The 144,179-nt window shown below is 42.3% G+C and overlaps 2 protein-coding genes across 2 annotated transcripts in view; one reads left to right on the top strand and one right to left on the bottom strand.

The window, feature by feature from the left end:
* Nucleotides 1-45,220: 45,220 nt before the first annotated feature.
* On the top strand, nt 45,221-108,853 carry LOC124590166 (protein yellow-like; the record flags this gene model as incomplete). The annotated part of the gene is made up of 5 exons (XM_047131627.1): nt 45,221-45,451; nt 55,073-55,315; nt 61,539-61,797; nt 102,988-103,196; nt 107,841-108,853. Coding segments are annotated over 5 exons (1,266 nt in total), but the record flags the coding sequence as incomplete, so codon positions are not given.
* A 31,244-nt stretch (nt 108,854-140,097) lies between these two features.
* The window catches only part of LOC124595207 (DNA-directed RNA polymerase II subunit RPB7), a 25,746-nt gene continuing 21,664 nt past the window's right edge, over nt 140,098-144,179 (bottom strand). The window contains exons 5-8 of the mRNA XM_047133844.1: nt 140,715-140,780; nt 140,499-140,570; nt 140,386-140,419; nt 140,098-140,296 (exon numbers count right to left, since the gene is read on the bottom strand). Coding sequence (XP_046989800.1) covers nt 140,280-140,296; nt 140,386-140,419; nt 140,499-140,570; nt 140,715-140,780 — 189 coding nt within the window. The 3' untranslated portion in view covers nt 140,098-140,279. The remainder of the gene's footprint in view (nt 140,297-140,385; nt 140,420-140,498; nt 140,571-140,714; nt 140,781-144,179) is intronic.

Raw genomic sequence — 144,179 nt, 5'->3', positions numbered from 1 at the left:
CTGTCGATCTCATTTTTGAGACGTTTGTATTCCTTTTTGCCTGCTTCATTTACTGCGTTTTTATATTTTCTCCTTTCATCAATTACATTCAATATTTCTCCTGTTACCCAAGGATTTCTACTTGCCCTCGTCTTTTTACCTACTTGATCCTCTGCTGCCTTCACTACTTTGTCTCTCAAAGCTATCCATTCCTCTTCTACTGTATTTCTTTTCCCCATTCCTGTCAATTGTTCCCTTATGCTTTCTCTGAAACTCTGTACAACCTCTGGTTTAGTCAGTTTATCCAGGTCCCATCTCCTTAAATCCCCACCCTTTTGCAATTTCTTCAGTTTTAATCTACAGGTCATAACCAATAGATTGTGGTCAGAGTCCACATCTGCCTCTGGAAATGTCTTACAGTTTAAAACTTGGTTCCTAAATCTGTCTTACCATTATATAATCTATCTGAAATCTGGCAGTATCTCCAGGATTCTTCCATGTATACACTCTTCTTTTATGATTCTTGAACCAAGTGTTAGCTATGATTAAGTTATGCTCTGTGCAAAATTCTACCAGGCGGCTTCCTCTTTCATTTCTTAGCCCCAATACATATTCACCTATCACGTTCCCTTCTCTCCCTTTTCCTACTACCGAATTCCAGTCACCCATGACTATTAAATTTTTGTCTCCCTTCACTACCTGAATAATTTCTTTTATCTCATCATACATTTCATCAATTTCTTCGTCATCTGCAGAGCTAGTTGGCATATAAACTTGTGCTACTGTAGTAGGCGTGGGCTTCGTGTCTATCTTGACCACAATAATGCGTTCACTATCCTGTTTGTAGTAGCTTACCCGCATTCCTATTTTTTTATTCATTATTAAACCTACTCCTGCATTACTCCTATTTGACTGTATTTGTAACCCTGTATTCACCTGACCGAAAGTCTTGTTCCTCCTGCCACCGAACTTCACTAATTCCCAGTATATCTAAATTTAACCTATCCATTTCCCTTTTTAAATTTTCTAACCTATCTGCCCGATTAATGGATCTGGCATTCCACGCTCCGATCCGTAGAACGCCAGTTTTATTTCTCCTGATAACGACGTCGTCTTGAGTAGTCCCTGCCCGGAGATCCGAATGGGGGACTATTTTACCTCCGGAATATTTTACCCAAGAGGACGCCATCATCATTAACCATACAGTAAAGCTGCATGCCCTCGGGAAAAACTAGGGCTGTAGTTTCCCCTTGCTTTCAACCGTTCGCAGTACAAGCACAGAAGGCCGTTTTGATTAGTGTTACAAGGACAGATCAGTCAATCATCCAGACTGTTGCCCCTGCAACTACTGAAAAGGCTGCTGCCCCTCTTCAGGAACCACGCGTTTGTCTGGTCTCTCAACAGATACCCCTCCGTTGTGGTTGCACCTATGGTACGGCTATCTGTATCGCTGAGGCACGCAAGCCTCCCCACCAACGGCACGGTCCATGGTTCATGGGGGGTTCTCCTGGTTATCACAAAAAAATTATTCAATATAATTTTTTAACCATGTCCAATACTATATCTTTTATACTTACGCGTCCCTAATTTACTCTTATAACTTAAAATGAATTTAATCCGCGGCTGTTTCCACATTCTTTTGACAGTCGCTTCCAATTTGCTGCAACGTGTTTCACGTTTCAGCTATATTCGGACAAAACGCATTGAATATGGTTGTAATGTACGTACTTACGCTATAGCAACAAGTATCTCATATCGTATATCTTGATCGAGTTGAACAAGTTTCTAGTCTACGGGAAGTGTTATTAGACTCCGACCAGGCGGAAAACACTGCTACCAAAGAAGTCTAAATATTTCGTGTGAATCCATTTCAAATGTATTATTTTTCTGAAGCCTTCAGACCGGCAAATATTCACTAAAATATTTTACCCCTGACAACCACAGAACTCTGCGTGTCTGTAGAAATATAAAAATGCTTAAAGGCACTACCACCATCTAGAATACCGACGAAGCAATTTGTACCACGTGCTGTTTTAGACAAAAAAAAAATTATTTTCACGAGGAACAAGTGCTTGGGCCAGAAACTAATTATGGAAAAACAAATCGTTCAGCAACAGAATTGTGGCTGGTTGCATTGGTTTCCGTCATTGTTGTATTCACATAATAACTATCAGCACAATGAAGTTTGGAAGACTACTTTCGGGGTATGGAATGAGCACGATGAGGCACAAAGAAATGTATTTAGGGAGGTGGTTTAATTGAAATAAACACAAGCAGTATTCAACAACCATTGATCAATGAACCAGGTCATATCTCTGAAGGAGTAGAATAATTATTTTTTTCGCAACACCCTCTAATTTTGTTGTTTACGGCTGCACAGTCCGTTTCCAGTACTATCGTCATAGTTTTTCCTCTCCGGGCGTTCCCCGTCGTCGCTGGCGTGTAAAGTACCTCTATTCCGTCTTGTCAGAGTTGATTTCACGCTATGCCGAGCCATTAATCAGACCACACGCTCCTGTTTCCAAGTCACGCCCTAGCCGTGCGGCGTGTACTTTCCATTCACTCTGCTTCGACCCTAATGGTCGTCTTTCTGTTCTGGCAGGCACTCCAGCTCTTTGCTAGTCCGCAATAAACATTTTACAACAGTTATGTTTTACTTCAAACAAGTTTACAAATTTATCTATTTCTTGTAAATAATTAAAGAAATAATTATAGTGGTTATTTCATTGTATATTTCAGCTGTCTGCATAGTGCTGCTAAGAACCTCATTTTTAAAAAGAAAGAGAAGGAGAGTGTTGCGAAAAATAAAAATTATAGAAAAAATTGGCCAGATGCGAGTAGATCTCACGATCTGAGGGTTCCGTACAAACTTAATTATGTATACAGAGAGATCATCCATCCTTGGAATCAAGAACCTCGACTATTTTTGCCTCTTATTTACATTGCAAGACTTTCTAGAACGGAAATCTTTGATTTTAAATTTGAAGTCGGATAACAAATGACAAAAAGAAATATTTTTTCGTGTGATATACAAATAATTTCAAAGTAACAGTTTTTCTCATTTTTTTTTTCCTTTGCTTGTACTGTGAAACCTTTCCCAAAATACTTCGGAATCACTCTAGGCAGAACCCTGAGCTACAAAGAGCACGTCACCAAGCTTTCTCATAAAGGCGCTGTAAGGAACAACATACTACATAAGGTCAGTGGTACCACCTGGGGAACCTCTGCCGACTGTCTGCGTTTAACTGGCATCAGTCTTGTGTACTCTGCTGCCGAGTACTGTGCACCTGTCTGGTTGGAAAGTTTACATGTGAAAAAGGTAGACACAAAACTTGACGACACAATGCGCTGCATTACTGGTTCCATCATATCAACCCCATACCACTGGTTACCTGTACTGAGTCACATCCCTCCGCCTCACTTAAGGCAGAAACAAACTCTACTGAGCAAGGCCAAGAAAACCTCTGCATCACCTCTGCACCAGGAATTCTGTCGTCCGCCACAGCAACGATTGCGATCATGAAGACCAGCAAGTGTTACTGCAGGACAACTCATCGCGGATCGTTTTGATCTACAGGGTGTTTCAAAAATGACCGGTATATTTGAAACGGCAATAACAACTAAACGAGCAGCGATAGAAATACACCGTTTGTTGCAATATGCTTGGGACAACAGTACATTTTCAGGCGGACAAACTTTCGAAATTACAGTAGTTACATTTTTCAACAACAGATGGTGCTGCATGTGATGTGAAAGACATAGAAGACAACGCAGTCTGTGGGTGCGCCATTCTGTACGTCGTCTTTCTGTTGTAAGCGTGTGCTGTTCACAACGTGCAAGTGTGCTGTAGACAACATGGTTTATTCCTTAGAACAGAGGATTTTTCTGGTGTTGGAATTCCACCGCCTAGAACACAGTGTTGTTGCAACAAGACGAAGTTTTCAACGGAGGTTTAATGTAACCAAAGGACCGAAAAGCGATACAATAAAGGAGCTGTTTGAAAAATTTCAACGGACTGGGAACGTGATGGATGAACGTGCTGGAAAGGTAGGGCGACCGCGTACGGCAACCACAGAGGGCAACGCGCAGCTAGTGCAGCAGGTGATTCAACAGCGGCCTCGGGTTTCCGTTCGCCGTGTTGCAGCTGCGGTCCAAATGACGCCAACGTCCATGTATCGTCTCATGCGCCAGAGTTTACACCTCTATCCATACAAAATTCAAACGCGGCAACCCCTCAGCGCCGCTACCATTGCTGCACGAGAGACATTCGCTAACGATATAGCGCACAGGATTGATGACGGCGATATGCTATCTGGACGTTCATCGTGAATTTGTGGCGGTACAAACTGCCTTAGACGACACTGCGAACACCTCGTGGTTTATGCGAGATGGTGCCCGCCCACATCGCACGGCCGACGTCTTTAATTTCCTGAATGAATATTTCGATGATCGTGTGATTGCTTTGGGCTATCCGAAACATACAGGAGGCGGCGTGGATTGGCCTCCCTATTCGCCAGACATGAACCCCTGTGACTTCTTTCTGTGGGGACACTTGAAAGACCAGGTGTACCGCCAGAATCCAGAAACAATTGAACAGCTGAAGCAGTACATCTCATCTGCATGTGAAGCCATTCCGCCAGACACGTTGTCAAAGGTTTCGGGTAATTTCATTCAGAGACTACGTCATATTATTGCTACGCATGGTGGATATGTGGAAAATATCGTACTATAGAGTTTCCCAGACCGCAGCGCCATCTGTTGTTGAAAATTGTAACTACTGTAATTTCGAAAATTTGTCCGCCTGAAAATGTACTGTTGTCCCAAGCATATTGCAACAAACGGTGTATTTCTATCGCTAGTCGTTTAGTTTTTATTGCCGTTTCAAATATACCGGTCATTTTTGAAACACCCTGTAAATGAAAGCTGGAAGCATGAATGGTCAACATAAACATCGGGAACAAGAGCCCATCACCTTGATCCCACAAAGAAGCCACAAGGTTTTGACCTACCGAAAGACCTCTGGTGCCGCCTCAACAGGTTAAGGACTGGACATGGTAGTTGTAGCTACGTCCGGTACGAAAGGGGCTGGATCAGTTCACCAATGTGTGAATGTAATCGAGAAGAGCAGACAATTGAACATCTAGTCCAACGCTGTCCACTTCATTCATACCCTGGAATTCCCGACGACTTGTTCACTCTCACACCTTGCTTAATTAATTGGTTGAAAAACACGGACTTTAATCTTGTCTTATATCATATGTATATTGTATAAAATCACTTGTCTTGTATCAACTGTATATTGTATTAAATCACCATAAATTAAATAAAACTGTGAAACCTTGTTTCTTCCAAATTTCATGATTGTAGGTTAACGGGAAGTATCAGTACCCTACAGTTTTTAATGAGTGAGTTTGAGAGTATCAAAATATTTGATATAAATGGCCCTGTCTTTTGATTGCATCAACTTTTTAACGTGAAGCCTCTACCAGATCATGAGAAAAAGGGGTCTTAACATACCGAGGAACATACGAATATTTTTTATGTTATATATTTACAATTAAGGGCTTTCCTATTTTTCCTTTACTTATATTGCGAGACCTTGCTTCTTGCCAGTTGTCATGATTCTAGGCCCTATAGGTTTTGACGAGTCAGTTTGCGAGTATCAAAATACATAACATAAATGGCCGTATCTTTTGATTTCATTGATGTACAAGCTTCGATTTTTTACACCGCCAGGGAATCGTCAACTTGTGTGAAATAAATTTCAATTTGATATGTCTACTCGTTCCTGAGAAAAATGGTTTTCAACAGTCGGACAAACAGACTGACAGACAGAAAACGAAGTGTTCCTGTAAGGGATCCGTTTGTATCAGCTGAGGTATAGAATCCTAAAACACACATCTACCCTCTACCGTTGCGGTAAAAATATCTAAAAAAAGATTTAACTAGCGACCGTTTCTTACTAAGTCACTCCTTGTCGTAATTATTGTTGGTTCTGTAATATGCAAGATTCATTCGCGATGGTCACTCTTCACCTTACTGAAACAGCCATCAATGGAACTCTCATTCCAGCCAAACGTACAGGGGTTAGACAAAAGTATGGGAACATCGTGAGAAATGCATGTTTGGAAATAAATGCAGATGCCAGCAAGGCTAGAGGTTGCGCTGTTATACTTGACGACGAACGGCACGTGTGCAATGTACTCAACACTTTGCAAAGGTCGATCATGGTCAGTGCAGTGTTCTCTGAAGCTGTGAGTGCATTTTTGCCGGAACAATCGATTCGAACGTGGGAAAAGTATTGGTGTTCGTATGGTAGGTAGGTGCTTCAGAAGAAAGTAGCGGAAGTGTTTGCTGTTTTAACAGCCACCGTATCGGAGATCTGTTCCGCATATACGGAGAGCGGAAAAACATCTTTCAATCATTCAAAACGCGGACGAAATAGTACGTTGCCTGATCGTGACAGTCGGTCATTGAAGAAGATTGTGTCGAGAAATAAGAGAACGACAGCTGCAGAACTGAACGTCACATTCACAAATCCTGCCAGCATCAAAACAAAAGGAAGAGAGATCCAAGAGCAAGGAAATAACAGGGCGAGATGGAATTCCATAATCACTCAACAGTGGTGAAGATACCAGTGATAGGAAAACGTGGTGCCAAAGCCGTAAAACCTAGACTACTGAGCAATGGAAAAATGTCATTTCGTCGGATGAGTCTTGTCGTACACTGTTTCCAACTTTTGGCCGAGTTTACGTCTCAAAAGAGAAGCATGACAGGCGCTCGGTAATGATTTGGGAGTCCATATCGTCGCATTCCATGGGCCGCATGATTGTTCTGCAAGATCCCTTTACTCTCAAGGACTACGTGACCATTTTGGGTGATCAGTTCCATCCCACGGTACAATCTTTGTTCCCCAGTGGTAATGCTATGTTTCAAGACGACAGCATCCCTGTTCACTCAGCTCACATTGTCCAGGACTGGTTTTGTGAGCCCGAGGATGAACTGATGCATCTCCCTGGCCACCGTAGTCACCAGATCTCGGTATTGTTGGGCCTTTGTGATCTGCTTTGGAACGTGGTGTGCGTGATCACTATCCAGCTCCTCCATCGTTTCCTGTATTTGTCAGTATTTTGCAGCAATAGTTACATAAATCTCTTTCAAATTCTGAAGGTGGCAGGGGTAAAATACAGGGAGCGAAAGGCTATTTACAATTTGTACAGAAACCAGATGGCAGTTATAAGAGTCGAGGGACACGAAAGGGAAGCAGTGGTTGGTAAGGGAGTGAGACAGCGTTATAGGCTCTCCCCGATGTTATTCAGTCTGTATATTGAGCAAGCAGTAAAGGAAACAAAAGAAAAGTTCGGATTAGGTATTAAAATACATGGAGAAGAAATAAAAACTTTGAGGTTCGCCGATGACATTGTAATTATGTCAGAGACAGCAAAGGACTTGGAAGAGCAATTGAACGCAATGGATAGTGTCTTGAAAGGACGGTATAAGATGGACATAAACAAAAGCAAAACGAGGATAATGGAATGTAGTCGAATTAAGTCGGGTGATGCTGAGGGAATTAGATTAGGAAATGAGACACTTAAAGTAGTAAAGGAGTTTTGCTATTTGGGGAGCAAAATAGCTGATGATGGTCGAAGTAGAGAGGATATGAGATGTAGACTGGCAATGGCAAGGAAAGCGTTTCTGAATAAGAGGAATTTGTCAACATCGAGTATAGATTTAAGTGTCAGGAAGTCGTTTCTGAAAGTATTTGCATGGAGTGTAGCCATGTATGGAAGTGAAACATGGTCGATAAATAGTTTGGATAAGAAGAGAATAGAAACTTTTGAAATGTGGTGCTACAGATGAATGCTGAAGATTATATGGGTAGATCACATAACTAATGAGGAGGTATTGAATGGAATTGAGGAGAAGAGAAGTTTCTGGCACAACTTGACTAGAAGAAGTGACCGGTTGGTAGGACATGTTCTGAGGCATCAAGGGATCACCAATATAGTAGTGGAGGGCAGCGTGGAAGATAAAAATCGTAGAGGGAGACCAAGAGATGAATACACTAAGTAGATTCAGAAGGATGTAGGTTGCAGTAGGTACTGCGAGATGAAGAGGCTTGCACAGGATAGAGTAGCATGGAGAGCTGCATCAAACCAGTCTCTGGACTGAAGCCCACAACAACAACAGTTATATAAGATTTCCTTCAATACCGTACAGGACCTGTATTCATCTGGAACCTGTTTTGAATGCCAAAGGTTTTCCTACGCCGTACTAGGTACGGTAATGTGCCATGTTTTTGGTGTTTCCATATTTTTGTGAACGCTCTGTAGATCACGTAAACGTGAATATTCATCACAGTTTTACACAGTTGAGCAACATAGAGCCCAACTACAGTATTTTGGGGAGAGAGAGAGAGAGAGATTGGAACTTAGCCGGCTGCTATCGCCGAGCGGTTCTAGGCGCTTCAGGCTGGAACCGCGCGACCGCTACGGTCGCAGGTTCGAATCCTGCCTTGGGCATGGATGTGTGTGATGTCCTTAGGTTTAAGTAGTTCTAAGTTCTAGGGGACTGATGACCTCAGATGCTAAGTCCCATAATGCTCAGAGCCAGTTGAACCATTTAGACTTGGAATTTCCTGGCAGATTAAAACTGTGTGCCGGACCGAGACTCGAATTCGGGGCCTTTGCCCTTCGCTGGCAAGTGCTCTACCATCTAAGCTATCCAAGCACGAATCACGAACCGTCCTCACAGCTTCAGTTCTGTCAGTACCTCGTCTCCTATCTTCCAAACTTAACAGAAGCTCTTCTACTGTCGCACACCATGTGTGTATGGTATCGCAGTTTACAAGAAACGGGACTCGCTCTGCCCCACTGTCGTTTCGGCTAGAATTTGAGTGAAAATTCCCTCACTCTGCAATAGGTCACTACCCGAACAACCTGCTCTACCCAGAGAATGATAGGTACACAAAAAAACTACAAATGAAAACTGTTCTACAAACTGCTTTTCCTGTTAGTTAAGGGTATCTACTGACCACAAGCGAATTTAGAAGAAATTAGATCACAGCTTAATGACTCGTTGACATCAAGGCCATTAAAGACAAAACCGTCAGATTGAATATAAGCACTATCTTGTCTTACATCCACAGTTCCTTTAAAGGGCTTAAGCATTTTGGTGATGAATTTGAATGTTGGCGTAGAGTATGTAAGTCCTTCGTGTATTATATTTCCCAGATTAAATTGAACACTGAATTCATGTATTGTTTACTCTAGGATGTCTCTGTTAACAGAGGCCGGCCGGAGTGGCCGAGCGGTTCTAGGCGCTACAGTCTGGAACCGCGCGACCGCCACGGTCGCAGGTTCGATTCCTGCCTCGGGCATGGACGTGTGTTAGGTTTACGTAGTTGTAGGTTCTAGGGGACTCATGACCTCAGAAGTTAAGTGCCATAGTGCTCAGACCCATTTGAACCGTTTTGTTAACAGAGAGAAACGTAGAAATAACGAGAATCCATCTTATCGTCTGGCTTTGCCTTCAACAACATTAATTTATTTTTAGTCTCATTTCCGTCCGTTTCATATTTGCTTACATGCGATGAGTAAATATGAATGTATCTCAGGACAGGAGCATGCAGAGGAGCTATGGCTCAAGTTTAAAAGAAAATTCGACCGTGCACTCGATAGATGTGAACCCAGTTGAACAATTCATGATAGGAGAGATCCTCCATGGTACACAGTTACTGATAAGAAACTTCTAACGAAACAGAGACAACTGCTTAATATTTTAAAATGAAATTATTCCACATTTTGCTGTTAAAACATTAATTATAATACACGTAATTATGAAATTGACAAACGTTGAAAGTGAAAATTTCACAGTTACTTACGTGGGATGTTGTAATCCACTCGATAATAAGTTGCTGTGACATGCTTTGTGAGAGCAGCTGAATGTGGTGTTGTGTTTTTATTTGGTGCTCCGTATACCATACTGCCCGTGGTATAGGGGCGCCGGCACGGTAGCTCAGCGTGTTCGGTCAGAGGGTTAGCCGCCCTCTGTAATAAAAAAACTGAGCTAATCGATCAACAACGAACTTAAACGGATGTCTTACGACGTCCGCCCCGAGCAGATGCAACAAACAAAAGCGAACAAAATGAGATTAAAAAAAAGCCCAGTTGTACAACCGACTTTGCTAGCGATGGTTCACTGACAAAATACGCTCTCATTGCCGGCACAGTAGCTCAGCGTGTTCGGTCAGAGGGTTAACTGCCCTCTGTAATAAAAAATCTGAGTTAATCGATCAACAAACGAACTTCAACGGATGTCTTACGACGTCCGCCACGAGTAGAAGCAACGGACAAAAGCGAACAAAATGAGAATTAAAAAAAAAGAAAAAGGGTAGCGTCTTTGATTTATAATCAAAACGTCATCGGTCCCGGGTTCGATCCCCGCCACTGCCTACATTTTGATAAATAATCAGCATTGGCGGCCGAAGACTTCCGGCATAAGAAGTCAGCCTCATTCTGCCAACGGCCTTGTCAAAGAGGGCGGAGGAGCGGATAGAGGTTCAGGGCACTCTCTTGTCCTAGGGGTGGGAAATTGCCCCTAAAGGCGGAAGAACCAGCAATGATCAACGACATGAGGATGCAGAAGGCAATGGAAACCACTGCATTAAAGACATGTAACGTGTATCCACAGGACATGTGGCCTGTAATTGAAGAAGTGTCATGATGATCTCTCCATTGGCAAAAGATTCCGGAATAGTCCCCCATTCGGATCTCCGGGAGGGGACTGCCAACGGGGAGGTTACCATGAGAAAAAGATTGAATAATCAACCAAAGGATAACGTTCTACGAGTCGGGGCGTGGAATGTCAGAAGCTTGAACGTGGTAGGGAAATTAGAAAATCTGAAAAGGGAAATGCAAAGGCTCAATCTAGATATACACTCCTGGAAATGGAAAAAAGAACACATTGACACCGGTGTGTCAGACCCACCATACTTGCTCCGGACACTGCGAGAGGGCTGTACAAGCAATGATCACACGCACGGCACAGCGGACACACCAGGAACCGCGGTGTTGGCCGTCGAATGGCGCTAGCTGCGCAGCATTTGTGCACCGCCGCCGTCAGTGTCAGCCAGTTTGCCGTGGCATACGGAGCTCCATCGCAGTCTTTAACACTGGTAGCATGCCGCGACAGCGTGGACGTGAACCGTATGTGCAGTTGACGGACTTTGAGCGAGGGCGTATAGTGGGCATGCGGGAGGCCGGGTGGACGTACCGCCGAACTGCTCAACACGTGGGGCGTGAGGTCTCCACAGTACATCGATGTTGTCGCCAGTGGTCGGCGGAAGGTGCACGTGCCCGTCGACCTGGGACCAGACCGCAGCGACGCACGGATGCACGCCAAGACCGTAGGATCCTACGCAGTGCCGTAGGGGACCGCACTGCCACTTCCCAGCAAATTAGGGACACTGTTGCTCCTGGGGTATCGGCGAGGACCATTCGCAACCGTCTCCATGAAGCTGGGCTACGGTCCCGCACACCGTTAGGCCGTCTTCCGCTCACGCCCCAACATCGTGCAGCCCGCCTCCAGTGGTGTCGCGACAGGCGTGAATGGAGGGACGAATGGAGACGTGTCGTCTTCAGCGATGAGAGTCGCTTCTGCCTTGGTGCCAATGATGGTCGTATGCGTGTTTGGCGCCGTGCAGGTGAGCGCCACCATCAGGACTGCATACAACCGAGGCACACAGGGCCAACACCCGGCATCATGGTGTGGGGAGCGATCTCCTACACTGGCCGTACACCACTTGTGATCGTCGAGGGGACACTGAATAGTGCACGGTACATCCAAACCGTCATCGAACCCATCGTTCTACCATTCCTAGACCGGCAAGGGAACTTGCTGTTCCAACAGGACAATGCACGTCCGCATGTATCCCGTGCCACCCAACGTGCTCTAGAAGGTGTAAGTCAACTACCCTGGCCAGCAAGATCTCCGGATCTGTCCCCCATTGAGCATGTTTGGGACTGGATGAAGCGTCGTCTCACGCGGTCTGCACGTCCAGCACGAACGCTGGTCCAACTGAGGCGCCAGGTGGAAATGGCATGGCAAGCCGTTCCACAGGACTACATCGAGCATCTCTACGATCGTCTCCATGGGAGAATAGCAGCCTGCATTGCTGCGAAAGGTGGATATACACTGTACTAGTGCCGACATTGTGCATGCTCTGTTGCCTGTGTCTATGTGCCTGTGGTTCTGTCAGTGTGATCATGTGATGTATCTGACCCCAGGAATGTGTCAATAAAGTTTCCCCTTCCTGGGACAATGAATTCACGGTGTTCTTATTTCAATTTCCAGGAGTGTAGTAGGGGTCAGTGAAGTGAAGTGGAAGGAAGACAAGGATTTCTGGTCAGATGAGTATCGGGTAATATCAACAGCAGCAGAAAATGGTATAACAGGTGTAGGATTCGTTATGAATAGGAAGGTAGGGCAGAGGGTGTGTTACTGTGTACAGTTCAGTGACCGGGTTGTTCTAATCAGAATCGACAGCAGACCAACACCGACAACGATAGTTCAGGTATACATGCTGACGTCGCAAGCTGAAGATGAACAGATAGAGAAAGTGTATGAGAATATCGAAAGGGTAATGCAGTATGTAAAGGGGGACGAAAATCTAATAGTCATGGGCGACTGGAATGCAGTTGTAGGGGAAGGAGTAGAAGAAAAAGTTACAGGAGAATATGGCCTTGGGACAAGGAATGAAAGAGGAGAAAGACTAATTGAGTTCTGTAACAAGTTTCAGCTAGTAATAGCGAATACCCTGTTCAAGAATCACAAAAGGAGGAGGTATACTTGGAAAAGGCCGGGAGATACGGGAAGATTTCAATTAGATTACATCATGGTCAGACAGAGATTCCGAAATCAGATACTGGATTGTAAGGCGTACCCAGGAGCAGATATAGACTCAGATCACAATATAGTAGTGATGAAGAGTAGGCTGAAGTTCAAGACATTAGTCAGGAAGAATCAATACGCAAAGAAGTGGGATACGGAAATACTAAGGAATGACGAGATACGTTTGAAGTTCTCTAACGCTATAGATACAACAATAAGGAATAGCGCAGTAGGCAGTACAGTTGAAGAGGAATGGACATCTCTAAAAAGGGCCATCACAGAAGTTGGAAAGGAAAACATAGGTACAAAGAAGGTAGCTGCGAAGAAACCATGGGTAACAGAAGAAATACTTCAGTTGATTGATGAAAGGAGGAAGTACAAACATGTTCCGGTAAAATCAGGAATACAGAAATACAAGTCGCTGAGGAATGAAATAAATAGGAAGTGCAGGAAAGCTAAGACGAAATGGCTGCAGGAAAAATGTGAAGACATCGAAAAAGATATGATCGTCGGAAGGACAGACTCAGCATACAGGAAAATCAAAACAACCTTTGATGACGTTAAAAGCAACGGTGGTAACATTAGGAGTGCAACGGGAATTCCACTGTTAAATGCAGAGGAGAGAGCAGATAGGTGGAAAGAATACATTGAAAGCCTCTATGAGGGTGAAGATTTGTCTGATGTGATAGAAGAAGAAACAGGAGTCGATTTAGAAGAGATAGGGGATCCAGTATTAGAATCGGAATTTAAAAGAGCTTTGGAGGACTTACGGTCAAATAAGGCAGAAGGGATAGATAACATTCCATCAGAATTTCTAAAATCATTGGGGGAAGTGGCAACAAAACCACTATTCACGTTGGTGTGTAGAATATATGAGTCTGGCGACATACCATCTGACTTTCGGAAAAGCATCATTCACACAATTCCGAAGACGGCAAGAGCTGACAAGTGCGAGAATTATCGCACAATCAGCTTAACAGCTCAGGCATCGAAGCTGCTTACAAGAAGAATATACAGAAGAATGGAAAAGAAAATTGAGAATGCGCTAGGTGACGATCAGTTTGGCTTTAGGAAAAGTAAAGGGATGAGAAAGGCAATTCTGACGTTACGGCTAATAATGGAAGCAAGGCTAAAGAAAAATCAGGACACTTTCATAGGATTTGTCGACCTGGAAAAAGCGTTCGACAACATAAAATGGTGCAAGCTGTTCGAGATTCTGAAAAAAGTAGGGGTAAGCTATAGGGAGAGACGGGTCATATACAATATGTACAACAACCAAGAGGGAATAATAAGAGTGGATGATCAAGAGCGAAGTGCTCGTATTAAGAAGGGTGTAAGACAAGGCTGTAGCCTTTCGCCCCTACTCTTCAATCTGTACATCGAGGAAGCAATGATGGAAATGAAAGAAAGGTTCAGGAGTGGAATTAAAATACAAGGTGAAAGGATATCAATGATACGATTCGCTAATGACATTGCTATCCTGAGTGAAAGTGAAGAAGAATTACATAATCTGCTGAGTGGAATGAACCGTCTAATGAGTACAGAATATGGTTTGAGAGTAAATCGAAGAAAGACAAAGGCAATGAGAAGTAGTAGAAATGAGAACAGCGAGAAACTTAACATAAGGATTGATGGTAACGAAGTCGATGAACTTAAGGAATTCTGCTACCTAGGCAGTAAAATAACCGATGACGGACGGAGCAAGGAGGACATCAAAGGCCGACTAGCACTGACGAAAAGGTTTTTCCTGGCCAAGAGAAGTCTACTGATATCAAATATAAGACTTAATTTGAGGAAAAAATTTCTGAGAATATGTTTGGAACACAGCATTGAATGGTAGTGAAACATGGACTGTGGGAAAACCGGAACAGAAGAGAATCGAAGCATTTGAGATGTGGTGCTATAGACGAATGTTGAAAATTGCGTGGACTGATAAGGTAAGGAATGAGGAGGTTCTACGCAGAATCGGAGAGGAAAGGAATATGTGGAAAACACTGATAAGGAGAAGGGACAGGATGATAGGACATCTGCTAAGACATGAGGGAATGACTTCCATGGTACTACGCTGTAGAGGGCAAAAACTGTAGAGGAAGACAGAGATTGGAATACGTCAAGCAAATAATTGAGGACGTAGGTTGCAAGTGCTACTCTGAGATGAAGAGGTTAGCACAGGAAAGGAATTTGTGGTGGGCCGCATCAAACCAGTCAGTAGACTGATGACCAAAAAAAAAAAAACCATACACCTTAGATAGCCGGTGAAACAATGATGTAAACAATCAAGTTTAAATTGCATGTCGCAGGAGTGGTAAATGCATCAGAAAAGCAGCAAAGATATAAACATACAAAGAGTATGAGCTACGAAGTGCAAAGATGTTATGTTTTTAGAATACAGGAAAATAACCACGTGTAGAAATTGCAGTCGCAGTAAATAATGTTTTAACAGCTAAAAGCGGAATGATTTCATTTAAAGACTTCACGAATGTTGTGGACCCACGTATCGTCAAACTTTTGCCGCATTGTAGGTATAAAGCAAAGCGTAAGTCTACATATAGAAACATTCTGAATGAAACATGTTTGGCGGACAGGAGAGCAGTGCATGAAGCCTTCAATGACTACCGTCGAAAGATCTTTTACAAAACTCAAAGAAATTCTGGTCATGTGTAAAGATACCAAAGTTAGCGTCCACTCATGAACAAGCCGGAAATGAAACTGAGATTAGCAAAGTAAAAGCAGAAATTCTTAACTCTGTTTTTAAATAGTCCATCAATGAAAACCCACGAGTATTGCTCCAATTTAGTACTCTTGCCGCCGAAAAGACTGAAAAAGGTATAAGTGTCAGTGACGTTGAGAAACAGCTGAAATCGTTATACTGTTTTTAAATAGTCCATCAATGAAAACCCACGAGTATTGCTCCAATTTAGTACTCTTGCCGCCGAAAAGACTGAAAAAGGTATAAGTGTCAGTGACGTTGAGAAACAGCTGAAATCGTTATACTGAACGAAGCCCCAGGGCCCGATGGAATCCCTATCAGATTCTATACCCGCGAATCACTTAGCCCCTCTATTAACTACAATCTATCGTACATCCCTCGAACAAAAAGCCGTACTCCGTAGCAGGAAGAAAGCACAGGTCACACCTGTCTACAGGAAGAGTAGCAGAAGTCATCCACAAAACTACCGTCCAACATCCTTGACACCCATTTGTCGCAGAATCTTAGAACACATTCTGAGCTCAAACATTTTGAGGTACTTCGAATAGAACGACCACCTCCATATCAGTCACCATGGATTTCGAAAACATAGATCATGTGAAACCCAACTCTCACTTTTCTCACATGACAGCCCGAAACTCGTGCATCATGGCTGTCAGAAACGTGGAGTATTTCTCGATTTCAGAAAAGCATTTGACTCTGTACCACACCTACGCTTATAAAAAGTACCATCGCATGTGATATCGGACGAAATGTGTGACTGGACTGAGGATTTTTTGGTAGGGAGGATGCAGTATGTTATCTTGGGTGCAGAATGGCCGACAGATAAAGAAGTAATTTCGGTTGTACCTCAGGGAAGTGAGCTGGGTTCCTTACAGTTCGTGTTTTATATTAATGACCTTGCAGTCAATATTAATGGTACGCTCAAATTTTTTGCAGATGATGCAGTTATCCATACTGAAGTACAGTCTGAACAAAGCTGCACAAATATTCATTCAGACCTTGATAACATATCAAAGTGGCGCAAAACGGAAAATCGTAGTATCCTATGAAAATAATATCAATGAATCACTATTGAAATCAGTAAACTCATACAAATACCAGGGTGTAACACTTGGCAGGGATATTAAATGGGACGATCACATAGGCTCACTCTTTCGTAAAGCAGGTGGTAGACTTTGATGTATTGGTAGAATACTATGGAAATCCAATCTCTCTAGAATGAAGATCGGTTACAAATCATTAGTGCGACCCATCCTAGAATATTACTCCAGTGTGTGGGACCATGCCATACAGGACTAGTGGCGGATTGAACGTATTTTGACAAAGGGTAGACGAATCATCACAGGTTTTTCTGACCTGTAGGAGGTCGAACAGTGACGTTGAAAGAACTGAACTGGCAGACTCTTGAAGATAGAGGGTAACAATACTGGAGAAGCCTACTTACAAAGTTTCAAGAACTGGCTTTAATAGATGACTCTAGGAATGTAATACAACCCCGTACGTATCGTTCAGATAGCGATCATGAAGACAGGATTGGGTTAATTATAGAAAGCACAGAGGCATTTAAACAATCATTCTTTTCGCACTCCATCTACCTCTATATTTATACTCCGCAAGGCACCCAACGGTGTGTGGCGGAGGGCATTTTACGTGCCACTGTCGTTACCTCCCTTTCCTGTTCCAGTCGTGTATGGTTCGCGGGAAGAACGACTGTCGGAAAGCCTCCGTGCGCGCTCGAATCTCTCTGATTTTACATTCGTGATCTCCTCGGGAGGTATAAGTAGGGGGAAGCAATATATTCGATACCTCATCCAGAAACGCACCCTCTCGAAACCTGGCGAGCAGCTACACCGCGATGCAGAGCGCCTCCCTTGCAGAGTCTGCCACTTGAGTTTGCTAAACATCTCCGTAACGCTATCACGCTTACCAAATAACCCTGTGACGAAACGCGCCGCTCTTCTTTGGATCTTCTCTATCTCCTCCGTCAACCCGATCTGGTACGGATCCCACACTGATGAGCAATACTCAAGTATAGGTCGAACGAGTGTTTTGTAAGCCACCTCCTTTCTTGATGGACTACGTTTTCGAAGGACTCTCCGAATGAATCTCAACCTGGCACCCGCCTTACCAACAATTAATTTTATATGATCATTCCACTTCAAATCGTTCCGCACGCATACTCCCAGATATTTTACAGAAGTAACTGCTACCAGTGTTTGTTCCGCTATCATATAATCATACAATAAAGGATCCTTCTTTCTATGTATTCGCAATACATTACATTTGTCTATGTTAAGGGCCAGTTGCCACTCCCTGCACCAAGTGCCTATCCGCTGCAGATGTTCCTGCATTTCGCTACAATTTTCTAATGCTGCAACTTCTTTGTATACTACAGCATCATTCGCGAAAAGCCGCTTGGAACTTCCGACACTATCTACTAGGTCATTTATATATATTGTGAAAAGCAATGGTCCCATAACACTTCCCTGTGGCACGCCAGAGGTTACTTTAACGTCTGTAGACGTCTCTCCATTGATAACAACATGCTGTGTTCTGTTTGCTAAAAACTCTTCAATCCAGCCACACAGCTGGTCTGATATTCCGTAGGCTCTTACTTTGTTTATCAGGCGACAGTGCGGAACTGTATCGAATGCCTTCCGGAAGTCAAGGAAAATAGCATCTACCTGGGAGCCTGTATCTAATATTTTCTGGGTCTCATGAACAAATAAAGCGAGTTGGGTCTCACACGATCGCTGTTTCCGGAATCCATGTTGATTCCTACAGAGTAGATTCTGGGTTTCCAAAAACCACATGATACTCGAGCAAAAAACATGTTCTAAAATTCTACAACAGATCGACGTTAGAGATATAGGTCTATAGTTTTGCGCATCTGCTCGACGACCCTTCTTGAAGACTGGGACTACCTGTGCTCTTTTCCAATCATTTGGAACCTTCCGTTCCTCTAGAGACTAACGGTACACGGCTGTTAGAAGGGGGGCAAGTTCTTTCGCGTACTCTGTGTAGAATCGAATTGGTATCCCGTAAGGTCCAGTGGACTTTCCTCTATTGAGTGATTCCAGTTGCTTTTCTATTTCTTGGACATTTATTTCGATGTCAGCCATTTTTTCGTTTGTGCGAGGATTTAGAGAAGGAACTGCAGTGCGGTCTTCCTCTGTGAAACAGCTTTGGAAAAAGGTGTTTAGTATTTCAGCTTTACGCGTGTCATCCTCTGTTTCAATGCCATCATTATCCCGGAGTGTCTGGATATGCTGTTTAGAGCCACTTACTGGTTTAACGTAAGACCAGAACTTCCTAGGATTTTCTGTCAAGTCGGTACATAGAATTTTACTTTCGAATTCACTGAACGCTTCACGCATAGCCCTCCTTACGCTAACTTTGACATCGTTTAGCTTCTGTTTGTCTGAGAGATTTTGGCTGCGTTTAAACTTGGAGTGAAGCTCTCTTTGCTTTCGCAGTAGTTTCCTAACTTTGTTGTTGAACCACGGTGGGTTTTTCCCGTCCCTCACAGTTTTACTCGGTACGTACCTGTCTAAAACGCATTTTACGATTGCCTTGAGCTTTTTCCATAAACACTCAACATTTTCAGAGTCGGAACAGAAATTTTCGTTTTGATCTGTTAGGTAGTCTGAAATCTGCCTTCTATTATTCTATTACTCTTGCTAAACAAAGAAACCTTCCTTTTTTTATATTCCTAATTGCTTCCATATTCAGGGATGCTGCAACGGGTCCCTACCACCCGTCCTTAACATCTGAGTGTCCCAGTCTGATTTCCTTCCATACGTGAATTGAACGAGAAAAAGCCCTAAAAGATGGTACAGTGGGACATACCCTCTGCCGTGCACTTCACGGGGTTAGCAGAGTGTGGATATAGGTGTAGATAATACTGCGGTTCATGTACTTCCTCTGCTGTGCAAAACAGTTGGAAAAACGGTTCGAACTATCAGCTTTCACCCAACTACTAACATTATACAGTACAATAACAGCTTTAACAGAGGGGCTTCCATTTCGAGTTCACCACAAGCTAACGTTGTTTCTGATGTTATTCTTATGGTTTTAACTTCTATTCATGACTCATTTAATTGAATTAAATTCTGTCAAACTAAGTGACATTTGAAGCATGAATGGGCTACCTGTCTGCCCATTCTGAAACAGATTTTTTGTGGTTTCTCGAAGTCACTTAATATTTGATTTGGCTGAATGGATCATGTCCGAAGATTACAAACAAAGTTTTAAAAAAAGTCATTGTTTGTGTCTTCAGACGATTTGTTGCTCCATCGGTCAATGTGTCATCTGACATTAAACTAGTCCAACTAGAAGTAATATTTCTGAGCTAACGGGAGCTGTTTCCAGAGAAAGTCGTTTGGGAAAACTCGTTCTTACGTGGCTGCGTATTAAGAAACAAGTTGCGTTGCGAGAGCTGGCGTACGAGGAAAACTGTAGCACGGCCGTTTTTCCTGCTCCGTGGTGCGACTGCGGACTTCTCATTGGTCCGACAAACCATTAGCCTTGCCCAAGTTTCGAGGTGCAACTTGTTCACTACTTTCTATTGGTGCGCGAAGTGACCCCGTTTGATGAATGAAGACATGGCAGCCTTTGGCGCACAGATTTTGTGGGTAACATCTGATGCAGGGCATGTAAGAGATTTTCGAACGAAAAATCCACACCTTTACCTGTCAGAGAGAATCTGATACTGTGACTGCTTTTGAAGGCCGTTCGTGTACGGCGTACTATAGTGATGAGATAAGGGTCGCTTCGGATATTTTTGACAGTTCTGTATTTGTGTCGTAGCCGGCCGAAGTGGCCGTGCGGTTAAAGGCGCTGCAGTCTGGAACCGCAAGACCGCTACGGTCGCAGGTTCGAATCCTGCCTCGGGCATGGATGTTTGTGATGTCCTTAGGTTACTTAGGTTTAACTAGTTCTAAGTTCTAGGGGACTAATGACCTCAGCAGTTGAGTCCCATAGTGCTCAGAGCCATTTGAACCATTTTTTTTGTGTCGTCTTGTTGATTTGATGAGTTCTTGCACACTGTAATGTTGTTATGGATGATTAAGAAAATGAGAGAAAGATGGATGACAAAAACGAGTGCTTCCACTTATACTATTCCTCTCTGATAGCTCCAACGGGGTGGCGATATTAACATCACACGGATATACCACCGCCTATAGTTCTACGTGTTTCCACTTCACGAGCGACCATAGAAAAGTCCGTGATTTACAATAGAACAAATGTGCACAACATGGTGATCAGGAAACCTACGCCACCTTTTCTACTCCTGCATCCCAGACTTCTCTGGGTTAGGAAATATACTCAGTATTTCGAACGATGTCCTCATGGTAGAAGGACATTGTAGCTTTAACAATCTCGGCTATGGGGATAGGGCAGGATGACGAAACTCACACACTAATACAGGAAATGTATTCGCAGTTACGAATACGGACAACGATCAGCTGTGTAATGGAACCACGGAAATGAGAATTTGTGCCGAACCGGGACACGCATGCATATCTGAAAGAACATTGCGTCTTATTTCTGAACATCACAGGTACTGCAATATCGTGCACACACGAATGGTCGAATAGGCGAAGAACACAGGAAAATAAATGTCCAGCGTCTTGTCAAGATCGGCGTAACTAGAAATGAAGAACTAACGCAACTCACCATTAATATAGAAGGAAGAATTGTTGTTTAATCGGAATGTTCTGGCAGAGATTTGACTGTATCTCCTCCAGAATAGGAGCGCATCATACTAATCAATAAGCTACTCGTTCGGTCGATTTGGTGAAACTTTCTTGTTCTTACTGTGGTTGTTATTAAAACTTTTCTGAGCAATGCTCCAGCTAGCACACTTTTTGTCGTCGGATACCATTCCGTCACTACAAGTTAATAACACAATATGGAACGTAAAAATCTACTTGAGCCTCTTTTTTTAAAGGTGTTTCTCTGTAATGTTTGCTGTAAATGTTAGTATACTGCATATCTTATTTAGTAAATCTGTACCAGCACTGTGTTTACTTCACCAAGTGTGAAAAACTGCTTAAGGATACCAACCAGTCACGTCAGTGTGTCACAATTGCAACCGATTATCTACTGTCCGGCAAAAATGTCCAACTTTCCTCACTGATGTAAATGGATGTCCACTGGCAGCTACACCTGGTAATTCCTTTATGTCGTGAAGATCTATCCGATGATGGTGCGCGTCAAGTGTTCGGCCTACGAGCAGGTTGAATCCATGAATATGTTTACTTAACAGTTTCTTCTTCCATACAAGTGTGCTTGTTGAATCCATGAATATGTTTACTTAACAGTTTCTTCTTCCATACAAGTGTGCTTGTGTCACAATCTTATATTAAAAAATAGCCGAAGACACTCTCTTTCTCCGATAAATGATGATGACGGTGATGTTTGGTTTGAGGGGCGCTTAACTGCGTGGTCATCAGCGCCCGTACAAAGTACCAATTTTTACACAATCCAATTTTTTTACACATTCCAATCTAGTCACAGTCACATATGACGATGATGAAATGATGAGTACAAAACTAACACCCAGTCTCCGGGCAGAGAAAATCCCCAACGCGGCCGGGAATCGAACCCGGGGCCCCGTGATCCAGAGGCAGCAACGCTAGTCACTGGACCACGAGCCGCAGACTCTTTCTCCGATAGTCGTCGGCACCAGAACGAAATACAGGAGGGCATATAGACGAAGAAAATGTATAGTCACAGCTAAGTCTGCGGCAGAGTAAAAGAAGGTAAGCTTTTCAATACCGCTAAACTGCCTTCATAGACACGGGCAAAGAAGCGACATTTATACCGGCCTCGATAACAGCTTCGCTTTTTTACTTAATTGTTTTCCCTTTGAGGTGGCTCCGAGAAATGGAGCCGATTCTTACTCGGTAGCAATTAACACAACTCAGAACATTTATGCACTGCAACCGAAACGGTAGGAAGAGAAATTCAGTGAAAGTATACATGTATGATCTTACGTTTTCAATTAAGCTCACTGGGATAAAATTAGTCTTTTACATTTACGTCATTTTTCAGGGTTAGAAGCGCTTGGTTTTTCTGTAGCGCCTCCCGGATATTATGCCTCTCGTTGTTTGAACGAGTTGGTTCGATAGTGATGACGCTTGTCTGATATTGAGGAGCAGCGATTTGAAAGCCTTCTCTACATATTCCTGATTTAGATTGACGTAGTTCCCCTAAATAGCTTGTCAGGGCGGAGGTAACAGAACGTGACGCATAGGTCGATAGTTGCGCCATTGGTCGTCGCCTCTGCCCTTGCACGTCAGAAATTGCAGGAAGCCGGAAGTTGAAACTCATAAATGCAGTAAATTAAACGTATAGCCATAAATCTCCTATCCTCTTCTGAATGAAATTCTACGATAACTGTAGCAACGTATGCCGAATACTGCTAATCCTATTAGTATTTAAGAAGATAAATATTTTGACCAGAGTAGCTCCCCACAGTTAGGAGCAAGACGCTTACCACGGTAGGGCAGAAAGGAGGACGTCATGTCTGGACCGGTCGAGATGGTGCAATGGTTAGCACACCGAACTCGCATTCAGGAGGGCGACGATTCAAATCTCCGTGCGGCCACCCGGATTTAGGTTTTCCTTTATTTTGAAAACGACTTGGCGGATTTCCTTCCACATCCTTTCGTCATCTGAGAGTGTGCTCCGTCTATGATGAACGCGCTTTTTTCGCCATAGTTTGGGCAGACGCTGGAAAGACCTTGTGCGTGGCGTTCACATGTAGGGCGTCTCCTAAACCTTTGCACGTAAACCCACCTTTTTGTGGCCCTTTCTCTCACTCCAGTGTTTAGGGTATCTATTACAGGAAACTTGATGTTGTTAATATCGGCCCAGGAAGTCATTTCTGAAAGTATTTGTATGAGGTGTAGCCATGAATGGAAGTGAAACATGGACGATAAATAGTTTGGACAAGAATAGAATAGAAGCTTTCGAAATGTGGTGCTACAGAAGAATGCTGAAGATTAAATGGGTAGATCACATAACTAATGAGGAGGTATTGAATAGAATTGGGGAGAAGAGAAGTTTGTGGCACAACTTGACCAGAAGAAGGGATCGGTTGGTAGGACACGTTCTGAGGCATCAAGGGATCACCAATTTAGTACAGGAGGGCAGCGTGGAGGGTAAAAATCGTAGAGGGAGACCAAGAGATGAATACACTAAGCAGATTCAGAAGGATGTAGGTTGCAGTAGTTATTCGGAGATGAAAAGGCTTGCACAGGATAGAGTAGCATGGGGAGCTGCATCAAACCAGTCTCAGGACTGAAGACCACAACAACAATACCGGCCCGCGCTTCAGTCGCACTAGGGAAAAGAAAAGCAAAGGGACAGATTGTTATCTGTAGGAAGTGCCCTCCGCCGCGCACTGCACAGGGCCTCAGGAAGGCTATGCGTAATCGTAGAAATGTAAGACACGTATTCGTGTTCACATTAGTCATTATGAGTGTATGCTCCTCAGCGAGGAAACAAGTAACGTACCTCATGCTCATCCATTATTTACTGTAGTATTCACGTTTGTCTGATCTCTTTATGCAGTCTGATTGATTAAGGAAGCTAAAAATATTCAGGATAGATGCACAGTTTGCAACTGGTGTATAATTAACGACAGAACAGTTTTACACAATCTTTATTGGCTGTGATTATAAGAAACTGTTATTGTTTTGTGGTTAGATATTGTGGAACGACGAAAATGTTAAAGCTGGACCACCCACGAGAAGATGAGACTGTAAATTTCTCTCCACCGGCAGTAATGAATAAAATAAAAAAGGAAGCAAATGACACTAGTGCCAGGTACGCACTGCCACACATTACTGCGGGCTTGGAGACTCTGAATGAAAGCATAAATTGTCGAACTACCAGCGCGATAGCAGTTTCGGCATTATTAATAAGGAGGGCTATTGCGGAAGGACGTTCGCTTCTGTTGAAGAATGATGCAGAGGGGAAACATTTTTTTATTTTTTATTTCTTTATGTCGATAAAGTCACTCCGGCAGCTAGCGAAATCAATGAAAATGTAAACCAAGTCATCAAGACCTAGGTTTGATTGTGACTCTTCCCGCATACGAGAAAACTATGTGAACTACTGCGTCCCAACACTTCGTAACACCATAATATGTCTACAATACAGCTTGTATATGGATGCGGTCCCATTGTGAACTCACCAACTCTTGTGACTGTGTGTAACAAGGCCGATGCTTGAGGCAACGTGTCTCCCGACGGTGCGAGCGAGCCTGCTACACCAGTGTCAAGGTGTACCACTCTTCCCCCCAAAATCGTTTAGTAGCGATCTGTCCTCGCATAACACGGTCCGCAACAGACCCCTCCCCCTCCCCCCGCAACACCCAACCAGCTTAATAAAATGGCTACACCAGTCAGAATCGTGTTCCGTTCTTGTATCACGATACACCGAACCGATAGATAAGATTAGATTCAGTTTTCGTTCCATAGACCCAAAAAATGAGATGATTCTCGTGGGTGTGGAACATGCCAGAAAGTATGACATAAAAACATAAAACATTTGAATATAATACTTACTACCCTGATCATTTGTCAGGCGACAGTCGAAAATAAGCTAATGCAATGCAGTAAAGTGGGGCAGCTAATATTTACAGAATGAACAAAATGGTTCAAATGGCTCTGAGCACTATGGGACTTAACTTCTGAGGTCATCAGTCCCCTAGAACTTAGAACTACTTAAACATAACTAACCTAAGGACACACACACACCCATGCCCGAGGCAGGATTCGAACATACGACCGTAGCGGTCGCGTGGTTCCAGACTGTAGCGCCTAGAACCGCTCGGCCACTCCAGCCGGCCCAGAATTAACACACTGTCAGAATGAACCCCTGTTATCCACTATTAATATATTTATCATACCCAAATACCTAATCTTGACTATTGTGACGAAGTGTTCTCAAAACTGAAATCTAACAGATAATTTTACAGTCTCTGTTAAGATATTCATCTATGGAGTAGAAGGAGTTGCCTATCAAAAAGTCTTTCGAACTCTGTTTAAACCGTGTTTTATGTGAAACCAAGTTTTTAATGGTTGTTGGCAATTTATTAAAAATGTGTGTTCCTGAATATTGGACCCCTTTTTGGACCAAGGTAAGTGTTTTTAGGCCTTTATGTAGATTCTTCTTGCCGGCCGGTGTGGTCGAGCGGTTCTAGGCTCTTTAGCCTGGAACTGCGCGACCGCTCCGGTCGCAGGTTCGACTCCTGCCTCGGGCATGGATGTGTGTGATGTCCTTAGGTTAGTTAGGTTTAAGTAGTTCTAAGTTCTAGGGGACTGATGACGTCAGATGTTAAGTCCCATAGTGCTCAGAGCCATTTGAACCATTTTTAGATTCTTCTTTTACCTAGTATTGATACTGTGGACTGAGCTATTGGTTGGAAATAGAGATGTATTACTTGCAACAAATTTCATTAAGGAATAAATATACTGAAAAGTAGTGGTTAGAATACATAGTTCCTTGAACAGGTTTCTACAAGATGTTTCTGAATCTACACCACAAATAATCCTTGTCACGCGCTTTTGCACCCTAAAAGCTTTTGCTCGGTCTGATAAGTTGCCCCAGAATACGATCCCATACGACATAATAGAATGAAAGTAAGCAAAATATGCAAGGTCTTATTATTCTTAAGCAATTCTGTGGTATGCCCTTCCCAACTGAATTTATTATCGAGTTGTAACCCTAGAAATTTAGCACTGTCAACCTCTTCGATCTGCATGTCTTCATATGTTATACTCATGCTGGGAGGAAATCTCTTACAGATTCTGAACTCCATATAGTGGGTCTCCACAAAGTTTAATGACAAAGAATTAGCTTTACACCACTTATTAATGTCAGTGAAAATTTTATTATTAGCAGCTTTTTTTAAATCTGTACTTGACTTGCTACTTATTGCAATGTTTGTATCATCAGCAAACAAAACAAACTTAGCATCTGGCAATATAACAGATGAGAGGTCATTAACATATACAAGAAAAAGCAATGGACCCAAAATGGAACCTTGAGGAACACCACATGTAATTAGTTCCCAGTCAGATGAAGACTGACTCTGCTTACTCGCGCGAGTGCGCGTCGGTGCCCTAGAGATACATGATGTAAGAAGATTTATGTTTATACTATTACGCAGGCTGAATATTAATACAACTGAAAAATCGTAGTAACGGATCCTGACTCGAAGTGGAGGAAAAATGGTACTACAAACATGTGTCTGGAAATGGACGGTGTGTGTACAAAGACAACAAATCATCCAGGAACACAGCATTGAGCTGCATCACGTCCATGTCAAAACAGATGTTTAAAAGTGGCCTCCACAGGATGCAATGCACGCGTTAATACGTCGCATCACGGATAATCACACACTTCCGCACGTTCCGGCCTCTCTCCAAATATCGTCACAGGCGTCGTGAACACACTGTTGACCAGTTCAGCATACGCAATGCTTTTCAGGTGAACCCGGAGGTATAAATGCAGGCGGTTTAAGTCCGGGTATCTAGCAGGCCATGCTACAGGGCCTCCACGTCCTATCCAATGTCTGGGTAATATGTTGTTGTAATGCGGAAATGGGGTGGTGCTTCGTCATGCACACCACATAACCTGTTGTATTGTAAAAGGCACATCCCTGACAGAGTATTCCACAGGAAAACCAGGTACGTTCCTCCGTCGAGGCATTGTGGAATATTAACTGCTCCAAGTATGTCACCGTCAACAACCCCCACCCACACATTAATGGTGAACCAATGCTGATGATGCTCCTCAACAATTCTCCGAGGACTGTCTGTAGCCCAGATATGACGATTATGCAGATTGATGGCGCCGGCTCTGGTAAGCGTTGCTTCGGCGGTAAAGAGACAGAAAAACCCGTAATTGTGGTGGTCTGGTGCTAAATCCTTCCCATAGAGGTAAATCCTCTGCTGACAATTCTTGCACTCTTTGCAGGCGATAGGCATACTAGCTGTTGTTATGCAGGATACCCACAACCGTACTTTGGCTTACACCATGTTGGCGGGCCACTAATCTGGAGCTTGTATTGGGCTTCGTCCCAATATCCTGTAGAATCCGGTCCTCCAGATCTGGTGTACGCACAGTTTGCCGCACCCTGTACGTTCGTCTGTCTGAAAGGACTCAATATCACACAAACGCTCAAAAAGGGCTTGAAATGTTGTGTGATGTGGTTGTGGTTGGTGTCTGTGAGTTTACTTGTTTGGGTGAAGGCGTGCTGCCTCTCGACCGTTTCCATCTGCTTGGCCGCACACAAACACCATCCAGGCTCGTTCCAACTTGAATACCGGGCCATTCTGCCGCTTACAGTACGGTACGTCAGTCGTACAGCCGGCAACGCTCAAGGAACACACGTCCGCAGCTCGTGGTCGCGCGGTAGCGTTCTCGCTTCCCACGCCCGGGTTCCCGAGTTCGATTCCCGGCGGGGTCAGGGATTTTCTCTGTCTCGTGATGACTGGGTGTTGTGTGATGTCCTTAGGTTAGTTAGGTTTAAGTAGTTCTAAGTTCTAGGGGACTGATGACCATAGATGTTAAGTCCCATAGTCCTCAGAGCCATCTGAACCATTTTCAAGGAACACACGGTACGTGTTCAGAGGAACTGTCAGACGTCAGCACCATCTACCGTGGCAATGATGCATTTCCGGACACGTGTTCGTAGGACCTTTTCTCCTTCATTTCCACCGAGCGAGGTGGCGCAGTGGTTAGCACACTGGACACGCATTCGGGAGGACGACGGTTCAATCCCGTCTCCGGCCATCCTGATTTAGGTTTTCCGTGATTTCCCTAAATCGTTTCAGGCAAATGTCGGGATGGTTCCTTTGAAAGGGCACGGCCGATTTCCTTCCCAATCCTTCCCTAACCCGAGCTTGCGCTCCGTCTCTAATGACCTCGTTGTCGACGGGACGTTAAACACTAACCACCACCACCACCACCACCACCTTCACTTCCAGCCAGGAATCCATCCCTGCAGTTTGACGGTTATATTAATGTTCGTCCTTTATGTACAGTTGTTATGTTGTAGAAATCGATTTGCATACAGGTGTTTGTTCCTCTATGTCAGGTGCCACTGACAATGGGCTAGGCACCCGAATATCGGTTGGGCAAATAAACATTTCAAATGCACCTCATGGTATTTTGATGTGCTATAATAAGTATCTTAAAACCACGGAGAATCGAGCATTCATGATTTTTATATCATACTGGGATATTCTGATCCCTATAGCTTAATTAGTTTAGAAATTAATCAACTTGTACCACTTGATGTAAATCCTCATTTCAGAAGAAACGCCGGTCGGGATGGCCGAGAGGTTCTAGGCGCTACAGTCTGGAACCGTGAGACCGCTCCGGTCGCAGGTTCGAATCCTGCCTCGGGCATGGATGTGTGTGATGTCCTTAGGTTAGTTAGGTTTAAGTAGTTCTAAGTTCTAGGGGACTGATGACCACAGCAGTTAAGTCCCATAGTGCTCAGAGCCATCTCAGAAGAAACATATTTAAATGTTAGTCAAATGAATACGGTTTATGTTCCTCGTGGTTTTTTTTTTTAATCAGTCCGAGTAAATCTAGGAGTAAGGGTGCGGCATATGGAACGATGTTAGAGCCACGTATTTCCAGCATTTGATTTTCAAAAAGCGTGATTTGAGCAAACAAGCGTAAAATTTAATTTCTGTTTTATTTCGCACCACTGTCTTAACTTCACATTTACTGAATCTCTGTTCACTGGTGAAAAGCTTGCTTAAATAATTCTTCAATTTTCTGTTAAAAAGCGTTTCGGGCTCTGCTCATGTTCAGAAATATAAAAAGAAAACAATGTGTTCACACAGAGTATCGAGTCATGTCTATCACCCATGAGCAGCGGAAGTATTATGTCGACTTATTCAGCAGTGGATTGAGATTCAAGTTTACATGATGATCGCAAGCCTTCTACGCGACTTCATGTCGCACCCTAAGTCACGTTTACTGATCCACTGTACTTAAATAAAAATTAAAGCATGTAGATTTTTGAATTCCATTATTATAACATTGTTCTTACAGTTCTACTTCTTGCCTCTCTTACTGCAGTGTTGTAACGCATATTAGTGGCACTGCAGTACTTTTAGATTATTTACCCAGTAAATAGTACAGAAAATTCCCGTCGAATGTAACCAACCACGGATAGGAATTTCAAGTTTATCATGTTTGGCTCCACAACTGAAACAACTATCTCCAGCTAATTTAATTGGTAACTGCGCTCGTTAGCAGAGCAAATATTAACTGGAGCGAGTTACCTTAAATGTATACACAGGCGCACTCGTCACTCATTGGCTGTCGTTTCATGGCCGTGGCGTTTGTGATCCACAATTATTTGGAAAAATTTGTTCGGTTTGACGTTCCCTATGTTGAATCCTGCCTACTCGTCAAATATGGGGTATCTAGGAAACCTGTTTCCTGGGATCGCTAGACAACAATTCAAGCATATCGGGTTAATGAATTTTATTTCAAAAGGAAATGATTACAATACTTAACTTCGTGTTTCCAATCCCAAAGAAAGCAGGTGTTGAGAGATGTGAAAATTACCGAACAATCAGTTTAATAAGTCACAGCTGCAAAATACTAACGCGTATTCTTTACAGATGAATGGAAAAACTGGTAGAAGCCGAACTCGGGGAAGATCAGTTTGGATTCCGTAGAAATGTTGGAACACGTGAGGCAATACTGACCCTATGACTTATCTTAGAAGAAAGATTAAGGGAAAGGCAAACCTACTTTTCTAGCATTTGTAGACTTAGAGAAAGGTTTTGACAATGTTGACTGGAATAGACTCTTTCAAATTCTGAAGGTGGCAGGGCTAAATACAGGGAGCGAAAGGCTATTTACAATTTGTATAGAAACCAGATGGCAGTTATAACAGTCGAGGGCACGAAAGGGAAGCAGTGGTTGGGAAGGGAGTAAGACAAGGTTGTAACCTGTCCCCGATGTTATTCAATCTGTATATTGAGCAAACAGTAGAGGAAACAAAAGAAAAATTCGGAGTAGGTATTAAAACCCATGGAGAAGAAATAAAAACTTTGAGGTTCGCCGATGACATTGTAATTCTGTCAGAGACAGCAAAGGACTTGGAAGAGCAGTTGAACGGAATGGACAGTGTCTTGAAAGGAGGGTATAAGATGAACATCAACAAAAGCAAAACGAGAATAATGGAATGTAGTCTACTTAACTCTGGCGATGCTGAGGGAATTAGATTAGGAAATGAGACACTTAAAGTAGTAAAGGAGTTTTGCTATTTGGGGAGCAAAATAACTGATGATGGTCGAAGTAGAGAGGATATAAAATGTAGACTGGCAATGGCAAGGAAAGCGTTTCTGAAGAAGAGGAATTTGTTAACATCGAGTATAGATTTAAGTGTCAGGAAGTCGTTTCTGAAATTATTTGTATGGAGTGTAGCCATGTATGGAAGTGAAACATGGACGATAAATAGTTTAGACAAGAAGAGAATAGAAGCTTTCGAAATGTGGTGCTACAGAAGAATGTTGAAGATTAGATGGGTAGATCACATAACTAATGGGGAGGTATTGAATAGAATTGGGGTGAAGAGGAGTTTGTGGCACAACTTGACTAGAAGAAGGGACCAGGTGGTAGAACATGTTCTGAGGCATCAAGGGATCACCAGTTTAGTATTGGAGGGCAGCGTAGAGGGTAAAAATCGTAGAGGGAGTCCAAGAGATGAATACACTAAGCAGATTCAGAAGATGTAGGCTGCAATACGTACTGGGAAATGAAGAAGCTTGCACAGGATAGAGTAGCATGGAGAGCTGCACCAAACTAGTCTCAGGACTGAAGACCACAACAACAACAACAACTTTGTGTTAAAAAGATGTGTCGCAAGCAAAGGGCTACAGAGAAAATAAACAATGTTCTTCAGTATACACAACTGCTAAGTCGCTGGTCTTGGAGTGCCTAATCTTGATGCTGCTGTAGAAGGGGGGACCGCGACCAGTCGGCGGGGCGCTTATACCCCGTTCGCATAGGGGCCGCTGCCGTTGCGTTGTCGTCATGGAGAGGGGTCGGTCAGCGTGCAGTTGGCTGACGTCGTCTTCACAGCCCTCTCTGCTCTCTCGTCTCCGACTGCCGTGCAGCGCTTGACTTTGTGGCGTAACACGTCTGGTCAATGGTGGCCGAGCAACTGGCTCGTCACAATACGCCAGTCAGTACTCTTGATGAACTACCCTACTCTGGCTTGACCCTAACATCAGACTCATTTTCTCCAGCTCGTTAAGGTTCGTAGGGACATAACAGGCTTGCTAGGGGACTAATTTAGTAAACTTATCCATAACGTATGACACGTCGCAACTGACTGAGGTAGTACTGCATAATTGGTCCCGGCGGAGGTTCGAGTCCTCCCTCGGGCATGGGTGTGTGTGTTTATCCTTAGGATAATTTAGGTTAAGTAGTGTGTAAGCTTAGGGACTGATAACCTTAGCAGTTAAGTCCCATAAGATTTCACACACATTTGAACATTTTTTGAACAGTACTGCATAATTTACACTAAATCACGCAACAGAGTGTGATACCACAGACAACACAGTGTGTTATAGAGTGGGCGCGTTCCCCAAACTGCTCGTGCGAGCTGGCCTGCGCTCACGCCTCAGCGTTGAGCATCTGGCCGACTCATGGGGAGTAATGGTGTGGGAAGGGGAGCAGAGAAGGAATCGTAAGAACGCAGCTCTGCGCGAGAAACTACTCTCAATGAGTCTATCCTACCGAAAGAGCCTTAGTTCTAGGGAAATGTATCCCTTTGCGGTGGCCGATCAATGTCTTTTGCGGCAAATTTATTTCCTAAGACTTTCGTTCAAAATAAATGACAATAAAAATGAAATTTACACTTACTTTTACAGATGATCCAGAGAGCATAGGGCGTTTACGCAAGAAATACATCATTTCATATGACTGATGCACCCATTTGATGAATGTCGTTTTCGGACAAAGTTTAAATTGACATCAACTTGTATTTCGTAACTATTTTATTGACACGTTGAACATAAAGCCGGTGGATGTCAATAAATACTACTTGACAAAAGTATCAATGTCTGGAACCACTCTATAAGAGCAACAAATTCGAAGATAAGCTTATAAGTTGCAGACAGCTTTTGCGAACAGATTTTGCTCTCTTCACAGCGGAAAAAAGTTACTCGCATAAGTACTCGTATGTAGATAAACGTCAACATAATCGTAGCTGCAAACCCGTGAAGTTGTTGGAATATATGTTGAGGAAAATTTTATACGAGTCTGCAAGACGTGAGGGGCACTTAATGTACTACTGGCCATTAAAATTGCTACACCACGAAGATGACATGCTACAGACGCGAAATTTAACCGACAGGAATAAGATGCTGCGATATGCAAATGATTAGCTTTTCAAAGAATTCACACAAGGTTGGCGCCGGTGGCGACACCTACAACGTGCTGACATGAGGAAAGATTCCAACCGATTTCTCATACACAAACAGGAGTTGACCGGCGTTGCCTGGTGAAACGTTGTTGTGATGCCTCGTGTAAGGAGGAGAAATGCGTACCACCACGTTTCCGACTTTGATAAAGGTCGGATTGTAACCTATCGCGATTGCGGTTTATCGTTGGTCGAGATCCAATGACTGTTAGCAGAATATGGAATCGATGGGTTCAGGAGGGTAATACGCAACGCCGTGCTGGATCCCAACGGCCTCTTATCACTAACAGTCGAGATGACAGGCATCTTATCCGCATGGCTCTAACGGTTCGGGCCGCCACGTCTCGATCCCTGAGTCAACAGATGGGGACGTTTGCAACACAAGAACCATCTGCATGAACAGTTCGACGACTTTTGCAGCAGCATGGACTATCAACTCGGAGACCATTACTGCGGTTACCCTTGACGCCGCGACGGTGAACTCAACGACGAACCTGGGTCCACGAAGAGCAAAACGTCATTTTTTCGGATGAATCCAGGTTTTGTTTACACCATCATGATGGTCGTATCCGTGTATGGCGACATCGGGGTGAATGCACATTGGAAGCGTGTATTCGTCATCGCCATACTGGCGTATCACCCGGCGTGTTGGTATGGGCTGCCATTGGTTACATGTCTCGGTCACCTCTTGTTCGCATTGACGGCACTTTGAACAGTGGGCGTTACATTTCAGATGTGTTACGACCCGTGGCTCTACCCTTCATTCGATCCCTGGGAAACCCCACATTTCAGCAGGATAATGCACGAACGCATGTTGCAGGTCCTGTACGGGCCTTTCTGTATCCAGAAAATGTTTGGCTGCTGCCCTGGCCAGCACATTCTCCAGACCTCCAGACCTCTCACCAACTGAAAACGTCTGGTCAATGGTGGCCGAGCAACTGGCTCGTCACAATACGCCAGTCACTACTCTTGGTGAGCTGTGGTATCGTGTTGAAGCTGAATGGGCAGCTGTACCTGTACACACCATCCAAGATCTGTTTGACTCAATGCCCAGGCGTATCAAGGCCGTTATTATGGCCAGAGGTGGTTGTTCTGGGTAGTGATTTCTCAGGATCTATGCTTGCTTGCGCGAAACGAGGCCGATCGTGACCATTTTTTGTCTAACATCGTCACAAGCGATGAAACATCGGCTCATCTGGGCTCATCACTTCAAACCGGAAACAAAACGGCAATGAAAATGACTGGCAGATTAAAACTGTGTGCCGAACCGAGATTCGAACTCGGGACGTCTGCCTTTCGCGGACAAGTGCGCTACAATCTGAGCTACCCAAGCACGATTCATGACTTGCCCTCAGAGCCTTACTTTCGAGAATACCTCTTCTCCTACCTTCCTACTTCACAGAAGCTCTCCTCTGTAGTGTTTCCTTTATTATCTTCTCCTCATTAGCTATTGAAACAACCTCGCTTTGTAATGGAATTTTAATTTTAACCCAAAAGGCACATTCAACACAGCGCGGAAAAATACACGACTTTCGTATCAAGACAAGAGAGAGAGTCTTCAATTAGTTCTTAAAAACAAAAACCTACGCAAAAGTAAAAAGACGCACAAAATTATTTATAAAATCGGTCGCTGGCGCAGCGCTCTTCTGCGTGCGCGATCGTAAATTATATCTTTGTATTGGCGGATGCGCGGAAGTCAAAGTAGCATTACAATGCCTCCTCTACTGACACGCTCCGCAAGCGAGCGTGGCAGTATAGAAAATTTACATAGATACATATATATGAGAAAATAAGAAATTTACATATTACAAAAAATATTTCTGAGCACAATGCTCTTTGCATATCAGTCTTTGTATACAGTCTTTTTGGTGTGTATCTTCCTTAGGAGTCGTAACATTAATGTCTTTGAATTGCGTATTGTTGCTTAGCACAGCGTTTGAACTCAGTTCACATGATTCGTGTTTACAATGGAATTAATTCGAACAATAAATGTTTCTATTATATTGCTCCAATCTCTTTAAACGTAGTATCGGATTCTGAGTGTGTGTGTACTGCCTGGATCTCTTGCGTGTGACTTGAAGAAAATCCATAGTTTGTTCAATGTGTCAACACGAAATTGTGATCTCCAGCAGTCGAATTTTGGTGGCGTCTACCGGGGTATAAATGGTCAATGAGGGCACAGGAAACACCTCACTGCCTACGACAGGTGATGAGCTTGTCTGTTACACCAACCTGAAGACCTGCCGGCTTCCACTACACCATACACTTCAAAGCATATTGACACTACGTAAATATTGCTTGACCAGTGTTTCATCACATTGGTTTCTTCTTTACATTTTCAGTTCCATTTATATGAATCAGGTGCTACATGCACAAGTCCTTTTGCAGCTCATTAACATCTACTTAAAATACATTTCTTGATATAGTAAGTACATAAATATACAAATATTTACTATTAATCATTACATGAGATAGTTACATTGTTGTCATATAGCACATATACAGAATTAAATGAAAAATATAGCAAATTTTTACGTTACATTCAATATCATTGTGCTGACATGTGAATTATGTTACATTTACATTCAGATTGAAATATACATTTTATTTATTTTATTTGTTAGCTCTTTTTTTTTGTTCCTTTCCTTTTCGTTACACTTGCAACATTTGAAGATAATTGTGGCAACTCGCTAGAATATTCAACTTAAAATTCATCTTGCCTCCTGGAATAAAATTTACACATATTTCAAGCTTCAAGACAGCCCTCTGTAGGAGGATAGGTTCATGGGATGGTTGCTAACTACTTCATAAATACTAGTAAAGTCATCCCCTACAGTGGACTACATGAAATGAAATATGATAAATAAAATACATGTTAACTTAATATAATGTAAAAGTTCCTATACCTAATACCGTTTCTAAGTGTGGTGTCCCCACTATTGCTGTTTCTAAGAGTGGTACCCCTCTATTACCGTTTCTAAGAGCGGTGCCCCTCTAAATATCTTAGGATCCTACAAGTATGTACATCAGTGTGGTAAGTATATATATATATATATATATATATATATATATATATATATATATATATATAGTTCAAGTCAATCATGTTCCTATAAAGTTTGTGTAGTTCATCTCCTTCCTTTCATGAGTATCAAGCAATATAAATAAATGTTTTACTTAATAAATAAATAAATCAATCAATCTTCTTAGATAATTGCTGCTGCGTTCCATGCTGTATATCCATTCTGTATTTACCTTGTGGTACCTGTAAAATTCTATTCATAAATAAATATTTGTGTATGTCTCTCCATACTGTCAGATAATCACGAATTATATAATGTCAAATATTTCATTAACATGTATAAATTTTTCTAAGGGAGGGATGAGAGTATGAGCCGCAACAGAGGACTGACGTTTTGTTTTCTCCTTATTCTCCTTTCTATTTAATGGTGCATTAGTTCAGTTCAGTAGATGAGCTTTAATTATGTCATTAGATGACTACTAAATATGTTCTCTTAAATCATTCTTCCAATCTAAAGTGTCAAGCCTACATAACTACAAAAATTTCATTACAAGTTCCCATTAGATTAGTGTTAAAGTGTTATAGATTTAAAACTTCTGGTATATTTCCAACAGTGGCTGCTGTAAATAATTCTTTCCACATAAATCTATACTTTCACCTTTAGTTATAAGAATATATAAGACACCACATAAGTTATTATCTCAGGCATACCAATCTTTCAATAAATAATATTCTTTCCACTACTTTCATTCTGTATTCCATGAGTACATGTGATATAGCGTTCAAATCTAGTTTCTCTCCTCTCAACATATTCTCAATTACTCATAACATTCTCACCTATCCATTATTCATTCTTCACAAAATAACATATACTTATTCCTCAGCATTATATATATATTTTTCTCTTATTCATCACCACTTACTTTTTACTTCAACAACAACAATAATAATAATACCCTTTTTTCGTCTTATATTCCATTTACCTCTCTCCATACTACTATTTGTCCTTTTATTAAACTAAAATTACATTCACTCATCTCATTCAGTCACTCACATCACTCATATCAACATTACTATTATCACATGCCTCCTAAAGAAAATAATTCTGTTCAGTTCTCTGCCTCCTCTAATGTGTATATGCCTCAATAGCAACTCCTCTTATATCCAAATATCTTATTAGCTATTGGATGGTTCACATTGCTTTCTAGACTTACCTGCATTCATTAGATTGTAAGTATCTGTATAACTTAAATGTAGGCTCATCACTGTATATCATATTAATTATCTTCTCCTTATTAGCTAACATTTTACTGTATGTATTTTTTCAAATGTCTGTGTGGATGTAGACCTCTGGGTTTGTGTGTTAATGGATATTCTAATGAATAACAGCCAGGGTGTGGAATATTTGCAATTCGGTATGGTCCAGAGTATAAGATCTGCCATTTCCTGTTTAAATGTTTCAGTTTTGTGGGTTTAGGATGTGTTCTTAGTAAAACTAACTCATCAACTTAAAATGTTTGTGCTTTCCTGACACCTCTGTCATATTTCTGCTTTCTGTATCTAACATTACTTCCACTTCATAATTACCAATCATAACTCGTGTTATAGCCTGTATAATCTTCTTTGTTTTACTGGTACTATTAAAATCTACATCCTGATATAATTCTTTTTCTATTTTCTTACTGTCATCATATCGGAGAAAACAAATCGTCGGTTCCGTTGCGCTCTGCTCCCTATTGACCGTAACTCGAGTGCTTAGCTCAGTCATCGTTCGTTTTCCGGCAAATTCGGTTGTTGCTGCGGCTTGGGTTCATTGCCCAACTCAATAATATTTACATTTCTGTCGCGCGTCACCCAAGTATCAGCTGTTTGGTTGTTGACATTACCTCGCGTCGCATTGGGAGTTCCGTTAGATAGGAATTGAGGGTTGCTGTATTGCATGTGTCGTGGCGGTGGTCCATTGTGATTTCCCCGTACATTATTTCGCCCATGACTGTAACTGGTATTGTCATTACTGTTATTCCTGCAATACATGTTTGGATGTTGTTGGATGTTGTTTCTCTGAAAATATCCTGGATGGTACCTTCTTTGATCTCTGTGATTTCGGTTCCTCCTTCTGTTGTTGTTATTTTGAATATAACTGTTATTGTTCTGATTGTAATTACTGTTCGGATAACCATTATAGTAATAATTACTGTTTCCTTGCCAATGCTGCGAGTTGTTTCTCCTAATATTGAATGGATTTGTCCCAGTGTAGTGCGAATTGTTTCTTTGAGTGTTTTGTTGTGGTGTCGGAGGCGGATTCCAATAGCCTCTGTCATTTCTGTTGTGCGTACGCGAATTGCTTGGATGGATCGGATACAATTGATTGAAATTCCTGATCTCATCTCTGTAAACAACATCTATCTCATCAACATAACTAAAAAAATTCTTTATGTTGTCCTCGGACACTCCTATTAATTTATCACGGTAAGGAAATGGTAAGTGGCTTTTAAGTGTTCTAATTACGTCTGGTAAATCTGCTGGTTTTGTCCAAGATAATGTTTTGTCTAGGTAGCGTTCAAAGTATTGTCGTAAAGTCTCTTTCTTCGGGTTGTAAATTTCTGGATTGTATACTTCTCGTTTTAAACTTTGCTGTTCTGTGATCGACTAGAATTCCTCAAGAAATGCTTGTTCAAACTGTTCAAATGTTAAACATCGTCTTTTCATTGCTGCTCCCCACTTAGCTGCTCTTCCACGTAACAAATTTGTTACATATCGAATTTTATCGGCTTCTAATCAATGTCTCGGGAAAATACCATCAAAAGAGCGGATGAAAACAATCGGATGCACTTTGTCTTTCTCATCACATGAAAATGTCTGAAAGTATCCATGTCGTACTAAAGTTTCATCAGCTACTCCCGATGGTATTATGGGTCCTGCATTTTGTGTCAAACTGTGCGTAGTATGTGGTGATGTCTGATAGTAATTTTGATCTTGTGGTAGCATTGAAAATGGTTCATTGGGATTTGTATCACTCATTGGTAATTCTATTTTCGGCTGTGTGCTGGGTCTAGCATTATTATGATTCTCATTTATGTTTTGGTTGCCTGTTATGGGTTTTGGTATTACTGACGAACTTGGTATTACATTTTCTTTAAGTTTACGTACCTCTTTCTGAATATTATCTGTTTCTCCCTTTACTTGTTCCTTTGTCTTACCTAAAATGATCTGTGTCATTGTCTCAAACTTCTCATCTAAATAATCATCACATAATTTGCATTCATGTACAAGTTTTTCTGCTAGAGTTGTGTCATTCTTTAAAGATGCTACATCTGCTCTGTCTTCAAGCTTTTCTAACTTTTCCTGTAAGGATTTCTGCTCCAATGTTACATCATTTAATCTGTCTGAAAGGTCTGTAATCGTCAGGTCTAAGTGTTCTTGGTTTGTTTTTACGGAATTGTGTGACTGTCGTAATTCGTCAACTTGGGTACTGGTTTTCTGTTGTTCAAAAACTACTGTTAAAAATTTCTCATTACATCGTTGTAAGTCAGTTTTTGTCTCGTCACTGAATTCCACAAATACCTTTTCTTGTCTCGTAACCTTGTCTGATAAGTCAGCAAATTTCCTTCCAAGACTACTGGTGGTTTCTGTCAAGTCGGCAAATTGTCTCGATTATTTTTTAAAATTTTGTTTTTGTCACGTGTCAGTTCATCGAATTTAGTGTCAAATTTCCCAATGTCACGTTTTAAATTGTCGTGTAAAGCGTCAAATCTTTTGTCTAAAGTGTCAAATTTTCTGTTTTGGTCACCAAGTAACTTCAGAATCTGGTTGAGCATTTCAGAGTCCTGTGTCTTAGTTTCGTCATTTTTTCGTGTCTGATTGATGTCTGGTTCTGAAGTTGACGTTGTCAATGTCACGTTTTGTCGCGCAGTACTCACTCTCCATTCGCCTGTATATCTGTTTAAATATAGGGGTTGTTATCTTAATCGATCCGGTAAAATTATGTCTTGAACATCCTCACAATTAAGTTCAATGTTCATTTGACTGTCGGACATGTTTTGCAATGTGTCACTTTCACTAAGCTCGTCCACGGAAACAATTTCTACGCGTCTAGCGTCCATCTTGCGATTTTCGTAATTAATTGCAAATAAAATTTTCCAATGGTAAAATTTTTTTTTTAATATGATATGTTGAAATCTGAAATTTCTCTTATGGAAATGGATATTTCTGTATGATTTCTAATTAGAAATTGAATTATTAAACTGGTACTGAGATTTCCCTCTCATAAATAAATGACTGTGAATATGCTCTTCACTTATCATTTGCAATAATAGTAGTAAATCAATTTTAACTACAATTTGAAAAAATAATTTCGAAATAAATGGATCGGAATAAAGGAAGTACAGATGGCTGCTTGAAACTGGAAAAAATGTAAATTTCTGTACTCACCATTTTTTTTTTCAGTCTTATGTTGCAAATGTAGCGTCAAATGTACAGTTTTCAATCCAAAATTTTTCTTTCGTGTCCGTGCAAATTATTTTATGGACGTTATCCTTTTCCCTTTTTTTTACCAAATTAATTTCCTCAACATGAAAATGAAAATTAACACGAATTAATAACAGGGAAAACAATATTGTTGTAAATTTCATGCACGTAACATTACAATTGAAATGAATGAGACTTAGTCCAAATTCATTTTCTGATGCTATTAAGTGGTTAAAATTAGATAAAATGTCCAAAATTTATAATAACTGCACTTGTATCAAATCCAAACTGCACTTGTATCAAATCCAAACTGCACTTGTATCAAATCCGAACTGCACTTGTATCGAATCCGAAGATTGCAAGTCCTGTCACCAGGACGGTGGTGTTACCTTTTATTATCTTCTCCTCATTAGCTATTGAAACAACCTCGCTTTGTAATGTAATTTTAATTTTAACCCAAAAGGCACATTCAACACAGCGCGGAAAAATACACGTCTTTCGTATCAAGACAAGAGAGAAAGTCTTCAATTAGTTCTTAAAAACAAAAACCTACGCAAAAGTAAAAAGACGCACAAAATTATTTATAAAATCGGTCGCTGGCGCAGCGCTCTTCTGCGTGCGCGATCGTAAATTATATCTTTGTATTGGCGGAGGTGCGGAAGTCAAAGTACACTCCTGGAAATTGAAATAAGAACACCGTGAATTCATTGTCCCAGGAAGGGGAAACTTTATTGACACATTCCTGGGGTCAGATACATCACATGATCACACTGACAGAACCACAGGCACATAGACACAGGCAACAGAGCATGCACAATGTCGGCACTAGTACAGTGTATATCCACCTTTCGCAGCAATGCAGGCTGCTATTCTCCCATGGAGACGATCGTAGAGATGCTGGATGTAGTCCTGTGGAACGGCTTGCCATTCCATTTCCACCTGGCGCCTCAGTTGGACCAGCGTTCGTGCTGGACGTGCAGACCGCGTGAGACGACGCTTCATCCAGTCCCAAACATGCTCAATGGGGGACAGATCCGGAGATCTTGCTGGCCAGGGTAGTTTACTTACACCTTCTAGAGCACGTTGGGTGGCACAGGATACATGCGGACGTGCATTGTCCTGTTGGAACAGCAAGTTCCCTTGCCGGTGTAGGAATGGTAGAACGATGGGTTCGATGACGGTTTGGATGTACCGTGCACTATTCAGTGTCGACGATCACCAGTGGTGTACGGCCAGTGTAGGAGATCGCTCCCCACACCATGATGCCGGGTGTTGGCCCTGTGTGCCTCGGTCGTATGCAGTCCTGATTGTGGCGCTCACCTGCACGGCGCCAAACACGCATACGACCATCATTGGCACCAAGGCAGAAGCGACTCTCATCGCTGAAGACGACACGTCTCCATTCGTCCCTCCATTCACGCCTGTCGCGACACCACTGGAGGCGGGCTGCACGATGTTGGGGCGTGAGCGGAAGACGGCCTAACGGTGTGCGGGACCGTAGCCCAGCTTCATGGAGACGGTTGCGAATGGTCCTCGCCGATACCCCAGGAGCAACAGTGTCCCTAATTTGCTGGGAAGTGGCGGTGCGGTCCCCTACGGCACTGCGTAGGATCCTACGGTCTTGGCGTGCATCCGTGCGTCGCTGCGGTCCGGTCCCAGGTCGACGGGCACGTGCACCTTCCGCCGACCACTGGCGACAACATCGATGTACTGTGGAGGCCTCACGCCCCACGTGTTGAGCAATTCGGCGGTACGTCCACCCGGCCTCCCGCATGCCCACTATACGCCCTCGCTCAAAGTCCGTCAACTGCACATACGGTTCACGTCCACGCTGTCGCGGCATGCTACCAGTGTTAAAGACTGCGATGGAGCTCCGTATGCCACGGCAAACTGGCTGACACTGACGGCGGCGGTGCACAAATGCTGCGCAGCTAGCGCCATTCGACGGCCAACACCGCGGTTCCTGGTGTGTCCGCTGTGCCGTGCGTGTGATCATTGCTTGTACAGCCCTCTCGCAGTGTCCGGAGCAAGTATGGTGGGTCTGACACACCGGTGTCAATGTGTTCTTTTTTTCTATTTCCAGGAGTGTAGTATTACACCTGGGAAACTTACAGAACTAGCACTCCTGGAGGAAAGGATATTGCGGAGACATTGCTTTGCCACAGCCTCGCGCAAGTAAGGCTGTGAGGACGGGTTGTAAGTCGTGCTTGGGTAGCACAGATGACAGAGCACTTACCGCGAAAGCAAACGTCCCGAGTGCGGGTCTCGGTCCGTCACACAGTTCTAATTTGCCAGAAAGGTCCTAAGAAAAAATCAAAAGCCCCACCCTCCGCCGGTAAAGTTGTGGCGACTGTCTCCTGTGGCTCTGAGGGGGTTATTGTGTTTGATGAGCTCTCTCATGGCGCAACGATCAATTCGGAAGTGTAATGTGCTACCTTCAGGAAACTGAAGAAACGATTTCAGTGCGTTCGCCGATATAAGAACACAAACGAACTTTTAATTCTGACTGGCAACATAAGGCGTCAGAACATCTACATCTACATCCATACACCGCAACCCACCTGACGGTGTGTGGCGGAGGGTACCTTGAGTACCTCTATCGGTTCTCCCCTCTATTCCAGTCTCGTATTGTTCGTGGAAAGAAGGATTGTCGGTATGCCTCTGTGTGGGCTCTAATCTCTCTGATTTTATCCTCATGGTCTCTTCGCGAGATATACGTAGGAGGGAGCAATATACTGCTTGACTCTTCGGTGAAGGAATGTTCTCGAAACTTCAACAAAAGCCCGTACCGAGCTACTGAGCGTCTCTCCTGCAGAGTCTTCCACTGGAGTTCATCTATCATCTCCGTAACGCTTTCGCGATTACTAAATGATCCTGTAACAAAGCGCGCTGCTCTCCGTTGGATCTTCTCTATGTCTTCTATCAACCCTATCTGGTACGGATCCCACACTGCTGAGCAGTATTGAAGCAGTGGGCGAACAAGCGTACTATAACCTACTTCCTTTGTTTTCGGATTGCATTTGCTTAGGATTCTTCCAATGAATCTCAGTCTGGCATCTGCTTTACCGACGATCAACTTTATATGATGATTCCATTTCAAATAACTCCTAATGCGTACTCCTAGATAATTTATGGAATTAACTGCTTCCAGTTGCTGACGTGCTATTTTGTAGCTAAATGATAAGGGATCTATTTTTCTATGTATTCGCAACACATTACACTTGTCTACATGGAGATTCAATTGCCATTCCCTGCACCATGCGTCAATTCGCTGCAGGTCCTCCTGCATTTCAGTACAATTTTCCATTGTTACAACCTCTCGACATCCTACAGCATCATCCACAAAAAGCCTCAGTGAATTTCCGATGTTATCCACAAGGTCATTTATGTATATTGTGAATAGCAACGGTCCTACGACACTCCCCTGCAGCACACCTGAAATAAGTCTTACTTCGGAAGACTTCTCTCCATTGAGAACGACATCCTGCGTTCTGTTATCTAGGAACTCTTCAATCCAATCACACAATTGGTCTGATAGTCCATATGCTCTTACTTTGTTCATTAAACGACTGTGGGGAACTGTATCGAACGCGTTGCGGAAGTCAAGAAACACGGCATCTACCTGGGAACCCGTGTCTATAGCCCTCTGAGTCTCTGCACACGACAGGAGCTCACACAACTTCATTAGGCTGCTCTTCCTCATTGACCGTACAGCCCGGATCTCGCACCTTCCGACTTCCATCTGTTTGGCCCAATGAAGGACGCATTCCGCGGTAAGCAGTGCGTGGATGTTTTGGAGGTTACTGATGTAGCAAGACATCATCTCCGACGTCTACCAGTACAGTGGTACCATTCGGGAATGCTGGCCCTCCCTGTGAGGTGGGAGGTGGTCGTACTGAACGGAGATTATGTCGAAAAATAGGGTTTCGTAGCGAAAAGAGTGGGGAGTAATATGGTATATTGGAAGTGAAATGCGGACGATAAATACTTTGGACAAGAAGAGAATAGAAGCTTTGGAAATGTGGTACTACAGAAGAATGCTGAACATTAGATGGGTAGATCACATAACCAGTGAGGAGGTATTGAATAAAATTGGGGAGAAGAGAAATTTGTGGCACAACTTGACAGGAAGAAGGGATCTGTTGGTAGGACATATTCTGAGGCATCAAGGGATCACCAATTTAGTATTGGAGGGCAGCGTGGAGGGTAAAAGTCGTAGAGGGAGGCCAAGAGATGAATACACTAAACAGGTTCAGAAGGATGTAGGTTGCAGTAGGTACTGGGAGATGAAGGAGCTTGCACAGGATAGAGTAGCATGGAGAGCTGCATCAAACCAGTCTCTGGACTGAAGACCACAACAACAACATGCATTTCTCACGGCGTTTCCATATTTAGGTCCGATGTAGGTGCAGAAGAGACTGACACTGGAGACGAAAGCGTGGAGCGCCGCATCAAATCAGTTAGAAGATGACGACCCTTCAGAAACATCACGAGTAGCAGGTACCAGCAGTTCTGCAACAGACTGCTTCCCTGTACAGATGGTTCCGGTGCGTCCCGGCTGCTACCGCTGATCACGGCGCTGACGGCGATGGGCCTGCGGCTGCTGCCCCACCAGCGCCCCCAGCCGCTGGCCGAGGACGACCCCTGGACGCAGTCGCGGGTGGCGGCGCCGCCGCCGCCGCCGCCGCTGCGCACCCTCTACCAGTGGCGCCAGATCGACTTCGAGTTCCCGTCGGAGCTGGCGCGCCAGCAGATGGCGGCCTCCGGCCGCTACGTGCGCCGCAACGCGCTCCCGCTGGGGCTCGACGTGTACGGCGACCGCATCTTCGTGAGCGTGCCCCGCTGGAAGGACGGCATCCCGGCCACGCTGGCCACCATCCCCAGGGACCCGGCCAAGGTGCGTATCGGCACTCGGCACGACTTTGTTAAGTTTACTGTACGTAAATGGCGGCTCTGCTACTACCGTTCCATTCCAACCACAGTTACAGTGTCATCTGTTATACACGAAACAGTAGCGTCAGTTTTTTGAACAATTCAAATTTAATACAGTCAGACTCGCTGTGCTTCATTGTTCCATTGTGCGTCCTTTGCTACATCCACGAAACATTATTTATTTTCGTCTTGAACTGACGGAAGATGCAAAGAATGGCCTTTTCCGAACGATAAAAACATATGAAAAGAAAACAGCAGCAGTGCTCAAAATGGAAGATTGGCCAATAAAATAATCATAGCTCATACGAGACAAATGGGTTATGATTAAATTTTGGACAAGATTCACTAAATTTACTTTCATATTTTACGAAGAACAACTGAACTTGTAGGAATAATGTATTCAAACATCGAAATGCGACAAGTAGATATGGCTCCATTTTTTCAACTTCAAATTGATCACCAGCATAACTGGAAACTCAACACCCCACAATTAATAAAGTACCTTATTTCAGCTCCGTTTCCAGTGCACATAAGTATAGCAAGTACTGATTTAAAAGTGAAGAAACTAGTTTATCACCACATTTATATGTACTAAGACATACAGCCACACACGAATCGTCAACAATGCTGTATTTTGGTGACTTGCATACATCAATGATTTAGATAGTACTGCTGTAGGACCAACATCATTTGACAGGTACCCGTGCAGGGGCCAGACAAACCCCTAGTTTCAGTGGTTGCAGGGGCAACAGTATGGGTGACTGGCTAATCTGGTCTTATAACATTTAACAAAATGGCCCTGCTACTCTGGCGATGCATATGGCTGAAAACATGGGGAAGGGCATGCACCTCTGCTGCATGGCTTAATGATGATAGCATCTTCTTGTGTGCATAACACTTCTGGAACTAAAATATTCCTCCGCTCAGAAAGATGTTGTCATCTAGAGAAACAAGCCAGCATCCTACTGGTCTAAATGTGGAATGTTAGAGATCTTAATCGGAAAGAACTTGATAAGAGAAATTGATGTATAGGAAATTAGAGGATATGGCTGTAGGAAGAAAAGAATTTCTGATTAGGTGACTACAGGGTTGTCAACGCAAAATCAAATAGGGTTAATGCAGGAGTAGGCCTAAGAATGAATAATAAAATATGGATGCAAATGAACTACTACGAACAACATTCTGAACGCATTATCGTAGCCAGCTTAGACACAAAGCCAAGATCTACCACAGTCGTACAAGAATATGTACCTATAGCAGACATATGGGCTGATGCAAAAGATTTTACATTGATCACTATATCGTCAGACGGTTACACAAATCGAAACGCGGTTTTCGGCAAATGTTAGAGCGTCGAGGAGCACGTTTTTTTTTGTTTTGTTTTGTTGATGTTTTTAGCGCTGGTATTAACGAAAATATTGATACAAGTGTATTTTTCTTAAATAAAATCGTATACTTTTTATAGCTGCATTCGATAGCTCTTGAGGGCTGCGTAGTTGTATACGTAAGGTGGGACTGTGCTACACGAATAAAGCTTAATTTCCCCTGGACCAACGTATGACCTAGATGCAGGTTCACCTACGAATGTTGTAAATGCAAATACGGCATAGGCTAGAATCTAGCGTATCACAAAGGGCTTAGAAAAACTATTCCACATTTGTGTATTCCCCAAGATTTATGGGAGTTGAAACGGAGAAATCAACTGCTTATTCTTCACAAATAAAGAAGCCTTATGCGCTGCAGAAAGCAACCACTGCATTAAAAATCTAAATGTCAGAAGGAAGATTTGACCTATGTTTTCCTGTACGTGGCTGTGTCCTTCTTAGAGGTAAAATACAAGCTGTCGAACAACTGTCTCTACCTGCACTGCTCTAAATTATATCACATGGGATACATTCGTTGAACTAAATATTTTATCGAACATACTTTGGTGATCACCTGTATTTCGAAAGAAAATTCTTCTTCTTAAGGAAACGTCATTTTATGCTGAACGTAGGTGCCTAATGACAGTGTTACCAGTTACGTGCAATACACGTTGCCGACTTATTGACATTGCAATGAAATTTCGTACACAAGTAAATGAAACAATTTACTAACAATGATTTGGTAACCACCCAAATCACGCAACATAAATTTTGTCTTACAAAAAAAAACTTTTCTCTTTAGTTAATCATTTGTTCAAACTGTAGATCATGGACCGAAAGGCAAATTCGCAACCGCCGTTAGGAACAACTATGAATACATGAAATTACAGAAGATAGCATGATAGAGCATGCACTGGCTATTCGACGATACATATCGTCTGGCGTAGTTGGGCTTCGTCGTAGACTGCACCTTCGAGTGCTCTCCAAAGAAGGAAATCAAGAGGAGTCAAATCAGGGGGCCTCGCAGGCCATTTGAGAATACAATTTCGTTCTATCCAGCGTCCAGAAAAGTTCTCATTCCGTATTTACGTTGCAACACGGGACGAGTCAACTGGACAACCGTCGTACTGCAGCCACACACACTGTCGAATACCCAGTGGTACTGCAGCCACACACACTGTCGAATACCCAGTGGTACTTCTTCTAGAAGAACCAGCAGAATGTTCGTCAGAAATTGTTCGTACGAATGTCCATTTAGAATGCCTGAGACGAGGTAAGGTCCCACAATGTAATTTCATATGATGCCGCACCATACATTTACGCTCCACGGGCGTTGATGTTGCACCTGACGAAGCCGTTGTGGAATTTCGGCTGCCCAGTAGTGAATGTTAGGCATATTTACAATGGCGTGGTTAATAACGCTGCTTAATCGGTTAAGAGCACAAGCTGGAAAAACGTAGTGTCCTCTCTCAGTTGCTGAAGTGCAGTGTGACAAAATTCTGTACGACGTTCGAAATCACGGTGGTCGAGTGCGTGACGTAGTGGCAGGTGATAGGGATGGAAAACCTGTCGATGCAGGATCCGAATGACACTCGGCTGCCTGATTCCACATTCCTTGGCTATACGTCTCGTACCACTGCGCGGATTCATTAGCGCCGTAGCTAGAACAGCTTCTTCGTGTTGTCGGTCAGTCGCAGTCTTCTTCCTTTTCCTCTTTTTTGGCGTTCAAGCAGCCTTTCCGCGCTAGCGCCTAAATAATTCGTGCAACTGCCTGGAGTGTCGGACATTGACGATCGGGATAGATAGCCCTATATCGCTGTACTGTTTTTACTACATTTCTTTTACATTACCGTAAAGTGGTATATCCAACTTCTCCTCATTGAAGTATATGTCCGCACCTAACGAATGTTAAAGCAGAAATGAGCGGCCTACAGTGCAGACACGCAAGCAAATGTGCTATCGACAGGGGATGTCAAATTGATTCCATATTTTTAGACTTCCAGAAGGCTTTCGACACCGATCATCGCAAGCGTCTTCGAATCAAACTGCGTGCCTACAGAGTATCGCCTCAGTTGTGCGACGGGATTCGTGATTTCCTGTCAGAAAGGTCACAGTTCGTAGTAATAGATGGAAAGTCATCGAGTGAAACAGAAGTAATATCCGGCGTTCCCCAAGGAAGTGTTATAGGCCCTCTACTGTTCCTGATCTATATTAACGACATAGGAGACACTCTGAGTAGCCGTCTTGGATTGTTTGCAGATGATGCTGTCATTTACCGTCTTGTAAAGACATCAGATGACCAAAACGACTTGCAAAATAAGCTAGATAAGATATCTGTATGCTGCGAAAAGTGGCAATTGACCCTGAATAAAGAAAAGTGCGAAGTTATTCACATGAGTACTAAAAGAAATCAGCTAAATTTCGATTACGCGATAAGTCACACAAATCTGAGAGCTGTAAATTCAACTAAATACTTAGGGATTACAAGTACAAATAACCTAAATTGGAACGATCACATAGATAGTATTGTGGGTAGAGCAAACCAAAGACTGCGATTCATTGGCAGAACTCTTAGAAGGTACAACAGGTCTAGTAAAGAGACTGCTTACACCTCGCTTGTCCGCCCTATTCTGGAGTATTGCTGTGCGGTGTGGGATCCGCATCAGGTGGGACTGACGGATGACATCGAAAAAGTACAAAGAAGGGCAGCTCGTTTTGTATTATCGCGAAATAGGGGAGATAGTGTCACAGACATGATACGTGAATTGGAGTGGCAATCATTAAAACAGAGGCTTTTTTCGTTGCGATGGGATCTTCTCATGGTATTTCAATCACCAGTTCTCTCCTCCGATTGCGAAAACATTCTGTTGCCATCCATCTACATAGGGAGAAATGATCATCACGATAAAATAAGAGAACCAGGGCACGCACGGAAAAATTTAAGTGCTCGTTTTTCCCGCGTGCCGTTCGAGAGTAGAACGGTAGAGAGAGAGCATGAAGGTGGTTCATTGAACCCTCTGCCAGACACTTTATTGTGCATAGCAGAGTAATCACGTAGATGTAGATGTGCTGGTAATTAACACAGCTTAGTACGAGAGCTCTATTTGGCGGTGTTTGCACAGCTAATGCCGATGCTGTTTATGCGACAGGTCGCATCGTCAACATTAACAAACGCCGTATCACTATAATTGTCTTCTCAAGAGCTATCGAATGTAGTTATAAAAAGTATACGGTTCCATTAAAAAAAATACGTGCCCCTCGACGCTCTAACATTATCTGTAACCGCTTTCCGATATGTCTAACCATTCACGAAACAAAAGGAGTGTTACAGCTTACGTGACTCATACAAAAGAAAGAGAGAGATGTTAGCACTCTGGTCAGGGTAAAGTTTTGGAAACATTTTATTTGATTCCAGAATGAGATTTTCACTCTGCAGCGGAGTGTGCGCTGATATGAAACTTCCTGGCAGATTAAAACTGTGTGCCCGACCGAGACTCGAACTCGGGACCTTTGCCTTTCGCGGGCAAGTGCTCTACCAACTGAGCTACCGAAGCACGACTCACGTCCGGTACCCACAGCTCTACTTCTGCCAGTACCTCGTCTCCTACCTTCCAAACTTTACAGAAGCTCTCCTGCGAAACTTGCAGAACTAGCACTCCTGAAAGAAAGGATATTGCGGAGACATGGCTTTGGAAGGTAGGAGACGAGGTACTGGCAGAAGTAGAGCTGTGGGTACCGGACGTGAGTCGTGCTTCGGTAGCTCAGTTGGTAGAGCACTTGCCCGCGAAAGGCAAAGGGTTCGAGTCTCGGTCGGGCACACAGTTTTAATCTGCCAGGAAGTTTCATATCAGCGCACACTCCGCTGCAGAGTGAAAATCTCATTCTGGAAACATCCCCCAGGCTGTGGCTAAGCCATGTCTCCGCAATATCCTTTCTTTCAGGAGTGCTAGTTCTGCAAGTTTCGCAGGAGAGCTTCTGTAAAGTTTGGAAGGTAGGAGACGAGGTACTGGCAGAAGTAGAGCTGTGGGTACCGGACGTGAGTCGTGCTTCGGTAGCTCAGTTGGTAGAGCACTTGCCCGCGAAAGGCAAAGGTCCTGAGTTCGAGTCTCGGTCGGGCACACAGTTTTAATCTGCCAGGAAGTTTCATATCAGCGCACACTCCGCTGCAGAGTGAAAATCTCATTCTGGAAACATCCCCCAGGCTGTGGCTAAGCCATGTCTCCGCAATATCCTTTCTTTCAGGAGTGCTAGTTCTGCAAGTTTCGCAGGAGAGCTTCTGTAAAGTTTGGAAGGTAGGAGACGAGGTACTGGCAGAAGTAGAGCTGTGGGTACCGGACGTGAGTCGTGCTTCGGTAGCTCAGTTGGTAGAGCACTTGCCCGCGAAAGGCAAAGGTCCTGAGTTCGAGTCTCGGTCGGGCACACAGTTTTAATCTGCCAGGAAGTTTCATATCAGCGCACACTCCGCTGCAGAGTGAAAATCTCATTCTGGAAACATCCCCCAGGCTGTGGCTAAGCCATGTCTCCGCAATATCCTTTCTTTCAGGAGTGCTAGTTCTGCAAGTTTCGCAGGAGAGCTTCTGTAAAGTTTGGAAGGTAGGAGACGAGGTACTGGCAGAAGTAGAGCTGTGGGTACCGGACGTGAGTCGTGCTTCGGTAGCTCAGTTGGTAGAGCACTTGCCCGCGAAAGGCAAAGGTCCTGAGTTCGAGTCTCGGTCGGGCACACAGTTTTAATCTGCCAGGAAGTTTCATATCAGCGCACACTCCGCTGCAGAGTGAAAATCTCATTCTGGAAACATCCCCCAGGCTGTGGCTAAGCCATGTCTCCGCAATATCCTTTCTTTCAGGAGTGCTAGTTCTGCAAGTTTCGCAGGAGAGCTTCTGTAAAGTTTGGAAGGTAGGAGACGAGGTACTGGCAGAAGTAGAGCTGTGGGTACCGGACGTGAGTCGTGCTTCGGTAGCTCAGTTGGTAGAGCACTTGCCCGCGAAAGGCAAAGGTCCCGAGTTCGAGTCTCGGTCGGGCACACAGTTTTAATCTGCCAGGAAGTTTCATATCAGCGCACACTCCGCTGCAGAGTGAAAATCTCATTCTGGAAACATCCCCCAGGCTGTGGCTAAGCCATGTCTCCGCAATATCCTTTCTTTCAGGAGTGCTAGTTCTGCAAGTTTCGCAGGAGAGCTTCTGTAAAGTTTGGAAGGTAGGAGACGAGGTACTGGCAGAAGTAGAGCTGTGGGTACCGGACGTTAGTCGTGCTTCGGTAGCTCAGTTGGTAGAGCACTTGCCTGCGAAAGGCAAAGGTCCCGAGTTCGAGTCTCGGTCGGGCACACAGTTTTAATCTGCCAGGAAGTTTCATTTTATTTGATTGTTATTCAATCTGAAAGGAACTCTCGGGCTGTTAGGTTGCGAATGCTTACTCAGAGATAATTTCATTCGCGTGTGCTCAAGACAGTTTTCTCTGTGAAGCAATGGCTCTTCCAACATGATAATGTGCATTTCCACATGGTTGAAAGTATCATCACACGATACCGCCCGGTTAGCCGCGCGGTCTAAGGCGCTGCTTCCCGAGCGAGAAAGGCGTGCCGGTCCCCAGCACGAATCCGCCCGGCGGATTAATGTCGAGGTCCGGTGTGCCACCCAGCCTCTGGATGGTTTTTAAGGCGGATTTCCATCTGCCTCGGCGAATGCGGGCTGGTTCTCCTTATTCAGCCACAATTACACTATGTCCGCGATTTCTGCGCAAACACTGTCCACACGTACGCGTACACAATAATCATTCTACCACACAAACATTTGAGGCTACACTCATCTGGTATGAGACGTTCCCGGGGGGTCCACTGGGGGCCGAACCGCACAATGACCCTGGGTTCGGTGTGGGGTGGCGGTGGGGTGGGTGGACTGCTGTAGCCTGTTGTGGGGCTGTGAACCGCTGAAGGGTACGGCGGGACGAAGTCTCTCCGTCGTTTCTAGGTCCCCGGTTCAATACATAATACACTATCCCCACACGCCTAGAAGTTCGGAATCAAGCTGTAACCTCCACCTCACTTATCGACCTCAATGACAGTGAAAAATTAAACCGCGTGCATCTAATGGAAATTTGGGAAAAGCAATCGTCACCGAAGTTAATTTGTCGGTAAAGAGGGAGGAAAGGGTTACATCTAAATGAAAAATGCAAATGAAATTGGTGGAAATTAATTTTGAGAAAAGGGTAAAATTAATAAAGAAAGTAAATGTGCGGTCGGTTACGTTAACAATTAATTGGCGTCAGTGAGATACTTGGGATTTGGGGAAAATTACGGTCGCCAGTCCTATGGACAACTACTATAATAACTGAAAATGAAAGATTAATGCACATATAATTAGCACTAAAAGTGTGGCAACTGAAGGTTGACATGTGTTGTCTGAAAATTGAATGTTTGTCAGAAGTAATAACTTTCGCTACACTCTGACTTAATTTAACAAAAGAATTAATAAAACCGGAAAACTGAAAGTTAATTTAGTGACTGAAGTTAATAGTGAGCTTTCTTCCTGAAGCACTACGAAAATCAATAAAATAAGGTTAGTCTTGGGCTACCTCTGCCGGCCGGAGTGGCCGTGCGGTTCTAGGCGCTACAGTCTGGAGCCACGTGACCGCTACGGTCGCAGGTTCGAATCCTACCTCGGGCATGGATCTGTGTGATGTCCTTAGGTTAGTTAGGTTTAAGTAGTTCTAAGTTCTAGGGGGCTGATGACCACAGCAGTTAAGTCCCATAGTGCTCAGAGCTACCTCAACAATCATTTCAAAAGCTACTCGAATCTACGCAATTTAGAAATAAGAGATTTAACTTTGAACTTGAATTAAATGATTCTGAACAATTAACAATAGTAAAATTTAGTACGTACCAAGCTGAGCTGCAGTCACAGGTAAGCTAAAATATGGTAACAAAACTCGCACTCTTAATTTCTGCATATGTAATCTAAATATTGTAGCCAGCTATCAATACGTCAAATGAACTTCGAAATTAAAGCAGTGAAATAGAATATTACTTTAATCCTGGCGTATGAATTTCAACGACACTCGGGTTCATTCCAGAAAAGGAAGGGACCCCGCTTGGTAATGCAATTGGGACAATGAGCAACAAAGGTTCATGCTAAGTTGCTGTAACTTTGTGATGCAACAGTTTGAAAAGCTGAGGTCTGCCATACAGTTCTAAAACTTTACGTGCTTTTAGTCTTCCTTGTTGGTTGATTGAAGGTTTCCAGTCGTCGATCGGGGAGGTGGCGACAGTCACTCATTGTCGGCCATCGCTGTTGCAGAAGCTGGATGATGGCGCGCCTTCTTCTCGACTCGGTCACCAGGCGAAACGGGCTCTTGATGTGCGCCAGCTAAAACTTCCCGTCCGCAACACAGGGTCAGAAACTATCATAGCAAGTCGAGCGCAATTACACGCTGCCAAACCCCGAAAGCGCGGCAACTCGCGGGAGCGTCACACAACACACCTGCTCCACCGCCCTACTCCAGCCAGACTCCGCTCTGCCCGCGCTCCACGCAGCAGAGTTAACACTACCAAAGATCCTAAACACTTCGGTTCTCCACACAACCTATCGATGTAGTCGTTCATATATATATATATATATAAGGAAAAAAATTCTAGTACAATAGATGGAAATAGGAGGATATGCGTTTCCGACGTTACAAAGCTTTCAGAGTACCTCCTTGGCCCCCAAAGTACCACATCTTAAGCCACTTAAGCATCTATGGAGCCAAATCGATTGTCTGTTAGCACTGATTGTCTGCAACCCTCTCTTCAACAGCTGCGTAAACATGGCTGCACACACTCGTAGAAACCTACTAGCACTTGTCTGAGTTATTTCTAGTTGATACCTGAGACAGCCGGTATTTTCCCTAAAATTAAGTCAAAGGCAAAGACTGTGGAGCTCAAACCATGAATGGGCTTCTGGCCTGACTGCTGGTGGAGTTGAGACTTTGGTTTGTCGTAGCACTCGAACACCTTGTATCCCCAGGAAAGCACCTCAGTCCCGAATTTGCTAGCAGGCTGAGAGGACGTGGGTGCACCTTGGAGGGACTGGAATCCTGGATTGAATCCTCGACCTCCAGCGGTAGAGTCTAGTGCTCTCCCTGATAGACCACCAACGCCTCCTCGGTACACGCAGGTGGTCAGAATAACTTGAATGGAGCGGCTGGTGCACTGGGGTCATCGAGCTGAGGAGTGTGGGTGTTTTGCAGGCGGGCTCGCAGTCGCCGGCGCTTCGGCCGTACCCCAGCTGGGACTGGCACGGCCGCGAAGACTGCGTGGGCCTGACGTCGGTGTACCGCATGCACGTCGACCCCTGCGGCCGGCTCTGGGTGCTCGACTCGGGCGTCACCAACGCCATCGACAAGATCCGCCAGCAGTGCGCCGCGCAGATCTTCCTCTTCGACCTGCGCACCGACCAGCTCATTATGCGACACGTCATCCCCTCCGACCAGGTGAGTGCGCACACCAGCACCAGTCCAAGACCGACGCTCTGAATGTCTCTCTTCCATACACGTCGAGCACTACTTACCAGAATTAATCTTTCTCTCTTGAGCTTGTAACGTTTCATCTCTTGATGTTCACATAAAATTAATGTATGAGAATGCAGGCTTTCTCGGCGAATCACGATGGTAAAAACTTTTCGGGTTGACAGACGAGTCAATGTGTTGTTCTCCAGCAACTTTTCAGCGAGTTTCTTATTTCGCATCTTCGCCTGAAGGTAGCAAGTAAGAAACTTGCTGAAAAGTTGCTGGAGAACAACACATTGACTCAGCTGTCAACCCGACAAGATTTTGTCTTCAAAATTATTGTAATTTGAATGAAGAAAGTCAACCGCTGTGGCCGAGCGGTTCTAGGCGCTTCAGTCCGGAACCGCGCTGCTGCTACGGTCGCAGGTTCGAATCCTGCCTCGGGCATGGATGTGTGTGATGTCCTTAGATTAGTTAGGTTTAAGTAGTTCTAAGTTCTAGGGGACTGATGACCACAGCAGTTAAGTCCCATAGTGCTTAGAGCCATTTGAACCATTTTGAATGAAATAATATATAACTCTGCGTCAGTAACAAAATGGTTCAAATGGCTCTGAGCACAATGGGACTTAACATCTGAGGTCATCACTCCCCTAGAACTTAGCACTACTTAACCCTAACTAACCGAAGGACATCACACACATCCATGCCCGAGGCAGGATTCGAACCTGCGACCGTACCGGTCGCGCGGTTCCAGACTGAAGCACCTAGAACCGCTTGGCCACACCGGCCGGCTCAGTAACAAAACTTTTACTTCGACCACCTCATGTTTCCATAGTTAACCATCATCATCAGGTAGGAGGCATACTTTATGCAGTCGTTTCTATTGGCAAACGTAGGTGATTTCTTTCAGTAGCGTGTGAGGCGTTAGCCGAGCGGTCTGCGGCGCTGCAGTCCTGGACTGTGCGGCGGGTCCCGGCGGAGGTTCGAGTCCTCCCTCGGGCAAGGGAGCGTGTGTTTGTCCTTAGGATAATTTAGGTTAAGTAGTGTGTAAGCTTAGGGACTGATGACCTTAGCAGTTAAGTCCCACAAGATTTCACACACGTTTGAACATGTGAGGCGACCAAGAGCTTAGGCTGCGACTTGAACCACCAGTAATAAAATGAATAAGCTACATCACTCACAAATAAGATGCTGTTTAAAGATATAAAAGACACTTACATTGCAAGGAGAACAATATGTCTGCATACTTTTAATTATACAACACTGACGCAGCGTCGTGCGTGCTCGTGTGCTAAGGAGCTATAATTTTCGTTAACAATTTTAAAGCCAACTGTGTAAACATTGCATGACTTGGAACAACAATTTTGGCGAAAAAATATACTTTCACTGCTGCAAACACACATTGTGTGACGCACACGGCGAGAAGCACGCATATTGTTCCTTATGCACCGTAAGCACTTTTGTACCTTAAAACTATTTCCCACGTCTCATCTATAACTATATATGACAGTAGTATCTGTTCCCGAAAGAACAGTTACCGTAGATGAACATGCAGCTTTGCTAGAATGAAATGATAATTAAATGGACACCCTAGGTGCAACCACGCGTTGATATACTTCACTGCGGACATGTTGCAAATGTATGGCCTGACCGGCACTCGAACCCGGGGTCTCCTGCTTACATGGCAGACGTTCTATCCATCTGAGCCACCGAGGGCACAGAGAATAGAGCGCCTGCAGGGACTTATCCCTTGCACGCTCCCCGTGAGGTCCACAGTCCCAACATGTCCACACCACTACATTCATAGTGCGCCTAATAGATGTTTGCCCATCATACTCATTACTCGTGGCAGATTAATCTACCAAGTCCCGTACGAGTTCGGGCATAGCGTGTGCGTTCGCACAAGAAGGTCAATGGCCGGGAAGCCACATTTTTAACTAGGTATGACGGAATGTGCGTCCCACGGGTAGCGTGCAAGGGATAAGTTCCTGCAGGCGTACTATTCTCTGTGCCTTTGGTGGCTCAGATGGATAGAGCGTGTGCCATGTAAGCAGGAGATCCCGGGTTCGAGTCCCGGTCGGGGTACACATTTTCAACATGTTCCCAATGAAGTACACCAACGCCTGTTTGCAGCTAGGGTGTCCATTTAATTATTATCTATAACTGGTGTAACTAATTCATTTCATTATTAACAGTGCAAGTTGCAACCTAACATCTCGACCACCGCACATGGAACGGTAACAAATCGCCTATGCTTGCCACTAAGAACAGCAATGTAAAGGAAGAATTCACCTGATTATGGTTACCCATAGCCACACATAGAAATGGAATTAAAAACATAATGACGCCAAACTTTCTTCCATTTTAACTAACGACACCGTCCACAACAAATGTAATGGATAATGTAATTTGTTTAGCAGTATCTCCTACCTAAGAGAACATTGTCGCTCTCGATGTGAGTATATGGACACTGCATAGTGATAGACAGTTCCTAATGAATATGTGTCAAGTTAAATTGCTGAATTTTCATAATTTTAATAAAATTGGAAGTAGACATTTACGTGTTACAAATCACACTAAATTTTAGTAGTTATTCCTAACTACATAAATAAATAAAAATTTTCTCAAATATGGTCCCTTACATACTCTATTAAAAATTCATACTATAATAAAGGTTTATGATCTTATAACAACGCCAAGTTTTCACTTCTACAAATAATTTGTTAACCTAGTTGTTCCTCTCAAAACCTTTTAGCTCAAAAACTTTTAGCTTACATCTACTTTCTCAATACATGCTAGCAACATTGTCCTAAATTTCTCGTGGGTAAATATAAAGTATATAATTTTCAGTCAGTTAAATAACGTATTTACAAAAACAAATTATGTAGTTGTAATAAATGGTTTGGAAGCTAATTATATTGACAACAAGTTTTCGTATTTCAAAGTTTCTGCTAGTTAAATATTGAATATAATTTTATAGTAACATCCATCAAAATATATGTTGCCAGGACGACAGTACATAAACTCTCTTACATGCTTACTTTCTGACAGTAGACAGGTGCAAGAACACAGATATAACTTGTTATTTGTGTGAAATTAATGAGTGCATCAGGCCAATTGTATCACAAGCGGAGTATACTATTCAGTGAAATTTCTGGTAAGTTGACGATGTGAATCGCATTTGAAATCGACTTTGGATGAGACTGGTCTCACCAACTAATCATCTGAGTATGAATGGCGGTCCGCCATACGGTTTTAACTTTCCAGTAATTCATTCCTAATCCTCCAAACTCTGTAGAGGTGCAAAGGCCCACTCAACAGGCATCATTTGCAGCAGAACTTCTACGGAATTTGATAAACGGGAGACCAGATATGGGAAGGCTGAGGCTTGAGACGTTTTCAGATGGCTTAGTGACGAAATTCAAAGAATCCAGAATCTCGTTCGACACACGACTTTTACTGATTTCTAGAAACCAAAATCTCTCGAGTCATTCAACGCCGATTTGGATACTTTCTTCTATTCTTTCATCTTCCGAAAAGCTTACGACCAGAGTATCCTGGGGTATCAAAAAGATTTCTTTGTCTATTAGCTTGCAAAAAGTAAAAAAAAAAAAAAAAAAGGAAAAATCAGTAACTGAGGTATAATACGTAAGTATTCTGGACCTTCTAGACTTAAGTCATGAATCAATTCCTGGATCTGAAACGGAAAATTATCTTTCATAAGGAAAATGCAGTTGCCTAGGAACACTGAGGAGCCTGAAGCTCAAATTTTTGGTACATCTGCAGTCTGTCTTTATTAGATTTGGCATCCTCCGAATTCCATCTTTCGTAGTAAATTAATTAATCGATGGTTGGAAAATGTTTGTAGTTCAATGAAGAACTTAAAGCAGTAGTGCATAGGCGGTTTTTTTTTTCGTAAATTGCAAAGGAATGGAGTCCGCGCAACAGAGAACCGTTGGGCGAAATCCATTGACTGAACAGGAATTATGACGGAAAATACGTTATTGTTTACATTTAAAGGGCAGCATTCGATTGTCATATCGGTTAATGTTTCCTTGACCTCAAAATTTATGGAGTTGTGGAGGTCGTAAGTTCAAAATAGAGGAAATAACGGTATTCACATGTATATAAAGCTTTAACATGATGTGTGTGAAGATACGGTTAATTCTAGTCACAGCAGCAACAATCTACGAGGTTCGACAATAAAGTAATGAGACTGATGTGAAAAAAAATGTTGCTTACCGTTTTAGTCAAGTTTAGCGTTGTCTCCTTCAAAGTAGTTCCCTTCTGATTGCACACACTTTTTCCAGTGTTTCTGCCATTGATGGAAACATTTCTGAAACTCATCTTCTGTAATATCCTCCAAGACCCTCGTCGCAGCTTTTTGGACATTTTATGTTGTTTGAAAATGGTGTCTCTTGACCACCATTTTGACTCTTGGAAATAGAAAAAAGTCGCATGGAGCGATATCTGGTGAATAAGGTGGCTGTGGTAGTACTGAATTTTGTTTTGCTGTACTGACAGAGCAGTATGGGATGGCGCATTATCGTGATGCAGATCTTCAGTTATTGTTAGACAAACCGTTTCTCGATTGATGTTAAGTTCTTCTGCAATCATTTTCACGGATAATCTTCGATAAGATCGTACGAGTTCACGCACCCTGGCCAAGTTGACATCTGTCCGTGAGGTTGATGGTCGTCTACTACGATCTTCTTCTTCAACATTCGTTCTGCCTTCACTAAACATTTTATGCCAACGAAAAACTTGAGCTCTCGACATAACTTCCTCTCAAAAAGCCTTCTGAAGCTTACCGTAAGTTGTCATCGCGTTTTCACCCAACTTAATGCAAAAAGAAATGGCATACCGTTGCGCAATGTTATGCGGTTCCATTTCTGTGACAAGGGACACAAGCTTAACTTATTACAGCAGAACTCAGGACTGAGCAGTTGCATCGATGTGCCGCTTGGACTAGAAGCAGATTATAGACCAAGGTCAAAGATATTGTGCCTACACAAGCTTGCAGGGTTGCCACATCTTGCAAAGAAAATCAGTCTCATTCCTTTATTGTCACACCTCGTACAGTGTGGTCAGAAACAGTCCGAGAAGCTTGTCAGAGTATTGCAGGGTAAACTGTGCTGAGAAATAATTGTGAAAAAAAATTAGGTATGTTGCACCGTTTCCGAGTTGTTTAGCATTAAAGTTAGCCAACCAGGCCGTTGTGCGCGCGAATTCAAGCGGTCCGCCAGAGACAGTGTCGCCAAACGAGTTCTTCGTTTGTTTTCCTACAACCGACCAAGAGGGCGACACAAAAATTGTACATGGGACGTTATTAAGGATCGAACCCGAGCCAAAGGCTGAGCAGTCTCGTGCGCTATCACCTACACCAGGGGTTCCCAACAAAATTTTCTCGAGGACCCATCTCATCGAGCATGATTGGTACCTTGTCATATCATAGTATCAAGTACCGAAAAAATCCAAATTAAGAGTCTTTTTATACGTTTTATATTTTTGGTACTTAGAAAAAACATTGACATATTCCTTATTGAAAAAATATTGAGCTTAAAACTTTTTCAATTTAGCCACCATTGTTATTGTTAAATTTTTGATTATTTCTCAAAATCTTTGTCTTCAAATCTGGGTGTTTAGTATAACAAATTCCTTTAAAAAATAAAAATTGAGTATGAATTGAAAGTGAAAGGAAAAAATTAAAACTGTGTGTATTGGTCTTTCAAGTGTATTACACTTGAGATTGCATTGAGTAGACATGTGTGAAAAATAAGAAAACACTAATTCAAGGTATTATTTATTTGAAAAAATACTGTTACAACAGAGTACTTCGTCAGAAGCGGCCAAAACAAAAAAACTGTTATAATACGAAATATATTTGATATATTTTTTTATTTTAATAGCATCTTGCGGACCCCTCTGGCATAGCTCGCGGACCCTGTTGGGAACCACGGAACCTACGCTATTAGAACATCTGACACGAACTGTATCTGACGGGCCCCTTGCATTTGGGCGAGGAACGGCCCGGTTACCTAACTTCAATCCTAATTACTCGGAAACAGCGCAACGTATCGAAATTTTTCTCAGCACGACCCACCCTGCGACGCCCCGGCAAGCCTTTCAGACAGTCACTGACCACTCTGTGTAATGAAGAACAGTAGATACGAGTAAACGAAGGAATGCCCGCCGGTGCTTTGTGCAGTACAAGGAGGGCTCGCTGCTGTCCAACATCGTGTCGGACGTGCGGGACGGGCAGTGCGAGGATGCGTTCGCGTACGCCACGGACGTGTGGGGCTTCTCGGTGATCGTGTTCAGCCTGCGCGAGCGCCGCTCCTGGTCGGTGTCGCACCCCTTCTTCTACCCGGACCCGCTGGCCGCCCGCTACCAGCTGCACGGCGTCTCCTTCCGGTGGACCGACGGCGTCTTCGGCCTGTCGCTCTCGCCCGCGCACTCGCGAACAGGTAAGGCTCCAGAATAACAAACCAGAAAAACACCAAGTAACCTAAAGGCGCGTCGCAGGCGATGTGGCAGCATTGCAGCTTATCTCCGTTATTGTTAACTTGTTTGCGGAGTGAGTCTCTTAAACTGTTAACCTCAAATAATTCCGGAAATCTTATGTGGTAAAGACACTTCGTTTCAAATCTGATGAACTGTAAAAACGTATCACCTGTATCCTATACAGTCTCTCGTCAGTAACTACTAGTTCATGTTGTTGTTGTTGTTGTTGTTGTTGTGGTCTTCAGTCCTGAGACTGGTTTAATGCAGCTCACCATGCTAATCTATCCTGGAAGAGCTTCTTCATCTCCCAGTACCTACTGCAACCTACATGCTTCTGAATCTGCTTAGTGTATTCATCTCTTGGTCTCCCTCCACGATTTTTACACTCCACGCTGCCCTCCAATACTAAATTTGTGATCCCTTGATGCCTCAGAACATGTCCTACCAACCGATCCCTTCTTCTAGTCAAGTTGTGCCAGAAACTACTCTTCTCCCCAATTCTATTCAATACCCCCTCATTAGTTATGTGATCTACCCATCTAAGCTTCAGCATTCTTCTGTAGCACCACATTTCGAAAACTTCTAGTCTCTTCTTGTCCAAACTATTTATCGTCCATCTTTCACTTCCATACATGGCTACACTCCATACAAATACTTTCAGAAACGACTTCGTGACACTTAAATCTATACTCGATCTTGACAAATTTCTCTTATTCAGAAATGCTTTTCTTGCCATTGCCAGTCTACATTTTATATCCTCTCTACTTCGACCATCATCAGTTATTTTGCTCCCCAAATAGCAAAACTCCTTTACTACTTTAAGTGTCTCATTTCCTAATCTAATTCCCTCAGCATCACCCGACTTAATTCGACTACATTCCATTATCCTTGTTTTGCTTTTCTTGATGTTCATCTTATATCCTCCTTTCAAGACACTGTCCATTCCATTCAACTGCTCTTCCAAGTCCTTTGCTGTCTCTGACAGAATTACAATGTCATCGGCGAACCTCAAAGTTTTTATTTCTTCTCCATGAATTTTAATACCTACTCCGAATTTTTCTTTTGTTTCCTTTACAGCTTGCTCAATATACAGATTGAACAACATCGGGGAGAGGCTCCAGAATAACAAACTAGAAAAACACCTCGTAAGGTAAAGGCGCGCTGCAGAGGATGCTGCAGCACTACAGCTTATCGCCGTTATTGTTCACTTGTTTGCGGACTGAGTCTCTCAAACTGTTAACCTCAAATAATTCCTGAATTCTTATGTGGTAACTACACTTCGTTTCAAATCTGATGAACTGTAAAAAGGTATCACCTGTACCCTAAACAGTCTCTCGTCAGTAACTACTCGTTACAGACCTTTATTTATTTCATGTTGTCATGACTGTAAGATTGCCAACGGCCTTGCCGCAGTGGTAACACCGAAGTTAAGCGCTGTCGGGCTGGGCCAGCACTGGGATGGGTGACCATCCGATCTGCCGAGCGCTGTTGGCAAGCGGGGTGCACTCAGCCCTTGTGAGGCAAACTGAGGAGCTACTTGACTGAGAAGTAGCGGCTCCGGTCTCGTAAACTGATATACGGCCGGGACAGAGGTGTGCTGACCACATGCCCCGCTATATCCAGTGACGCCTGTGGGTTGAGGATGACACGGCTGCCGGTCGGTACCGTTGGGCCGTCCAAGGCCTGTTCAGACGGAGTTTAGTGTAGTTTATCTCTGTAAGATTGCAATAAAATTAAATATAAGAGACATTGCTGATGTTACGAAGATCCCCCATGGATGGATATTAAAAAGGATTAGTAGCAAATAGATAAGGTGAACAAACGTAGTGGTGTCAGCATGCAAAAGGGAAACTGCTGCAGCAAGGTCACTACGCTCCGTCAATACACTGAACCACGAAAGAAACTGGTATATGCATGCGTATTCGCATACAAAGATATGTAAACAGACAGAATACGGCGCTGCGGCCGGCAACAAGTGTTTGGCGCGGTTACTGCTACTACAATGGCAGGTTATCAAGATTTGAGTGTGAACGTGGTGCTATAGTCGCCGCGCGAGCGATTGGTCAGAGCATCTCCGAGGCAGCGATGAAGTGGGAATTTTCCTGTACCACCATTTCACAAGTCTATCGTGAATATCAGGAATCCGGTAAAACATCAAATCTCCGACATCGCTGCGACCGGAGAAAGATCCTGCAAGAACGGGACCAATGACAACTGAAGAGAATCGTTGAATGTGACAGAAGTGCAACGCATCCTCTAATTGCTGCGTATTTTAACACTGGCCCATCAATAAGTGTCAGGGTACGAACCATTCGGAGCCGAAGTTCCACTCGTGTACTCTTGATGACTGCATGACACAAAGCTTTACGCCTCGTCTAGGTCCGTCAAAACCGATATTGGACTCGTGATGATTGGAAACATGTTTCCTGGTCGCAACAGTCACGTTTCAAATTGTATCTAGCGGATAGACATGTACGGGTATGGAGACATCCTCATGAATCCACGGACCCTGCATGTCACTAGGGGACTGTTCAAGCCGGTGGACGCTTCGTAATGGTGTGGGGCGTGTGCAGTTGGAGTGCTATGGGACCCCTGACTCTGACAGGTGACACGTACATAAGCATCCTGTCTGATCACCTGCATCCATTCATGTCCATTGTGCATTCCGACGGACTTGGGCAATTCCAGCAGGACAGTACGACACCCCACACGTCCAGAATTGCTACAGAGTGGCTCCAGGAACACTCTTCTGAGTTTAAACACTTCCCCACACTGGCCACCAAAACTCCCGAGACGTGAAAGTATTGAGCATATCTGGGATGCCTTGAAACGCGCTGTTCAGAAGAGATCTCGACCACGTCGTACTCTTACAGATTTATGGACAGGCCTGCAGGATTTATGGTGTCAGTTCCCTCCAGCACTACTTCAGACATTAGTCGAGTCCATGCCACGTCGTGTTGCGGCTCTTCTGCGTGCTCGCGGGGGCCGTACACGATATTAGGCAGGCGTACCAATTGCTTTCCCTCTTCAGTGAATGTCTCTAGATAACAATGGATGGTTCAGAAGACGAAAGACCGAGTTACACTAGCAAGGTTACACTTATTTGGAAAATCACTCCAGCAGGGGTTCGAAAGCAGTAAGGGGAAGTAGAAGCTATTTGACAAGACACCCTACAAACATTAAACTGATACTATAAATAAGGGGCTGTATGAGCAGTAGTGTGGTGGCAGCAGTATGCTAAACGCAGTACAGGAGCAGTCGAAGTCGGAAGGCGTACATGGACGCCTTGCAGACCGTATTCCATTTTGGAGAGCAACTGACTTACAATAAGTCAAACGCAGAGCGACAAAAATATTTGATGCCTTTGCCTCTGTGTCACATAATACCTGTAGTTAAAAGAACAAGAGCAGTCTCCTCTTGTCTCTGCTAGTGAGCTAGTATGTGTGTTTCTGTAAAGACGACCTGTCGTGGCTTAGCACTCGTCTCTGATATAGCTAAGTTATTAAGACGAGCCGCACGGGGTAGCCGAGCGGTCTTAGACACCTTGTCACGGTTCGCGCGGCTCCCCCCCCCCCCGCCCCCCCTCCCCCACCACCCGTCGGAGGTTCGAGTCCTGCCTCTGGCTTGGGTGGGTATGTTGTTCTTAGTGTATTAGTTTAAGTTAGATTAAGTAGCGTGTAAGAAATGTTCAAATGTGTGTGAAATCGTACGGGACTCAACTGCTAAGGTCATCAGCCCCTAAGCTTACGCACTAGTTAACCTAAATTATCCTAAGGACAAACACACACACCCATGCCCGAGGGAGGACTCGAACCTCCGCCGAGACAGCCGCACAGTCCATGACTGCAGCGCCTCAGACCGCTCGGCTAATCCCGCGCGGCTAGCGTGTAAGACTAGGGACCGATGACCCCAGCAATTTGGTCCCATGAGACGTTACCACAAATTTCCAATTAAGGCGACAGAGCGCAATATAACTCCGTGAGTAAATAGAGTGAGTCAAGGAGCAGTACTCATTTCTGGAGGCTAGTAAGCAACAGTGTTAGAATAACTGGAATACTTTGCCTTAATGCAACTGTCTCTTGAATGAAAGCCACACATGTAAAGCCACTGTGAGACACCTCTCCCAATAAGGTACACGTATATGATATTGTTGAACTGTTTCAACAGTACCTGTTCGAAATACAGAAATCTTTCTAGTATGATAACAGCCCTCTCCGTTCCACTCACCTGTCCTAAGTAACTGAAGAAGGCCTAATCCCTCTCACCTCCTAAGATTTTACGGTGGAGCTAGCTCACAGGTCATTGTTGCTCAACTCTTGCCGCAAGTAACACGGACGCGACAGTATAACGTGGCAAGATTAGGGCCGTAAGGAACCCTGTAACAACTGACTACGCATGTTTCACATTACATTCATTATGATAAGTTGACCTTGTATCAAATCCAACATTTGGAAATTACTGTGGCATAATTAGTGCAGAGAAATAAAATGCAGTGTATTTTCGATTGTGACACTTCCACTGATAAAGACAAATTACAGGGGCGAAGGTTTAAACAGCGAGAGTTAGCAGCAATCGAGGACAGAGGACGCGTGAGAGACGGAGAGTATAAGGAACGTGACAAAAATAACATGTAATGAAGATAATGGCGTGACTGACATTTGAAAAGAGAAACAAGCATTTCCTCTACAGTTTGGCAGAGGGGAAACTGGCTTACAGCGTGTCCCACAGAAACACCGAAAAGCTTTAGGGACAGATCCCTTACACCAAAACAAGAAAAAAAATGTGGTAAACATGGGTTCTAAAATGCATACCTTAGGAGCTATGAGCACCTGTTCATCTTCCACACTACGAAACTGATCTCTTCTACTGCAAAGACTGCTGACCATATTTGGGGAAGAGTTGGTATGGACTAAACCACAAAAAAGTCTGTAAACAGGGGGTCCTAAAATGCATGATTTAAGAGATACGAGGACTTGTACATCTTCGCTAGTGTGAAACACATCTCTTCTACTGAACATGCACTCACAGATCTTAAGGTATGCATTTTAGACCCATGTTTACTAGGCATTTTTTTTCTTGTTTTGGTGCAAGGTACCTGTCCCTAAAGTTTGTTGGTGTTTTTTTTGGGGGGACACTTTGTATACGTTACTTCTTGAGGTAACGTCATGATTCTAAAGCAAAGCAGCGCTTCATCTTATTTTTTTTAAAAAAAAAAAAAAAAAGTAAACCGTACACTGCATTGTGCGCGGAATGCAGGGTAGCAGCTGCAGAGGAGTGATTATCGAATGTTTCCGATTTATGGATCGGCACAGCCAGGATACTAGATAAATGGGACCATGTGTTTCGATTGTAATGACATGACAAATACTTGATCTCTGATGTGAGGTACCCTGGTGCCTGCAGACTGAGAAATCTATGAAGCAGACATAGCTTGTAGTAGGCACATAATCTGTTTGGTCGCAGCTATCCTTACCAGGTGGGATTGACGGAGGACATCGAAAGGGTGCAAAAAAGGGCAGCTCGTCTTGTATTATCACGTAATAGGGGAGAGAGTGTGGCAGATACGATACGCGAGTTGGGATGGAAGTCATTAAAGCAAAGACGCTTTTCATCGCGGCGAGATCTATTTACGAAATTTCAGTCACCAACTTTCTCTTCCGAATGCGAAAATATTTTGTTGAGCCCAACCTACATAGGTAGGAATGATCATCAAAACAAAATAAGAGAAATCAGAGCTCGAACAGAAAGGTTTAGGTGTTCGTTTCTCCCGCGCGCTGTTCGGGAGTGGAATGGTAGAGAGATAGTATGATTGTGGTTCGATGAACCCTCTGCCAAGCACTTAAATGTGAATTGCAGAGTAATCATGTAGATGTAGATGTATTCTGTTTTATATAGTAAAAAAGTCGCTTCAATTGCCAGTAATGTCAGCTATTGCGCAACCGGTTGCGAAGCCTATACCTCCATCTTCAGGTGCCGCCAGGTAATTATGAAACCGTTATTGGGTGGCGGTGGGGCCAGTAAGTCATGGGGGATCACACACAAAACAACCCATGAAGTCAGTGTCCTGTCGTCCAAACGGCCACCGTGGTTGCTGGTCCTATGCTCCAATTTGTTTGCTTGAGATGGGTGTGATCCCCCGACTGACTGGCCCGACCGCGAAACATTTATGTTTCCATAATTACTTGTTGTCACCTGAAGATGAAGCTTTAGGCTTCGAAACCGGTCATGCGTTAAATAAGGAATTACTGGCAACTGAAGCGGATTTTTTGTTGTATAAATATGTTCCTTAGTTGCGGATTTTCGCCTGCTCAAATATTTTTATCCTAACTGGACGTATGAGGCACTGATATGGTGAAATACACTGATGTCGCAGGTGAAATGCACCAAGTTTTCGTGGCTAGTTCCAAAGATCTAGAGTTTTCATTACTCGCACCGTGCTGGATTACATCGCGTTATCGCAACAGTGGAGGTTCAGTACAGTGAGTGACTGCAAAAGTTTACGTTTCACGACCTGTGAAAATATGTTCCGAAACTTCTCCATGACACAGATGCAATCAGACGTCTTCTTGCATATGACAATATTTTCTGCCCATTTTAGGTTCTCATTCAAAATTACATCCAAGTTCTTCACTGTTATCTGATACGCTATTGCGGTGCCGTAGCGGAGAATAGGAGGTAATTTTTCGTGGAATGCATAACTAAATAATTTTCGATGACATTCTAAAATTACTTAGGGCTTTTTCTCATTTAGTTAAAGTTCGAGGTTTTGCGTCCATCTGAAGACTGAAGACAGATCGTCATTCATCTGGACGATGGTGCCATCTTGGGGTGTGGCACTTGAGTCAAGCTGGCGGTCGTCCGCAAAGAAGATCTGTGGACAGCAGGACGGAACCGAAGTGATGTCATTCACTGCAAGGAAAACAATAGTGCGCTCAGGGCTGGCTACTGTGGCAGTCCTGTGAGAACACGCTTCCAAGACGTTTTTTTCTTTGCCGGAGACAAAACACTGCTGTTTATTTTTCAAGTAGCTTTCGAACCACTTCAGTCGGTATCTACATCGCTTTTTCTTCGCCAAACGAAGAAATGGCTAATTGTGCTGCTAATGTCGTTTTTTCTCAGCCTAAATACATAGTAGGAACTTAATGTTTCTCCGTTTTGTACAATGATTAATGTCTTATTCGGAAGTTAGAGGTATCGCAGCCAAGTAAAGAAACACGTCACGCCGAATAATCAGGAAATGAAATTCTGCTGTGTCACTGCGTTTTCTCTGTGATGCTTTTATACCGAAGTTGCAGTGAAACATTTCATATCACAGAGACCAGCTATTCTATTCTGCTCTCATACTGCTACATGCTCCTGTGCGCCCTTTGACATCCACCACGTGTACTCACATTTGTTTTACGCTTCCAATTAGTTTTGCGGTTCTTTATTGAATGAGCGTGTAATACTACTTTTCCAGACACGCAAGAGATGGAGTTGATGGAACATTTAGCCTATTTAGTGCAAAAAATTAACTAGCAATACACAGAATACAACACCAAGAAATACACTACTAACCATTGCAATTTCTACACCAAGAAGAAATGCAGATGATAAACGAGTATTCATTGGACAAATATATTATACTGAACTGACATGTGATTACATTTTCACGCAATTTGGGTGCATAGATCCTGAGAAATCAGTACCCAGAACAACCACCTCTGCCAGTAATAATGGCCTTGATACGCCTGGGCATTGAGTCAAACAGAGCATGGATGGAGTGTACAGGTACACCTGCCCATGCAGCTTCAACACGATACCACAGTTCATCAAGAGTAGTGACTGGCGTATTGCGACGAGCCAGTTGCTCGGCCACCATTGACCAGTTGGTGAGAGATCTGGAGAATGTGCTGGCCAGTGCAGCAGTCGAACATTTTCTGTATCCAGAAAGGCCCGTACAGGACCTGCAACATGCGGTCGTGCATTATCCTGCTGAAATGTAGGGTTTAGCAGGGATCGAATGAAGGGTAGAGCCACGGGTCGTAACACATCTGAAATGTAACGTCCACTTTTCTAAGTTCCATCAATGCGAAAAAGAGGTGACCGAGACGTGTAACCAATGGCACCCCATACCATCACGCCGGGTGATACGCCCGTATGGCGATGACCAATACACGCTTCCAATGTGCGTTCACCGTGATGTCACCAAACACGGATGCGACCATCATGATGCTGTAAACAAAATCTGGATTCATCCGAAAAAATGATGTTTTGCCATTCGTGCACCCAGGTTCGTCGTTGAGTACCCCATCACAGGCGCTCCTGTCTGTGATGCAGCGTCAAGGGTAACCGCAGCCATGGTCTCCGAGCTGATAGTCCATGCTGCTGCAAACGTCGTCGAACTGTTGGTGCAGATGGTTGTTGTCTTGCAAACGTCCCCATCTGCCGACTCAGGGATCGAGACGTGGCTGCACGATCCGTTACAGCCATGCGGATAAGATGCCTGTCACCTCGACTGCTAGTGATACGAGGCCGTTGGGATCCAGCACGGCATTCCGTATTACCCTACTGAACCCACCGATTCCATATTCTGCTAACAGTCATTGGATCTCGACCAACGCGAGCAGCAATGTCGCGATACGATAAACCGCAATCCCGATAGGCTGCAATCCGACCTTTATCAAAGTCGGAAACGTGATGGAACCCATTTGTCCTCTTTACACGAGGCATCACAACAACGTTTCACCAGGCAACGCCGGTCCACTGCTGTTTGTGTATGAGAAATTGGTTGGAAACTTTCCTCATGTCAGCACGTTGTGGGTGTCGCCACCGGCGCCAGTCTTGTGTAAATGCTCAGAAAAGCTAATCGTTTGCATATCACAGCATCTTCTTCCTGTCGGTTAAATTTCGCGTCTGTAGCAAGTCATCTTCGTAGTATATCAATTTTAATGGCCAATAGTATAATTAATGTAGAGTAATGAAATTTCGGGAACACGTTTGTCTATATAACACATTTAAGTGATTAATACTGCAGGCAAAAGTGCATTCATTGTGTTGTACAGGTGCCAGATGTCAGTTTTTAGGAAGGAACTCCATGCCTGTTGCACTTGGTCAATACAGGGACGTTTGATGCTGTCTGTGGATGACACTCGAGTAGTCGTCCGCTGATGTCTCATATGTAGTCGACTGGAGACAGATCTGGCGATCGAGCAGGCCAGAGCAGCATGTCGACGCTCTGTCGAGGATGTTTGGTTGTAACAGCGGTATGCGGACTAGAGTTATCCTGTTGATAAATATCCCCTGGAATGCTGTTCATGAATGGCAGTACAACGGGTCGAATCATCAGACTGACGTACAAATTTCCAGTCAGGGTGCGTAGAATAGCTATGAGAGAACTCCTGTTGCCATACGAAATCGCTCCTCGGACCATAACTTCTCGTGTAGGTCTAGTGCATATGGATGCAGACACTATGGTTGCAGGCGCATATCTGGACTTCTCCTAACCAACACAAGACCATCACTGGCACACAGACAGATCCAGGTTTCATCAGAAAACGCAACAGATATCAACGCTGACCTTCAATCAGGTCCCCCTTGATGCCATATGGCGCTGGTTTGGGGTCAGCAAAATGCACGGCACAGAGCGTCCGGCTCGGAGCTGACCTAGATGTACTTGTTTTGTAAATCTACTCCACCCGAACAGGCCTTGGAAGGCCCAACTGTACCGACCGGACGCCGTGTCATCCTAAGTCCACAGGCGCCACTGGATGCGGATATGGAGGGGCATGTGGTCACACCGCTCTCCCGGTCGTATGTCACTCCACGAGACCGGAGCCGCTGGTTCTCAATCAAGTAGCTCCCCAGTTCGCCTCACAAGGGCTGAGTGCACCCCGCTTGCCCACAGTGCTCGGCAGACAGGATGGTCACCCATCCAAGTGCTAGCCCAGCCCAACAGCGCTTAACGTCGTTGATCTGACGGAAGCCAGTGTTGCCACTGCGGCAAGGCCGTTAGTTTGTTTTGTAAATAAAACTGACCTTTCCTGCTGCCACTTAATTTATTTTTCCCAGATGCGGCTTTTTCTTGTTCCAAGGCATCATCAATAGGATCTATAATGATACAGTTTTGTTATTTTTAGACTATCAAACAGTGCACGTCATGATATTTTTTGTAAAAAAAGTAATTACTTACGATTTGCTGTGACCTGCGTTTTCTCACAACTGGTCTGGAGGTCGCACTACCACTTTATTATCGACATATAAGCACAGTTTTGAGTTCCGACCTTGTTTCTCATTCTTTTCTGTGGTGTACTATTCTTCATTTGACACTCGGTATAACTATTTCTTCGGACGCTGTGCTATTAACAACGTAAATATTACAACTTCATTAGGTGTTTGCTCCTTTTTGATGTGTTTACCTACTTGTTGCCAATCTAACGAAGTATATCTTCAAAATCAACTTCAATTCATGGTGTCTTTGTCATCTTAAAGACATTTTTCACTAACATCAACTGACCACGTCCAACCTTTAACTTACCTCTTACGCGAATGGCGCGAAATGTGAATAGATATCATCTGGCAGATGTAGAAATATGCCTGCCAATTTTCGTTTATGTGGCACAGGTCCTTCTTGGTGTTGCGATTTCTCTCCGTCAGTATAGTACAAAATGAAATAAAGGCACTAAAAATGTCAAAATTTGCCAAGATTTGGTAAAAGAAATTAAAGATGTTTTACATCTAAGAAGCGAGTTTACTCTATCTTCTCCCTGAACTAACCGTTAGTCACAGTGTTTGCATTTAGCGAGCTTATACTTATCTTGAAAAGAGACAAAAGCTGCGGACTCACCTTCACGGGTTAGCTCATTCACAACTGTGTTATAACAGCAGACCTCGCACAATCTACAGCCAAATAAGGTCACAACTCATGTCCTGGTGGTCGACAATGACCCAAAACAGGGCTACTGTACTATGCATGAGTGTTGAGTGACGTCATTTTTCCCTTTTTTGGCTGTAATTATTACACAAAACTCTAAATGTTCCAAACAATTAACTGTTTTCCGCCTATATGACGATTTTCAAGTGATCAGTGTGTACAGGTAACTTAGAACAATTCACGTAAAGGTATAGAATCACGTATACATCTATGCACAAGAGTATCAGCTACCCACAGATGGCCTAAAATTGATTAAGCGGTAGCAGCATGAAGAAGACAAAAATGTGAGTAGGTTACCAGACCCAAATTTATAACTTTTCGAAAGGATGCCCAATCTCACTTAAGCTGAAAAGAGTATTGTAAGGGGAGATCTCAGAAAGCAAGCTCCATCGTGGCACGATTGAAAACCTAAGAGCAAAGGCAGGAGTAGTCTTAGAAGTTACTCACATTCCCGTTAATCGGACAGCACTTGAACCTTAATTTGGTTGCCTCTTCGCCAACATCTGAGTGTGAACGACCGAATACGGAAACGCACTGCACACTGCTAAATTTATTTCAGCTGGCATACTTTTGTTCAGATGCAGATTTAATTTAGATCTAACGTTGTTTTCCTGAGTTCTCTGTGTTTCTTCATGGCCCAGTTCGAATACATTATTAAAAATCATGTATGAGTATTTACAGTTTATGGAACAGGCTCAGTGCGATTTTCATTCGTTGTTACACAGCATCGTTTCCAGAAAAAGGAAGACTCATATTCCTGTTACTTACAAAAAAGGAAATGACAGGTAAGATTTTCCATTACGGTCAGGCAATTAAATACAAGCACCAATCCCCAGTTCTCGAGGGTGAACATCACCTTCCTGAGAGGAAGAGAAGGTTAGATTATGTTAGATTAGGGTGATTAGTGACTGAGCACTTGCTCAGAGGGAAAAGACTGAGGGACGAGAGAGGCTATGCGCGGAAATAATATGTGGAAGTCCTTGCTGCAACGGATTTGACCACCACCTAGGCAGTGGTGATGTGAATCCTATCCCACACAAATACTAATCGATTTCCTTACCTTATCTCCCTGTTTATTTACGTTTTATGCAGATGAACAATGATAAAATCTCGTAGAATTCGTTATACCATACATAACCTACTACAATCAAATAAATCATACGGGAAGATGGACTCACGAAATTCCGCAACTAAACTAACATCGGAAACATTAATAATAATTTTAGGGCCATTGTTTAACATGCATTTCCTGCTGTCTGATGACAAATGAGAAACTCTTTTTAACTAATGCTGAGTATTCTGATAGAAAGCGCCCGTCTGAGTCACACAGAAAATATTCACACCTCAACGGCAAGGAACAACATACCCCTATTGTACTGGCAGTATGTCGCTAGGCTAGCATTTCCTAGAAGAAGTCAGGTTAATGGGAGGTAACGGGTGTGCGGCCGTTCACACCAGTTGTTAACGACTTCCTCCTTAGAGTGTTTGTCAACTTCTCGGGAAAGCCAATTTGCTTACTACACACGAATCATGTCGAACAGGCCTGCAGTACATCTTAAAAAATGCAAATCTATGCTGATATTCAACACGCCATCTGCGAGGTCTCCTCAGAACTGCCACCGTGGCATATCTGAAGTGTGTACGAACAGTATTCCAAGAGGAGACAATCACATGTTAGTGCGTAGGAGAAGGACAGGGGAGTTACTGAATGGCGACCGAAATGGTGTCATCTGCAGCGCTCAGTGATCTCTATACCTGTTCTGACTTTTGTTTCGGTTTTTACGGACAGTAAGTAATCATGCTAGGTGGAGAAATGCATGATACAAATTGTGCTGTCTTACATTGTATTTATTCACTACCGGTTTCGATTAGAGATCATCTTCACAACGGAAAAATATCTGTCGTGAACGACTTCACTTGTCGTACATGCTATTTAACCAGAAAATTATACGCCATTGCTCACTTGAAAACGTTCAAATGATACTTAAGGCCATAGTATGTATCACGTTTAAAGTTGTCACAATAGATATCTTTATACTGTGAAGACGGTCCATGATCGAAACCGGTAGTGAATAAATATACTGTAAGATAACACAGCGTCTATGATGCATTCCTCCAAGTGGATCAATGCTGTTGACAGTCACCTGAAAAAAAAATAATAATCATGCTACGTTACGTGCAGTCAAAAAAAAAAATAAATAAATGGCTCTGAGCACTATGGGACTTAACTTCTGAGGTCATCAGTCTCCTAGAACTTAGAACTACTTAAACCTAACCAACCTAAAGACATCACACACATCCATGCCCGAGGCAGGATTCGAGCCTGCGACCGTAGCGGTCGCGCGGTTCCAGAGTGTAGCGCCGAGAAGCGCTCGGCCACTCCGGCCGGCTACATGCAGTCAGCTTACCCGCAAAATATCTGCAGAACTTTCAGGTACACTAAGTGCCAACTATACGAGCATTCTGATTTAATAGATCTGTGCTCAAATTTGCATCTTACCGCCTCCAATAGACCAAACCAGTACTTTATTGGATGTCGTGCAGCCTCCCACAACTGGCCTTCAACTAACAGGTGTTCCAAAGTCGTTTGTCAGCGACACGGCAAACCTTTAGATAAGAGAGCCGTCCTCTCAGGAAATGTTGGGTATAAATCTTCCGAACCGCAGACACAGTAATCGAAAATCCCACAAACGAGATACATCTCTTCGCAATTCCATCGCGAAAATTTCTCCGTGTTTTAATGACGACAGACGTATGACGAAATTCATTAAGTAGTGAAAGTACTTCAGATGATTAACATGTAACGTTGAATATGAGACGTATGTTTCATGGCACGTTAAAGAAAATGCTAAAAGATCAACGCTCTCACAGGCAGAGAGAATGCATTAAGAACGAACTTCATGTTATAGAATTACGCTGTATGAACGTCCTCTCAAATACACTGCCGGGAAAAACTCGTAACGGTAGGAAGGAGTTGGGCTACATAAACGAAAGTTGGTAGGAGTGTTTCTATATGTGAAAGATGATGTCTGTGATGTACAGACGGTAGCAGAGTCAGGATGGGGAAGATGTAGGCACATTTATTTGGTCCAAGCCTTGTTGACACGAATTTATTATTTAACAATAATTGGTTATACATCCAAGTTAATAGAATTAACAGTTTAAAAGGAAATTTTAGCAATAATTTTTTTTAAACATTTTGTAGAATAACATGCAGCTCTGAAACATTACATAAAGATATTGTTAGTAAAAGGTATATTATATCGCACAGTAGTGCAACATGTACAAATATTAACAATTACACCAGAAAAATATTGAACTTGTGATTTGTACAACATGTAAATCAAACCTTAAAAAAATCCAATTTGGCAAGAGTGCAACAAATTCCCTACTGCCTGCTAAAAAAAAATGTGGCAATGATAATCAGTCTTTTTTTTACCTCCTGATTTCAGTTAAGCTTACGTAAACCCTACACAAATGTCAGTGTCATGTGACATCAGTTCACCTTTCGTGACAAATACACAAAATTTCTAAATTATTTTATTTCAGTTAAGTAAGCTACAAGACATAAATAACATTAACGACTGGTGACATGAGTAAACACTCAAGTTTTCAATTTCACGACGGTTGTGTTATCTAGCAAATTTTCATTTAAATATTCCCCCCCCCCCCCACCCCCCCATCCCCCACGTGTTCCAAAATCAATTCAGTCAGTCTCGAGAAGAAACACAACTTAACACACAAATACGGCAATATCAAGAAACAGATGGGTTTATTCCAAGCAATACTAGTAGAATTAGGAAATTTGCAATTTAAACGCACCAGTTTTAATAAAGTCTAATGTAATAATAATTTGGACAGAACTTTCATAAAATGATCGATGATAGTGGATACCGTCCCATACACTATGAAACAAATTATGAATTATTCACAGTAGACACCTGGCACATGATGATATTGTCTGAAGTATTTCAATTCACAAAAAGTTGGCTACAAGTACCAACCCCATAATAAAGTAATGATCATGAAATATGATAAAAGTATATGAAAAGTTCGGCCTTAGACAGGTGACGAGAACCAAACCAATGCAGTTTCCTGTTACTCTCGAGTGCTAGGCCCAACCAACAACAGCTGGTCATGGAGAACCACGCTAAGCAAGCAAGCAAGCATTCCGTCCGCCCCACAAGCTCGCAAACAGCCACACTCGTCGCAGTCCTTGATCGGCAGGCACCAGTTGACTCCCCGCCGCTTCCGCCCTGTCGCCATCTACCAACCGAGTCGTCCTCCCAAAACTGTGGCTTCGGGCGGCAGCGCCAACAGCGCTCCGCGATCACGCCCCCTATCGCTGCGGCGAAAACAAGTGAAATAATGCCGGTCGTGGTGGCCGAGCGGTTCTAGGCGCTTCAGTCTGGAACCGCGCGGCCTCTACGGTCGCAGGTTCGAATCCTGCCTCGGGCATGGATGTGTGTGATGTCCTTAGGTTAGTTAGGTTTAAGTAGTTCCAAGTTTGGGGACTGATGACCTCAGATATTAAGTCCCATAGTGCTTAGAGCCATTTGAACCATTTAAATTTCGCGACAGTCACATGAAGAGAGGCGCTAGAACCCCCGCTATGAGGATGCAAATCAGGTTTGCTTTAAATGCACATTGTAACGGTTGTGAGCGTTGGTTATCTTTGAGATCGGTTGTCGTGAGTTGATGTTAGTGGAGAATGCCTTTCAGGCGACAAAGACGGCATTATCAACACCTCACTGAATTTGAAAGAGGTCGTGTAATAGGGCTACGAGACGCTCAATCTTCCTTCTGTGATATGTAGAAACATTTGGCACAACTTTAGCCACTGTATATGATTCCTGGCAGCAGTTGTCACGAGAATGTACGCTTGCAAGAAGTCCTGGCTCCGTACGGCCACGTGGCACTACATCTACATCTACATTTATACTCCGCAAGCCGCCCAGCGGTGTGTGGCGGAGGGTACTTTACGTGCCACTGTCAGTACCTCCCATTCCTGTTCCAGTCGCGTATGGTTCGCGGGAAGAACGACTGCCGGAAAGCCTTCGTGCGTGCTCGAATCTCTCTAATTTTACATTCATTATCTCCTCGGGAGGTATAAGTAGGGGGGAACAATATATTCGATACCTCATCCAGAAACGCACCCTCTCGAAACCTGGACAGCAAGCTACACCGCGATGCAGAGCGCCTCTCTTGCAGAGTCTGCCACTTGAGTTTGCTAAACATCTCCGTAACGCTATCACCCTTACCAAGTAACCCTATGACGAAACGCGCCGCTCTTCTTCGGGGTCTTCTCTATCTCCTCCGTCAACCCGATCTGGTACGGATCCCACACTGATGAGCAATACTCAAGTATAGGTCGAATGAGTGTTTTGTAAGCCACCTCCTTTCTTGATGGACTATGTTTTCTAAGGACTCTCCGAATGAATCTCAACCTGGCACCCGCCTTACCAACAATTAATTTTATATGATCATTCCACTTCAAATCGTTCCGTACACATACTCCCAGATATTTTACAGAAGTAACTGCTGCCAGTGTTTGTTCCGCTATCATATAATAATACAATAAAGGATCCTTCCTTCTATGTATTCGCAATACATTACATTTGTCTATGTTATGGGTCAGTTGCTCCTCCCTGCACCAAGTGCCTATCCGCTGCAAAGCTTCCTGCATTTCGCTGCAATTTTCTAATGCTGCAACTTCTCTGTATACTACAGCATCATCCGCGAAAAGCCACATGGAACTTCCGACACTATCTACTAGGTCATTTATATATATTGTGAAAAGCAATGGTCCCATAACACTCCCCTGTGGCACACCAGAGGTTACTTTAACGTCTGTAGACGTCTCTCCATTGAGAACAACATGCTGTTTGCTAAAAACTCTTCAATCCAGCCACACAGCTGGTCTGATATTCGGTAGGCTCTTACTTTGTTTATCAGGCGACAGTGCGGAACTGTATCGAACGCCTTCCGGAAGTCAAGGAAAATACACTCCTGGAAATGGAAAAAAGAACACATTGACACCGGTGTGTCAGACCCACCATACTTGCTCCGGACACTGCGAGAGGGCTGTACAAGCAATGATCACACGCACGGCACAGCGGACACACCAGGAACCGCGGTGTTGGCCGTCGAATGGCGCTAGCTGCGCAGCATTTGTGCACCGCCGCCGTCCGTGTCAGCCAGTTTGCCGTGGCATACGGAGCTCCATCGCAGTCTTTAACACTGGTAGCATGCCGTGACAGCGTGGACGTGAACCGTATGTGCAGTTGACGGACTTTGAGCGAGGGCGTATAGTGGGCATGCGGGAGGCCGGGTGGACGTACCGCCGAATTGCTCAACACGTGGGGCGTGAGGTCTCCACAGTACATCGATGTTGTCGCCAGTGGTCGGCGGAAGGTGCACGTGCCCGTCGACCTGGGACCGGACCGCAGCGACGCACGGATGCACGCCAAGACCGTAGGATCCTACGCAGTGCCGTAGGGGACCGCACCGCCACTTCCCAGCAAATTAGGGACACTGTTGCTCCTGGGGTATCGGCGAGGACCATTCGCAACCGTCTCCATGAAGCTGGGCTACGGTCCCGCACACCGTTAGGCCGTCTTCCGCTCACGCCCCAACATCGTGCAGCCCGCCTCCAGTGGTGTCGCGACAGGCGTGAATGGAGGGACGAATGGAGACGTGTTGTCTTCAGCGATGAGAGTCGCTTCTGCCTTGGTGCCAATGATGGTCGTATGCGTGTTTGGCGCCGTGCAGGTGAGCGCCACAATCAGGACTGCATACGACCGAGGCACACAGGGCCAACACCCGGCATCATGGTGTGGGGAGCGATCTCCTACACTGGCCGTACACCACTTGTGATCGTCGAGGGGACACTGAATAGTGCACGGTACATCCAAACCGTCATCGAACCCATCGTTCTACCATTCCTAGACCGGCAAGGGAACGTGCTGTTCCAACAGGACAATGCACGTCCGCATGTATCCTGTGCCACCCAACGTGCTCTAGAAGGTGTAAGTCAACTACCCTGGCCAGCAAGATCTCCGGATCTGTCCCCCATTGAGCATGTTTGGGACTGGATGAAGCGTCGTCTCACGCGGTCTGCACGTCCAGCACGAACGCTGGTCCAACTGAGGCGCCAGGTGGAAATGGCATGGCAAGCCGTTCCACAGGACTACATCCAGCATCTCTACGATCGTCTCCATGGGAGAATAGCAGGCTGCATTGCTGCGAAAGGTGGATATCCACTGTACTAGTGCCGACATTGTGCATGCTCTGTTGCCTGTGTCTATGTGCCTGTGGTTCTGTCAGTGTGATCATGCGATGTATCTGACCCCAGGAATGTGTCAATAAAGTTTCCCCTTCCTGGGACAATGAATTCACGGTGTTCTTATTTCAATTTCCAGGAGTGTAGCATCTGCCTGGGAGACTGAGGGAGGGAAGATGATTGTGTTCGGCGTATAGTTCTGGCCACGCCCGGGTTCCCGGGTTCGATTCTGCCTCGTGATGACTGGGTGTTGTGTGCTGTCCTTAGGCTAGTTAGGTTTAAGTAGTTCTAAGTTCTAGGGGACTGATGACCATAGATGTTAAGTCCCATAGTGTTCAGAGCCATTTTTGTATGGCTCTGGCGCATCGTACTCCATCTGCATCAGCAATCTGAGCAGCAGTTGGCACCACAGTGACACAACGAACTGTTGCAAATTGGTTACTTCAAGTCCAGCTCCGAGCCGAATAACCGCCATTTACGACTACAGTGGTGTTAGGGGAGACCTCGCCGGAGGACAGGATAGAGATTATTGTTTTTTCTGATGAAAGTTGGTTCTGCCTCTGGGCCAGTGATGGCCTTGAGTTGGTTAAGTGAAGGCTAGGCGATGGCCTGCAATCATCCTATCTGCGTGCTAGACTCACTGGCCCTACATATGAAGTTACGATCTGGGCTGCGATTTCGTATGACAGCAGGAACACTCTCGTAATTATCCCATGCACCTTGACTTCAAATTTGTACGTCAATCTGGTGATTCGACCCGTTGTACTGCCATTCACGAACAGCATTTCAGGGGCTGTTTTCCAAGAGGTCAACGCTCGTCCACATACTGCTGTTGTAACCCAACATGCTCTACAGGGTGTCAATACGTTGCCTTGGCCAGTTCGATCACCAGATCTGTCTCAAATCGAGCACATATGGGACATAATTGGATGAAAACTCCAGCCTCATACACAACCAGCATTAAACCATCCCTGTTTTCACCGACCGAGTGCAACAGGCGTGGAACTCCATCCCACACATTGACATTACGTATCTATACAACACAATGCATGCACGTCTGCATGCTTGCATTCCACATTCTGGCGGTTACACCAGTTACTGACGTACCACAATTTCACACCTGCAATGTCTTGTCTCGTGTTTACATTAACCTGTGATCTTGCAACGTTAATCACTTACATAAATTACCTAGATAAATCTATCCCCGAAATTTCATTACTCTATTTTCTGACGCCTCCCAAACCCAACGTCCTCGGCGGTACTTTTGGGTCAGCCACCACAAATTGTATAATGCGTGGGTAGTGACCAGGATGTAGCTATGTCTGTTGGCCGAAAAATAATGACAAGAATTGCGCCAGCTAGAATGAAGAGATAACTTATCTTTATTTCTGACGGAACGTGCACCAGCAATACAAGTCCAAGAAATATCCGAGAGTAATCCGTGTACTGAGCCCAGTCAAATACAATAGCAACTATCACAATGCAATCGCTCCGCCATAAACTCCACGAAAGGCTAGCAATAGACAGTCGACAATAGACTCTCCGTCTCGGGGCCAGCGCTCCTCCTTATATGCAAAAGGCAGAGGGCGCTGCGGACCCGAGCTCAGCCATGGCGCGACCTCTTCCGTCGGCGGTAACGCCCTGAGACGCCGACGGCCGCGACAGGAACTGTGGCCAGCGATGTCACGGTCAGGGCGCGCGTGCGCGAGTTGGTTGGTTCCGTGGATATAACATTCTACATTAATTATTTTTTGATGTTGCAATTTTTTTCCGTCAATGTAATATGGTACGATATCAAACAAGCAGCAACTTCCACCGATATGGCACCTGATATCTAAACAATATAAATGAATAACTCTTTCTTACGACGCTGTCATAAGCGAAAATTCTCGAAAATGCTGTCATTCTCTACTACGTTATTTCGTAATGAATTAAGAAACCTTTAGACACAGAGGACGGGGAACTACTGTTGGTGTACATTTGACAACATGCAGTTAAGAAAAGAGCTCAGTTGCCATCAAATACTGACATTAAATTCAGAGAAGAAGTTACTGATAATGTATAACTGAAACACAGAATTGTGTGGAAGTGAAGTACGGGCCACCAGAGAAAAGAAAACCGTAATCATTTAATCAGGCGATGCTGAGGTAGTTAATTTAGGAAATAGGACATTAAAATTAGTCAATGAGCTTTTCTATTTGGTTACTAGCAGCTGTATTCAGTAAATGATGAAAGAAATATCCGACATTTAGCTGCAGTGGAGCGTTGAACGAACTCAACAGCGACAGATGAAAATCCATACCGGAACGGAGAAAAAAATCCAGATTTCCCACTTTACGACAGTGGCCGCTTTAACCACGTCGACTATCCGAGCACGTCCCCTGCCCAACGCTAAACTCCACATGCCGCACACTGTAGAATAGCACCATTTACACTATTGGCCATTAAAACTGCTACACCAAGAAGAAATACAGATGACAAACGGGTATTCATTGGACAAATATATTATACTACAACTGACATGTGACTACATTTTCACGAAATTTGGGTGCATACATCCTAAAAAATCAGTACCCAGAACAACCACCTCTGGCCGTAATAACGGCCTTGATACGCCTGGGCATTGAGTCAAACAGAGCTTGGATGGCATGTACAGGTACAGCTGCCCATGCAGCTTCAACAAGATACCACAGTTCATCATGAGTATGACTGGCATATTGTGATGAGCCAGTTGCTCGGCCACCATTGACCAGACGTTTCAATTGGTGAGAGATATGGAGAATGTGCTGACCAGGGCAGCAGTCGAACATTTTATGTATCCAGAAAGGCCAGTACAGGACCTGCAACATGCGGTCGTGCATTATCCTGCTGAAATGTAGAGTATCGCAGGGATCGAAAGAAAGGGTAGAGCCATGGGTCGTAACACGTCTGAAATGTAACGTCCACTGTTCAAAGTGTCATCAATGCAAACAAGAGGTGACCTAGACATGTAACCAACCAATAGCACCTGTAACCTCTCCCCTCACTTATCGACGTTAATGACAGTGAAAAATTAAACCGTGTGCACCAAATGGAAATTTGGGAAAAGTAATCGTCACCGAAGTTAATTTGTCGGTAAAGAGGGAGGATAGGGTTACATCTAAATGAAAGGAAAAATGCATATGAAATAGGTGGAAATTAATTTTGAGAAAAGGGTAAAATTAATAAAGAAAGTAAATGTGAGGTCGTTACATTAACAATTAATTGGCGTTAATTAGATATTTGAGATTTGGGGAAAATTACAGTCGCCAGTCCTATTATGGACAACTACTATAATAACTGAAAATGAAAGATTAATGCACATATAATTAGCACTAAAAGCGTGGCAACTGAAGGTTGACACGTGTTGTGTTAAAACTGAATGTTTGTCAGAAGTAATAAATTTCGCTACACTCTGACTTAATTCAGCAAAAGAATTAATAAAACTGGAAAATTGAAAGTTAATTTAGTGACTGAAATTAATACTGAACTTTGTTTCTGAAGCACTACGAAATTCAGTAAAATAAGGATAGTCTTGAACTACCTCAACAGTCATTTAAAAAGCTACTTGAATCTACGCAATTTAGAAATAAGAGATTTAACTTTGAACTTGAATTAAATGATTCTGAACAATTAACAATAGTAAAATTTAGTACGTACCAAGCTGAGCTGCAGTCACAGGTAAGCTAAAATATGGTAACAAAACTAGCACTCTTAATTTCTGCTTGTGTAATGTAAATATTGCAACCAGCTATGAATACTTTAACTGGACATTGAAATTAAAGCAGTGAAATGAAATGATATTACTTTAATGCTGGCGTATGAATTTCAACGACACTAGGGTTCATTCCAAAAAAGGAAGGGACCCTGCTTGGTAATGCAATTGGGACAATGAGCAGCAAAGGTTCATGCTAAGTTGCTGTATTTTTGTGCTGCAACAGTTTGAAAAGCTGAGGTCTGCCATACATTTCTAAAACTTTACATGCTTTTAGTCTTCCTTGTTGGTTGATTGAGGGTTTGCAGTCGTCGATCGGGGAGGTGGCGACAGTCACTCATTGTCGGCCGTCGCTGTTCCAGAAACTGGATGTTGGCGTGCCTTCTTCTTGACACGGTCGCCAGGCGAAACGGTCTCTTGATGTGCGCCAGCTAACGCTTCCTGTCCACAACACAGGGTCAGAAACTATCATAGCAAGTCGAGCGCAATTACATGCTGCCGAACCCCGAAAGCGCGGCAACTCGCGGGAGCGTCACACAACACACCTGCTCCACCGCCCTACTCCAGCCAGACTCCGCTCTCCCCGCGCTCCACGCGGCAGAGTTAACACTACCAAAGATCCTAAACACTTTGGTTCTCCACACGTCCTATCGATGTAATCGTTCAATAGCATAGTTTTCCCTAGGCAAGACTCAGCGTAAAAATACAAATAATATTTACAAAATAAACCAATTACACATCGACATAAATGCATAAATGTATACATACACAAATTGTAAAACAATTACAAAATATAAAGACACAGAAATGTCATATCTTCAGGTAACAAAATATGGAAAAAATTTATAGTACAATAGATGGAAATAGGAGGATATGCATTTCCAGCGTTACACGTGCCCCACATTGTCTGAGAATGTTCGTGTAACCTAAACAGACTCAGGAAATGTCCCAAAAAGGAAAAAAAAAACTGTGGAAATGCATATGCTCAAAACATCAAGTAAATTTAGCATCAGGCTAATTAACCATAAACCAATTTTTAGACCATAATAATTGAGTGGAGGCACTCCTAATCTTATTCCACTCTGTCATCTTGCACAAAAGAAAACAGGTTGACAACATATTGAAATTCATAGAAAACACAGAAAATGGTTTAGCTATTCTAAAATCAGCAAAATTCCTAACAGTATCAAGAAATGGAATTCTATTTACAAAATTAATCAGAGTACATGGTTATAAAAACAGGTAGATCAAAATACGCAAATTAATAATTAATTGCATAGAATACACATTTTTACATAACCTTGTCATTAGAGTCCACTTAACGCTAAACAAGAAAATAATACACAGCAGATCGAAAAAAAAAACATAAATATTGACAGCAGAACTCTTTCACCTCAGCTGTCCGGGAAGAAAAACAACTCCGCCTTCCGTACTCGCAAGTACAAAGAATGCCGACCGGCACAAGAGCCGTCAGCGGCTCCGCCTCGCCAGTACTGTTGCGCCCGCCTGTGCGGCACGCTTGATCTCACTCGCCTGTGTAACGGCATTTCCAGAACGTCCGTTTCACTTTATTCTTTCGGAAAAACTCACTCCCGAGTAATCTCAAGGAGCCCATTAACACTATCACAGTGGATAACTCAACACTGTCCATCACCACACGCATGTACTAGCCTGAAACTTGAAACAGCTTCTAAGTACATCGGCAATGACTAGTAAATCACAAACTGTACTACATACTGTACAAATTACCCATTCTGTGGTATTAATCAATCCTAGGTTGGTACAATTTCAAGTCTACAATGTTCCGTATACCTCACAGTTTCCCCGAGCTTGGATACTCTAGGCAATAAACATTTGTCTGAGGTATACCAATGACTTATTATTATAAACAAACTTAAATTTAGAGATTTCATTGTGTATCTCGCTCGATTTCTCATGAGCTTTTACAAGTACTAAGTCTCCGATTGCAAACTTAGCAAAACACACTTTAGCTTCATGACGACGTATGCGAGCATCGGCTTTGAGCTTCATTATTTCTCGCAAACGATCTTATTTCACACCAATACTAATGTCAATCCGTGGAGGGAATTTGATTATCTCTTCCACAAGTCCCAGTTTGTCTGAAAACACACTCCTATTCCTCATTATTACTTCATACAGGCCTCGTCTTTGTTCGTGTGTTACGTTTGACACACCGTCTACAATACTTTCCAATTCTCTTTCTACACTACTGTCAACGCCGAGATTCCTCACGTTACAGTAGTTCAAATTCATACCTATGTAAATGGCATCCGGCCAGTTAACAATGTGTATAGGCTGGTATTGCCTATGCACACCGTCTCCTGCCTCGTCAAAACTAACTACTATTGTTTTATCTTGTGACGTACATGTCAAAGTTTTGCTTTCGCAATTAATCACTGCACGGTACTTTAATAGCCAATCTAACTCGATAATTACTTCCGTAGTTCAGTCTGGCACGACGACAAACTCTTGTTCAAATCGTGCCCCACATATCTCGAAGTTGACAAAAATCTGTTTTGTGACCGGTTTACTGGCCTTCCCAGTAGCACCGATAATTTTCACTCCTGTTACTGGCATAACTACGATACCAGGTCTGTCTTTCAGTAACTGAAATATTTTCCCAGATACAGCACTCAATTCTGCACCGGTGTCAATCAACACGTTTGGTTGTAGGCCGTGCATATTAACAGACACTACTATCTGTCTACACTTATCCTCGACTGTTTCTTTATTTTCCCGCAATAAATCCTCGTCTATATCCAGGTCATTCCAGAAAAAACCATCCGGCTTTGATCCTAAATCCGGCTTATCTGGCAGCTTTTTCAGCCTCTGTTCGCATACAGTTTTTTTTTCAACACGTTTGTCCTGAGGCTTAGTCTGTAGCTTCGCCTCCAATACCGAAACCTTTCCCTGTAACTCGTCAACTAGTGAGTGTTGCTTTGCTATCAATTCACTAATTGTCACCTTCGTTGATTCCTCTTTGGTCAGATTGATCTCATCTGCTATTCTACCTGGAGGAATGTGCCCAGTAGTATCTGCAATTACTTCGTCTGGATCTGCAGAACCCACACCGCTACCGTCTGACCGTATAACGTCAGCTCTAACCTCATACACGCCGTAATCTACGTGCTTTTCTACCAATCGTGTCCGGCTATCACTAAAATTCTCATAATCTTTCTCCTTAATACTCTCGCAACGTTTAAACTGGAGGTTTGCGTCGGATGGGTCGGCTACTTCTATCACTGAAACTTTCGGTAAGGTCTGCCGGTTAGGGCCAGAACTTTCCGTTACTACTTCAACATCCAACTCCTGCGGGACGAAACACGACGAATCTTGCTCGTGCTCCCCATTAACATCAACTATTTCTGGTAAAGTCTGCCGGTTAGGGCCAGAACTTTCTGTCATTTCACAAACACTATCTTCCTGCGGGACGAGACGCGGAAAATCCTGCCCGCGCTCCCCATAAACACTTCTCCCGTACAGGCCCCTATAATCTCTTAGTGCGTCGTATAAGCGACCGAACTGCCTTAACCAGACCTCATCCCTCTCTGTATCCCCTCGCCCGATGACGGACGTGTTATCCGACATCTGATCTTCTCTCAACACTTGCGAATCATTCTTAAACTCAATCTCCAGTTCCGCTGTGGGTGTTACAGCTGCCACTATATAATCGATTTCCGTAACACTACCTAAATTGTTCTCACTGACAGTGAATGTATTTTCTATTGCCGTGTCTACAGCTGATCTACTACTTGTGGGCGCACTCCTTTCTCTTAACACTGGCACACTCTCCCGCCATTGATTATTCCATACGGAATTTTCATAACGACGACACTTGGGTTTTCTCCTGTTATTGGGCCGCCAAAATTTCTCCACGCCCTGTCGGCCCCTCACCGGCTCAGTAATAGTTTCTCTGTCTCGTCCCAGCAGATCTGCTCCCCAGCTTGCTGAGGCGACTGATCACACCCTCTGGCGTAATCACTATTCTGTGAAGCCCGTATCACGTTTGTATGATACTGGTTTCCGTCATTCCTGTTATTATTTGCATTGTACCGATTGTTATTACGGTCCAAACCATAATTGTTATTGCTGCCATGGTTGCGGTATGCATTATTCCCATGGTTATCGTTGTTGTGGTACCCGTTGTTGTTACCACGGCCTCTACCACTGTCGCGATTATTGCGCCAATTGTCCTCGTCCTCAACTCTTTCCAGGAAATCATTGATTGTCTTGTAATTGCTTCCTACGTAGCGTTTTGTATCATCTGGAAGCTTCTTGTAGAGTTCCCAGACTATTTCGGATTCCGTGCGGCGATCACGCAAATATTCCAACTTTCGGATCCAGCCCTCACAAAACTCCTTCATCGAGCCAAGCGAATTCGCATCGAAAGGCTTCGATACGACAAATTCGCGCCAGACACTTTGTTGTTTTTGCTCTGACCAGTATTCAGCCAGAAACAAATTTTTAAACTCGTCGAAAGTCAGGTTCGTAATGTTGAGGTTTAAGCCCCAACGCTTGGTATCACCAGCCAACACGTCAATAACCGCATTAATTTTTCTCTCATTAGTCCATGATCTGGGTAAAGCTCTTTCACAATTTTTAATGAAATCCGTCGCGTGTATACCGCCTTTTTTCAAGGGGTCGAACCGCTCCTCTTTCGTCAACAATTCCGAACAGATTGGCACATAGCTCTGTTTTTCATCAAGTTTCTTTTCTAATTCCGACACTCTCGTAATTACTTGGCAAGTGGTTGTCGCAAGCGTTTCCACTTCCCTCTTTTTCTCTTCGTAGGTATTAGCCTGCTTCCTCACTTTAGTATCTACTTCAGACACTAAAGCCTTTAAAGTTTCCACCTTCTGTTGATCCTCTTTTTTCACTTATTGAATTTGATCCGTCACCTTATTCTCGATGATCGGAGCAACAGCTTCTCCTACACTTTTCTCGATTCTGCTAATTTCGGAATCAAAACGAGTATTTATGCTCGCAATTTCCGCCCGAACGCCTATCATTTCCTGTTTAAGATTACCGATTTCGGTATTAATTGCAACAATATCTTCTTTGATTTTATCAACTTTTGTGTTAACAACTCCAACATTGTTGTTAACAACATTAATAGCTTTGTTCTGATTGTCTAGCTTACTGTCAATTTTTTCAGGCTGAGCTTCTTGCTTGGTAGACTGAGCTTTAATTTCTGCCGATTGACTCTTGATTTCGTTAATCAAAACATTCAATAAATCAATTAAATTCCCGGAAACTACCGGTTTTACTTCCGTAGCGGCTTCCTCTTTAATTGTCCCCCCGTATTCGTCATCAAGGGGTTCAGATTTGATTTTCACTTCCGATTCCGAAACATTTTCTGAAGTTTGGAATTCCATTTCTGCTCTTTGTTGCGTTTCGGCGGTCACGTTTTTCATGCTAGCCGCCTGCCCCTGAACAATGGGTTCCGCGGTGCGCGTTTCCCACTGTTCGACCGATTGTTCCGTACCCAAGTCTACCAAATTCTAGTAATTGTTGCCTTCACTCATTTTACAAATTTTCAATATAAATGACAAATCTCAAATCTAATTAGGATCCCTCCCACTACTTATTCTCGCTGACGTAACGACCTGTTCGTAACCAGTACTTTGTTACGAGATTTTCACAATGCAAAATTCGTGTCCAGACAACCTCAAATACACGTGTAACCTCCCCCTCACTTATCGACCTTAATGACAGTGAAAAATTAAACCGTGTTCACCAAATGGAAATTTGGGAAAAGAAATCGTCACCGAAGCTAATTTGTCGGTAAAAAGGGAGGAAAGGGTTACACCTAAATGAAAGGAAAAATGCATATGAAATAGGTGGAAATTAATTTTGAGAAAAGGGTAAAATTAATAAAGAAAGTAAATGTGCGGTCGTTACGTTAACAATTAATTGGCGTTAATTGGATATTTGAGATTTGGGGAAAATTACAGTCGCCAGTCCTATGGACAACTACTATAATAACTGAAAATGAAAGATTAATGCACATATAATTAGCAATAAAAGCGTGGCAACTGAAGGTTGACACGTGTTGTGTGAAAACTGAATGTTTGCCAGAAGTAATAAATTTCGCTACACTCTCACTTAATTTAGCAAGAGAATTAATAAAACCGGAAAATCGAAAGTTAATTTAGTGACTGAAATTAATAGTGAACTTTGTTTCTGAAGCACTACGAAATTCAATAAAATAAGGTTAGTCTTGGGCCACCTCAACAATCATTTAAAAAGCTACTTGAATCTACGCAATTTAGAAATAAGAGATTTAACTTTGAACTTGAATTAAATGATTCTGAACAATTAACAATAGTAAAATTTAGTACGTGCCAAGCTGAGCTGTAGTCACAGGTAAGCTAAAATATGGTAACAAAACTCGCACCCTTAATTTGTGCTTGTGTAATGTAAATATTGTAGCCAGCTATGAATACTTTAACTGAACTATGAAATTAAAGCAGTGAAATGGAATGATATTACTTTAATACTGGCGTTTGAATTTCAACGACACTCGGGTTCATTCCGGAAACGGAAGGGACCCTGCTCGGTAATGCAATTGGGGCAATGAGCAACAACGGTTCATGCTAAGTTGCTGTAATTTGGTGGCACAAATTGACCAGTTTGAAAAGCTGAGGTCTGCCATACAGTTCTAAAACTTTACGTGCTTCCAGTCTTCCTTGTTGGTTGATTGAAGGTTCGCAGTCGTCGATCGGGGAGGTGGCTACAGTCACTCATTGTCGGCCGTCGCTGTTGCAGAAGCTGGATGTTGGCACGTCTTCTTTTCGACACGGTCACCAGGCGAAACGGGCTCTTGATGTGCGCCAGATAATGCTTCCCATCCGCAACACAGGGTCAGAAACTATCATAGCAAGTCGAGCGCAATTACATGCTGCCGAACCCCGAAAGCGCGGCAACTCGCGGGAGTGTCACACAACACACCTGCTCCACCGCCCTACTCCAGCCAGACTCTGCTCTGCCCGTTCTTTACGACAGAGTTCACACTACCAAAGATCCTAAACACTTTGGTTCGCCACACGATCTATCGATGTAATCGTTCGATAGCATAGTTTTCCCTAGGCCATACCCAGCATAAAATACAAATAATATTTACAAAACAAACCAATTATACATCGACATATATATATATATATATATATATATATATATATATATATATATATATATATAGAAATAGTAAAACAATTACAATATATAAAGACACAGAAATGTCATATCTTCAGGTAACAAAATAAGGAAAAAATTCGTAGTACAATAGATGGAAATAGGAGGATATGCATTTCCGGCGTCACAAGTCGTGGACTGCCCATCTCTTGTTGTGCTTCTGACGCTTAGAGCGCCAGTTATTGGTCAAATTTTCCATAAATTTTTTTTATTCCGCGATGTTTCCCCATGTGTCAATAAGACGCTGATCAAATTTGATGTCATTCTAATCAGTGGTTCTCTTTCTACACCGTTTAGGAACTGGTACTTTGATTATGGACAGCCTGTACTACGACATTGGACATACTCAGTACAGTTACCAAGCTTCACTAAAAATTATCGATGTGACTTGATGTAGTCAGCTGTAGCAATTTAAAACACTGTACAGCACGAGAACACGAAGTGGGACTCTTGTCCTTCTCAGGCAGTGATCTTCCAATTGTCGCACAAAGTTAGGGCTTCACGCCGTAACTGACTGCTCTGTATCACTTCCAAGCTTTACAGAGGTTCTCTAGTGATGCTGTGGGACTCTATTGTCAACAAAGTATTAGAGAATGATTCATTTCTGGTGCATCATAAAAATACAAGGAAAGTTATGAATTGAACCTCCTGTGGACAACGTGGATACTAGAGAGAGAGCATGTTCTAGGATAGATAGAGAATCAGCCGTGTCTGTTTTAAAGAGACCATTTAGTTACTTTCCTTAAATTATTCTAAAGACCACAAAAAACTAAGTAACGCGCCAATTCGATCGGCGAGTGCCATATATACAACTACTGGATCCCTTTTGATCCTGTTGCATAAATGATATCTCATCACATTTTAGAACCCGAAAAGTTATTTTTTCCCTGAAGTACTTCAGCAGTTTGATATTATCGTTAAAAGTTTGCAGAATAAAGCCAGGAAAAAACACACCTGAAGTTTTGTAACACGAAAGCAGTACTTCTGGAAAAGAAGTATGAGCAACAAGACGTCAAGAAAGTACAATATAGGCTTAAAAAAACGAGATTTCTAAGAAGAGTGGAAGGATGTTCAAGGGAAGATCAGAAAATAGAAAAGGACATAAAAAAGTTTTGAGAACATGTAACCTAAACCAAAAAATAAAGGAAAACAGGAGAAAATTAAAGGAAAGTGTGGACTGCATGGGTGCTGGAAGATTCCCGGTAAAGGATTTCAATTATAAATGCACTGGAAGAATAAATCTATCCACACCATACAAGAGATGTAGCACCTAATATGCCTAATATGTGACACGAAGAAGAAGATACTTCAGCACTAGAAAAAATAAATGACCTTTCGCGAAAACTACTAATTAGTTCAGCTGGAGCACCAACATTGGCTCAGAATCATTGAGACTCTTAGAAGAGTAAACCATGACAAAACATTTCCACCTACTGAGCAAGACGTCTGAGACCCTCAGACTTACAAAGAATGTAATAATCCCAATATAACAGAAAACAGGTTCGGAGAAGTGCAAATATCACCGTGCTCTTAGTTTGATACGTCATAGTTTCAAAATACTGAAACGAATTATTTACATAAGAATAGAAAAACTGGTAGAAGCCAACCTCGGGAAGGTCTGTCTGGATAAATGTAAAAACACGTGTGGAAATATTAAAAATGTGAAGGAAACCAAGGAGAAATTTGGAAAGTGAATTAAAGTTCACGAAGAGGAAATGAAATCTTTAAGATTTGCCGATGACTTCTGACAGAGAGGGTAAAAGAACATGGAAGATAACTTAGGCGCTGCCGAGGGTACTAGATTATGAACTGAGACCCTAAAATTAATAGATCCTTTTCGCCGTTTGGGAAGTAAATTACGAGTAATTGTCACTGGACGAGGTTGGGTGGATTGGGTATGCAAACTGGCAATAGCAAGAAAATAATTTCTGAAAAAATTATTAGCGTCAAATATAAATTGAAGCGTTAGGAGGGCTGGAGTGTAGCAGCATACGTAAGTGAAACATGGACGATAAACCTATCATCACACGACTTCTTTGGAACTGGAATTATTAGACTACATTCCTCTTGAAGTCTGAGGCTATTTTACCTGTCTATCACGTTAAGTTTTCCAAGGATCCTAATAATTCTGAGGGAAAATCGTCTACTTCAGAGACCTTGGTTCGACATATGTCAAACTCTTCTCGTATTAGCATATCTTCCATCTTGTCTAATTCCTTCTTTATAAAATAATATAATATGCTTTCAAGTTTGTTTTCCATGAACAGCTTTTCTTTTTATTCCTTTCAGCTTTGAGCCTTACTTTGTTTACTTACTACTGGCTTACCATCAGAGATCTTGATATTCAACCAACTCTTCCGTTTCCTCAAAAGGCCAATTCAGTTCCCGCGTAGGTCTTATATATCTTTCCCATAGTCACAGATGCCCCTACAGCGTTACATTTCTCCTCCAGTCCTTTCCACTTCGCCGTTTTACAATGCAAAAGTCAGTCACAATTTTCAGGAGTTTTTATTTCGTTTTCCTGCATTTTTATATCTCCTCCTTTCGTCAGTTAAATTATACATCTCGTGTTTTACCTTAGGACTTCGACTGGGTCTTGTCTTTTTGCCTATTTGATCCTTTGCACCCTTCACTATTTTTTCTCTGAAAGTTGCCCATCCGTCTTCTATCATATTTTTTCCCCTGTTTCAATCAATGGTTGCTCAATTCTTTTTTTGAAATTCCCGACGCCCTCTGGATCTGTTAACGCATCCAGATGCGATCTACGAAACGTCCTACACTTCTGAAATTTCTTCTAAGCGTCTCTGGAGTTGGTCTGTGCTAACAATAACACAGTAAGACCGTCCTGTCTGTCTGTCTATAAATATGCTCATCTCCAAAACTACTACACTAATTTCAAGGGGCTTTCATAGGTATCTTGAGCGTAACTTGAGGCAACATATAGGCATTGTTTTAGCAAAATTGGCCACGAAAAAAAAGGATAACGTAATTTTAAATTTTAGGAGTCTGCTCACCTCAGTAGTTCGGATGTTTATCTAAGAAATATGACCACACGGCGTAGTACACCAAAGAAGTAATAGATGACGCTGTTAGTTTCGTAGTACACCAAAGAACGAACAGACAGAAGTGTTCGTTTTTTTCTTTTTTTTGAAAAAAAACCTCAGTGACAGAAGTTTTTTCGCAACATTACGTCAGTGACAGAATTAAGCTCCACAATCTTAACTTTAAAAATACAAACATTGAATTTACTTGGCTAGGCTATACGAATTTACTGATTTCGCTTTGTGTATTAAAAAGTTAACTGAATTGGTCCGCTTCTTTCGACAGGTTTTATATGTATTTGACTTCTTGGCTGGGGAAAACGAATTTAGTGACAAAATTACACTGTGTGGTGTAACTGCCTTGCTGGGGATAATAGTTGTCAAATAAAAACAGATCAGAGTAAAAGTCTGAAACAGCTATAATCCAGTAGCTAAACACTTTGTTTATATTGACAGTTAATTTTATATTGCGTATTACAATAATTACGGTACGAAATAATTAGATGCCGTTATGGTACACAATAGTACAGCAAGTTGACAGTATCACAGAGTTTTTACAGGTTTCTAGCAGTATAAAATACTGTATATTTTATGTGCTTCATTTGTTATTCAATTGTTTGTAAATGAAAAGTTCTAAATGCAATTAAAGGAATCGACGATACATATTCCTACCAGTGGATGGACATAATTTAGCTAACATTTTTCCGCGAAGTTGTTGAAAATCACGCTGGAGAGCTCAAAGACGACATTACATATGTGGGTTCCACCTAATGGCGTAACAATTAATTGTTGTTGTTGTGGTCTTCAGTCCTGAGACTGGTTTGATGCAGCTCTCCGTGCTACTCTATCCTGTGCAAGCTTCTTCATCTCCCAGTACCTACTGCAGCCTACATCCTTCTGAATCTGCTTAGTGTATTCATCTCTTGGTCTCCCTCTACGATTTTTACCCTCCACGCTGCCCTCCAATACTAAATTGGTGATCCCTCGATGTCTCAGAACATGTCCTACCAACCGATCCCTTCTTCTAGTCAAGTTGTGCCACAAGCTCCTCCTCTCCTCAATTCTATTCAATACCTCCTCATTAGTTACGTGATCAACCCATCTAATCTTCAGCATTCTTCTGTAGCACCACATTTTGAAAGCTTCTATTCTCTTCTTGTCTAAGTTATTTATCGTCCACGTTTCACTTCCATACATGGCTACAATCCATACAAATACTTTCAGAAACGACTTCCTGGCGTTTAAATCTATACTCGATGTTAACAAATTTCTCTTCTTAAGAAACGCTTTCCTTGCCATTGCCAGTCTACATTTTATATCCTCTCTACTTCGACCATCATCAGTTATTTTGCTCCCCAAATAGCAAAACTCCTTTACTACTTTAAGTGCCTCATTTCCTAATCTAATTCCCTCAGCGTCACCCGACATGATTCGACTACATTCCATTATCCTCGTTTTGCTTTTGTTGATGTTCATCTAATACCCTCCTTTCAAGACACTGTCCATTCCATTCAACAGCTCTTCCAAGTCCTTTGCTGTCTCTGACAGAATCACAATGTCATCGGCGAACCTCAAAGTTTTTATTTCTTCTCCATGGATTTTAATACCTACACCGAACTTTTCTTTTGTTTCCTTTATTGCTTGCTCAATATACAGATTAAATAACATCGGGGATAGGCTACAACCCTGTCTCACTCCCTTCCCAACCACTGCTTCCCTTTCATGTCCCTCTACTCTTACAACTGCCATCTGCTTTCTGTACAAATTGTAAATAGCCTTTCGATCTCTGTATTTTACCCCTGCCACCTTCAGAATTTGAAAGAGAGTATTCCAATCAACATTGTCAAAAGCTTTCTCTAAGTCTACAAATGCTAGAAACGTAGGTTTGCCCTTCCTTAACCTTTCTTCTAAGATAAGTCGTAAGGTCAGTATTGCCTCACGTGTTCCAACATTTCTACGGAACCCAAACTGATCTTCCCCGAGGTCGGCTTCTATCAGTTTTTCCATTCGTCTGTAAAGAATTCGCGTTAGTATTTTGCAGCTGTGACTTATTAAACTGATAGTTCGGTAATTTTCACATCTGTCAACACCTGCTTTCTTTGGGATTGGGATTATTATATTCTTCTTGAAGTCTGAGGGTATTTCGCCTGTCTCATACATCTTGCTCACCAGATGGTAGAGTTTTGTCAGGACTGGCTCTCCCAAGGTTGTCACTAGTTCTAAAGGAATGTTGTCTACTCCGGGGGCCTTGTTTCAACTCAGGTCTTTCAGTGCTCTGTCAAACTCTTCATGCAATATCATATCTCCCACTTCATCTTCATCTACATGCTCTTCCATTTCCATAATATTGTCCTCAAGTACATCGCCCTTGTATAGGCCCTCTATATATTCCTTCCACCTTTCTGCTTTCCCTTCTTTGCTTAGAACTGGGTTTCCATCTGAGCTCTTGATATTCATGCAAGTGGTTCTCCTTTCTCCAAAGGTCTCTTTAATTTTCCTGTAGGCAGTATCTATCTTACCCCTAGTGAGATAAGCCTCTACATCCTTACATTTGTCCTCTAGCCATCCCTGCTTAGCCTGCTTGCACTTCCTGTCGATATCATTTTTGAGACGTTTGTATTCCCTTTTGCCTGCTTCATTTACTGCGTTTTTATATTTTCTTCTTTCATCAATTAAATTCAATATTTCTTCTGTTACCCAAGGGTTTCTACTAGCCCTCGTCTTTTTACCTATTTGATCCTCTGCTGCTTCACTATTTCATCCCTCAAAGCTACCCATTCTTCTTCTACTGTATTTCTTTCCCCCATTCCTGTCAATTGTTCCCTTATGTTCTCCCTGAAACTGTGTACAATCTCTGGTTCTTTCAGTTTATACAGGTTCCATCTGCTTAAATTCCCACCTTTTTGCAGTTTCTTCAATTTTAATCTACAGTTCATAACCAATAGATTGTGGTCAGAGTCCACATCTGCCTCTGTAAATGTCTTTCAATTTCAAACCTGGTTCCTAAATCTCTGTCTTACCATTTTATAATCTATTTGATACCTTTTAGTATCTCCAGATAATTTCTTTTATCTCATCATACATTTCATCAATTTCTTCGTCGTCTACAGAGCTAGTTGGCATATAAACTTGTACTACTGTAGTAGGCGTGGGCTTTGTGTCTATCTTGGCCACAATAATGCGTTCACTATGCTGTTTGTAGCAGCTTACCCGTACACCTACTTTTTTATTCATTATTAAACCTACTCCTGCATTACCCCTATTTGATTTTGTATTTATAACCCTGTATTCACCTGGCCAGAAGTCTTGTTCGTCCTGCCACCGAACTTCACTAATTCCAACTATATCTAACTTTAACCTACCCATTTCCCTTTTTAAATTTTCTAACCTACCTACCCGATTAATGGATCTGACATTCCGTGCTCCGATCCGTAGAATGCCAGTTTTCTTTCTCCTGATAACGACGTCCTCTTGAGTAGTCCCCGCTCGGAGATCCGAATGGGGGACTATTTTACCTCCGGAATATTTTACCCAAGAGGACGCCATCATCATTTAATCATACAGTAAAGCTGCATGCCCTCGGGAAAAATTACGGCTGTAGTTTCCCCTTGCTTTCAGCCGTTCGCAGTACCAGAACAGCGAGGCCATTTTGGTTAGTGTTACAAGGCCAGATCAGTCAATCATCCAGACTGTTGCCCCTGCGACTACTGAAAAGGCTGCTGCCCCTCTTCAGCAACCACACATTTGTCTGGCCTCTCAACAGTACCCCTCCGTTGTGGTTGCACCTACGGTACGGCTATCTGTATCATTGAGGCACGCAAGCCTCCCCACCAACGGCAAGGTCCATGGTTTGTGGGGAGAGAACAATTAATTAAGCGATGCAAATTGGCTTCGAATTGTTATGAAAAATGAGTGATCCAAATTAGATTCGAAATCTTATGCAAATGGGCTTGTACGATTAAAATACAAGGGTTAACTTTTTCCGACTGAGAAGTGGAATCCTAAAAAGTGATGGTATGCAAAAGCCCTTTGTGGGGCGGCGAGTAAGTTTGTAAATTAAATAAATAAATAATTGCTGGATAAATGCTTGCAAGTTGAATCAGTTTCTGGCTTTTAGAATGTTGTTAATGCTGTCTTTCGCCGTTCTCAACACTGGCTCTCTATTTACTTTTTGGCACCCAGAAAGTGATTTAATAAAACATGGAACCAGTAATTAGAGATCCTAGTGCCCACTTTATCTGAGAATGTTGTTATAGCTGCAGCTTATAGCTCTGAGGAATTAGGAGATTGTCCGGGATTTCTAATCAAAAACGGTCTTCCAAAATAGTTGAGTATATTCTGAAATTCACTGATAAAAAACACAAGTATCCTTACAACCTAACTAACAGAGCAGTTCAGAGTCTAATGCGCTGATGCAACTATAAATGTCCAAATTAAATGTTGAAATGAATGCTCGCCATAATTTGATGAAAATACTTCATCAAACGCCGCGCTAAATAATTGGTAGAATGTCTGTCCCGCGACGGCACGTGAAAATACGACAATACGCAAACTGAAGCTAGATAATGAAAATCATTCCAGAATTAATACTTCACATGAAATGTTTTCATGGTTCCGCGTATCTCTAGTAACTTAATACGGCACCCGAGGCTGTTTGTAGCAGTGACACTGATGCGACGCGACTCCCGACACAGATGGCGTGTCATTCAGCGTCTGGAGAGAACTGGGGCCTTGCTTCCTCGCGCAGCGTTCTTATATATAAAGCCGCAGTGCGGACGGCTAAGGGAACGCCTGATCTTTTCGGCTCTCCCGACTAGCCGCTGGGCTAGTAACGCACCACTGCAAGTTACATAATAATTTATAGCTTCTTTTGCTGATGGCCGAAAAAGCTCTTAATTTAAACGTGCATTCAGCAAGCAGGTAAGTATTGATAATAAACTTTTGACGTGGCTAAGTTAAATATTTTGGGCGAGAGCATTAATTAAATTACACTGCACGCAGTAGATGAGCTCTGAACTGGCCCTTTTGAGATCCGCTATCGCTATAATTTTATAGGTACTAAAAGGAAACTTTACACATCTTCATAGTCATAGCGGACCTCCAACCTATTTAAATCTAAACATCCTAGCCTTATTTATTAATCTACTTAATCTATCTTGCTTCCTTCAGTTTTGAGACGAAAACCAGAAAATCATGAATTTCCACTAAAGTCTTAATTTGTGAAATCCAAAGTACTGTTTTTATTAAATCATTATGAAAGATGAATCTAAATATAAATTTTGAAGTCTCTAGCTCTTTTCTGTTGCGCCAATGATTTTTTCAGAAAAACGTCCAAATTTCGAAAATGACTGAAGTTATCGAACTGATATTTAACACACATTAATTTAGTATTATTCCTGACATGCTAGAAAAGTTTTAGGTCATTTGCTTGATTTTTAAGGTATTCCCTACATTTATGACGTCAGAGCTAGTTACAGCAGACTGGCTGGCACACAATGGAAACTGATGTGAATTTACTACAGCGTGAGTAGGCTGCTTCCCTACACCTTCTTTAATATTCGTTTCGAAGAACGGAACTATTCCGAGCAAGTTAGCAATCAATAAATTACGGTCAGAGTCAAGTCTGCTCCTGGAAATGTTTCACAGTTTAAAATCTCTGTCTTATTTCACAATCTGTCTTAAATCTTCCAGTATGTCCAAATCTCTTCCAGGTATACAACCTTGTTTACAAATCTGAAACCAAGTGTTATCAAATTGCGTCTGCATAAAATTATTCCAGGAGGCTTCCCTTTTGATTCATTTCCTCCAGTCCTTGATCTCCCATTTATCGTTCACTTTCCCTTTCTACAACTGAAAACCAGTCCCTCACCATAATTAAATTTTCATCGACCTGAACGATCTGAATAATTTCTTTTATCTTACCGCACATTCTTTCAAACTCTTTATCATGTGTGGAAGCATACTAACTCAGGTAATGGGTGTTGGCTTTGCGTCTGTGTTGGCTACAATAAGGCATTCACTGTGTTGTCATAGTAGCTTACCTGGATTCTTATTTTCTTGTTCATTTTAAATCTAATCCTGCATTACCCTTACCTTATTTTATGATGTTAATCCTTGAAAAGAAATACGCATAGCTAATCATTTGGTAGCTCATATGGCTGTCTGGGCATAATATGAGTGTCATCCACAAAGTAAGTTCCGTTTCTATGAGGGCTATCCACAAAGTACATTACGTTTTGGAATTAAAAATCAATAAAGTATTGGAATTTTTTTAATTATATATAGATGAAAGCCACACTTAAATACTAAGGCGCTTATCGTAGCGATGGAGGAGCTTGGAAATTCCTTCGTCGTAAAATTCGGCCGCCTGCACCTTCAACCACGTGGTTACCTCTTCTTGAAGCTGTGCGTCGTCATCAAAACGCTGCGTAGCCAACCACTTCTTCATTGCTGGGAATAAATGGAAGTCGCTCGGTGCCAGGTCGGGACTGTACGGCGGATGAGGAAACAACTCCCACTTAAAAGATTCGAGAACTTCACGAGTGGCATTTGTCGTGTGGGCCCGGGCGTTGTCGTGAATCAGCAAGATCTTTGAGCCCAACTTTCCCCTGCGCTTGTTTTGTATTGCTCTTCTGAGGTTGTGCAGAGCTTGGCAATACCTTTGAGAGTTTATTGTAGTGCCTCTTTCCAGGAAATCCACAAAAATCACACCTTTTCTGTCCCAAAAGACAGTCGCCATCACCTTCCTTGCCGACATTGTCTGCATGCATTTCTTGGGTTTTCGGGGTGAATTTGTGTGCCCCCACTGCATTGACTGCAATTTTGTCTCGCAGTTCACATGCTTAACCCATGTTTCGTCACCAGTTACGATGCGATCGAGTAATGAGTCGCCATCTTTCTCGTAAGCGTCCAAAAACGTTAACGCTGCAGCCATTCGCTGATTTTTGTGAACCTCTGTCAAGATTTTTGGTATCCATCTCGCACAAAACTTGTGGTAACCAAGCTTTTCGGTAATGATTTCGTGCAACAAACTTCGTGAAATTTGTGGAAAACTCATAGAGAGTTCCGTTATTGTGAAATTACGGTTTTCATGGACCGCGGCATCGACTTTTTCGACAAGTTCGGCAGTCACTATGCTGGGTCTTACATTTCGCTCTTCGTCGTGAACGTTAGTTTGGCCATTTTTAAATTTTATGACCCACTGACACACTCCACCTTCAGTGATTCTGTTGTCCCCATACACTTCACAAAGCTGCCGATATATTTCTATCGGTGTACAGTTTTTTGCAGTCAGAAACCTTATTACAGCATGCACTTCACACTTCGCGGCATTTTCAATTAACGCTGACATTTCAAACTGTGACAGTAAGTCAACTGAGTACAGCACGAACCTCTCACTAGCATGGCAGGATGCCAACTGAGTGGCGGAATGCCATGAACCAAGATGGCCGCGCTAGCCCCGCCCCTAACGGACGCAAACGAAAACGTAATGTGCTTTGTGGATAGCCTTCGTATTTCTATCCGCGGCAGAGCTACGATAGCAGTTCCGAGCATGCGCGGCAGTTATTCTGACTCAAGGAGAAGACATGTACGCCATTTCCAGATCACTGCTGCCGACGTGTGCTTTGTAGTGCTTCTTTATAATGACAGCCGTAATTGTAAATGCAGCCGCGTGTGAAATCAGATCTGTGATTCGTATTATAAATGCAAAGAAAGTTAAACCAAAGGAAATTCATCAGCAAATCTGCGAGGTTTACGGACAAAATGCTGTGAGTGATTCAGTGGTTAGAACATGGGTCAGACTGTTCAATGAAGGATGTGATCAAGTGCACGATGAAGAACGAAGTGGACGCCCGTCTGTGGTTACTGATGAAATGGTTCACACAATTGAAAAATGGCTCTGAGCACTATGGGACTTAACTTCTGAAGTCACCAGTCCCCTAGAACACAACTGAAGAGCAACGGTGAGTTTACACTTAGTGCCCTTGCTATGGAAGCTCCGCAAATCTCACGATCACTAATTCATGAAATTGTTACTGAAAAACCACATGGCTGAATACACAGGCGGCAAACTTCTATGAAGAAGGCATACAAAAACTTGTGTCACGTCATGACAAGTGCCTACAACATTTCGAAAGCTATGTAGAAAAGTAGTTTAACAGTTGAAGATTCCAGAATGAGATTTTCACCCTGCAGCGGAGTGTGCGCTGATATGAAACTTCCTGGCAGATTAAAACTGTGTGCTGGACCGAGACTCGAACTCAGACCCTTGGCCTTTCGCGGGCAAGTGCACTACCAACCTTTTTTTTTTTTTTCTAACAAAAAAATCTCATATTGTTCGCTTTGGTTCATTGTATCTGCTTGGGGCGGACGTCGCAAGACATCCGTGTAAGTTCGTTGTTGATCGATTAACTCAGTTTTTTTTTTTTTTTTTAGTTATTACAGAGGGCAGCTAACCCTCTGACCGAACACGCCGAGCTACCACGCCGGCAACTGAGCTACCCAAGCACGACTCACGCCACGTCCTCACAGCCTGGCGGAAGTACAGCTGTGAGGACAGGGCTTGAGTCGTGCTTGGGTAGCTCAGTTGGTAGAGCACTTGCCCGCGAAAGGCAAAGGTCCCGAGTTCAAGTCTCAATCCAGCACACAGTTTTAATCTGCCAGGAAGTTTCAGTTGTAGATTTTTGTACAGTAAATTTTTTTATCTGTGTCTGTACACGTTTGTTTTATAGAACCAAACAGAACTTATTTTGTGGATGAGCCTCTCATTAAATTTCAAATGCAAATCAAAAATACCATTCCAACTTCACACAATTTATCATGGCAACATGCACAACACCAGTAGAACAAGGATTTCTCTCTATGTATATTTTTATACTTGTGAGGTGTTACTTCATCATATCCATATGCAAGCAAAACTAGGTTACGTGTGAACCGCTGTGTCAGGTCTTCCACCTCGTCTGTGCGCAGGAGACCGCACACTGTTCTTCCACCCGATGTCGAGCTTCCGCGAGTTCGCAGTGCTGTCGTCCATCCTGCGCAACGAGACGGCGGCCAAGAGCAGCGACGACGAGTTCCACCTGCTGGAGGAGCCGCGCGGACTCAGAGACGCGCACGCCTCCGCCTCGGCCATGGACCGCCGCGGTGTCATGTTCTACAACCTGGTCACCAGGGACGCCGTAAGTCACCAGCACACCTAACACCTCTAGTGTTACACTGGAAGTTACGTGGAGAAGTCATCAGGCTTTAATTACCACATGGAAAAAATCAAGCTCCGACCATGAAACTTGCTGATGGTGTTTGCCTTCTCTACATACAGGGTGGTTACAATTCAAGTGCAGCTACTCACAGAGGTCCATTGTGGGATGCAGGTATCATACGGCAGCGAAATTTCGTAGATATTCTAATACGTTAAAGTAGAACCAGTTTATGCTGGAAGAAATTAGTTCCAATTTTGGGCACCATGTGCAGATCTGGTGTTGTGACAACCAGAAAGACATACGGAAATGTTTCCAAATGCAATGGATTAGGAATGGGGCGAGGGCATAAGAGATCAAACAAGTGAGAAAGGCATAATGCCGATTTTATTACTAAGCACCTCTTACACAATTTGCCCAATACGAGCATCAGAGACATCCACAAGACGCTGGATCCATAACATGGCGTGTTCAACAGTTGCTCATGGAATCTGAGCAAAGAGTTCCTGTATACTGGTCTTCAGATCAGGTTGAGACTAAACGTGTCCCTAGTAAATGCCTTCCTTTGGATATCCCCTGATCCCAAAGTCATGATCTAGCAGGCCATACATCTGGAAAACCTCTAGAGGTAACACGTTCGTGGAAGGCTGCGTTAAGCAGGTATTTCAATGGGCAAGCGACGTGAGGTGTTGCCCACTGTGGCTGAAAACATTGGCTTCCACACAGCTGCGCTCTTCCAAAGAGGGAATCACATGGTGTACAAGGAGGTCTCGATAACGAACAGACATCGTTGTACAACTGACAGGCGCTCTGGGTGTATTCTCTTCACGGAAGAACAGTCCGAGAATAAAGGTGCTTGTGAATCCACATCACACAGTCACATACAGCGAGTGCATTGGCTGTTCGTGCACGACCTGCGATTTAACGGTACACCAAATTTGGCTGTTCTATGTATTCACTGTGCCCTGTGGAGTATAATGTGTCTCATCGCTCCAGAGAATATTGCCTGACCACATGCGATCAACTTTGCCAGGAATGGGACAGCAAGTTCAGGACGTTGCTTCAGATTATGAGGTTTCAGTTATTGCACCGTTTGGATCTTATATGGGTGCCAGTGTAACATAACGTTCAAAACTTTCCATACCATTGACCATGGGATGGAGAACTCTCAAGATGCTGCACGGGCACTGTGACAACCCGAGGCCCATGCTGCATTGTTAATTCCAGCACAGGAACTTTCTCTTCCAGGTGCTACGCCAAGGTCACCCCTGTTTTCGAAGTTAATTACTACCTTCTTTAAACCATTGAACGACATCGGGCTTCTCGGGCTTTCCGTCAGCGATACTCTCTCGATACACTGCTGACATTTACATAAACTGTTTTCAGTATCAGTGCACAGTCTGACTGCTCGACAGCCATACTTTTCACTCACGTTATGTCTTATCAAATGACAGCACAGATGACATGCGGCTGCCATACAGACGGTGTTCACCGCCAGATTTGCACCTGATGGTCGAAATTGGAACTAATTTCTTTCCAGTGTAAATTAGTTCTACATTACTGCATTAGCATATTTACCAAGTTTCCCTACCTCAGTTAGCCCTAGACAGTTTTCATGAATGTCAGATATTATTCTCGCATTACAGTTTCATCTCTTTTCACTGCTCAAAGGAATGTGTTTACCAACAATACTGTCCAGAACTGCTTTGCATTTGAAAGACCAGTGGAAGAAAGCAGGAATATCCTGAAGTGTGGAGAAACAAATCCTTAATGGTTTTATACAAGAACAGCTCTGCTGCAAAACTAAATTCAAACAATGTGCAAAACAGTGAGTAAAAAAAAGCTGCCAGAAAAAAAGCACCAACACGGGTTTGGGCCAAGAGTTTTTCTTCATACCATAATTTTGAGACATGGCCCTCAGCACAGTGAATAATGCAGCACTAGTTTTAGATTGGCAAACATCACGAAAAGGCAACAAATGAGGGTCTACCTAAATCTGAATGTATGTATTCACAAATCTCCTCATTTATGCATTCAATTAGTGTGTCCTGTATAGCTTTTCAAATCTCCAGAAGTAGCCCATTTTCTTCCAGTCTGCTTTCAAATCTTCTTTTCTGTTTAGCACAAGTTTAAAAGTGGCTCTGAAATTTGCAGGATTCAGGGAATCTTCTCTCTCATCATGACCTGTGAAAGCTACCTCCTACTTACACAAAAGATTTATGGTGACGGTTAGAAGTTTCACGATGTCTCTGTTAGCTTTCACTTCTCTACCGTGTCTAATTTTCAACAGTGATGTTCATTACGCAGTTCTGAAATAGTATACCCTTGTTTGGATAGTTCTTTATATGAAATAAAGCAACTTATATGATCTTTAGAAGAAGTATACCATGCTAAACCCGTAAACAGATTCTTCATATCGTGGGAACCCTCAGCAGCCATGTAGTTTTTCTTGTGCTTAAAAACAAACACAGCGAGCAGAATGAGTCCCCTTTTGTAGAGCTAGCACATAACCACTTATGCTGCTCATACCACAAACTTTGGAATACACGTGTTATGCGCTTATATTTCTGAAGAAGGTGTAGCTCCAATGTTGGAAATCCTTTCTTCAAAATTTAATGTTGTTTGGTTTCACACCTCTTCAGAAATGAGGAAGTTCCTGCACAGAAATAATGATGTTCTCAATAAAGTGTGTTACATCTACTGGTACAAGGCTGTGTTCAACCATATTCACTGCACATGGGACAGCTATTGTAAGAGAAACCTAGAGAGGTGGCACACAGCCACTGGCCTCCCTTGTCACAGAAGTATGGCTTCAACAACCTGTAATCACTTCTCCAATTCCTAGTAGTGGCATTATGGTTCCACAGCAACTGAACATTTGCAGGAGGCCTGGCATATCACTGGCCTCTTCACCATAAGCTTTGTACCTCTCTGCCTTAGGTTATGGTTAAGCTTTCGCAATTTGACTTGCTCTCTTGTGCTGGCAGTTTAGACAAACATAAGCTAACATCTTTTGCACTCACTGCTGCTGCTGCTGCTACTACTACTACTACTACTACTACTACTACTGCAGAAAAACTGAGGAGGCCCAGTCATCCTTGCCTCCTTTGATCAGTGGCCACTACCTTGTTTGGAAGTGCACCTTTGTAGTCCTCAATTATGTTACATGCTGTTAAAGGCTTTTGAAAATCTAGAATTCCTAACATCAGGAACTTCTGGGATTCAGGTGCAAACTCTGACGAAAACTTCTGCAGGGCTGACACACTTGTCTATCACAGCACGACTGGAACTTCATAAAAGCTGCAACTCTTACCCCACACTCATTGGGTATGCCTCTTTGTGGAGTAGCATTCTCCCCAGGATCCAACTTCCAGGTTTCCAGTCCAGATACTGTTACCCACAGTATCACACATCAACAAGAGGGAGTCAAAATATAGAGGCAAAACAGTTATTTTAACCACTCTCCTCATAAGACAGAGCTAATTAATGCTGATGAAGAAAAAGCAAAGCAAAAAACAAGCCTTAGAGTCTAAGTCTACAAAATGGCATCTTGAGCTACTACAGGAAGTCTGTAATAAGTGAAAAATATAAAGCTACAACCAGGTCTCAAATAACTAAGATGAGTAGTCCAAGCTCCAAAATTCCTTAAAACCTAAGCAGCCAACTTTATCCAATGATAATGGTAGATTAGAAGAAGCTGACAAATGCTTCAACTGCTTTGAAGATGAGTCGCAGTGTGTGCCTCAAATGGACTCTCAATTCTTATGAGGATGAGAATGACATTATCCATGTATGTACTTTAGACAAGACACAAAATATTATAGTTTCTATGTGATTTACAACTAATTTTTGCATGTGAAAACTTTTTTTCATTTACAAATAATTCTAGTGTGTGAACTATTATTCCCCATTTTGCCCCTCTCATGAGGTAAATTGCCATTTCTGAAATTTTGCAATAAAAAAAGAAGTCTGGTAATTAAATACTGACATGGTGCAATTTTTATGAAGTTAATATTATAACAAAGAGGTTTTAACCAAATTAAAGTCTTATTATAATTTTCCTGTACTTCAGAATCACCGTTGAAAATTAGGCACCCCATTCTGCCACAGGTTCCCCTAACTAAATGTCAGATTTCAGCACGAATAATATTCCCAATGTTCTGCCTCTGCCCCCTCCCAATGCACACTTGGTTTACATTTGTCCTGCGCAAGCTAAATGCGCTGTGCACCATAATCAAATTCCCCCCCTTTGTATTCCACTCGTAGGTGGTAAGCAGAAAGAAAGATTGTCGGTACCCATTCATGTGTGCAAACTCTCCCCAACTTTACAGCTGTGAACATCAGATATGTTTTTCAACTCATATCCTAGAATTTTTAGAGTAGGGCTTTTCATAATGTCAACACCTTTTATAGTCTCCCACTGAAGTCTACATATCGTGTCTTTGGCACTCTCATGCTACATTAACAAAACAGTGACGAATTGTGTACTCCTTGTTTGAACCTTCTCTACCTCATTAATTAATACAACTTACCAAGGGTCCTGCATAAACAAAAAATATTCTAGATGATCATTCCACATTTTTGTGTTATTAACTTTTTTTAATCATAAAATTTCTGATGTCATAGGTGGGATGCTGGAACTCTGCACAGCCACATGGTTACCGTATGTCGCTGCAGGGCATTGTGGCACAAGATAATGTGACGCTCATTTTCCCTAATGACCTCAAGGTGGATCATGAGCTGCGCCAGAACCTGTGGGTCCTCAGTAACCGTCTGCCACTCTTCCTCTACCGTGAGTTGGACCCCAACGACATTAATTTCCGCATCATGACGGGGTCTACAGACGAGCTGGTGCGTGGAACCGTGTGCGACCCCGACATCACACTCATTCCTGGACAAGGGGCACTCTCCCCCAGGAACCAGTTCTGCCCTGCCAATGAGGTGCGATGATCAACTGCTGCCAAGCCTGGACACCCACGTCAAGCTGCTCTTTTGTTCAAGATGCCTCTTGTATATGAGTCTGGAGCTTAAAGCTTGTCATAAGTCACTAGTGTAAAACACACTTCTCATCAATTGCTGGTAATCACTCATTGTTCATCTCTTCAAGAAACTGGGTGGAATTCACATCACTGAAATGTAATACTGCCATAGAAATGAGAACTGTGCTCTCTCTGGAAAGGCAAAATGATAAAGTTACTTCTTTCAATACCCCACAAATTTTTGAGCGTTTCCTTGTCTGTGAAGGCAAAGATTAAACAATTGTTACAGAAGGCAAAAGAATGACTCATTATACTAATTTTGTTTAACAGAACTTTCCTTCTTATATTGTATATAACAAACCATGAATATTTGATCGTGACAATGAGGGCATATCTTAAGCAAACTGATGATACTGTTCCTGGATTTATCATCTTCCTTGAACCTTATTATACTTGTATTTTCATCCTTGGCTGAAACATTATTTGTAGTCCAAAATCCAATATTAATGTGAATTCCCTCAAGACTGAACACAAATTAATCTATCCTTCATGTTCTCACACTTATTATTTTATCGAGTTCTCACAACCATTAAATGAAAGCCAGTGACAATGGGCATTTCCTTTTCTCATTTCTTTTCTTTGAAGTATTTTAATTGCCCCATATGCTGTTTTAGAACCAACTTATCATTTCTATTTGTACATGAAGAATGAAACGGTACCTTCAGATGAGTATCACCGTTACAGAAAATAAGATGTTCAATATTAATTCTACGTCATTTCTTACATATCTGCAAACTCTATGGCCAGTAGTATCTAGTAAGCACCCATAGGCTCTCTTTCTACATTACATTTGTTTTTTCTATCTTATGTAGACAAATATTGCTTCCTAATTATCTGTAGTACTACAATATACACTCAACTTTGTGTATATCATAAGGTAACTCATCAGTGTAATTGCCTCTCATCAAAGTTAATATTCATACACTTTTGTTATCAATAGGGTGATAACTTTGCATTTAGACTCTCAACAAGGAAGATGCAGATTGTTAAGACACAATGATAGTCTGATGTGTTTGTACTAAAAGTGCTTACTACATTACATATCTAATGTGAAGAATGACAGTCCTACATTACATTTAAAGTAACTCTGGAGCCTGGTAAATGATACTACAATTCTATCATGAAACTGAAGTTAAGAAATAAGTGGTTAGAACATATGAATAATTTACTCTATATTATAATCCTCAAGGTACATTAAAAGCAAGCAGTGACTTTCAGAATTAATTTAAAATAGAGTAAACAATGATGCATCATAGTACAGGAACCATTTCAACAATTTGACATCGTCTTTACTAGCATGAACACTGTAGTTGTTTAGTGTACTGAGCTTGTAACTCTAACAATTCAAAAATACAATGACTGTTTCATGTATACATTATTAACTGAGTGCCTGTTTCATTTTGAATTTATATACTTCTGAACATCGGCAGCAGTCAGAAACCCTCTCAATTCACTGGTCACTTAAATACATTGTTGTAAATCTATGTAGAACTAAGGAATTAAAATGCATCAAAACCAAAGTGAACAGTTGATAGCAAATATGTGCATGGGATTGTGCCTCATACTTCATGTCATTTCTTCTTTGTAAAATATCAACTTGTACAGTTTTAGTACTATTTAAAATTGTGTAAATAATAAAGAAATTTTGACAAAATAACTGTCAGAAATTTTAAAGAACACATATTTGTGCATATCTGAAAAGAAAAGTCATTGGTGATTGTCACTGACACTCCACATACTCCCTTTTGCTTCCAAGCATTCACCCTACAATACAGAAGGCATTTCAGACACCATTTTGCATGGACTCACCAGCATTTATAAATATCAAGAGTTCATACTAATTGTACTTAGTATAATTGGATGTATGCAAACATTTTAAATGGTTGATATTTGACAGACCTCCCATACACATTCCCGAGTTATCTGAAATCTCTCTCTCTCTCTCTCTCTCTCTCTCTCTCTCTCTCTCTCTCTCTCTCTCTCTCTCTCTCTGTCTGATTGGTCTGAGTATGCCTGTGTTGTCTAAATTAATGCCTGTGCTACACCTTAACTTTGGACCTAAACTGGAATTTGCAATAATGTACTCTCGGAAATTTTGTGGTCTTTATATCTGTGCACAATTTTTGTGATTCTGGATGTACTTTGGCCTTTTATATGGCTGCATTTTAAGAAAACTTGGAAATTCTCAAACTTCTTCTCAAATTCAGTCTGGCAATGTTTAGAATTTTTTAGATCCATAATTACACACACACACACACACACACACACACACACACACACACTAACACACTTGTATTCAAAATTATATTTGACTCCCTTGCAATGAGTAGTTGGTATCTGAGATACAATCTCATTTATGGGACATGTTCACAATCATTGATTCAAATTACACCTGTTGCTATGTCCAGTTAAATGTATCCAAGGTGGAGGGATGGGAGGGCAGGGACATTCTTCTGAATTCACTACCGCTTTATGTAAATTTTTGAGGATATACACAAATAATGCAACTTTATCTCAAAGGACTGGAAGTAGTCCAGTAACTTTTTAAGGTGGATTCCTCTGACAAAAAGACAAGCACATTTCATTAGTACATTATACAAAGCAGATTTTTAAATGTAAATACGGATGCTACCTATCTGACTTAACACTCTGAAGTGATTTCTTCATATGATTAAATCCATTTTATCCAAAGACTTGGTAAGTGCAGGTCTAAAAATATTTGCCGCAAATACTTTTATTCACATACCAATAATATTAGATTGACACTGAACACAAAATTCTACAAAAGAAAATGAATGAGACTTATTCAAAACAAAATAAAGAAACAAAAAAAAAAAAACCTTATCAATACTACTGAAAGTAGAATAAAACAAAGCTAACTTTAAAACACATTTGTTCAAATCTGATGCCACCTATTACACTACTTGTTAACTAAACTGCATGCCTGACAATGTTAATGGAATTACTTAAACACACTTTTTTTAATGTGGACTAGCATCATTCAAGATAAACAATGTCTGTTTTGAAAGCTACACTTTTGGGTTAAGTGTCATTGTCATTGTCTCACCAGTTTGAGACTTTTTGCGCAGTCATTGCAACTAGACTGCAAAATTCATAACTCTGAAATTGCAAGGTGTGCTTTAGTCCAACCCATTGGGTTTGAAAAGGCCTCAAGACCTGGAGAAAACATATTTTTGACCTTGAAACGTTTTGCTCTTTGCCATGCTTAAGTTGTGCAGTAGGAGAGGGGACATCCTGGATTGGGGTTGGATGCTTAGCCATGTTTATTTTAGACAAAACTGGTATTGGTGTCCTTTTGTTGTAGTGATGGAATGAACACTTCCTGCAGTTAATTAACAGCTGTACAATTAAGTGTTAGAGAAAAGACTGGTTATTCCATTTCATCAATTTTCCAAAAATGTTAGCATCTGCTTGGTCACAGAACAGTGATGAAACTGCTTCCACACAAAGGAAACAGTATAATTTCTCATGATCAACTTGACAAGCAAAGAAATTCTGTTACTTAGAAATTTCTACTGCCTCAATATTTCTCATCACAGTTGGCAATGCTGAGTATGCAGTTTACTAGAATAACAAATAATCCAAATAATCATTTATATACATAAGTCTGAATTTTATAACAATTAGAAAGTTGATACTCTAGATCTCAGGAGGGGCCACTATGATGTACTGTGCACCCTCATCCTCCCCAATTGCACAAACATCTGTGACTACCAATTTACCAAAGTCTACCTCCTGCTGTAGCTACAATTGAGCATACTGTTGGTACCATTTCAGATCCCAGAAATTGTACATCCATGTATTTGGACATTGTACAGTACAGAACATTAAACTATGTCTGCCATGGGTAATGTTAGCTGTAATCCCCATTTTTAATTTGCACTCACATCTTTGTGATGAGATGACTGGTATATATGTTCACTTACATTTGATGATATTTTTTGATGATAATACATCATTTACCCGACTTTCTTCAACATCACACTTTAAAATGGCTCTACAACTGAAATCATGATAGTGAAATAAATTAATAATAAAATTTACTGCCAAATAGTGGCAATGATTTTATTCAAAAAAAGTATAATTATGACTTGATGTTGCAGTGTTAGGAGAGGAGCAAAATAGTATCTTAGCATCCACAAATAGGTATGCCTGTACATACAAGTTACCTAACTGTGTGTGCTGTTACTGTTGATAAAAAGAGGAGCAGTAATGTTCAGGATCTCGTCCCCCCCCCCTCCCCAAGAAACTGCAGTCCCCTACCCATCCCTGCCAGATTGGACTTCCCTGATTTGATGTCTGAAGTAGTCATGTGACAGGAGGGACCAAAAAACAATCTGGAGACATTATAGGCTCCCACACCGGTAGTAACTAAGGAACTGTCTAGATACAATATGACAGTTCACCATTTGTTCCAAGTTTTGTCTGGCAGTGCTACAATACTATACTCTATATAATACTGGCAGGACAATAATATGATATCTACTTGAGTATAATCCTTTGCTGGTGTCTGTAGTGGTGTTAGGACAGCATCCATCCATGTGTCAGGAAAATGTCCTCTGCCCAATGACATTTGACAGGGTGTGTAGTAAAGGTACGCAAGTGTATGGCCCATCCGAGAGGTCTGCACACTGCTGCAGTGTGTGTGAGAGCATGAATAAATTTTGCGCAGGTTCACAGTAGACGCTGAAGGTGAATAATACTGCCTTTCTTTATGACCCAGGCGAGTGAGCACTGTCCATGACCACGTAGGTGTCATGCGCTAGCACTCACTTGGAAAGAGACTGTGGAATTGCAGCATCTCCATTTGCAGTGCACTTCCTTTACCACTACACTTTGCACTTACTTCCTCTTTCTGGTCAGTGAAGTTAGCTTTACAGACTATAATGAGTCCTTTTAGTTCATTTGCTTGACTTAGACACAAGGGCCTACTGAGTAGCTGGAGTCAAATTCTTTTGTAATTATAAACAAAATTGGCAATTAATAATTAGTAGTACTGTAAATTGTAAGACATTTCCAGAGGCAAATGTGGACTCTGACCACAATCTATTGGTTATGAGCTGTAGATTAAAACTGAAGAAACTGCAAAAAGATAGGAATTTAAGGAGATGGGACCTGGACAAAAATGATAAAACCAGATGTTGTACAGAGTTTCAGGGAGAGCATAAGGGAACAATTGACAGAAATGGGGGGAAAAAATACACTAGAAGAAGAATGGGTAGCTCTGAGGGATGAAGTAGTGAAGGCAGCAGAGGATCAAGTAGGTAAAAAGACGAGGGCCAGTAGAAATCCTTGGGTAACAGAAGAAATATTTAATTTAATTGATGAAAGGAGAAAATATAAAAATGCAGTAAATGAAGCAGGCAAAAAGGAATACAAACGTCTCAAAAATGAAATCAACAGGAAGTGCAAAATGGCTAAGCAGGGATGGCTAGAGGACAAATGTAAGGATGTAGAGGCTTATCTCACTAGGGGTAGGATAGATACTGCCTACAGGAAAATAAAAGAGACCTTTGGAGAAAAGAGAACCACTTGTATGAATATCAAGAGCTCAGATGGAAGCCCAGTCCTAAGCAAAGAATGGAAAGCAGAAAGGTGGAAGGAGTATATAGAGGGTCTATACAAGGGCGACATACTTGAGGACAAATTCTGGAAATGGAAGAGAATGTAGATGAAGATGAAATGGGAGACATGATACTGCGTGAAGAGTTTGACAGAGCACTGAAAGATCTGAGTCGAAACAAGGCCCCAGGAGTAGCCAACATTCCTTTAGAACTACTGACGGCCTTGGGAGAACCAGTCCTGACAAAACTCTACCGTCTGGTGAGCAAGATGTATGAGACAGGCGAAATTCTGTCAGACTTCAAGAAGAATATGATAATTCCAATCCCAAAGAAAGCAGGTGTTGACAGATGTGAAAATTACCGAACAGTCAGTTTAATAAGCCACAGCTGCAAAATACTAATGTGAATTCTTTACACACAAATGGAAAAACTAGTAGAAGCCAACCTTGGGGAAGATCAGTTTGGATTCCGTAGAAATATTGGAACACGTGAGGCAATACTGACCCTACGACTTATCTTGGAAGAAAGATTAAGGAAAGACAAACCTACGTTTCTAGCATTTGTAGACTTAGAGAAAGCTTTTGACAATGTTGACTGGAATACTGTCTTTCAAATTCTGAAGGTGGCAGGGGTAAAATACAGGGAGCGAAAGGCTATTTACAATTTGTACAGAAACCAGACGGCAGTTATAAGAGTCGAGGGACATGGAAGGGAAGCAGCGGTTGGGAAGGGAGTGAGACAGGGTTGTAGCCTCTGCCCGATGATATTGAATCTGTATATTGAGCAAGCAGTAAAGGAAACAAAAGAAAAATTCAGAGTAGGTATTAAAATCCATGGAGAAGAAATAAAAACTTTGAGGTTTGCCGATGACATTGTAATTCTGTCAGAGACAGCAAAGGACTTGGAAGAGAAGTTGAACGGAATGGACAGTGTCTTGAAAGGAGGATATAAGATGAACATCAACAAAAGCAAAACGAGGATAACGGAATGTAGTCAAATTAAGTCGGGTGAAACCCTCCTGATGGTCTCCCATTATTGTTGTTGCTGTGATTTTCAGTTCATGAGCCTTAAACCAAGTGTTAGTGGTAATTAAAGTGTGCTCTGTGCAAAATTCTAGTTCCCCATCACAATTAAATTTTCATCTCCCTTAACTGTCTGAATAACTTCTTTTATCTCATTGTACATTACTTCAGTGTCATCATCATCTGTGGAGCTGGCTGGCATATAGGCTTGTGGGATTCATGTCTGTCTTGGTTATGATAATGCTTTCACTATGCAGTTCACAGTAACTTCTTATTCATTATTAAACCCAATCCAGCATAACCCCTATTTGATTTTTTATTTATAGTCCTGTACTGGCCAGACCAGAAGTCCAATTCCTCCTGACACTGAACTTCACTAATTTCCACTATAACTCCAACCTATCACATATCCAATTTTAAATTTTCTAACCCACCTGGCCGATTAAGGATCCAACATTCCACACTCCGATGAATTTTTGTGATTATTTAACGATTTCAAAAATTCCCAACATAAGTCCTTTCTCCCATCCTTTATAATTTGGCAGCATTTGGCTCTCACTGTCTCAAAGGCTATGACGGGAGGCCCTCGTCACACGACATTTCATTTTCAAAGGCTCTGAGTTTTCTGAAGTTGGTCAGCCTTTTAAATGTCAAAGAGCCATATGCCCAGTTACAGGTGGCATTCCTCACTCTACCTGGGAGCACATGATTGTTTAAGATGGCTTGATGACTCTGGACCAATGCATGGCCAGCTTGATGGATCATATCTGTAATGCAATTTTGGCACATTCTTGTCATTTATTGTCCAGCGGACTTCCCACAGAGAACTGTCAGCGAGGGTTTGGGAGAATATTGAAGGACTGATGATTGCAATAGCCCCTTGACTCTAGCTCTTGTTTGTCATTTGTGTGAAAATCACCACAAATGAGAAATAGTCAAGTGCGATGTTTGCTGATGATTTGATTCTGCCAGAGATGGCAAAGGAGGCAGAGAGCAGCTGTACGGAGCAGACAAATGTCTTGAAAACAACATGAATTTCGTCAAAAGTACAACAGTAATGGAATGTAGTCAAATTATATCAGGTGATGATGGAATTAGATTAGGAAATGAGACATTAAAAGTAATAAAGAAGTATTACTATCCGAGAAGCAAAATAAATGGCAGTGACAGAAGTATAGGAGATATTTGTTATAGCGAGGAAAGTGTTTTCCAAAGTAGAAAAATTTGTTAACATCAAACATAAATCTAAGTGTTAGGAAGCCTTTTCTGAGGATCATAGCATTGTAAAGAAGTCAAATGTGGACATGAAGCAGTTCAGACAGGAAATGTAGACTACAGACAAATGTTGAAAATTATATGGTGAAGAAGCATTGGCCCAGACACATTATTTTGTGCTTTTCAAATTCCTGTATTATGGATACCCACCGTGATTCATTACAAGCTGGGGCAGACCGGTTGAGGCATCCAACTGCCTCCTGCGTGTGCGCACGTGATGTCCAGCAACGCTGACAGAGTGCAGCATGGCCAAGGGGTGACATAATGCCACTGCTTGTCAGCGATGTCCTGTACTTGTCCACTAAGGCAGCGGCAGATGAAGCTCAGTTTATGTCTCCATTGCTGCCCAGTTGGCAGTAATCGGCAACCATGACTCACTGCATAAGCACAGTTGTCAGTGCATTATGTCCCAAAGTTCAGTTGGCCCTGGGTCACAGGGCAGACTGACCTGACACGGGGTTGAACTGCAGACCCCTTATAGCACCATATAGCATTCTGGATGGCGTCCTAAGAGTCACAGTCCTGCGGTGTTGATACTAACAGAACATTAAATAAGTTAAAAGTGGCTAGGTATTTGTACACTTGCTGGTTGTACTTGCTTGGGCTTTGCTATGCGTTGCAGCACGTATACTAAACACTTCTGCAGTTGCTGGTGTGGAAAAGCTACTGCCTTCTGCTTAGGTGTTGCACGATCAGTTATTTTCGCAATTCGCCTGGACAGCTCGCTTCACAAAGTGTGATGGCTGTGTTGCGTATTTGTGTACTGTAACACATAACAAATGTGCTTGCCTGTAGCTGGCTCTACTTTAATTTACTTCCTACTTTCTGTGTCTCTGAGTGAATGTGGGTGGTGTGCTTCAATGTGTAGGTCTGATAATTAATGAGGAAATACTGAATCAAATTTGGGTGAAAAGGAATTTGTGACTAAATTGGACTAAATGAAGGGATTGGTTGATAGGACACATCATGAGGCATCAAGGGATCGTCAGTCTGGTAATGTAAGGAGTGTGAGGGGTAAAACCTGTAGCGGGAGACCTAGGCCTAACTACAATAAGCAGATTCAACTGTGTTGTGACTTGGCAAGACTGCCAAGCCACTATGAGAGGAAGCCGAAGGCATGCGTTTAAGCTCACGCAGGCTGGCATGAGGTCTGGAACAGTTAAAGGAATAGAGACTAGCAAAAAAGGTACGTAGTTTCTGGAATACTTAACTTTAATCCATAATTGGTGAACATCGGTCTGACGGTACATGCATCACAAGATAAATAGCAATTGATAATGGTGCCTTGCTAGGTCGTAGCAAATGACGTAGCTGAAGACTATGCTAACTATCGTCTCGGCAAATGAGAGCGTAATTTGTCAGTGAACCATCGCTAGCAAAGTCGGCTGTACAACTGGGGCGAGTGCTAGGACGTCTCTCTAGACCTGCCGTGTGGCGGCGCTCGGTCTGCAATCACTGATAGTGGCGACACGCGGGTCCGACGTATACTAACGGACCGCGGCCGATTTAAAGGCTACCACCAAGCAAGTATGGTGTCTGGCGGTGACACCACAAAATGGATGTAGGATGCCATAGTTACGAAGAACCTTACAAAGCTTACTTGCATGAGGAGCTGCATCAAACCAGTTTTCAGACTGAAGGCCACCACCACTGCCAACAACAACAACAACAAAAGGTGAGATGTACAATGAAGGTGTTGAAGGTATTGTTGTCTAGAGCTCTTTTAGGGGTTGTAAATGGAGCACATGGTCACACTTTAAAGATCAGGGTAAAAACAGAAATCCTAAATCTGAGTGGGCAGACGGGATTTAAACTGTAATCCTCCTGAATGTAGTCCAGTATCTTTTCTCTAAAAAAAATGGGATTTCTCACTGGGCTCTTCAATTACTCACTTCAAGTTGAATTTCAGTTCTGTAACCCCATCAGGTCACTCATTTCTGTGGGTCAGTGTTCGTTTTGTCTCCATATCTCACAACCCCTTTATCAATGTTAAGTGTGTTGTATCATTCAACAACTGAATGTTAATGCAATTTTTGACATTTCAATACATCTTCTGCAAATTTGGCTAAGATGCAAAACACACTGCATTCTGATGACGTTCCACACATTTCAAATTTGCAGTGATAAATTCTAACACTTTCTCCATACCTTCTGAAAGATCCTTCATCCCTTTTAAGGACATGAAAGGATTTTGGTTCAGATGTATCCTACTACCATTTACATTTTTCTTTTGATGCAGGAGTAACCTGTCAAGCTCTATTAGCTGACTGGATGTCACTGATGATCAATCCAGTGCACTGCAACAGCTTTGTTATAAAAAACACAATCTGTTTCGGTCCCAGATGACGTTAGGGAAATAGAGACCAACCCAAACAGAGCATCAGTTTTGAATGTTTGCCTACCTGGTGCGTCCAGCTGTCTCCTGCGAAGTTCTTCAAAGAGTAGATAATACAAATGCAAACAATTCTCAAATGTTGTTCAATTGATGGACACTACAGAGCCTGTGCTTTTAAGTGGTCTCTTCCATATTTATTATCACTTTAAATGTTGCAATGACTAGTTCAGTTGTACAACACTGATTACACAGGTAGTGAACATTCCAATTTCTCCCCACTCCATTCTTCAAACAGTACAGTTTTGGTGACGAAAGAATAATACTTAATGTAAGTCCTAGTAGTGAGCAACAGCATGAAAACACAAACAGCAGCACACTTGGGAAAACTGTTCATGTCTCAGGTTACTGGAACAACACTAAATAAATGCTTCACAGTATCGATTCAGGATGAAAAAAGCAACTGGCTGACTCAGTCTAAAATTTTGACGTGAGATGTTACACCTTTGATAGGCAGCCACAGTCCCTTCTTAACTGGCTTGAAACATGGCGTCATTCATGTAAATAATTACCACTAGCAAAAACTATTATAAAAGCTTAAAACATACTGTGACTCAACTGATTAGCAACTTTCACACACATTCGTTATAAAGAGGTATTAGCAAATGCCATGGCTAGGTACGAATTTTCACAGATGGGTTACACATACATGATGCATTATCGCTAGTGCACCCAGGACTCTTATAAAGACATAGCTTTTGAATGCTTACTTTCACATAACCACTTGAAAAACTGCTAGGTTAAATTTTAGGCCTTTTGATGGACTATGTACTCAAGACTATCTACATCTATATTCTTTGAACCACTATGAAGGACATGGCATGGCAGGGTGTGTGTCCCACAATACCAGTTATTAGGTCTTTTTCCTAATCCACTTCTTGTCCTCATAATACCTACACGAGTGATACGTAGGGGGTCACAGTATATTCCTTGGGTCATCATTTAAAACCAATTCTTTAAACTTTGCTAGTAGATTTTCTCAGGATAGATTCGGTCTATCTTCAACGGTCTGCCAGTTTAGTTCTTTTATCATTTCTGTGACACTCTCCCATGGGTCAAACAAACCTGTGACAATTTGTAGTCTGTTGCATTCCAACAATAAATCAAAACCTGCTACCTGCTTTACCCATGACTCACCCTAGGTGATCATCGCATTTCATGTCCCTATTGTTATGCCCAGGTATTCAGAGGAGCTTCCCAATATGAACTGTGATTCACTGATATTACATTCACAGGGTACAATGTTGTTGTTTTTTTCTTTTCTTTTAATAAGTGCAGAATTTTACCTTCCTGAACAGTTGAAGCTAGTTCCCAATTCTTGCACCACTTTGAAATCTTATACTAAGGTCTGGCTAAATATCTGTACAGCTTTGTTCAGACTGTCCTTCATTGTAGATAACTAAATCATCTGCGAAAGGGCTGAGGTTACTGATAACATTGTCTGCAAGATCATTAATACACATAATAAACAGTAAGGGACCCAAGACACTGCATTGGGGTAATCCCGAGTTTTTTCTACCTCTTTAGATGACTCTCCATCCACAACAACATGCCTCATACTTATATCAAGAAATTATCAGTCCAGGCATAAATCTCATCTGATATCCCATACAATCATACTTTTCATAAAAGGTGTAGGTGTAATACTGAGCCAAATGCTTTTTAGAAATGAGAAATACTGCATCTATCTCACTGCCTTGATCTGTGACTTTCAGGATGTCGTGTGAGAAAAGTACAAGTTGGGTTTCACATGATCTTTGCTTTCAAAATACATGCTGCTTGGCAAGGCAGATGTCGTTCTGTTTGAGATACCTCATTGTGTGAGCTCACTATATGTTCTAAGATTCTACACGAAATGGTTGCCACAGTTATTGGACATTAGTTTTGCAAACACTTACGTAACCCTGTCTTGTAGACAAGTGTGGACGGCACTTTCTTCTAGTTAATGGGCACTGCTTTTTGTTCAAGGAATCTGTGATGGATCATAGTTAAAAGAGGGCCTAAACACTCCCTGAACTCCTACCTTCTATAAGCTTCCTAAAATCTATAAACCCAACCACCCAGGACAAACCATTGTGGACCGTTATTGTGCCCCCACTGAGAAAATCTCTGTCTCTTAGACCAATACCCTCAGCCTATTACCCAGAACCTACCCTCTTATATAAAAGATACCAACGATTTCCTCCACCAACTCACCACAATTCCTGTTCCTTAACCATGTTGCCCTGCTCATCACTACTGATGTCACCTCCCTTTACATTAACATCCCTAATGCCAATGGCCTTACTGCTATTGAACACTATCTTTCCCAAGGCACGACAGTTTCCAAACCAACAACCTCCTTCCTAGTCGCCATAACCCACTATATCCTCATCCACAATTACTTCTCCTTTGAAGGCATTATCTACAAACTAATCAGGGGTATGGCTGTGGGCACCTCCACAGTGCCATCCTACACTGACTTATTCATGAGCCATCTAGAAGAATCTTTCCTAAACACCCAGAATTCTAAACCCCTCACCTGGTTCAGATTCACTGATGCCATCTTTGCAATCTGCATCAACAGTGAGGACACACTATCTACATTCCTCCAGAATCTCAATGCCTTCTCACCCATTTGCTTCCCTTGCTCCTACTCAATCCAACAAGCCACCTTCTTACATGTTGACCACCATCTCAAAGATGGCTACATCAGTACCTCTGTCCATATCAAACCTACTAACAACCAACATACCTCCACTTTGACAGCTGCCACTCGTTCCATACTGTGAAGTCCCTTCCATACAGCTTAGCCACCCCTGGTCATCACATCTGCAGTGACGAGTGGTCCATCTGGAAATATACTGAGGGTCTCACTGAGGCCTGCACAGACTGTAATTATCCTCTCAACCTAATAAAAAACCAAATCTTCTGTGCCTTATCTTTCCAGTCACCCACCACCTCATAAAGTGTCACCATCCGGCCACAGAGGAGCATTCCCCTCATAACTCAGTACCTCCCAGGACTGGAGCAACTGAATTCCATACTTCACCAGGGATTCGATTACCTCTGGTCATGCCCTGAAATGAGAAATGTCCTGCCCACTATCCTTCCCACTCCTCTCTCAGTGGTATTACGTCATCCACTGAACCTACACAATATACTTGTCCATCCCTACACAATCTGTGCTCCCAACCCTAACCTCATGACTCATATCCTTGTAATAGACCAAGATGCATGACCTGTCCCATACATCCTCCCACCACCATCTACTCCAGCCCCAGTCACAAACATCACATATCCCATCAAAGGCACGGCTACATGTAAAATCAGTCACGTGATTTAAAAGTTAAGTTGCAACCACTATGCTGCATTCTATGTGGGCACGACAACCAACAAGCTGACTGTCTGCACGAATATGCCACTGATAAACTATGGCCAAGAAACAACTGGAGAACCCTGTTGCTGAGTACACTGCCCAATACGGCATTCTTCATTGCAATGACTGTTTCACAGCCTGTCCCATATGGATCCTTCCCACCAACACCAGCTTTTCTGAATTGCGCATGTGCGAACTCTCCATGCAATATAGCCTTTGTTCCCATAACCCTCCTGGCCTCACCCATTTAGCCCCTTCCCTGTTCCCATTACAGCTCTACAGAGCCCTCTATTCCACCAATACACCCAGTCTTTTTACTTCTCTCCTTATCCACTACGCACCCTTCCCCACACTCTGTCTAATCTCCAAACTGCACCTAATTGCCCTACCCTTTCTCCACTTCATCCCTGCATGCACTTCAGCACTTCACCATCCCCCACCCCTACCCTCCAATCCCTCCCCATCCCCACCCCAACTGCCTCCTTACCCAACCCAGTTGTCTCTCCCATTATGGACTGCTGCTGCTCACAGTCTGGTTTCAGCTGCCAAGACTGCATGCATGCAGGTGTGTGTGTGTGTGTGTGTGTGTGTGTGTGTGTGTGTGTGTGTGTGTGTTATCATCATTTTTGACAAAGGCCTTGTTGGTTGAAAGCTTATTTTGTGACAGTCTTTTTGTTGTGCCTATCTGCGACAGCCTTTTGGAACTTAAGTGACTTATAACCAAAAACGAGCAATCTATTATGATAACAGAAAACTTAGTATAAGTTTTACTGTTTCTCTGAAGCGTACTTCAGGTTATGGCCACAAAGAAAATTCGACAGTATCGTTAATTCATGATAAATGCAAACAAAACACACTTCTTAAAATAATGTGACATTGTTGTTGTTGTGGTCTTCAGTCCTGAGACTGCTTTGATGCAGCTCTCCATGCTACTCTATCCTGTGCAAGCCTCTTCATCTCCCAGTACCTACTGCAGCCTACATCCTCCTGAATCTTGGTCTCCCTCTATGATTTTTACCCTCCATGCTGCCCTCCACTACTAAATTGGTGATCCCTTGATGCCTCAGAACATGCCCTAACAATCGATCCCTTCTTCTAGTCAAGTTGTGCCACAAACTCCTCTTCTCCCCAATTCTATTCAATACCACCTCATTAGTTATGTGATCTACCCATCTAATCTTCAGCATTCTTCTGTAGCACCACATTTCGAAAGCTTCTATTCTTTTGTCTAAACTATTTATTGTCCATGTTTCACTTCCATACATGGCTACACTCCATACAAATACTTTCAGAAACGACTTCCTAACACTTAAATCTATACTCGATGTTAACAAATTTCTCTTCTTCAGAAACGCTTTCCTTGCCATTGCCAGCCTACATTTTATATCCTCTCTACTTTGACCGTCATCAGTTATTTTGATCCCCAAATAGCAAAACTCCTTTACTAATTTAAGTGTATCATTTCCTAATCTAATTCCCACAGCATCACCCGACTTAATTCGACTACATTCCATTATCCTCGTTTTGCTTTTGTTGATGTTCATCTTATACCCTCCTTTCAAGACACTGTCCATTCCGTTCAACTGCTCTTCCAAGTCCTTTGCTGTCTCTGACAGAATTACAATGTCGTCGGCGAACCTCAAAGTTTTTATTTCTTCTCCTTGGATTTTAATACCTACTCCGAACTTTTCTTTCGTTTCCTTTACTGCTTGCTCAATATACAGATTGAATAGCATCGGGGAGAAGCTACAACCCTGTCTCACTCCCTTCCCAACCGCTGCTTCCCTTTCATGTCCCTTGACTCTTGTAACTGCCATCTGCTTTCTGTACAAATTGTAAATAGCCTTTCGCTCCCTGTATTTTACCCCTGCCACCTTCAGAATTTGAAAGACAGTATTCCAGTCAACATTGTCAAAAGCTTTCTCTAAGTCTACAAATGCTAGAAACGTAGGTTTCCCTTTCCTTAATCTTTCTTCTAAGATAAGTCGTAGGGTCAGTATTGCCTCACGTGTTCCAACATTTCTACGGAATCCAATCTGATCTTCCCCGAGGTTGGCTTCTACCAGTTTTTCCATTCGTCTGTAAATAATTCGTGTCAGTATTTTGCAGCTGTGACTTATTAAACTGATAGTTTGGTAATTTTCACATCTGTCAACATCTGCTTTCTTTGGGATTGGAATTACTGTATTCTTCTTGAAGTCTGAGGGAATTTCGCCTGTCTCATACATCTTGCTCACCAGATGGTAGAGGTATGTCAGGACTGGCTCTCCCAAGGCTGTCAGTAGTTCGAATGGAATGTTGTCTACTCCCGGGGCCTTGTTTCGACCTAGGTCCTTCAGTACTCTGTCTAACTCTTAACGCAATATCATATCTCCCATTTCATCTTCATCTACCTTCTCTTTCATTTCCATATATTGTCCTCAAGAACACAGCCCCTGTATACACCCTCTATATACTCCTTCCACCTTTCTGCTTTCCCTTCTTTGCTTAGAACTGGGTTTACATCTGAGCTCTTGATGTTCATACAAGTGGTTCTCTTTTCTCCAAAGGTCTCTTTAATATTCCTGTAGGCAGTATCTATCTTACCCCTCATGAGATAAGGCTCTACATCCTTACATTTGACCTCTAGCCATCCCTGGTTAGCCATTTTGCACTTCCTGTCGATCTCATTTTTGAGACGTTTTTATTCCTTTTAGTCTGCTTGACTTGCTGCATTTTTATATTTTCTCCTTTCATCAATCAAATTCAGTATCTCTTCTGTTACCCAAGGATTTCTACTAGCCCTCGTCTTTTTACCTACTTGATCCTCTGCTGCCTTCACTATTTCATTCCTCAAAGCTACCCACTCTTCTTCTACTGTATTTCTTTCCCCCATTCCTGTCAATTGTTCCCTTATGCTCTCCCTGAAGCTCTGTACAACCTCTGGTTCTTTCAGTTTATACAGGTCCCATCTCCTTAAATTCCCACCTTTTTGCAGTTTCTTCATTTTTAATCTACAGTTCATAACCAATAGATTGTGGTCAGAGTCCACATCTGCCCCTGGAAGTGTCTTACAATTTAAAATCTGGTTCCTAAATCTCTGTCTTACCATTATATAATCTATCTGATACCTTTCAGTATCTCCAGGGTTCTTCCATGTATACAACCTTCTTTTATGATTCTTGAACCAAGTGTTAGATATGATTAAGTTATGCTCTGTACAAAATTCTACCAGGCGGCTTCCTCTTTCATTTCTTAGCTCCAATCCATATTCACCTAATACGTTTCTGTTTCTTCTTTTCCTACTGTCGAATTCCAGTCATCCATGACTATTAAATTTTCATCTCCCTTCACTACCTGAATAATTTCTTTTATCTCATCATACATTTCATCAACTTATACACCACCTGCAGAGCTAGTTGGCATATGAACTTGTACTACTGTAGTAGGTGTGGGCTTCGTGTCTATCTTGGCCACAATAATGCGTTCACTATGCTGTTTGTAGTAGCTTACCCGCATTCCTATTTTTTTATTCATTATTAAACCTACTCCTGCATTACCCCTATTTGATTTTGTATTTATAACCCTGTATTCACCTGACCAAAAGTCTTGTTCCTCCTGCCACCGAACTTCACCAATTCCCACTATATCTAACTTTAACATATCCATTTCCCTTTTTAAATTTTCTAACCTACCTGCCGATTAAGGGATCTGACATTCCATGCTCCGATCCGTAGAATGCCAGTTTTTTTCCTTCTGATAACGATGTCCTCTTGAGGTAGTCCCCACCCGGAGATCCAAATGGGGGACTATTTTACCTCCGGAATATTTTACCCAAGAGGACGCCATGTGACATATGCTACTTATTTGCAGTAACAACACAAACACCGATTTATCACAAAACAGGTTACGCAAAACACTGATAAATTACAAAAATCTTTGCAAGTATCCAAAACTTCTCAAAAATATATTTTTTTCACATAAATATATAATGAAATTTTTGAACCATTAGTTGTGAACGAGGATACTGTGGCCAAAGTTTCTGATAAAGCACAGCAAAGTTTACAGCTAACAATACAACGCTACTCAATATATTGTCGCAGAACATGGTGAGTAGCATAGCCACCATGGTGTAGTGGTTATGATGCTACACTGCTGCGTGGAGGTCATGAGTTCAAAACTCAGCTGCACTGTAAAATTTTAATTTCTATATTCAGTTGAAGTACATTCTAGAAGTATCCACAAATGTCAAGAATCATTGTACTGGAATGTTCTGTAACTGTGTATATACCGTACGTGTTCTGGCCGGAGGCAGTTTGCTCCGCACTCTTGTATGTGCAAGTGCTGAATAAACCTTCATTTAGTGAAGTTAGTGTTCGTCATTCATCTAATTACACCTTCTTCTACGTGACATTATTCTGGTGGAGACACTGGATATTGTAACTTGTGATAGCACACATTATCGACAACACAGTGGCTTCCATCAGGCCATGACACAGCCGCCGTTTACGTGGCGAGAAACCTGAGTTCGAGCCATATTCAACAGATTGCAATCTATTGGACACAGAAGAAGAAGAGGACATTACAATGACAGCAACTGTGTGCCACCACATGACACATCCTTCCAGGTTCTCTGGTGGCGATGGCCAAGATCCAAACAAGTGGCTGAAGGTATACGAGCACATAGCCAAATTTAACAAATGGGATGGCACTGTGTGTTTGGCTAACGTATTTTTCTACTTGGAGGGCACTGTCAAGCAATGGTATGAGAACAACGAGGAGATATTCACAAGCTGGGAAGTATTCCAGGCGGAACTGCGCAAGTATTTCGGCAACACACAACGACAGAAGTGCAAGGCTAAAGATAAATTACAGTGCGGGGCACAGTATCCAGGAGAAACTACAGCATCCTGCATTCAAGATGTCTTGAAGCTGTGTAAAATAGTGAATCGTAGAATGAAGGAGAAAGATAAGGTTGCACATCTCATGAAGGGTGTAGCTGAGGACATGTATCAAGCCCTACTCCTGAAGGAGGTTTTAACAGCAGAGGACTTTATAAAATGGTGCCAGTATATCAAGACAATGCATCAAAAAAGAATTACATGCAAGAAGTTTGAACGGCTTCGAAACGCCGTATTGATGTCTGTGATGGAGGAAGGAACTGATTTCACAGGTGTTCCTCGTCAGATAGTGAGAGAGGAAGTTCAGAAGGCACTTGGATTGCAAAGAGAGCAAAAAACTGAGACGCTTCAAGAGGTCATAAGGGAGGAAGTGGAACAGACATTGCCGTTTGAATTGCTGACTTTGCGCCTGCTGACGCCGCGACCAACATTCAACGCTACCGGCTCCCGTGATATTCACCGGTGCCCGTTCTACACCTTACTGATGCAGCTTAGAACTCTATGCTGGGTGAGCTAAAGACAATAACTATTAGAATGTAAAGTAGTGTGGTCATTATTCACAGAGGTAATTTCTTTTAATGATCACAAGGTCAAAAAAGAATAAAACTATGGAGCAGGAACAACCTACAGAAACTTCTGAACCAGGCATGGCCATATGAATTAATAGAGAGATCCCAGATTGGACTAAATTAGCAAATTTAATAACTGCTCAAATTTCCTCTTTACGTGAAAAATTAGATGCAGATTCAGCTTCTTTAAGACAAGAACTAAATGCTCAAAATACTTCATTAAGGGGGAAAAAAATAGAGGGACAAAGTGTAGCTGCAACTGCTCAATTGACTCCTTGAGAAATGAAATAAGTACAACTGTAAGTGAAAACTACAAGCACAGGGTGAAACTTTAAATTCTAAATTTGAGGTGTTAAATGATAAAGTGGAAAATTTACGAGCAGATTTAAAGAATGAATTAAGTAATTCTTTAACTGTACAAATAAATCAAATGTTTATCGACTTTAACCAAAAGCAGGATGATCAATTTCAGCAGTTGACCCAGAAATTAGACTTTGATATTGAAGACAACTGTGACAATATAGATTCTGAATTTAATGAAAAATTACGATCATTTCAAAATGTATGTAATGTTACGTTCGATGCAGTGAAACAAAGACTACACACATCGAAAGACAGGATAAAGTGATCCCTATTATTCAATAAAAAATTCCAGGTGTTAGTACATGGTCGATTATTCAACCACAAATGCCACGAGTTGTTAATGCACGAACTGTCAGTTCACGAGGAAACAATGTAGAACAAAATTTCAAAGAGAAAACAGTAAACTCTGACATTATAAATGTGTGTAGCCTGGAGGAATCTTTGGAGCTAATTATAGAGTGAGAAATTTTCGAGAGTATAATATCAAGAAACAATGCAACTGTTGCTTTTTCCAAACCTAATGATACTAACAAGGTTACAGACGACTCGTAGAAAGAATTCATACTTGTCCTTGACAAGCTGTTGGGTTACTTAGTAAAATGGTAATTGTTTTGTTGTGGGAAGACTTTCACATAAAATTTAACGAGAAATATTGGTCCATAAGTAATCGAGTGAGGTTAATGTCAGATCCATGGGATCAGGGTGGATTCACATTTGTTCCCCAGGGACGTTAACATTCTGAGTTAACGGGCGGAGTGATGACTGTCGGATCCCAAGTTGGGTTCGGTGTTACTTCCATATTCGTTTTCCCACACAGAATTCTCTTCAAGTCTTATACTATCCTGTATTCTGTTCTCATCCTCTTATGTTGTCATGTTGTTTAGTAATTCAGTACACTCAGTCTTGATGTGGCGGACAAGCAAGAGTTGCAGCAAATCACTGATATCAAGGTCATACTGCTTCTTGTGGAGGTAGCAGCACGTGATCTTGTCATTATACACAGTCTTACTTGTTTTACGGGCACTAGGATTCCCAATTATAAAATCACCTTGATGGACTTCTTGTTATTACGAGTCAAGACTGAAGAATTTGGTAATGCCTCGTATTATGTAAGTCAAAAGCATGCTCCGCTCTAGGCTCGATGTAAAAGTGAATTGAGAGCATGCTCCGCTCTAGTAATCAAGGATGTCAAATCTGACCATAGTTAGGTTTTATTTCTGCCAAAAGTAGTCTTCGAACGTTATCTCTTCACCAGTTTTCCATATGAACCTGTGTGCAGAGGTATTCATGGATAGCAATGGGGGAGGCGGGGGGGGGGTGGGGGGGGGGGGGGGGGGGGGAATATACCCATTGGAACATTTTATGATGTCCTCCTCGGTTATTCCAGGAGTGCCATTGCTGGTCTTCTTGACTTGTCCTGGGGTCTCAATTGTACTGTTGACAGCAGCCAACACAGTCTCCACGGATTGTTCGGTCATATTTTTGCCTAACCAGACAGTCTCTACCACCATCTGCATATAGTTAGGTCATATTTTTGCCTAGCCAACCCACGTATAGTTACGTCTGATTCGGGCCTAAGCTATTGTAGGATACAATGTAATATGAATAATTATATATTTGTGATGATATGATACACAGTTTTCTACTTACTACTGAATAATTTATACCTTTCGTGAGATGTGATGTGAATGGGGAGGGTTTATATAAATTTTGAAAGGGGTGGGTAGTATAGGTACAAACATGACTGACACTTTCCAGAATGAAATTTTCAGTCTTCAGCGGAGTGTGCGCTGATATGAAACTATCTGGCAGATTAAAACTGTGTGCCAGACCGAGACTCGAACCGGGACCTTTGCCTTTCGCGGGCAAGTGCTCTACCATATGAGCTACCCACACAGGGTTGCTATTTCTGCAAGGTTCGCTTCTGTAAAGTTTGGAAGGTAGGAGACAAGATACTGGCAGAAATAAAGCTGTGAGGATGGGGCGTGAGTCGTGCTTGGGTAGCTCAGATGGTAGAGCACTTGCCCGCCAAAGGAAAAAGGTCCCGAGTTCGAGTCTCGGTCCGGCACACAGTTTTAATCTGCCAGGAAGTTTAATGACTAACACTACACACAAACCACACCTTTCAGGCACCACTCGCTGACAAGTATGACTGATTCTTCACCATCTGCCATTCCATAGGAGTTGCTAAGATCTTTCTTCAGGGACTTCAAAGGTGAAGGTGAGAGGAGATGTGCAATATCATACCCCCTCAGGCTTCTCACTCAAGTACCGGTGAAGTAGGGATCTTGGAGAAGGGGGATGGGAAGGGTTTCCTATCTTTGGGGCTATCTTCTTTCACTTCTTCGATCTTAGCAACCATTTCTATCTTTTCCTTTTTTACTTCTCATCTGAGTAGCGGTCTATCTTTCCCTCTTTCCATATGCATACACTTCTATCGCTTAAGTCGTCCTCAATTTCCGTGGTTTTCTATAGCCTTCAACTTATTTTACATAAGCATTCCCAAGAATCAGGCTACACGACTCCCATATGCATACACACAATGAAACACAAAGACACAAACAGAAAAGACAATGTGAGAACCGTCATGTCTTGGAGCGGGAAAATTGTGCACATAGTGATTGGTATGCACACCTGGTTGTGTGAGGTGACGGTTCCAGATCACATACAGGTATGTACTGGGATATATTTACATATGTAAGAACTAAGAGTATTCATGGTTGTTATGAAACAATCCACGTGGGAAAAATATATCTAAAAACAAAGATGATGTAACTTAACAAACGAAAGCGTTGGTACGTTGATAGAGACAATAACAAACACAAACACACACACAAAATTCAAGCTTTTGCAACCCACGGTTGCTTCATCAGGAAAGAGGGAAGGAGAAGGAAAGACGAAAGGATGTGGGTTTTAAGGGAGAGGGTAAGGAGTCATTCCAACCCCGGGAGCAGAAAGACTTCCCTTAGGGGGAAAAAAGGACACACACACACACACACACACACACACACACGCACACAAACATCCATCCGCACATATACAGATACAGGCAGACATATGTAAAGACAAAGAGGTTGGGCAGAGATGTCAGTCGAGGCGGAAGTACAGGGGCAAAGATGTTGTTGAATGACAAGTGATGTACGAGGGGCGGCAACTTCCAGGCCTCAACATCTGCTAATTTCAAGTTGCCGCGTGCTCGCGCGCGAGAGTGTATACCTGTCCTTTTCCCCCTAAGGGGAGTCTTTCCACTCCCGGGATTGGAATGACTCCTTACCCCCTCCCTTAAAACCCACATCCTTTCATCTTTCCCTCTCCTTCCCTCTTTCCTGATGAAGCAACCAGATAACCCCGACGGTGTAACACTGTGCCAAGATGTGCTGGCCGTGCACCAAGGCATGTTTAGCCACAGGGTGATCCTCATTACCAACAAACACTGTCTGCCTGTGTCCATCCATGCGAATGGACAGTTTGTTGCACGTCATTCCCACATAGAAAGCTTCACAGTGTAGGCATGTCAGTTGGTAAATCACGTGGCTCTGCCTTTGATAGTGTACATCTTCCGGGTTACAGGACTGGAGTAGGTGGTGGTGGGAGGGTGCATGGGACAGGTTTTACACCGGGGGCGGTTACAAGGGTAGGAGCCAGAGGGTAGGGAAGGTGTTTTGGGGATTTCATAGGGATGAACTAAGAGGTTACGAAGGTTAGGTGGACGGCGGAAAGACGCTCTTGGTGGAGTGGGGAGGATTTCATGAAGGATGGATCTCATTTCAGGGCAGGATTTGAGGAAGTCGTATTTTCCGCCGTCCACCTAACCTTCGTAACCTCTTAGTTCATCCCTATGAAATCCCCAAAACACCTTCCCTACCCTCTGGTTCCTACCCTTGTAACCGCCCCCGGTGTAAAACCTGTCCCATGCACCCTCCCACCACCACCTACTCCAGTCCTGTAACCCGGAAGGTGTACACGATCAAAGGCAGAGCCACGTGTGAAAGCACCCACGTGATTTACCAACTGACCTGCCTACACTGTGAAGCTTTCTATGTGGGAATGACCAGCAACAAACTGTCCATTCGCATGAATGGACACAGGCAGACAGTGTTTGTTGGTAATGAGGATCACCCTGTGGCTAAACATGCCTTGGTGCACGGCCAGCACATCTTGGCACAGTGTTACACCGTTCAGGTTATCTGGATACTTCCCACTAACACCAACCTGTCAGAACTCCGGAGATGGGAACTTGCCCTTCAGTATATCCTCTCTTCTCATTATCCGCCAGGCCTCAACCTCCGCTAATTTCAAGTTGCTGCCACTCATACCTCACCTGTCTCAACAACATCTTTGCCTCTTTACTTCCGCCTCGACTGACATATCTGCCCAAACTCTTTGCCTTTACAAATGTCTGCTTGTGTCTGTGTATGTGTGGATGGATATGTGTGTGTGTGTGTGTGCGCGCGAGTGTATACCTGTCCTTTTTTCCCCCTAAGGTAAGTCTTTCCGCTCCCGGGATTGGAATGACTCCTTACCCTCTCCCATAAAACCCACATCCTTTCGTCTTTCCCTCTCCTTCCCTCTTTCCTGATGAAGCAACCGTCTGTTGCGAAAGCTTGAATTTTATGTGTATGTTTGTGTTTGCTTTTGTGTGTATATCGACCTGCCAGCGCTTTTGTTTGGTAAGTCTCATCATCTTTGTTTTTAGATATATTTTTTCCCACGTGGAATGTTTCCCTCTATTATATACATCTACATATTAAATAATATTTCCAAGTGCGGTGTCTATTGGAAACTTAGAACTGGAAGAGTAAGGGAGGACTCTAAGGGGTTAAAGGAAGTAATGAGAAGCGAATGGGAGGGGTAAAGTAGAGTTTTAGTTTTCCTAGGAAATAGTTTTGAATTACAGTGTACATAAAGATGTATATTACGGGAATGGACTAAGAAGCCTACTCAGGAAGGAGGAGGGCACACCCAGTGTTGACTGGATGGAAAAGGGCAGGTAGGCAGACTTTAGAAGGGCTGACCTATGCTGTGCAGGCAGGGGCACCAAGAAGGGGATTGACCTGTACCATAGTATATTAGGAATTTGTTTAAAGGGGCGTACCTACCAAAACGGAAGGAGGGAGAGCATTCATATTATCACCCCGTATTTATGGTATAGGTACTGTGCCTAAAAGGAAAAGGGCAGTATTGTGACGAAAGTCACATATTTTGGTAGAGATTAGTCTGGTAAGTTCGAATTTTCTTTACCACTTGCATTGTTATGTGTCGTGTGATGTTACAAGGGTCGAAAAGAGCACCCAGAGTTCCTCCAGATTGTAATAAGTAAGGAATAAATACATACTTAGAAAAAGTAGTAAGCAAAGTAAGAGCAAACAACAGAATAAGCATGGGTCATGCTTTGGAATTTACCATTGGAAAAGGGAACAGAAAACATAAAAATTCTTGTCCTCACGAATTTTAGATTTTGAAACAGCTGACTCCAACATTGATCAAAAGGCTCAAGTTTTATAATGTTAGTAAAATGGAAAAAAAGGAAAGCTATAGATTAAGTACACGATTGTTAAAAAGAATGTCATGCAAACTGACCAAACTATAAATTAATGTTATATGAATAAGATACTGACGTACATAATAAACATGTATAAAATATCATGTGTTCGAGCTAAGGGGAGGGATATGTAGTGCCTCAAGAATTTTGGGGTAAATTCTAGAGACACTCGTATTTCCACTGTCTCTAACATGCATTATTTTAAAGATGAGTGTGTGAAAGTGGAATTGTGCTTACTGCACCACGATTATGTGTGTGCAGGACTGGCATGTATCTGACAGTTGATCGGCGCAGGGAAGTAGTGGCAGCGCATGCCTCAGAAGTGACACATCCAGCACAAGGAGCAAACGCACCATACTCCATGACGCTGCTACGTCAGTCACTATTGAGAACAGTTGAATGTTGTTAAAGAAAAGAAAAGACACTTACTTTTGTGAGGTCCGGATGGTGGAATTGCTAGAGCTTTCTAGATTGCATTTGTTACAAAGTGTGTAAGAGTATCTGTCGAACCAGTAATTGTTGGGCTTAGAAAAAAATGAAACACTTACATGGTGCCTTGTTTGTGGAAGTGAAAATATAGTGAGATTGGTTTAAAAGTATCCTGAGTGTACAGAGTTATTTTAAGAGTATAAAAAATTCCTCCAAAACAACATCTTATCTTCGGAGAAGAAGTCGGGCAGACAATCACAGCCGGCTATCCTGAAAAGAAGATCGGTGAAACAACTCCACGTAAGCTCAATAATAAAGTGGGAGTAGGAGTCTGGCACACCAGCATCACACTGCTCCTTCTAGTTGCCGGAAACCACCAGAAGATGTGAGAAGCTTCCTTGGATTATGTTCTTATTACCATTGTTTTATCAAAGACTTTTGTATCAAAGCCAGGCCACTTCAAGAGTTGTTAAAAGCCAATGCTAAATTTATCTGGGGTGGTGCTCAACAAGATTCTTTTGATGTGCTGTGAAAAGCTCTGACGACTGACCTCGTACTTGGTCTTTATGATGAGAGAGCACCTACAGAACTACACACACAAGCCAGTGGGTTTGGGATCGGTGCTGTTCTGTGCAAATTTCAGACGGAAAAGAGGTTATAGCCTATGTTTCTAGGACACTTACAAAAGCCGAGAGAAACTACTCAACTACGGAAAGAGAATGTCTTGCTGTGATCTGGGCCATGTCCAAATTTCAGCAGTATCTCTATGAAAGGGCATTCACAGTTGTTACAGACCATCATTGACTTTGTTGGTTGACAGGTCTTACGGATCCAACAGGACGACTCGCCAGGTGGGCACTATCTCTTCAAGAGTATGACATTACCATAGTGTACAAAAGTGGAAGAAAACACCAAGATGACAACTGTCTCTCAAGAAACCTTGTGCAAGACCATCAAGACTTTGAAGAAGACAGCGACTGTCTCGCTGCACACCAGGCTCTCTCTGCTGAGCAGAAGAAGAACACCAAGATCTCAAATTATGCTTGCCTTAAATCGGTCAGATCATGTGAAAGGACAATTTAAGGTAGTTAATAGATTACTTTGCAAGAAAAACTTTGATCCATTTGGAAAGAGGTGGCTACCAGTGATTCCTAAACACATGCGCCTAGATGTTCTACAGAAATTCCATGACACACCTGACACCGGACATTTAGGATTTATTAATACATATGATAGGATCTGCCAGAGATTTTTCTGGCCAGGTTTATTTAGAAGTGTGTGTCACTATGTGTCGCAGTGTCGAGAGTGCCAGAGGAGGAAGGATGTTCCTCAGAAACCACCTGGCCGACTCATACCAATTCCACCAGCCGCAACACCTTACCAGCGTGTTGAGATTGACCTCCTCGAAGGATTTCCAATGTCTGCTAGTGGCAATAGATGGATTATTGTTTGCACTGATTATCTGACACACTATGCCATTACAAAAGCTGTGGAAACAGCCGAAGCATTCGATATAGCCAAATTCATCATGGAAGGCATTGTATTAAAACACGGTGCCCCAAGGTCGTTAATTATGATTTGAGAGAAAGTTTTTTAATCAAATCTTATGACAGAGATAAACTGTCTGTGCAACATTACTTATCACATGACGACTGCCTACCATCCACAAACTGACGGGCTTACTGAACGCCTTAATAAAACCTTGGTCGACATGCTATCAATGTTTGTCAGTGTTGAGCAGAGCAACTGGGATGAGGTGCTACCTTTCATGACATTTGCCTACAACACCGCCAAACAAGACACCACAGGATTTACGCCATTTTTCCTGGTGCAAGGGTGTGAAGTGACTACGACAATGGACACTATGTTTCCATTACATTCTGATGACATGGACGACGACTACATCAGCCAGGTGTTAACCAGAGCTGAGCAACAGGCAACAAGCAGAAAGGTGACTAAGAGCATTGCGGCAAAGGAAGTTCTAAGAATATCACCGCCAGGGTGAACATCAGTCATCGGGAGTCGGACTATGCAGGACCGATGACTCGTTCCCGGACTAGGAGGACGTAACACCGAGACGCTCTTCTCTTAAGGAGGGAGCAATGTTGCAGAAGAAGCTGAGTAGCACAGTCACCGTGGTGTAGTGGTTACGATACTACATTGTTGCTTGGAGGGTTGCGAGTTCAAAACTCACTTGAAATGTAAAATTTTAATTTCTATATTCAGTTCGAGTACATTTTAGAAGTATCGACAAATGTCAAGAATCACTGTACTGGAATGTTCTGAAACTGTAAATATACCGTATGTGTTCTGGCCAGAGGCAGTTCGCTCCATGCTCTTGTATGTGCAAGTGCTGAATAAACCTTCGTTGAGTGAAGTTAGTGTTCATCATTCATCTAATTACACCTTCTTCTATGTGACAGTATCATGTTCCTAAAAAGCACAGTTATGTTTACAACTGACGATTTAATACTACACTATATATCACGACACCCACACAAGTTTTGATAAGATCAACACAAAAAACATTTCAACTTTACATTAAGCTTTTGAATCTATGTTTTTGAAATGAATTTATATGATGCACATGATTTTTCTCCAAGACAAAGGGAATGCCGGGTGACACTTATATACATAAGTATAAGAAAGTAAATGAGCAAACTGTATGGGTTTTGCCACTAGTTGATTTCATGTCTCCTTTTACACTAGCATGCCCATCATGATCACCACAGCTTCCGTATATCTCACAAAAACAATGTGAAAGTTCAGAGCATAAGAAACACATCTGCATGGGCTGGCTAGCTCTCCTGAGGTAATCAGATTTATGAAATATGTTACGGGTTAATGAATAAGAAAAGTTCTTAAAACCATTTGATCATCCACAGTGTGAACTAAAGTTACAATGGTAGCCATAAATTTATTATGCTTTATATTAATTTTATTAAGTTTTTAGTCAGTGGCTTAACTGCTTAGAAAAATAATGTCTACAACAGTGTAAAGGTTATCTTGGGAATGTAAGAGTAGTATGACACAGAAGACAACAGCTAAGTGTGGCTTGTCCCAAACATTAATTACAAATATCTTTCAAGATAGTTTCCTGTAAATCAATTCATGTCCTCAGAGAGAGTGAAATCTGTGGTTTTGAATGAATGGAGCCAATGTTTTAGACTGTACCAATTACCAAAAAATATTTTCTCTTTAGACTACATTATCAGCCTAACTGAATATGCTTTCACAATCAGTGGATCATCAATTGTCAGAAAAACAATAAATTTATATGAATTATGGTGTGAATAATATTTTGATACACCTATGTACCTACTGCTTATACACTATGTGTATAATTAATTTTTGATGATAATTAGATAAAAATTAGTAATTTAAAAGGTACAAAAACATAATAGACAGAGAGATGCCATCTTGCTTTGTGTGAACATGCCTTACACGACAAGGGTGCAGCAGGTTTCCTGTTAATGACTGTTTCAAAGCAGCACACAGCATGCCTTGAGGTAGACGTTTATTTTACAGAGATATGGGTTGTTCTTGCAAAAACCTTAATGAACCAGTATAGTGTATCTAATTTTCTAGCCTTCTTGCTTCCTTGTAGAGAAGCAGTGGTCACCCAAGGATATGAACCATGCAATGAAATACGACTATTTTCTGGTAACTTTCCCTTTCCTGTGGGCCACTTTTTTCCCATATCCAAAGACATATTTTATAATCATAATAAAAGACTGTAATGACAGTCATTGATGTCCAATGGTAATCTACAATAGAATTGTAGGAGCATGCCAGGGCCCTCCAGAGTTAATTGTATGGGAAGTGGGAGGAATCACCCAGCCATACAGTGGCTTGTATTGGTGGAGAGTGGAGTGTCACCCTTTGGATAAAGATAGTCGTCACCCAAAACTATTGTGTCGCTAAAACAGAGTCAGGATAAGCTTCAAGAATTCATGAATAAATTGATGTAGGTAGCCAGTAAGAGATAAATGTATTCAGGAGTACAAGAATGTCTAAGAAATTTTGAATAGCAACATGAGGATGGTAGTACGCCAGATGCAGAGGAAGAAAAGCGTAGTAGAGGACAGAAAGGCTTGGGCCCAACAATGACACATATCATGTAAAATTAACAGTGAAATGTGGGAAAGAAGAGTTCGTGAAGGGTACAATAAGAAAGAAATGGATGAGAGGAGAGAAAAAGAAAATTGCTGACAGGATGTAGAACGAGATATTTAAGTTAAGTAAGGCTGAAAGTAAATTATTTAATATAGAAGAGAGTACAACAGAATAGACATAAATGATAAACAAACAGTAGACCAAATGGACAAAAATGCAGATGAGATCTCCTAGAAGCAATGATGTGTAACTACATTCAGTGACCATGAAAGGCCATTCATATTGTAGCTAGCAACAGAACAAATTTTTTTCGGCGAACAAGTGAAAAGCAAGCAGCACTTGCTACGTATTTTCAATCTGGGAAGATCCAAATTTATTTTGAAGGATTCTCCAATACAACATATTGGATATTGGGCACTTTCTTCTCTGATGTATAATGAAGATTTGTCACGTAAGTTCCATCATGAACTTTAGCTTTTCAGGAAGAGTCTTTTGAATTTCATCATTTTGATGACACTCTCCCATGTCTTATGGGCTCCAGCAATCAAATAGAGAAAGGAAAAATGTATACCTTAGGTAACATGCAGAAGGCAGCACTCATATCCAAAAGGAAAACACTGAACTATACACAGATAAGAGCTATGTATGGCCCCAAAGCTGTTAATTTTTAATTTAGGTAAACAGAAGAAGAAAGAAATAGGAGATTTATAAGGCTGTTGCAGTAGGAAGTTAGGCCTTTTAAAAGGTGCTGGAGATGGAAGGATACAGATCTGTGAGAAACTCTGTCATTACAGTCCCAATCATTCCGTGTGATCAACACACCAGGGACACTGTCGTAGTAGGGGACACTTTTTGTTGCACGCTTGCTTTATAGCCACTCGAAGCTCAAAAGGTGTTATATTTTGGCAGGTAGCTACCCAGAATTCCAAGCAATGTGAGGTCTGGCCATTGTCACTCATGCTAGGGAAAGTATACCAAGGTGACATGGAATGGCAAAATGACATAGCAAAAGATTTTTGAATGTGTTGGATGACTGGATGGTAATCTTTGGTTTACTTTAAAACTTGTGATGGCAACACTTCACCTACCAACCATTTAACTTTTTTTTGTTTCCATTTAGAGGAGTTAGAAATGTGACAGATTTTTCAATGACACTGAAACTTATATTCCAGTTCAAAAAATTGGAAATTGTGCAGCGTTAATTACTTTCGCTGTAAGATTTAGTATCAGGCAGAGGTCTTATAAATATGAACCTTTCTGTCTGCAGAAACATATTGATTGTAGCTCTGTTAGTTTTTTATGTTATGACTAAAAATAAAATTTGTGTTGCAGAGGATTAAATCACATAGAACTGTGTCAGTTTGCCCTGTTCCATTGCATGCCAAGTCATCTGTTCCAACACAGTATTTCTACTCATAAGTTATTTATAAATTAATATGGTAACTAGCAACTAAATACACCTTTTTTTTAAGCATTTTAGACCTTTTTTAAGCAGGGGCCAATAAGTGCATATGAACTTCAAACATGAAAGGAAAATAATTTAAAATTTAGCGTTACTGTCATTAGGTAGAATAAGCTGGGTTCGCTTAGAGGCTCTTTGGCACATAAAGTGCTTCGGATGATCTTAAGGGAATTTTTATGCACCAAGCAGATCAATAGATCAGCAATCTCCCACAAGATGTATCTACACCATCTACAGTTGAAGGTTCTGGAAATCATGACAATGACTAATCAATGGGCAGAACAGTGACAAGCTTTCAAGAACTTTCTCCAAATATTTTCTGTTCAAAACTGACCAGGAGGTGCTGAGCACACACGGCAGTTAGGTTACTTTAACACCAAATCTGCACTCACCTGACCAGAAATCCTATTCTTCCAGCCACCACACTTCACTAATTCTCACTAAATCCAACTTCAAAATATCCATTTCCCTCCTCAAATTTTCTAACCTACCTACTCAGTTAATGGATCTAATATTTCACACTCCAATCAGCAGAACACCAGTTTTGTTTTTGCTGGTGACATTCTCGTGTGTAGTCCCTCCCCTTTCCCACAGATCTAAATTGGGGACTATTTTGTCTCCAGATTATTTTACGCAAGCGGATGTCACTATCATTAAGCCATACAATGCAGAGCTGCATGCCCTTGAGAAAAATAAGAGCTGTAGTTCTCCCTTGCTTTCAGCCAGGAGTTGATAAAAGCTCATCTAAACTTAATGGCCACCATAACTGTAGATGAGTGGCGCGCGACACACACACACACACACACACACACACACACACACACACACTCTACACAAGAAAAATAATGATATGTACTCCATAATTAATATAATGTAACAGTTCCTTCACAGAAGTTTCTGATGAGTTCAGCTTATACAAACATTTCACATTCATTAAAAATAACACCTTATCAAGTGATAGGCATCAGATTATACATATTATACAAAATAATATTTTTAAAAATGACACCACTGGCCACTCCCTGGAATGAGATCAGTTGCCCACAAGACCTGAAAAATATTTCAATAAAATTGGTCAAAACATTATTTTTTATTTAAAATTGAAGTATCTGCTGCATCAGTAAAAAACATAAACTTACCCAAATAGTCATCCATCAATGTCCCAATTGCAAACTGAAATAAAAAATAAAATATTCATTATCCCTACACTGAAAAAAACATGGAGAAAGTAACTACTACAATGGTTACTTACAATTCCTGAGGCATCAACACGTGTGCCAACAATCTTCAATCGAATTTCATCATCCTGATTTATAACAATATCCTACAAACACAGAAATCGTAAATATATTTTAAAACTCAGATTTATTCACAACACATATCTGATTTATTCTGAAGTAATGTAATGTGCAATTTGTGTTTACCAATCATGTCAAACTTCAACAAATTATAACTTAGATACACTTACTTCTTCCTTTGATTTGTAGCATGCTGGATTTGAATTGGGGCAGAACTGTATGTCTGCAGGAATTGACTGCAACAAACATACAAAGAACCGAAAGTTAAAGATATTTAGGCTCTTCCTAGAAACAAAAGTATAATTTGATGAAAGAGAGATAGGTTGGTGATAGCACTGTCATATTAGGGCCTTAAATCATTACAGGATGATTCAGAATATAACTTTGGCTTTGAAAGGCAAAGATTTGCATTCAAGTCCTCATACAACATACAGCTTTAATCTGTCAGGAAACTTGATTTCCATGTTTACTCTGCTATAGAGACAGTATGTAAGTTTGTTATTGTAGCTGCATACCAAAACAAAGTTAAGTTGTGTACTGGGAAACTCTTCTTTGTTCAAAAATTATACTGATGAATGATACATTTATTCCAACATTACGGTAGGTCATCAGTGACACATCGCAGAGGGGAGCCAATGAAGCCATTGTTAACATGTCTAACTGCTTAGGGATTTCTGAACAATAGGTTCATCGGTATGAAACCACACTGTCTTCACTGTACATTTTTGTTAATGAATAACATGCCAGTAAGTGCTGATCTTAATGGGAACGAGTGATTTACATGACCCACAGATGAAAACATACAAAGCAGGCTCACCTACAAACATTTCCATTTCAGAATTAACTATCACACACAGAACACGATTTGCATTTGGTAGGATACATACGATGATATTTCTATTGCAGGTTGTCACAAATATGAACAAGCAAAAATACTTAAAACTGTTTTACTTTCCATTACTCTATCACATAAATTGTGAAGATGTGTCCTACCATGCAATTAGTGTCTCCCCCTATTTAACAGGCCAAGTGTGGAGAAAAACAACAACAACAACAAAAATTGTAACACATGTGCATGAACCATATGTTGAGAGATGAAGTTAAATGTAATGCTTGTACCATAAGGGAAAATAAACAAATATATTGATAAAAGCAGAAATACCATTTACTTGTAGCAAGAACAGATGTGTAATAATTATTGAACCCTGAAGTGCATTAACACTGGTCAGAAAAGACAATTCTTTACAGGTGCTATTAGACTGATTTGTAATGCAGCTCAACGTCTGTATTCACACCACATACACAGAATTTTTCATTACACAAGCTAAAACTACAAAGCAACCTATGAAAAATGTAAATTTAAATTGTTTCTTTTGTCCAGTCTCCAATATTATTGCCTACATATCATTCCATGCCCCCCCCCCCCCCCCCCATGAACCATGGACCTTGCCGTTGGTGGGGAGGCTTGCATGCCTCAGCGATACAGATAGCCGTACCGTAGGTGCAACCACAACGGAGGGGTATCTGTTGAGAGGCCAGACAAACATGTGGTTCCTGAATAGGGGCAGCAGCCTTTTCAGTAGCTGCAAGGGCAACAGTCTGGATGATTGACTGATCTGGCCTTGTAACAATAACCAAAACGGCCTTGCTGTGCTGGTACTGCGAACGGCTGAAAGCAAGGGGAAACTACAGCCGTAATTTTTCCCGAGGGCATGCAGCTTTACTGTATGATTACATGATGATGGCGTCCTCTTGGGTAAAATATTCCGGAGGTAAAATAGTCCCCCATTCGGATCTCCGGGCGGGTACTACTCAAGAGGATGTCGTTATCAGGAGAAAGAAAACTGGCGTCCTACGGATCGGAGCATGGAATGTCAGATCCCTTGATCGAGCAGGTAGGTTAGAAAATTTAAAAAGGGAAATGGATAGGTTGAAGTTAGATATAGTGGGAATTAGTGAAGTTCGGTGGCAGGAGGAACAAGACTTCTGGTCAGGTGATTACAGGGTTATAAACACAAAATCAAATAGGGGTAATGCAGGAGTAGGTTTAATAATGAATAAAAAAAGTAGGTGTACGGGTAAGCTACTACAAACAGCGTAGTGAACGCATTATTGTGGCCAAGATAGATACGAAGCCCACACCTACTACAGTAGTACAAGTTTATATGCCAACTAGCTCTGCAGATGACGAAGAAATTGAAGAAATGTATGATGAAATAAAAGAAATTATTCAGATTGTGAAGGGAGACGAAAATTTAATAGTCATGGGTGACTGGAATTCGAGTGTAGGAAAAGGGAGAGAAGGCAACATAGTAGGTGAATATGGATTGGGGGACAGAAATGAAAGAGGAAGCCGCCTGGTAGAATTTTGCACAGAGCACAACATAATCATAACTAACACTTGGTTTAAGAATCATGAAAGAAGGTTGTATACATGGAAGAACCCTAGAGATACTAAAAGGTATCAGATAGATTATATAATGGTAAGACAGAGATTTAGGAACCAGGTTTTAAATTGTAAGACATTTCCAGGGGCAGATGTGGACTCTGACCACAATCTATTGGTTATGACCTGTAGATTAAAACTGAAGAAACTGCAAAAAGGTGGGAATTTAAGGAGATGGGACCTGGATAAACTGAAAGAACCAGAGATTGTACAGAGATTCAGGGAGAGCATAAGGGAGCAATTGACAGGAATGGCGGAAATAAATACAGTAGAAGAAGAATGGGTTGCTTTGAGGGATGAAGTAGTGAAGGCAGCAGAGGATCAAGTAGGTAAAAAGACGAGGGCTAGTAGAAATCCTTGGGTAACAGAAGAAATATTGAATTTAATTGATGAAAGGAGAAAATATAAAAATGCAGTAAGTGAAACAGGCAAAAAGGAATACAAACGTCTCAAAAATGAGATTGACAGGAAGTGCAAAATGGCTAAGCAGGGATGGCTAGAGGACAAATGTAAGGATGTAGAGGCCTATCTCACTAGGGGTAAGATAGATACCGCCTACAGGAAAATTAAAGAGACCTTTGGAGATAAGAGAACGACTTGTATGAATATCAAGAGCTCAGATGGAAACCCAGTTCTAAGCAAAGAAGGGAAAGCAGAAAGGTGGAAGGAGTATATAGAGGGTCTATACAAGGGCGATGTACTTGAGGACAATATTATGGAAATGGAAGAGGATGTAGATGAAGATCAAATGGGAGATATGATATCGCATGAAGAGTTTGACAGAGCACTGAAAGACCTGAGTCGAAACAAGGCCCCCGGAGTAGACAACATTCCTTTAGAACTAGTGACAACCTTGGGAGAGCCAGTCCTGACAAAACTCTACCATCTGGTGAGCAAGATGTATGAAACAGGCGAAATATCCTCAGACTTCAAGAAGAATATAATAATTCCAATCCCAAAGAAAGCAGGTGTTGACAGATGTGAAAATTACCGAACTATCAGCTTAATAAGTCACAGCTGCAAAATACTGACACGAATTCTTTACAGACGAATGGAAAAACTAGTAGAAGCCAACCTCGGGGAAGATCAGTTTGGATTCCGTAGAAACACTGGAACACGTGAGGCAATACTGACCTTACGACTTATCTTAGAAGAAAGATTAAGGAAAGGCAAACCTACGTTTCTAGCA

This window comes from Schistocerca americana, chromosome 2, assembly GCF_021461395.2.
Source record: "Schistocerca americana isolate TAMUIC-IGC-003095 chromosome 2, iqSchAmer2.1, whole genome shotgun sequence".
In the NCBI taxonomy this organism is placed as follows: domain Eukaryota; kingdom Metazoa; phylum Arthropoda; class Insecta; order Orthoptera; family Acrididae; genus Schistocerca; species Schistocerca americana.
The sequence above is the reverse complement of the archived record's forward strand: the minus strand, read 5'-3'. Positions and strand labels throughout refer to the sequence as shown.